At 40.9% G+C, this 128,401-nt stretch overlaps 4 protein-coding genes across 17 annotated transcripts; all 4 read right to left on the reverse strand.

The window, feature by feature from the left end:
* Positions 1-6,167: 6,167 nt before the first annotated feature.
* LOC306808006 (regucalcin-like) lies at positions 6,168-18,261 on the reverse strand. Of its 2 annotated transcripts, none has more exons than XM_079318107.1 (7): positions 15,500-15,667; positions 12,054-12,222; positions 11,462-11,644; positions 10,092-10,307; positions 8,829-8,960; positions 8,059-8,213; positions 6,168-6,820 (listed from the first exon to the last, which is right to left on the reverse strand). In XM_079318107.1, exons 2-7 carry the CDS (start codon positions 12,217-12,219, stop codon positions 6,770-6,772), a joined length of 903 nt encoding a protein of 300 aa, XP_079174233.1. In that variant the 5' UTR covers positions 12,220-12,222; positions 15,500-15,667; the 3' UTR covers positions 6,168-6,769. The 2 variants fall into 2 exon arrangements, with proteins under 2 accessions (XP_079174233.1, XP_079174234.1); XM_079318108.1 differs by lacking the exon at positions 15,500-15,667 and adding an exon at positions 18,130-18,261 and having other exon boundaries at positions 6,644-6,820.
* Positions 18,262-19,629: 1,368 nt separating this feature from the next.
* Positions 19,630-30,338, reverse strand: LOC306809336 (regucalcin). The gene is made up of 7 exons (XM_079320791.1): positions 30,259-30,338; positions 29,830-29,995; positions 27,418-27,600; positions 25,920-26,135; positions 24,314-24,445; positions 20,715-20,869; positions 19,630-19,978 (listed from the first exon to the last, which is right to left on the reverse strand). Exons 2-7 carry the CDS (start codon positions 29,990-29,992, stop codon positions 19,928-19,930), a joined length of 900 nt encoding a protein of 299 aa, XP_079176917.1. The 5' UTR covers positions 29,993-29,995; positions 30,259-30,338; the 3' UTR covers positions 19,630-19,927.
* A 7,190-nt stretch (positions 30,339-37,528) lies between these two features.
* On the reverse strand, positions 37,529-100,424 carry JADE3 (jade family PHD finger 3). 13 transcript variants are annotated; one of them, XM_079331118.1, is made up of 13 exons: positions 100,251-100,385; positions 82,769-82,821; positions 79,910-79,964; positions 69,146-69,205; positions 67,944-68,026; positions 57,806-57,963; positions 55,780-55,970; positions 53,434-53,645; positions 50,985-51,152; positions 45,277-45,393; positions 44,351-44,818; positions 42,485-42,602; positions 37,529-40,985 (listed from the first exon to the last, which is right to left on the reverse strand). In XM_079331118.1, exons 4-13 carry the CDS (start codon positions 69,192-69,194, stop codon positions 40,093-40,095), a joined length of 2,457 nt encoding a protein of 818 aa, XP_079187244.1. In that variant the 5' UTR covers positions 69,195-69,205; positions 79,910-79,964; positions 82,769-82,821; positions 100,251-100,385; the 3' UTR covers positions 37,529-40,092. The 13 variants fall into 13 exon arrangements, with proteins under 13 accessions (XP_079187244.1, XP_079187248.1, XP_079187249.1 ...); XM_079331122.1 differs by lacking the exon at positions 100,251-100,385 and adding an exon at positions 100,067-100,167; XM_079331123.1 differs by lacking the exon at positions 100,251-100,385 and adding an exon at positions 99,653-99,766.
* A 7,179-nt stretch (positions 100,425-107,603) lies between these two features.
* RP2 (RP2 activator of ARL3 GTPase) lies at positions 107,604-123,543 on the reverse strand. Its single transcript, XM_079309716.1, has 5 exons — positions 123,342-123,543; positions 114,681-115,346; positions 112,890-113,004; positions 111,591-111,676; positions 107,604-110,193 (listed from the first exon to the last, which is right to left on the reverse strand). The coding sequence occupies exons 1-5, from the start codon at positions 123,468-123,470 to the stop codon at positions 110,110-110,112; spliced, it is 1,080 nt and encodes a 359-aa protein (XP_079165842.1). The 5' UTR covers positions 123,471-123,543; the 3' UTR covers positions 107,604-110,109.
* Between the last annotated feature and the right edge of the window lie 4,858 nt (positions 123,544-128,401).

Raw genomic sequence — 128,401 nt, forward strand, 5'->3', positions numbered from 1 at the left:
TCAGGAATTCATAAGAATTTAAGAGTTATCTTAGATTTAGCTAAGTTAGCTGAAGTTCAGAAAGAATCTCCTCCCTTTAATTGTGCTGATACCTTAGGTGTTGTGTTATCCTTCATTTGCCTGCTGTATAGTGTGGCAAAGACTGTATGAACATTTTTACCTGCTGGGTCACAGACACTTGATATCTCTCTGTTGGTTTCTGATTCTCTGATGGCCAGAGTGCAGGATTATAGTATTTATCAGAGTGACTGCTGGGAAATGACAGGTTTACAGAGACTGTCTTTGCTGCTTGTGTGAGAGGAGTACACCACTACAGTGCAGAGGGACTTAGCACGGGCAGTTTTATGTTACTGAGGTGAGGGTGGCTTTCCTGTCCTCTTGGAGCACTCCTGTTCTTACTGTCAGGTGGAGTAATGCTTGTGAAATTGTTTTCTTTACATGAAACAGGCAATAAGTCCTTCATCACAGTTTATTCTTTTGAATAGGTGCTGGTTAGACAATTAAATCACTTGGAACCAATTTTAATTGTGAGCACAGAGCACGGCTCAATCCGGAGCCATTATTAAAAGGCTCTGAAAGTGCTGGAGGGTGGTCTTATCACATAGTTCATGCTTTGGAAGGCCTGTAGCATATTTGGTTTCTTGCTCTTTTAGTAAAGCTTCCAGAATCTCACCCTAGTTCCTGAGATTAGATTCCTTCAGGTTATTCACTGATAAGTAAGTTTCTCATCTCCATTGCCAGTCCTAAGCACCTTTGTAACCTTCTTATTTATTTATTTATTTATTTATTTATTTATTTATTTAAAATACAATAAAGTTCTTTAGTGCCAAGTGTAGATAGTAGAAGAGCAATATGGCTTTAAAACAGATTTAAACTGAAAGACAGTGGGTTTACACTGGACATTAGGAAGAAATTCTTTACTGTGAGGGTGGTGAGACACTGGAACAGGTTGCCCAGAGAAGCTATGGATACCCCTTCCCTGGAAGTGCTCAAGCCCAGTGGATGGAGCTCTGAGCAGCCTGGTCTAGTTGAAGGTGTCCCTGCCCATAGCAGGAGAGTTGGAACTAGATGGTCTCAAAGATCCCTTCCAACCCAAACCATTCTATGCTTCTATGGTTTGATATGTGACTATCTAGCCAGAGAATCAGCAAGCAGAATTGCCTTATAAAGCCATAAGAAGCTCTACAGTAGTAGGTATTTTTAGTAGTAGCTGGTAAATAAAACAGTTAAACACAGCAAAGGAAGCATAGGAGTGAATAGGCAGAGTATTGGAGCTTGTGGTAGCTTGTCCCTTGGATAGGCACTACACCAAAATGCTTTTCTGTATAAGGAGCAAATTTATTCTTCTGCTCTTCTGTTATACTCAGAACCCCACATATTTTACAAGTAAAAAGCTTAAAAAACATAGTTATTCTATAAGCAGGAAATCAAACCAAGACCAGCTGTGTTAGGAATGGACAGTCTTGCCCCATCTTCTGTCCTGTCATAACAGCCCCAAAACTCCTCCACATCTCTAGTGCACCCAGTGAAGAAGAAGCAGCATTACTGTTGCTATCCTAACAAACACATCTGCTCAGGCACCAGCCAGATCCTTCACTTTCTCTCCCATGGGCCATTAGCCTGGACCTCCTTTCCTCCTGGTATTTAGGACAAAGGTGGTCTTTGGAATTCCTCTTTGTCCTCCAGTTTGCACTGAGGTGGTTCAACAGATGCAAAACTTAGCAGAGGTGGCAGGTAGTACTCTTTTCTTTTTAAAAAAGACATAAAATGTCCACGAAAGTCTTATTGTTCCCCAAATTGTTTCTTATATCACAGACAACACAAACATTCAGCACACAGACAGTACACACAGTACAGAATGAATATTTTAGCACTCTTTGGGATGGTTACCCTCAGGCAATGTATCACTGGAAAATCTTGTTGTCTGGCTAGTATTGAAAATTATATAAATAAATATTTTCTTCAATCCTTTCCAACTCTGTTGATCTCAGAGTTCTTTCTCTAAGGCACAAAATAAAGGTTTGAACTTACACCCTCCAGCACTACTTGAATCTTCTACTGCTTGAATCACTGACCTGATCTGGTCTTGTAGCCTAAGAAAAATGAAATTTTGCATAAGCAGAAACAATTATAGGAGATCTTTGACATACCAAGTTGATTGTAGAAGAGATGGTCAAAAATATGTGATAAACATGGTTTGTATATAACCCAGAGATGTAAAAATAAAGGAGCTGCCCCACATGCAAAGAATTCTGCCTTTGTGATTTGGGGATTTGGTTGTGTCTAATAATCAAGCATCTACATGTTGGACCAGTGGTCCTCAAGTAAATGAGTCAGCAATAAAAGGAAAAAGGTGTTTTGAAGATGTCCAAAAAAGCCCAATTTACCAAAAGAAAGCACTTAGTTATTGACATTACAAAGTTTAAACATACATTTTAGTTGGAGAAGATTTCCTAATGGAGGCCTTCAAAAGCATCTAACATTTCTGCAACATCTAGGAAGGGAATTTAGTTCTTTATTATTAAAAATTTATGTATTTATTTATGTATATAGAGAGTTATTGGGAGAATAACTCAGGATGAAGATACAAGTGCTGGAGCTGTATAAATAGGTCTCCATGCACTATCCTTCCTTTCTAAAAGCAGAATTAGGGAAAGGTTTTTAGGAGAAAACAAAACCAGCAAGTTAACACCATTGCAGAACAAAATAATTTTCCATTATTCAATTTCTAAGCTTTCTTGATAGAAAGATCATAGATATATTGGTAAGAAAGCAAAAACTGCAAGTGAAATAAATATCTTTCCAATGTTAAAGACTAAAATTGAAATCCTTAATAAAGATTTTACATCTTCTTATTTACATATTCTTTATCTGAGGGCTTACATAGCTTCTCATCTCCATGTAAGAAAGAGAGAACCCTAAATTTTTCCTAATAATTTCCCAAAGATTTTTGTTAATGTTTGTGTAGTTTTGTGCTGATGTTATAATACAAAACAGAAAGACAACTATTTCATCAGACCAGTGTACACCAGCAAAGGAAGAGCTGGAAAAATACCACTGAGCCTTGAGGCAGTTTCTGTAGTGGAAAATAAATGCTTGGCCTGAACACAACTATACAGATTTAATGCCAAAAAATGAAGTAACTCCTCTCTTTAAAGCCCCGGAGAGTCATTGGAAAGCTTCCCCAAATTTCAGATTACACTGTAATATAATTTATTTTTCACTGATTCTGTAGTGGGTAAATTGCTGAACTGACATTGAGGAAATGGATTTGGTTTTCTGCTCCTGACCCAGATTATCTGCAAGACCCTGGATCAGTCACAGTGCAGTGACATAGGGCAGCCCTGCCAAGAAGGACTTGAGGCTGCTGGTGGATGAGAGGCTGGACATGAGCTGGCAATGAGTTCTCACAGCCCAGAAAGCCAACTGTGTTCTGGACTGCATCAAAGGCTGGCTATCAGAGTCTGTATAAATCAAAAGCTTTGAAGTCCAAATTCTGCACTTATTTCTATTCCACCTGTTTGCTGCACTTCAAAAACAAAGTTAACCAATGCCTGGTTACTAAGAGGGAGCTCAGACCAACTTCTGCTGCAATCAGGTAGAGAATTTTACAAAAGCACTCAGTCACCAGCACATTTTTATGTGCTTCACAAGGTGAGCAACTAACCATGGAATGGCTACTTTAGAATACTATTAGTTTAATATCATCCAGTGTGGTGTAGGTTAAATATGGATAAAACATAACAAATACTTGTAAAAGGCAGGATGTACAGAACAGTCTCGTAAAACAGAAGTCAGCTCCTATCAGTCTGTGTCATATTGTTGACTAGCTGGTTTATTTTCTGTATGTTTGTCAATACATGGGGGTCACCCACAAAAATCAAGTACTCAGCCATCCCTAACTACCTCAGAGTGTATTCTCAGCATGGACTATGGATGCCATACTGCTCCCTATATGCACAAAAGGAATGAACCCAGTCCTGTACCCTCTTCCTTCATCCTTTGCCTCAATGCAAGGAGCCCTTTCCTCACTTTGATGAACTGAGGATGGAGAACAGCCCCAACATGGTTTTCAATTACCAATTTCATTTTAGAAAGCAAAATCACAAAACAACAACTTCTGAAATCTGGAGATAAGCAAAATATTGGGCCTTTGGGTAACAGAGAAAAACTCATCTTCAAGCCTTTCTTGATTTGAGAAGCTGTGCTACAAAGACAGAGTTCCCAAAGCACTCAGACCTTGGAATCTGAGAGCAGCACACACCAAGTCTCCCTTTACAAATGGAGGAAGGAGTGGCTGGAGAATAACAAACCAGCAACCCCAGCTTACACACCTGGGAAAGCTCTACAAAAAAAGGTAGCAAGTATTTCTCAAGGGTAAATTGTTTCAAAATTATCTACTTTGCTTTTCTGGCAAAGTAGAAAAGGCATAGTAGGAAGGCAATTTTGCAAATGACTGGGTATTTTTTGTTAAATAAAGTATCCACACTCGTTTCCTATAGTTTTTTTTTTAATTAAAGGTTAGGACACTCCAAACACCCTGCCATCACATTCCTCTCCAGATGGGGTAAACAGGAAATCATGCATAATTGTCCATGTTCCTTATACCAGTTTGGCATTGACATGGTGCCAAAGGTTATTTAGCACCTTTGCTCTTAAGAACCCCCAGCAGTTTAATTACTACTGGAATTATGACTTAGGAAGAAAAACAACAGCCTATTTGTTGAGCAAACATTACAATAAGCTGAATGTTTTATTTCTCAATCAAGTTGTCTATGTGCAGTTTGGTAGACTCACCTCCCTCCCAGGGGCAAAAGGTAGGAGTGATAGGTCAATCTCCTTTATCCTGTTAAACAAATTATAACAGGATAAAAATTTCAGAAAACCTTTACAAACCACTACATTTGGTCAAGTAGCACAGAAGCAAAGTGCTTGCTAATGACCTTAAGTAACCATCTACAAGAAGTGTCTGAAAACAGCCTAAAGTGGGGTTTAGAGTAGGCTTCAGGTAACTGCATTGAAATGATGCACTTTGGAAATCCTGTTGGTGTCCAAGTATCTTCAATAGCACTTAGTGAATAAAGCTCCCTTCCTGGTCCTCTGGATCTCAGATTCCTTTCCAGACTGTGGTCCAGCTCAACTGAGGGGCCAAATACACCACCTAACCTTCCCCTGTCACACCCACCTTTGAAACAGGTAGGACATTTTGCTAGGACATGTGGCTTGATCTACCCCTGTCTGATCACATCTGAGCACCAGATCTCCTACTTGCCAGCAGGACAGAAGGATACCACATAGGAGAGTTGGGTAATATGGGTATTTCTAAAGGAAAAAGCCCAGCTTGGTTCTTTCAAAACAGTTGTGAGGGACCCCTGGCTAGGAGAGGGATGATGGGTTTGGACAAAACAGCTTTTTCTACAGGCAATCTGCATACAGCCCATGGAAACTGTGTTTAATATTTCTGCATGGCTTACCACAGATCCTCTGCTCCTCCATGCATGAGTTTTTGGGGGAGATTATCCTCATGAGGCATTGTGTACTTTCTCCCTACTCATAGTGTCTGGGGGCTTTGAATAGCAGGAGGGAAAAGGTCACATACCTCAGAGGAAGACACTGAAATGTGTGATCTGGTACATGATGGATATTATTGCCTTCTTTGCAACATTATGAAGTGTCAGCATTAAAGATCTGAAAATACATTATGTGCTGGCAGCAAAAAATAGCAAACTCAATGCAAAGGCAAGATTTCACTGCATATCTACATGTCTGGAGCATTCTGAAGTCCTGAAAGGATCACAGTGGCTCAGTGAGTCCAGGGTAGTGCTGGGTCATTATTTAAACAGCCTCTGAAAATACACCTTGATGTTGTGCTTTATGGACGAGAAGGGAGAGGAGGATCTAAAGGGAAAAAGGCAGAAAATACTTGAAACAGGAGTGGATCAGCACCAGAAGAAAGAGAATAAGATGCTGTACACATTAAGATGTGTGAAGCAAAGGGAAATTCATGTGTATTGGTGCAAATATCACTCCTGAAAGGACAACTTGTTTGGTATCCCAGGCTGTCCTGGTGGTTCACAGCCTGTGTGTGCACTGACTGTTTGTGGTCAGTCAGTGTTTCCATGGTCACATCTGAATGCAGAGAAAAAAACATCTGTAAGCGTTTCTTTAAATATAGTTGTGTAGTTTATTTTCAGCAGCCTAAGTCACATCCTAAAGACAGGACAGCCTGGAAAAGGGCTAATGAGGATGTAAAAGTGGAACCTGGATACTACAAATATGTGTGATTAAAAAAAAAAAAACAACAAAAAAAAACCCCAACAAAAAAACCCCAAAACCCTTTAGGGGAATCCTGCAGCACAGGAGCAGTACAGTTCAAGACACCATTCTTAAAATGTTTTTTAAAATCTGCCTTATCATTGTTGGTGCATCACTGTAACATGAGGAGTCAGGTTCAGCTTTGGGAACTGCACAGACTTGAAAATCCAGAGCTGGTCATCAGAAAGTTCAGCGAAACTATGCTTGAGTATTTAAGGTTTATGGAAAGCCACAAAAGCTACCAAGGTGTAACACAGATTAACTTTACCTCTCTAACCTATTGCATCAAGCCACAGGCCCACAGAAGAAGAAATATCTTTAACTCCAAACAAGCACACTCGCAAATGTGGGCTTAGAAATCTTCACACAAATAAATTCTGTAGTTCATTTGACTTCTTCCAGTCAGAGTTACTACAAGATGGAAGCCTTTCTTCTTTGTATATAATGTCCAGGTTCAAGCAGCATAGAAATTCTGTGGGATCCCTTTCACACCCAGGCCTGTTATCTGTTTTAAAAAAATGAAAAATTAAAAGATAAAAGAAAGGAAACAGATAAATCTCCAACTGAGTGTAATGAAAACATTCAAACATTGTAGAACAAATATCATAGCAACAGACTACTACGTGGAGGGTCTCCTGCTTCAAAAGGAGCCCAAAAAGAGTCATTCCTTGGAGCTCTTTCAAACTCTTCAAGATCACTAAGATTATCAAGCACTACTCAATAATTTTGCTAATTTAAATGTTATCTGTGGCCCTTACATGTAGTCCTTATCTTCAAAACAATTAATAGTAATTTTTAACACGCTTTGCCCATGCAAGACAAACGTGAGTTTGGAAAGCACCAATTCCATTGTGGAACTGAAGGACTCAAGAACAAAACCAAAAAAGACATTTATTTAATCCTCCTGTGGGCTTCTAAACTTTGCTGCTTGAATATATTAGTTCTCAGCCATGAGAAATCTGCCCTAAGCACTGCTTTCAACAGGAGGGTCCCAGATCCCAGAATAGATCTCCATCCCTCCTGTAACTTGTCTTCATCAACCAATAAAAGAGTTTGGTTTTGATGTGTTGATGGCAATTGCTGAGTAAGAGCTGCACTTTATTCTTCTGATGTGCTTTTTGCTAATAGGGCAAAAAAAAAAAAAAAAGAAGAGAGAAACAAGTTTCAGATTCAAGAGTCCCGGACAAAATTGTTTTTTAAAAAGCAGCAATCATTTTTAACAGAAAAAAAAAAATTCTAAAACTTTTTGGATTGAGATGCAAAATTTTGCTTTGGTAAATTTAAACATTTAATTTTTAAAGGGGAAGTATGTTCTGTAAGTATTTCCATTTCCTGGCACAATTAAAAACTGAGAAGTAAGAGAATGAAATTTCTAAAAGTGATTAAAATATAGCAAGAGACAAAAGCCATTCTTTGCAGTGTGTTACAGAATACATTATCCATATGGCAGATCCATACCCACTCACTGCCCACAGATCCTGACCAACCAACTTTGGCCAACCCAGATATCAACACTATTGCTTGTGATTTCTCCATATATTCCTTCAAAGTGCATGAGCAGCTCTGCAAAAGCAGCTGAACCTGGCTGGGATGATGAGCAGTGTACCTGGAGCAGCTCATGAGGTGAGTGGGATAAGCAAGGGACGCCTCACTCTCAGAACATGAGGCTTGGCAGGTCTGATGTAGAAAGGGAAAGGGGAAAGGGGAAAGGGGAAGAGGAAAAGGGGAAGGAAATCTGCTCACCTTGAAAATCTCTCCCGCATGAGGTTCCTTGGCTAAGGTGGCCTCGTCCAGCCCATCATATGCAGAAGTCACATACATTTCTGAGTAGTCTTTTCCACCAAAGCAGCAAGAGGTGATCCTTGGTGTAGGCAACCTCACAGTTTGGATTCTTTTTCCTGAGAAAAATGTGCAATTGTTTTCTAATGACCATTTTTTAGGAAGCATGTAATTATGAATGTACTATAAGTACACATGGCACGGATGTGACATTTACTCAGAAGGCACCTCCTCTTCAGACAGAGACCATATCCTAAAGGACAGCTTGTGGCAAAATCAAATTATTTAATCTGTCTCACCTCTAACTAATTTTTGGGGCTCTCCCCGACATCTGTGAGGCTGCATTTGCTTTTCTGAAAATGAAGCAGCACTGTGTGTGAGGTCAGGAAGGGCAGGGACACCTGGCCTGGCATGCATGCTGTTTCTTAAAGTATTTTCCAGCTAAACATTTCAACACTGAGAAAATTTATATGCAGTAATTTGTGGGTTTTTTTGATGGTGGTATTATTAAGAAGAGTGTGCAGCTCATCAGACAATAACAGGAGCAGGGGTACCTGACACTGGGAGGCAGCACAGGGAACTGTGCTCTTTACATGATCACAGCCTGAGCCAGCAATGCTCTTGGCAGCCCATGGGGCAGAAATGAGCAATACATTTCACCTTATCTCACCTCCAGACCATCCCTCCTGCTGCCATTCCCTCACTTTCACATGCACAAACTGGTGGAGCCTCACCTGTCTCTGGGTCAATGCGGATGACTCTGCCACCATCAATACAGGCCACCCAGAGCTTCCCTTCTGTGTCTATGCACATCCCATCAGGCATTTGCTCCTCCTTTTCCAGATGGTACAAAAGCTTGGGGCAGGCTGCAGGAAGAGTTGCAAAGCTGATGTCATGTGGGCTGCTACCCATTCTGTATCAGACCCCAGTCTAACAATTACCCAAGTTTAAACATGGGTGATAAGCAATCTCTCCTAGCTAAAGATCAAAACCTCTCCTTTCTAATGGCCAGCCAAGCAACCAGTTTTGATTAAGCCTGGACACCAGCTCCTCATGGATGCAATGCAGATAAGTTGGTGAGCACATCTGATTCATGGAGCAGGGCCCATGAGCCATGGACCACCTGCTCTGACCCACCCAGCACCTTCTGGTCATTACACTCCCCAAGAATAGAGAGCTGAGAGCATAAAGCCAAGCCTAGGAAGCTGAAACATAGTACTTCTTTATATGTGCAGGGGGAAAAGTTGCATTATATCTTTGTTTGAAATCTTATATCCTAAAATCTGTAGAAAGGGGTGCTCTCAACAAAATGAAATCTGAGTGAGTGTAATTACTTTGGGTGATTACCCATAGTCTGCACTCTTTAAAGTACAAAGGCAGTTCAGCCATTTAAATTCCTGTGGAGTATATCAGGCTGATACAGCATGAAAATATTTCAAAGAGTTTTGAAAATAGGTTAGTTGCTTACACTTAAATTTTCTTCCTTGCAGATATAATAAAAATATTTATAAAATTAATTTAAGTTCAATTTGAAAACATAATAATTTCAGAAATTTGGTTGGGAAACCTCTGTCACAATGACAGCTTGATCCTCCGAATACCTTTCTGTGAAATACATACATGCACATTCCCCACTTGTATTTATGGAGCTAGTACAATCAAAGCAATTCCAGTAGATGGCACTCAAGAATAAATACCATCCTAAAAGCACTTTCTCATTTTGCAATGTAAATGACTTCTTCCCTGCAACTCCTTGGACAGGTCTAAGTACGAGCCATCTCTCCAGATGAAAGTAAGATGAAAGACTGTCAAAAGTTTGTTCACCAAATACACCTGTGAGTAACTAAATTTGAGAAATATCACAGTCAGCCAGCTGACAAGTTGTAACCAGAAGAGATGAGATCTGTCAAATAAATCACTGCATCTCACAGGCCCAGGTCTTGCTGCAGACAGAGCAGTAGCACTACTTGCCACCAAGTTCAAAAGCATGTGTGTACCAATCTTTCCAGTGTGCACATCATAGCTGAAGGCATGGACAGCATATGACAGGCTGTCGATGTGGAAGAAGGTCCTGTGGTCCAGGGACCAATCCAGACCATTGGAGATGTCCAGCTGGTCTAACTGTTTTATTACTGAGTGGTCAGGGAAGAGGGTGTAGAGAGCTCCTTGTCGCCTCGCTCGGACCCCTGGTGCTGTCTCCTCAGCCATTGTACCTGAAATGGAAGGGGGAGCTCTGGTTAGAGAGTAGAAGCTTGCTCCTCATGTTTGATCAAAAACCTCCTCTAAGTGTTACCAAGAAGTCCTAGGGAGAAATCACAGGATTGTGATATTTTTTTTCTTTCCTTCCTAAAAAGAAAATATTTTTAGGAAGAAATTCTTTGCTGTGAGGGTGGTGAGGCACAGGAACAGGTTGCCAAGAGAAGTTGTGGATGCCCCAGGCTTGGAAGTGTTCAAGGCCATGTTGGATGGAGTTTTGAGCAGCCTGTCTCTGCCCACGGCAGGGAGGCTGGAACTAGATGGTCTTAAGGGTCCCTACCAACCCAAACCATTCTGTGATTCTACTATTCTACAATCCTATGGTAAAAGGGACTAAGTCCTTTCAGATTGATGAGAAAGAGCAAAAGGAGCTGATCCTGGCCAATGAAAGGATGTTTCTGCATTGCAATGAGGTTTATGAGACATTAAAGACCCAAAGGACCACCAGGACACACTCACAGTGAAAGTTGAGTTGCTGGCAGGCATCAAATGCTGTTTTTGTTGTTGCTCTTTGTAGGCTACTTTCATTATTTAAATGGGCTGTGACCTTAAAAAACAGGTGTACACCATGTGCCTGACAGCATTGTTCAAACAATTCTTGAACTTTGCCAGGCTTGGTGCCATGACCTCTTCCCTGGGGAGCCTGTTCCAGTGCCTGACCACCCTGTGGGTGAAGACCTTTTACATAATACACAACCTAAACCTCCTTCTTGCCTTCAGGAGGCTGAGGATTTTGCCCCACATCCTTTTTCACAGGCTAAGCAAGAGAATCTGCAAATAAGGGGTGCAAACTGCAGCTCATCTTCTGCTCTAGAAGCTGCATCCTTTTCTACATCTCCAGAAAAAAAAATCCCACCTACATGAGCCCTTCACTGGCTTTTCCATGAAGGCGGTTGTTTGAAAACACCATCTACCAAGTAGGAGAGCCTTCCTGTCAGATGGCCCTTGCCAACAGCATCTGTCCTCATCTAGGTCACAAGATGTGGAGTGCCCTGTTCTCCTCCACTGGGCAGTAACCAAGCAGACAAGACAGGGAATAAAGTGCCTTATATGAGGCATAACTGTAATTAGTTTCCCTTTGCTCCAGGGTAAATTTCTGTGAGGAACTTACCAGCAAAAAACCTCCCCTTTGGATCCACTTTCCCATCATTGAACCTGTTGTTGGGTTTATCCTGCTCCAGCTCGAGGATGGTGGTGACTGCCTGTGTGTCCCAGTCCAGGAAGGCAAACGTGGTCCCCAGGGCGATGACATAGCCCCCGCACTGCCGCAGAGCCACCGAGCCAACACGGGCATCTGGGGGGGAGACAGCAGGGATGAAGGGTGCTCTGAGACCATCTCAGCCCTCACCGAGGCACCTGGGCTTGGCTGGGACATTCCTGGCCAGGAAAGGCTGAGCTGATGCTAAGATCCTTCTCTGGGGTTGCTAGCACATCTCACTGGCTCTGTGTTCCATGGATTTTTGCACCTTCCAGGATGGAACAGCCATTAGGACTGTACCTCTTCCTCTGCAGGTCCCAAATGAAACACAAATTCCCATTAAGGCTTAACAGGGGCAACATGTGCATGGCCTCTCTGCTTGGCTGGCAGGGTGTGTGATCCCATGAAAGTGAGAGACCACCAACCTGCAGGACTCCTGCCAGGAGGGGTAGAAGGGGCAGACAGAGAAGACTCCCAGGATGAAGCAGTGAGCACAGGCTCTTACCCACAGACACGCTCTGCACCTCGTTGGTGACTGGGCTCCAGCGACAAACTTTCTGAGAGTTGATGTCTACATAGACAAGTGCATTCTCCCTTTCTTCCCACACTGGGCACTCTCCCATCCGGTTCTTCTCCTTCACAACAGACTCGATTTTGATGGAGGAAGACATGGTCTGAGGGGAGGTTAATAATGGATGCAATTTAAAGCTCTCATGTGGATTTTTTCATGCCTACATTGTTTAAAAGCAGAGATTGCAAATTGCAAAGCACTCCAAATTCCACATTATAAAGTAATTTGGAAGGTTCTTATGATATTTCCATGGCCTCATGGCTGGAACTGAGCTTGAGGTGCCAAAGCTTCTTCTTACCAAAACTTTCCTAAACCACAGCTGTTGATGAGACACCTGCCTCCAGGCACAGGAGTGCTGGGGCCATGGCTCTAAGCTGGAACCAAGCTGCTGTCTGGGGATCTGTGACTCTAAGGGTCCCCCAGACACAGGGAGGGAGCAGAAGGCAGCAGCACTAATGATTCAGAAATCTTTTTGTGGAAAAACAAGGCTCTGCCCTATTAACACCTGTGCATTGACTTCCTCCATAGGAAGACATTTACACACCCACAGCATCAACTCTACTTCCCCACAGAGGCCACTGCACAACAAATGCCTGTTCCCACATCAAGTCACTGAGAATATGCAAATACTGAGGAAGGTTCCTGCCTTTGAAATTCTACTGCTTTGCTTTCCATCTAAGTATTTCCTCCTCACCAGTCCCCTCACTGCCCCAATTTTATCTTCAACCTCTGCTGCTCACTCTGAATTTTGCCCAATGCCAGGCTGTGGGGTACAATTACCCCAATTGCTGTTTGGGACACTAATTCCATCAGTGAAGTTCCCATTCCATTTGTCTGCTTTTCAGAAGTTGTTCATTCTGTCCTGTCCCTATTGCAGCAGGGAGCTGGCAGGGACATCAGTCAGCCACAGCTGACTGACACCCACACAGGGTGCACAATCCATCAGGTTGGTGTCCAGTGCCCACTGATGTCCTCCCAAGCACAGATCCTGGACCTGCTTTGTCTTTGCTGTGGGGTAGGATATGAGCAATAAGTTCCACCACTCAGCTCTTACAAAAGGAGGAGGCCCACTCACTGCCTCAGCCACCCCTAATGGAGCCGCCTCCACTGCTGCACCCACTGACCTCAGCACATTTTTTCCACAGATTGGGAGATAATTCTTGGGAGGCAGCCAATCCCTGACATAACATCAGTGCTGGGGATTACTGTCTTCAAGTGGGTATTGTTTCCTAGTAGGTAAGATGGTGATAAGGTTTACAGATAATTAATTAGCATTACTGCACTTCCAAATACGTGGGAAAAGACAGTCAATCATTGTGAGTGGAAATGGCAGGGCTGAAGGACATGGGATCTTTCCTGCAATGAGTCATACCACCAAGGTAAGTTTCAAACAACCCATCTATCAAATATATCCTTCTCCCTTCCAAAAAACACTGGCCACAAGAGGCTGGGCAGCAAGGCAAAATAGCATCTAAAGAGACAAAGGCAGGCAAATAGCATCTAAAGCGTAAATGAGGATACACAGCAAGATGCCAAGTTTTAACCTCCAGAAACCTGTCAAACAGTGCTTGAGCTGGAGGAGTGAGTTTCTTGTGGGTTAAAGCTTTGTGTCATGTGGCTGCCATATGTGGGATCCCAGGCTTGGAGACACAATGCTGACTTTATTGTATCATGGTCTGGAAAGCACAGAGCTGCTCTCAGCTCTCTGGGAAAACAAGAGTTTTTGGTGGCAGCCCAGCAGCAGCATGGCTCCTGCAGAGACAGAAATCCTCCAGACCTGCAGCAGGCAGTGTGTATTAGTCTTCTCAGTGGTTCCATTGACCCAATCAAGCCTTATTAAAGCTTTCTTTTTCCACCAGCCTCTGTTTCATTTACATTCCCCTTGTCCAACTTCTGCAGCACCAAAACAGGGGCCTGGCAGATAAGCCATGGTGAAATACTGATTCATAGACCCACCCCACATGCCACATGAGGAGTACACAATCACACTATTGCCAGATGTTTCACAAGGCATAGGCGGGGAGAAACCATCCTGCCTGCACCAGCTGCCTGCTTCCCCCTCCCCTGCTCCCCCAGCAGTGCTGCAGAGACCTGCCCTGTCCCATGCACCCTCAGCACACATCTGCCTTCCCTGACTGCACATTCTGCCACAGCATCATCCCCTCTAACAAAGAACTAACTCCTGTGTGTCACTCCAGCTGTGGAGGTTTCCATACTGGTGAATATTGTGGCTCAAATCATCACCCCTCCCTGTTTTTAAGAAGAGGGCAATTAGAAGGGAAGGTCTGTGTTTTGCTAGCTGAGGTTTCACTAATTTTCACAAGCAGCTGAAAATGGAAGCTTTTAATAGGAAGGACCATCCAACCCTGGAGTGGCAGCACTGACACCAAAAGAATCCCCAAGCTGTGAGGGACTCAGCCCTGGTCCTGTCCAGTTCATGTCCCCCCTCTGCTCAGTGCTCTGCTCATTGGCTGCTATGCCCTGCTGACACCCCATGGAACTATGCAGCAGTAACATTTCACCAAATGCAGCATCTCAGAGAGAAAAACGAGGAAATGATCCCCAAAAAACTGATTCAAAATATCCCAGCATAATCAGTCCCCAGACATCCTTTCACCTGGCACCTTTATCTGTGGCACCTCGCACCCGGCTTGGTACAGCACTGACCCATCAGAGATGAGCATGCAAGAAAAGATGAGGAATTCGGAGTAAAAATCACCAAATACTTCTGTGTTCTCCCAGAGCAAAATCCCTGCAGAAAAAATCATCATGTTCATCCTGCCTACAGCCTCTTTCCAACATTTTGTTGGCTTTGTAGCCTCCTGGCCTCATCCTCAAACCCCCTTATGGAGACTAAGGGATGGACAGGTGTCACCAAAATATTTTCCAAGTTAAACTGTTTAACTGGTAAAAGTTGGCAGAATTTGGAGACCATAAGAAAATTTTCCTGTTAGAAATAAAAAACTAATGTAAAAACATCCTGTCTTCTCTGGAAACTAAACCCTCTCTCTGGTAGTTATTTGAAAATAGCCTTTCTAGACCTCTGTTCTACATTCCTCTCCAAATCACCCAAAAGTTGGTCGTTTCAGCACCCCTAAAAAGATACAGGTGAAATACAAATCAATGACTGGCCTTAAAAATTTTTTTGCTGTTTCCCTCCCTCTCTCCCTCCTGTGCAAACACATAACTTCATTGTTAATGTCAAACTGAATCTTCAAATAAGCAGGCAGACAGCTAAAAGTTTTAATATACAGTTATGCAACCATCTGCATAAACCAAAGAATTTTAAGAACCCTTTTCCCTTCAGTCAAACAGCTGAACATCTTTACCAAGCTGGAGGACACCTCTGCAAAACTCTGCAGCTCATCACATCAACGCACCTGCCGAGGAAAATATTGCGAGACCTGGGTTGGTGACTCTTTTCCAGCACTGGTCCAATGAATCTGGCTGCTGTTTCCAGCGACGGTTAAAAATGTGCACCAGTTGATGTTATCTGCATGGAGCAGGTAACCTTTTACATTTTGTATTCAGTCAGCAGTCACATGAATGATGAGGCAGGGACCAAAGCCTTTCTGAATGGTCTGGTTTGCAGTGCCAGCAGCAGGACATGTGATAGAGAAAAATCCTTGCTCAGTGTTTTTCTCATGTCAGGAGAGTGTGAGAGGGAAACTGAGGCGTTGCACCATTTGGTCGCCCCAAGGGCTAGCCCAGTCTTCCAAAATTTAGGGTGTTGAAAAGGGAAGGTTAATGAAAGATGCAAGGCAGGTTTTTGTACTACTCTGATAAGGAAAAAAAAAATATTGTTTTGATTAAGGCTTATTATCATCTCTTTAAGACTTGGCTCCTACTCCCAGCTGAGCCACAGCCTTCTTGTGTGTGAAGCCACAGGGCTCCTCACCTCGAGGATGCAAAGCCTGATCCCTCTTTGGCAAAGAGCTCCAAGCTGTTGCCTGTAGCACACACAGGGAAGGACTTTTACCAGGGAGTCTCAGCAATTGCCACAGATGCTGCAGGATGGTGACGTCTTGCCTGACTTATTTTCTTCATTCTTTGGCATTTGCCTTCTTTTTTTGTCTGTGAGAGGCAAAGGTGAAAGGTGCCAAGTGCCTTCTCCCAGGCAGCCCTGCTCAGCAGAGGTAGTGATGGCAGGGCCAGCAAGGTGGGGCAGGGCAGGCTTGCCATGGGGACAGAGTCCAAGCTGGGCAGTGAGCCACAGCAACCACCAGAGTTTTGGTGACAGGACCACACTCAGCGAGGGCAGAAGCCACTTGGGGGGTGGCCCCAACCCAGCATGCAGGAACAATGCATTTCTTTTCTCATTAAAGACTTTAATGAACTTTTAAATTTGATGTTCATATGATTCACAGGATGCACATGTTTTCCCTGATAAGCAAGTAGACAAGATAGAAGTATTATCCTACCATAGTCACCATCAATCCACACCCAGAGATTAAAAAATTACAGCCCTAAGACAGAGATAAATTCAAACATTTCTAGGGGAAAAGCCTGTAATATTTCCAAGTCAAGCTCCTTCCGAAATCATTGTATTACAGACAAGGTGATTCTGGGTGCCCTGAGGACCATTCTGATATTTCCTTAGCCTCCAATGGCTCCATCCCATCTCAGCACAAACCCTCAGTCTCTGTTTGCTCTCACAAAAATTATCATGTTACTCTCTGCTTTCTTTTTTATAACCTAGATGATAACTTTGAAGGGTGATTCAAGATTTTTTTTTTTTCCCACAGCATTTTCTGCTGGAAGACACATAGAAAAGGAAAATTTTGGCTTATGATAATTTTCACCAAAAATTAATTTTCAGATGGAAAAAAAATGACTGAAAAATATAAGTTATCTTGTTTTCTGCAAATTATCCCAAAGCATTTCCTCAAATGGATTTTGGAGAAGAAAACCACATTTTCCACACAGCTCTTCACTTCTGGTGACTTGATTAACTTCCCCATAATAGACTGCAGCAAAGTAAAACCAAGTCAGGCAGGGGGGACAAAGTATTCACCATATTGCAACTGAAAACACCAAACGTGCAACTTTCTGGGTGAGCAGCTCAGATGCTGGATCATTGATGGCACAGGAAGGACAGCAGCTGGGAAAATTGTACCAGAATCTCTCTAATCTATTCATGTGGCTGCAAATGCCCTGGGGATGCCCCTGCCACATTTTGCACCATCTTTTATTCCTACCCTGGCCACTTCTAGGCTGCAAACTCAAACACCATATCTCCCACTCTGCCATCTCAACATCCCTTGTGCCTGCCTTTCCAGAAGTTGGTCACTTTAGGAAGAGACACATCTCAAAGCTTTTGTGGCTGCTGTTGATGAGTGGTGCAACTCTGCAGTAGCAGGTGCATGTATTTGCCAGCCAGCCATTCTTTTAATTGTTTCCACAACATAAAGAGCCTGGCCCTGCCATGCACTTTGTTGCTTTCTAATATTGCTGGATAGCAAAGCAGAAGTTTCTAGTGAAGTTGGCCAAAGGCAGCCACGCACCCCTGTACCTCTGGCTGACACACAACCACTTGTCTCCTTCTGATGTGGCTTTCCCTCTCCCACTGCCTTGGTGTCCTCTGATGCAACTCTTACTGTTTATTTTTATAGTCCCTAGTTTTTATCAACATAGAATAGTCAGGAGAGTATCACACCACATAGGGTGGTACTTAAATAATTGTACTTGTCTTCTGTTCTCACAGGCATGTGCTCAGGCAATAGCTCAGAATTTGTTCTTGTGTCTGCAAATATTTAGTAAATCCATCGCTTCCCTTTTTTCCCCACAACTCCCCAAAATATACTTTGTCACTTATTCCCTTTGAGGGTTCATCCCATCATTCATTGCTCTAAGAACCCAGCTTTGCTTCTTATTTGGTTGTCCGGATCTATTAAAATTTTTATGCGCCTCTGCAGGAGAGGAGGGAGAGCCTTCCTTCTAACAGGCATGGCTAGAGTTAACAAAGATACAGCTGTTAAAAACCCCGGGCAGATACAGTATAGCTACTCACCCCAGCGATGTCCAAAAGTGAAGCCCAAGATTATCTTTTCGTGACTTCAACCTTTTGTAGGAAGGGCCTGGTCCCTCCCTTGCACTCGGGATGGGAAGAACTGGAGCTCCCCAGGCAGGCAGTGCCGCCTGCTTTTATTTCAGCAGAGCTATTTTGCCAGCAAAGGATTACAAGAGCTTTCTCCAGCTCGGTTGGGAGCAACTACGCTTCACCTATGACTATAGATTTTGGTCATGAGGGTGAAGAAACCCTTCAGGGCACAGCAGCTGCTCCTCCTGATACAGCCTTTCCTGTCACTGGGTTCTTGCTCAACCCTAATTGAAATCAGTGCTGATCTTTCATCAAAGAGGTGAGCGCCATTAATAAGCGAGGGATTAAACAAAAGTCAGGAAGCCTTCCTAATTGAGGGAACCGGCAACGGCTCAGCTCCAGTTTGCCAGATCCAGCTCTCTGTCATGGGACTCGAGTCAAAATTCGCCGGCAGCACCAGTCCGGGCTCCCCGGGGCTGGGGCGCGGGGAGCAGCCGCAGCTCTGCACCGGAGGCTGCGCCGGCCGCATTTCGGCAGCATGAAAAACGCAGCTCTCCTGGCAGAGTTGGCTCTTCCTGCTCGTGTGGAGCCCACGAAACCTGCGTGGCAAAGCCGAGCAGGTGCTTTCACAGAAGGGGAGGTGGTGTTCATTTGTAAAACGTCTGCAGTGGCTTATTTTACCTGCCTCTGTTCTCACACTCACAAGCACAAAGAAATGTGTTATTCAGACATTTGCCCAGTGCCACCCATGCACGGCACGGAGGAAGAGCAGCCATGGCCTCCTCCCTGTGTCTCATGGGTGCCTCCTGGCCCGCTCTGATAAACTAATCTTTGACCCAATTTTTCATGCCTGTACAAGCTATTGCTCTTAATTTTCTAGTGCAGCAACAACATAAAAAAGATCAGCTTGGTTTTTTTTTATGCTGGCAATCACCCTACTGCCAGTGCGGTGATGTGAGGGTGAGCACAGGTAAAAAACTCCCTGCAACAAGCCTGCAGAAATGGGAAACCATTATGTGCTGATTCTTGGAGCTTTGGAGAGAGAACTGCCACAGGCTCACTCAGCAGTCATTTGATGGGTTACCTTGACACAGCAGGATGGGGACACACAGCTACTCCACCTGCAGATGGAGGTGCACTAACATGGGAACATGTAGCATTCCAAGAGCAAAAATCTGCCATTTAAAATCCAGCTAAAATACATCACAATTGTTGCAGCACATGCAATCCTGAATTTAATGGAAAAATGCAATCCAGTGAGTAAATTTTCATTTACAACAAGTGGTGTGAATAAATTGCAATAGATCTTGAGAACATCACAGAACAAAGAAAGTTACAGTTAAAACAGTGGTAAGACCACCAAAAGGCATTTTATGAGGAACTTTGAAAATACGTAAAAGAGACAGTGCAAGTAGTCTAATGAGTAAAACAATATAACATAAGTCACAAATGAGACAAAAGAATACTCAATAAAAAGTTATTAAAATATTATTTAATCATAAAATAGAATTACAACAATAGCTTATTAGGATGAGGATCTTTTTAGCACAACAGAAGAAGTACCATCATATATTTAAAGTAAGTTTAAAGGGAGAGAAAAGATCAGTTTTAAAATATTCCATGTATTTCAGTAGTTTTTTCATCCTTTCCTGATGAAATATTATAATGGTCTTATGGTTTCAAAGCAAAAGATGCTGAACACCAGAATAACACCTACAGACTTGTCTTGCTTAAATCAGCTCTCTTGAGTCCATTCTGAAGAGTGTATTTAACCTGCAAATGGATATGGTGGAACTCCTTTCACCCCCAGTCCTGTTATCTGTTAAAACACAGAGAAAAAAAACCCATAAATTAGAGCCATAAATTCACCACTATCAGACACTTGGTTTCCTTACACAACTAGACATGCTTTAATTTAGAAAAGGACTGTGTCCTCCAATTTGACATCCTACTATATTCTGCACACATCAGCTCACCACAGCCTGGAATTTCAATGCATGCTCTTTCTCTAAAGCTCAGTAATCACAGGCCACAGTCCATTCCCCAAAAGCCTCTTCTCTTAGATACTGCTAAGCCTTAATTCTGCAGTTCACAATGTAACCTTCGGCATGCATACACAAAGAGCAGGGATTTAAAACAAATCCCAGTGGAACAATTTTTTAAAGAGATAACCTTGTGATAATTAACTAGAAAGTAAATAAAAGCAGATGCTTTTATCTGCCACTGATTAAGACATGTATTTACCCATCCCTTCCATAAATAGAAAACGCAAACAGCATTGGGAGAGGAAGAAGTGTAAAGAGATGATTGCATAGAAAATTTGACTATCAGCATTGGTACAAAGTTTAAACCTTGAAATACCTTCAAATCTCTAAATGCATTTAACTTTCTGCAATAGGAACAAAAAATGCAAACAACAGCTTAGCGTATATGATCACTGTTCTAACAACTGTCTTTTTCCAGCTTCCCACCACTGCCAACTGGGGTTTTGTTACCTGAAAAAATCAGAACTGAAAATGTGGCCTTCTAAAATGAAAGGAGAAAGAATCATTCACCTTGAAAACCCCACCAGCCTGCGGCTGCCGAGAAAGCCACTCTTTATCCATCCCATCTCTGGCAGAAGTCACATACATTTCTGAATAATCCTTTCCTCCAAAACAGCAGGAAGTTGTTTTGTCCACAGGAAGTTTCACAGTCTGGAGTCTTTTTCCTGGAGGAAAACATGCATGAGGTTTCCTGTTTGACTACTTAGAACAAGAAATTTAAACAAATTATCGCAAATAACTGTTGTGGAGCCAAGTGCTCTGTCAAAGTGGCAATCAGGGCTGGGGGATGTCCCATCCTCACTAATGAGCACCATAACAGGGAGAAACCAGACTTCTGTGAACCCTGTTGTTGATGATGTATCATTTGACAAGTTTCAGTTTCAGGTATCACCAACAAATCCCACTTCAATCCCAGCTTGTCCTCTAATTAAATGCTAACATCCACCACACAAACACGTATCTGAGCTCGTCATCTAGGCTGTTCATGGAGTCAATGGAAATGGGGTAGAATTCCTCTCTAAAACAGTCACATGAATCACACCCTAGACCTGCTGACTTTTCTACTTTTAACTACAAAGGGAGCCTGGAGCGAGCAGACCTCGTGCAGCGTTACGGAGGCGTACCTCCTGCTACACCTCTGCTGCCTGTGGTTAGGGAAGATTAATTCCTAGAAGCTTTTCCTGAAATCCCAATAGCCTTTCAAATCAAGCTGGCATAAAATAGGGATCATGGGACAATGTCTGGTGCTTATAAAAAACTAGCACTACTATAAAGAGTACTACGCATTTATTGTGCCAACAAATAACTACTGTCTTAATGATGGTAGTGAGCAGATCCCCTCTGGCCCTAACTAGAAGGCTGTCGAGACATCTTGCAGCAGATTTTTCCAAAATTTCTGCTAATCCTGGCCAATAACAGCCTATTCCCATCATGCCTATTTTATGGACCTACCAGTGAATTTCTCCTTCTAGAAATATGCTAAAGCACATGAATTTCCTTACAAAAGGTGTAACTTCTCTGTCCTCCCAACTGCATGTGTAAACGGCTTGGTCCCCTTACAGCAACTAGTTTTAGTAATCTGTTGAAACAGCAGGAAAGTAACTTTGATGTTGGGAACCCTAGAAATTGATTGACACCAAGTCTGAGAGAAAGTGAATCAGAAGGACATTCAAAAGGAAAAAACATGGACTGTAGAAAAAGAGGCACAAGCCCCAAAGACAAGTGGATGGACCCTAGTTGCAGTTGTAGAGTGCTCCCAGTGGATAACAGCCTGAAAAATATAATTTACAAAGCTCTGAAGTGTCTCCCTGGAGTTTCAAGAAAATCTGCACCTTGATGCTCTATAATCTATCTGAAGTATCACTCTGTGCTTGGTTTCTATAGAAGAAACAAACAATGAAAATATTTTTGATGTTATAAAAGTCAAAGGATATTAAAAACAATCCTTAGGAACAACTATAAAATATTCAATTGCAGTCCAGATTGGACATTAGGAAAAATTTCTTCACTGAAAGGGTTGTCATGCATTGAAACAGGCTGTCCAGGGAGGTGGAATCACCTTCCCTGGAAATATTTAAAAACCATGTAGATGTGGTACTTAAATACATAGTTTAGGGGTGGGCTTAGCAGTGCTGGTTGATGGTTTGACTTGATGATCAGGGATGTCTTTTCCAGCCTTGATTGTTCTAGGATTTCAATTTAAAGAGTAAAACTAGCAGGTCACTAAGTGACCAGAAGCTATGATAAGACTTGGTAACATGTAAGTTGGACATCTCTTGAGTCCTTTGCAAATCCTGTGGGACAAGGCACCAGCCTCTCCCTGTAGCACATCCTCAATCTAAAGGCAGCAGCTATCTCTGCTAAAGAAGCCTTGACCCAAAAATCTACTTCACCCTGGACCTCAAAACCTTTACTTAGGAAAGATGCCAAACAAACAAGTTTCCTCATCCCATTACCCTAGAAACAAAGTCCAGGCTTTGTTATCACTGAAACCTGGAAATCCCTCACGTGTTTTAGATGAGCTCTTTATTGGCAGATGTACCTGCAACTGGCTGACAGCCATTCAAGCCACACTTAATGGGTAGGGTGCATTAAAAGAGTCTTTCACAGAATTCTCTTCAAACCTGCCTGGGTTATCTCCCTAAAGAATTACAATCCATTCAGAATTCAGCAAATTTCGGATTTAAGGTGTTACTTTAAAATGATAGCATGAGAGAGCAGGTAAGCATGAGGTTTTTTCCACAAAAACCAGGTGGCTCCTTTTGACACAGACACTTACTCTGTGAAGCTTCATAACACTGCTCCCTGCAGGTGCTATGATGTGGGTGAGGAGGAGAGAACAGGTTCATGGAAGAGAAACACACTACTAACACATCAGTACCTCATCCACCTGTAAGCATGTTAAAGACTGGGAGTGCATTAGGGACATATACTCTGCCATCAATAGTCTTACTATCCCTATGCATCTGCTTATAGACACTATTCCTTATAGCTTTCTCCTATGAAAACACCTCCAAAAGGGAGAGGGAGAAGGAAAAGGAAAATTAGTGGAAAATTAAGGAAAAAAATGGTCAGGGAGAAAAAAATTTAAAAATAAGGTCAGGCAGGAAAAAGGTAGAAATAGTGAACCAGGGAGGAAAAATTATTAAATTTACTATCCCAGGAGGGTATTCAGAGGGCTGGTGGATGTCACCAAGGAGTGTGCTGCCCACCAGAGTGAGAGATGTAGGTGCACATATGCCAGGGTGTGTTGCAGACAAGGCACTGGAGTCCCTGAATCCACACTCCCACAAAACCCCAAGCCCTCACTAGGCTCCAGATGTACTGCTGTGCATTGCTCTTCTGCTGCATGATGCAAACTTGTGCTGTCTGGGATCTCACAAAATCATGCTCCCATTCTCACCAGTGGCCCCTTGCAGCCAGTATGGTTCAGTTTCCCTTGAGTGATTTACATGTGTTTTCTACCCAGAGTAAATCATCCCTGGCACTTCACTAGAGTCCAAATGAGAGCAGCAATGAACAACAGACTCAGACAATGGGCACACCCAAGACATTACTGTGGGAATGACAAAATGCTGTGGAATTCATTAAACATTTTTTAATTATTTCATTGCAAAATGGATCATGCAAATAACTTCTAGCAATAAAAAAGATGTTGCTGGCATTAGTGTCCTGTGGGACTTGTAATAAAATCCAGTAGGCTGCCAAAATTGATACACTAAATGAAGAAACAAGACTCAAAAATTATTTAAGTCATCTTTTCCATTTATCAACGAGATAAACACTGATCTTAATTTTGGAGGATGCAAGAGGATGCTAACTCAAACAATTCACAAGTAGACTCCTTAGCCACTTCATCTTTTCCAACACAACAGATGCTGGGAACAAAGGAGACTTATTTATAAAGGTAATTTTTGAGTGCAGGTACATAAAATTGTTTGAAATAATTTTTAAAAAAAGCAAAAAAAAAAAAAAAAAGCTGAGTTTTTTAAAAAGAGCAGATATACCATTTCTGTGAGACCAAAAAACCCCACCTCTCACTCTGTTTTTATTTCTTCATTTTGTTTTGTTTAACACAAAATCCCAGTCCATCTTTTGCAAGGACTTACCTGTCTCAGGATCAAGGCGAATCACTCTCCCACCATCATAACAAGCCACCCAGAGTTTGCCTTCTGTGTCAATGCACATCCCATCAGGAATGCTCTCCTCTTTTTCCAGTTTGTATATACTCCTACGGTTGCCTGCAGGGTAGAAAAACCACAGAACCGAGTGAGACAGTTGTTAAAATTTTTCTCACTCACAGCCCAGCAGAGTTATTTGTACTATTATTTCCAAAAGCTGTGCTGAGGCCCTGAGTTTTTTTCCCATGAAAGAAATAGATTGTGTCTGATGCCCTGTTTGTTTCCCCAAGACAGTTGTTTCTCAGCATGAAAGCCTGTGGATCAGTTTCTATCCATTGAAAGTATAATCCCTCTTTCTGGCATTCATTTCTACTGCACCAGTCGTTCTCTACTTACAATATTAAATGAGTAACTGAATAAATTAATGTTAGATATATTCATAAAATTAATTACTTGTTCTAAAAGCAGTTTGAATAATTTCAAGTGTGGGCTGCTCCAGCTGGAGACTTTTCAAACAGTTTGCTGGAACGTGCCAATAATCACTGTTCCAACACAAAACTGACCTTCAGATCTATAAACTGAGAGCTTACATAAACACAGAGTTAGGAAAAGCATCAGTTTCAAAGGCACACTATCGACCTAAAAACAAACAACTCTATCTGAACTTTTATCCACTGTTATTAAAGAAAATTAAACCCAACTTTCCAACATTGTTTATTTTACGCTCTGACAGCTTCAATGTTTCATATGCAGCAATATTTTTAATGAGTTTCCCTTTTGCTCCTGGGGATTGTCAGACTGCCCACAGAAAGAATGAGCAAGAAGGAGTGAGAGAAGTACCTTATTTCCCAAGGAAAAATTCAGTTGTAAGCCATAGCAGAGAGACATTAGGACAAAGTGCTAAATCCAAAATCACTTTACATTCAGAGGTTTAAAACTAAATATCAAATTGACTGGGTTCTTTTAATGCAAAATACTACAGCCCGTATAGTAAAAAGCAAATTACTGGCCCAAGTCACCAGAATTTCTCTTTTGCCCAAGCTTGTAGAAGCCCTTGAGGTGTTGTTTTGTTTTAAATTAATGAAGGAAGCTTTGAGTTACTGCTACCATTGTTGCCTTGTTCTTTCTGCAGAATCTTCATTTAGAAGCTTGTATTTTAAAACACAAAACAGGGTGAAGAGTGAAAAAAATATGCAGGGAAACTGGCAGAGGTTTTGCACAAGACTACAAGCTTGCTGTCACTTTGCTTGTGCTGCCAGTAACAAGAAAGAGGCTGCCATGGGAAGAGACAGATGAGATACACTTTGTCCTTTTTGCTGGAAGATCAGATATGCCTCGTGTTTAGTAACAGTAGTACAGATTACTACTCAAAGTGCCAGGCAATTTAAATACTTTATAGCATTACCAAACGACCCTGACTGGTTTGAGCCAGGAGCCTACGCAGACAGATGTTAACATGGCTCCTGTTGTTCTGCTCCAAAGAGGTTTCTGGGTAATTGCTCCCAAAGCTCTGATCATCTCTGTGTAATAACCAGAGCAGAAACAAACATCACAATCTTTAGGCACTAATAGTTTAGAATGCAGCCATTCATACCAATTTTTCCAGTTTGGAGGTCATAATCAAAGGCATCCACAGAGTAGGACAAGCTGTCAATGTAAAAGAAGGTTCTGTGATCCAGTGACCAGTCCAGCCCATTAGAAATGTCCACCTGGTCAAAGTGCTTCACCACTGAGAGGTCGGGGAAGAGCGTGTACAGAGAGCCCTGGTGTCTCTCCAGCACAGCAGGACGGATCTCCTCTGCCATTGTACCTGTGCAGAGCCAAAAGGAGAAAGCAGGTTCAGAGTAAATGCATTCTGCTCCACTCTATGCCTCTCACTATGATGGTGATCACACTGCCAACATAGGATGGAGATGTGCAGGGGGCTTCTGAAATTTGAGGAAGAAACTGAGTTAAAAGGAAAAGGAAAAGGTGGACTTCCAAAGTGCTTGCTTTTAGCAGAAGGTGGCAAAACACAGCCTTTGTTCTTCTGTTGGACATTCCTGGGGCAGAAATGGTGTGCAGAATGATTCCTGAAAAATGTTTTATTCAGTCATTCATATATCAAAACAGGTGTGGCTGGCATTTAACTTACAAGAAATCTTAATGTGTTATAGAGCTGAGAGAGCGGAAAAAAAATTCTTCCTCCCTCAGAATGAGTCTTACATTAAAGACTCTTTTAAAGCAAATCTCATCTTTGGAGGTTGGAGTTGGCAGCTGAGACTGGCTCTTGAGAGGCTGGGAAAAGGCAGATTAAGGTTGGCTTTGGGACTGAACGACACAGCAGAAGCACAGAATGGTATTTTGAAACACAGGAGGACAGGGTCACAGCTGAGGCTGGAGGATAGATACCTCTGGACATCATCCAGGATCACCCCCTGCTCAGTCAAACACTGCAGGTTCCTCCCACCAGTGCTGGGTGTTGAACATCTCCATGGATGAAGACTCCATACTCTCTCTGGACAACCTGTTCCACTGTTTGATCATTCTCAGCAAAAGAGTTTTCTTATGTTCATACAAAATTGGCTGAGTTTCAGTTTGTGCCCACTCCTTCTCATCTTTAAGTGGGCATTACTGAGCAGAGTCTGGCCTCTATCTCTTTTACTCCCTCCCTAGTCAGGTATTTATACATTCAGGTGGGATCCCCTGAGTCTTCTCATCTCCAGGATGAATAGTCGCTTAGCTTTTAGAGATAACATTCTGAGTAATAGAGAACAAACCATGCAATATAATAAATTTCTCAATGAAAAAGTATTTTCTTCTGGCACCCTTCCAGTATTCAAAACAAGCAGCTGACAGGGAAGAGGCAAAGCCAGTATCATAAACCAGGCAGGCTGAGTAGTCGGCCTCTTTTTAATGAAATAGTCCAGATTAGATAGTACTCAGGTGATATAAACAGATTTGTAAATGGGTTTAAACTCTGTTTGAAGACAACAAAAAAAAATCCTCACCATTTAACGATGACGGAAAACTTTCTGCATCTACAACTGATCATTGCATCTTATCACCAAAAGTCAGCAAGCACCAGAGGGAAGGAAGAGCCTGCAGCATACCTGCGAAATACCTCCCTGCAGGATCCACCTTCCCATCATTGAATCGGGTATTTACTTTATCCTTGTCCACTTGAGTAATGCTGGTAACCAGCTGCTCTTTCCATTTCAAAGCAGCAAATCTGGTTCCTAGGGTGATGACATAGTCCCCAGACTGCCGGAGAGCCACAGAGCTCACAGGAGCATCTGGAAATGGGATGAAATTGAAAAGTGAGATGTGCTATGAAGGGACATTTCTGTCCGCTTCAGACATGCCAAATGAACTCAGCAAGAGAAACAACCTACTTTTCTACCAACAAAATTGATGTTTAAATACACAGAAACAGATCACGTCACATGAACTTGAGTATTACCATTACTACCAGGAGCTACAATCATTACCAGCACATAGTTGTGTGATATGTGCTTTATTTAAAAAAAATAAGTTTATAAAGGGGTGACTGGAACACGTTTTTTTTTCCAATAGCTTATTATATGATTTCCCCAAGGGAAAAATCAATTGCCTATAGCTGTAGAGCAACCGTGTTTATTTAGCACAGCTGCTGTGTAAATGAACCCTGCAATGATGGAGGCAGAGTATCTCTGCACTGGGGCAGATCACACTGGGCAGGAGAGACAGCCCCCAACACCACACTCTGCCACAAACCTCCAGCAGCACCAAAAACACACCAAGGAGTGGCAGAGCTTCCAAAGAGCTAAAGCAAAACAGAAAACCAAAATGCTCCATGATCAGCTTACACTCACTTGAGTTATTATGCATAAGACCTCAATTGCAGGTTATTATACAGGAATTAGTAAAAAAAACCAGTGAGTGTGAAGACAACATTTCTGTAAAAGCCTACAACCAGATGCAATCCAAGGAATAATAACTTTAGGCAGGGCAACAAAGGCTGGGACAAATCACTAATTTTCTAATTCAAAACTGAAACATTTCTTGTGCTTATGGCTTTGCAGGGTTATAATTAGGTAATACTTCCACAAACGCTTATAATCACCACCAGCCACCACTGGGTGACAAGAGGAACTGCTCCTTTCCAGCTGTTTGCTCATGGCTGAGGATGTCCCTTCCCTTTGGAGCCCTGGCAGCAGCACCACCATGACAGAAATCTGAATGCCATTTGCCCCCAGCACTGGGGATGAGCCTGACTACAAGCTCAGCTTTAGCAGCCGAGGCTGCTGGTGGTCTGGGGCTTATTGACACTGGGGTGCCACTCCTTGCTCCCACACCAGCACAGAGGGCAGCAGAGTCCCCTCAGCTGTGTGTGCCACATGTATCAATTTTGCTGCTCTTAAGATTGCCAGCAGCCACACTAATAAAAGTGGTTTTCTGCCTGTATCAGCAGCAGGGGCTTTCCTAGCAGAGCATAGGATTGCAAGTCTACTTTTACACTCCCAGGAAAAGGCTTGGGGCCATGGCTTAGAGAAGCCCTTCCTCCTGGGCAGCACCCAGAGCTTTCCTCTAACCCTGGGGGAGCAGCTCCCAAGCACAGCTGTCCACTGTAGGTGCTGGACATCCAGGTGCCCCTACAGCCACAAGAACAGCTCCATACCTTCCTGACAAAGCACCTCAGAGCAAAGGGGTGCATGAGGAGACAGCCACCCTACCATTCACTGCACAAACTCTGCCTTCACATCTCCAGAGAGGTTACAAATAAAAGACTGCACCTTCGGGAATAGAGCAGTTTAGGGGGAAAGGCAGGAAGAAGCACATTCCCTCAGCTAAGCTATGAGGAATTAAGTTTGGGAAGCAACACTTGAAAAATTAGTATCAGGCCTTCTCTCATCTTGAAATTGGCAACTACAGTAATTTGAAAGGCAGATAAGCCCAGATCACTTTCTAGTGAATAATGAGAACAGCTTACAGGTAGGCAAAATTGATTTTCATCAAGTGTTATTGAACATGAAAAAAAAATACATTGTACAGAAAGCACTTAAGGAGCTGTCTCCCAACACAAATATTTACTTTATTACATCCAGCAGTAAATCTGCAATCCTTTTTCAATGTGAGTTAGCATGTCTCTTCCTTTATGGAAAAAATACTTGAACCATTGAGCTTCTAGCTGATGACACCACTATCTTAAAAAAGTATCAGCTTTTCTCTCAATATAGAAAATGTTATGGGCATTGATCATTCACATCAGAGCTACAGCAGACACCAACAGAAGTGGGACAAAGTGGGAACAAAAGAGAAAGAGCGGTGGACAACTTATTGGGAAAAGAAATAGATTAAACATAACTCAGTAGCAAAGCGCGCTAAGGAAAGGACTAGGTCTGGTCAGTATCTAGTGCCTCCCAATGTGCTGGCACGGAGGAAGCAAGCCCAGACTGCAGGGAAGGTGTCCCGCTCAGAGCACCGTGCCGAGGACACAGCCCGAGTCCCAGCACACGGAGCAGGCTGTTCCAGCGGCTCCTTACCCACGGGAATGGCCTGCGTTTGCCCGGTGGCCGGGCTCCAGCGGCACACCTTCCTGCCCGTGATGTCCACGAACAGCAGCGCGCCCTCCTTCTCGTCCCACAGGGGCGACTCGCCGATCCTGCAGCCCTCCCTGGCCACGCACTCGATCCTGACGGACGACATGGCCTGCGGAGGGAATGGGCACCGCTGTGACACCCCGCGCAACGAACCCGGGAGGGAAGAAAAAAAAAAAAAAGAAAAAAAGAAAAAAAAATAGGGGGAATAATAAAAGTCAAAGGAGGGGGAAATGAAATCGCAGGCCGTCCCGCTCCGCTCGCGGCGGGCCCGCCCCCGCACGCCCGGCTGCCGGCGCACCGCGTGTGCCGCCGTTCATGCAGCACCCGTGTGTGTGTGTGTGTGTGTGTGTGTGTGTGTGTCCGCCTACGTACCTGCCTGCGAACGGGACAGAACTGCAGTAATAAATATCAGTAACCAGCCACAACGAGCCCCGAGCCCGCTCCGGCCGTGCCCGCTCCGGCCGTGCAGAGCGCCGCCGCCGCCGCTCTTATAGCGGGCTCGGAGGCGAAGCGGCCGCGCCTTGGGTGCCCCGGCCAGGGCCGGCCCCGCCCGGCCGGGCTGCGCTGCCGAGCCCTTGGGATCCTCCTCTCCGGGCAGGCCAGCGCCGGCAGCCGCCGCTGGACGCTGTCCAAGCAGCAGCGGCTCGGCATCCCGCTTCCAAGAGCTGCAGGGAGGGAAAAGAGGGAGAAGAGCTTCGCCACCGCAGTGGCCAGGTTTCTCAGCCCCTGGTTTTCCCTGCCTTCTTGCTCTGGTGTAACTGGCCACAGGGACTTGGCCGTGACTTTCAGCACCAGGATCCTTCACAGCTCCTGCAGCAGCACCTTGGTTATCCAGAAATCCTGTGCCTTCAGTGTGTCCTGTCTTTTACTCCCTGTGCTGTATAGTCTCAAAAACTTCCAAAGGCACAAGGAAAACAGCTGGCATCGAAATTTTCAGATAGTTGACTGTTGCATCTGCTTATCTCTGTGCTATGGCCACTACATCTCCCAGGTATCAAATCTCAAAGCAGTGGGTATTTTTTACATTCCAGGTCTCCTCTTTAGCATCCCATGCCATACTTATATACATGACTTGGAGTTGGTGGTCCCCGTTGGGATCAGTAGCATCAAATGGCTTCACTCTGTCTGCTCCATGCCTTGTGTGTCTCCTCCTGGAAACCCAGGAGCACAGGCAGGCACAGGCTGGCTTGCTGCTGTGTCCCCAGAAACCAGAACTAACTCAGCTGCTTCAAAACTCACCCCTTCCCCATCCAAACTCTGGTTTCCACCACTGGCTCGTGTAGCAGTCTCATTACTCAAGGGTCACTGCAGCCAGCAGGGTCTTTCTGGAGGTAGTTCCCAGGCAGCTTCTCTTAGAGATTTCATCTGTTCCTTTATCCATTCTCCTCCAGGCAATTATCTTCTGTTGAGTATTTTTATTTGGTTATAAAACAGGTGGTCACAGCCCAGGCTTCACTTTGTCACATTTTATATATATATATGGTATATTTGTAAAGTTCATGGGCTACATGACCTTACCAATGTGTTTCATGTAGGTTTCTTCTGATCATGTAGGCTTCTTCTGATAGAGTACTGATGTGATAACTTATTGTCACCATATCTGAGCAGTTAGACTTCTATTTTACAGACTTCCATGGTATTCCTTCAGCGCTTAGAATTGAATTTCTCTTTGTCCTACTGCTGCATGTACAATGGCAGGATTTCATCTCAGACCTGAGGCAAGCTAATTATTAGCAGCAACCAACACAGAGAAACATCCAGAAAAGAGAGCCACATCTCCCTCCTTTTTTCTATACATTTTACAACATGGAAAGAAGATGAAGAAATTAAAAAAAAAAAAAACAAAACACGCAAAGAATTCATTAAATACAATGAAGAACAATTATTGCTTCTTACAAAGCTTAGCCACATTTACTGGTGCTCTCCCATTGTCTTTGCACACTACAAGGCCATTTGGGATACAATACAAGAGCTTACTGAATCCAGCAGCAACAGGAGATACACCCTTAACTCACCTGGCCAGTCTCTCTGTTCATTGCTGACTTAAGCATTTGCCAGCATGGTTTGGAGGCATCAAAACAAGCTATGTGCTGGCACACACCTTGGGAGAAAATAAACAGCTTCTGTAAGCACTAGGTCACCACACAAACTCCCATGCCATGTATTTAGAGCTTGGATCTCTAGTTACATGGGACAGCACTCCTGCTTTGTCTTCTCTGGAAGCAGGGAAGTGGAATTTGTACTTATCTACAACCATGAAGAACACAACAAGGAGATCTGTGATGCAGGAGGCCTTGTAGAGTGAAGCCACAGCTCTCCCCCAGCCTGCAGGTTCCCTGAGCCTGCCAGAAGCCATTACCCTTCTTGCCAGTCAGTTCTGGAGATCAGCCCAGAGCACCACAGAGCTGGAAAAATCCCCCCCAACCTCAGTGATTCTAGGCAAGAAAAGGTGCTGGACTATTTCAGGTGCTACAGAGACTGGGTTTTACTTCTGCTCATTCCTGGAAAGTTGCAGTTGGTCTCTCCTTTTATGAGCCTGGTAATTCTTCATCTTTGGAGCAATCCTTGTCTTTTTTCCTTCACTTGTAGTCTTTACTACTGTTAGTTCTCCTTCCTGCTTGAAAGTGGGAAGGCTCTAGGCCTTACCCATGGCTGGTATGAAGTGCAAATGCTGTATATGAGCTGTCTGTATCCCAAGAGCTGCCTCTGAGTGTGGAGCCTGTCAGGCCTCCTTGGCAGATGGCAAGGTACAACTGAGAGCAGGGACTGTGCAAGGGCAGTGGAGCCCAAGGAGCCACTACCTCAGTGTAAACCTATTAAATCCATTAGGGCAACCAGAGTGGCCATGTGGGAATTGTCCACTAGCAGATAATACTGCATTTGGGGGTGTGTGGATACTGGTGAAGATTCAGGGAAAGATGCAGTTTGCATTTTCCTAAGCTGCTCAAAGAAAACAGAAGTGACAGAATTAATAACAGAGATAGGCACCTGGTGTTGATCACAGAACAGTGCGTGAGCTACGTGCTGCTTTGGTAAAAGCACATTTTCAAGAGGTGATGCCTTTCTTGGACCAATGAGCTTTTTCTATCCTGTGTTCCATGATCTATCCTATAAAAGTGCAGTTGCTTTTTAATGAACAGCTTATTTTCTGCCTCGGAAGGAAGTGACTGTTGCTATATCCTTCTGTTCCTAGTCTGAGAGCGACAGGGGTGCACAGATAGGGACAAGCAAAAAACACTGAGCAAGAGCAGAGGTAGAAACATGAAATCAGCCACTGCAATCAGTTCACTGGAAAACAAGAGTTGGCACTGTCATGTACTTGTTTGCAGTCAAGTATAGTTTCTTGGAATTGGTGTGTGTATCCAGGTCAAGTTTTACTTGTTAGCAAGCAACAAGTAACTCCAAGAGAGATCAAACTACTGAGAAGTTTCAATAGTCTGAATGATCACAGTTGTATATTTAAAGATAATAAACATTTGCCAAAGTACTCCATTTTCCTGTTTGCAAATGTCTGTTTGGAAGAAGGTGGCACCAGCAGATTTCTGCCCATTGACTAATTTATGTGTCTAACACCACTGTCACACAAGTTAATGCAGAATGGATTAAGAATCTCAGACAGGGAATCTTTTCCACAAAGGATTGCACCAAATCACCATGAAGTCACATTGAAATAATTAGCCTTTAAAGACCAGTTTTCACATAAATGACAATTGTCCCCTGTACTTATTACAGTTTATTACACAGACTTCTTTCAGCACAATTCCTTCTGTACTCATCACATGCTCATGAAAAAGCATCTCTCACTTAGGAATACAATGTTTAAGTAAATGTGTGACCCTTCCCACTGCAGCCAGTCTCCTCAGTGCTTCATGAACACCCTCACACTGTCACACACACACCTCCAACCTGTCATGGGAGCACCAACCAGGGAAGGTTTCTGCTGCCTTAAGATGCCTCACAAATCTGGAGCTCCCAGCCTGTGCCTCTCCAGACCTCTGCTCTGTACTGGGAGCAGTTGGGCAACAGGGTGCTTCAGAAAGCATTCTTCAGTGGAGCACAGCCAAGACATTTTTCATTAATGCCTTAACTTTTCTGGTCTTTGTACCCCACGTGATCTGGATTTGTATTTTGCTTGCCTCAGGATAAAAAAAAAAAGAGCATTGATATGTGCTACAGCAGCTGCAAAATTATAGTCACAACAGAGGTCATGCAACAGAGCCAGGACTTCAGGGAAAGGCAGCATCTTTCATTCAAATAACTGATTTAGCAACAGTGCTTTCAGTGTTTGCAGCTTGCAGGCATGCAAATCTTTTTTCTGGCCAAATCAAAAATAAATTTCAAATTAACTACAGATTTAGGGTGACTTCACAGAGCTTTAATTTAAGGTGTTCAACCAGACAATTTGAGGAGTCTACTTTATGCACTCACCATTTGTGACAAGTGTAAACTACAACTTGTTTATTATTATCTGTATCACCTGACTTATCCAGTTTTTAGGCCTCTGTGCTTCCTTTAACTAGGAGAGATGTCTGGTTAGCTGTATAATGATTAATCAGGAAAAAGATGAAACAATGCCTCTACTTCATTTTAGAGGAGACAGGAGAACAATAGCTGAGCCAGTTTTAAGGAGGGAAAGGCTTTGCTCAGTTTCCATTCAACCATATGCAAATGGAGCCTAAAATGTCAGTGACAGGGGTTCCCAAACTACTCAGCACCACCCTTCTGAGATAAGGAACTACAAAGGAATGCAGCCAGACCCTGCGGTTTCAGGTGAAGTGGGTGGGCTGGTTTAGAGGTGTTTTTCCCTCTCAGCTGACTCATTCCTTCACTAGAGCCTGCACTTCCCAAGGTGTAACCAGAGTCATTTTCCCAAAAGACAAATAACACTTTTTCTTTTTATAGGTACTACTCTTGAAGTCTGTCACAAGCTCAAGAGCTCTCAGACGACCAGGAGATTTCCTGATGGCACCTTCCTTTTATGTTGCCGTTGTGCTAAGTTTTAAATTCTTCCTCAGGACACTGGCCCACCAATTTGATGAGCAGAAAAATTCTGGAATTGTTATGGAACTGTCAAAATACAACTTGTGTCCTGGCCCTCAGTGCTTTCTCCTTGGGTTAGCATAGATGGGGGCAGCACCTGAGGAAAAACAACAGAAACCAGAAAAAATATCTTCAGGATGTTTAAGCCAAAAGAAACCATAAAGGTGTCATTATGGAGCCAACCCAGAGATTTAAAACAATGTATATCAGATAAAGTAGCCAAGGCGAGGCAGATACCCAGCTCCAAGGCTGCTGAGAAAGCAATGGAAGGCAGGGAGAGTCTGCCCAGCCTGAAACAAAAGAAGAATCCCAGAGAAAGGGCAGGGCAAGGTGGATCCAGGAGGCTGTCCCAGACAAAAGAAGCCTACTGAAAAAAGGAAGATTATCTGGAGGCTGCATACAGAGGCAGGGAATCTAATGAGCAAATATCCGAGGCTGCTTCTCCTTCTACAATCACGTGCTCACACAAATTTATCCAAGCTCTCTGCAGAGGGGTGAACTTGAGCAACAGAAATAGGCATGCACATCCGCTATTTTCAAACAACTTACCCAACTGCTATGTAACGTTTTCTTTCAGAAGTCTGTGCCTGCAGTCACTTTCATGCAGCTGTCACATCCTGCTAGATGCCCTGACTTGGGTAGGAGCAGAACCTGGCAGCAGTTATCCCAGAATCATCTCTGCAAGGGGGACATATCGCAGAGTTTCACCTCAGGAGTGGCAGAAGTGCTCAGCCTTGAACCTGGTGTAAAGGAGGGTTCAGAAGCACCAGCAGCAGGGCATCTCCCACAAAACCAGAGCCCAGAAGTCTGTGTGTCTTCGCTTCTTCCTAAGGAAGCTGCTTTGAGGCACTCCATTGTTTTCCATCTCTGCCCTTCCCCGGTATTTTCCCTTGCATGCCAAGCTCCCTGGTTGTGCAAGCAGCTTTTGTTCTTTAATTCGCATCAAAAGCATATTTTCTTAACAGATGTGTCAATTCCCTGCAGTGCTAAACCTTTACAAGTACTGGGATCATCCAAATTCCCAACGATCAAAATGAGTGGTTGAGTGGTTTCGCTGGATTATCTTCGCAGCTCACAGAGGCAGGCTTTGAATGCCGGGTCCCTCCCAGGTATCAGATCCACATCATGAGTCTGCAGCACAGCCTGTACATCCAGGCCAGGCCACCAGAGGTGCCACATCAAAATCAAGGGAATTTTTCAGGCTTGCATTTAATTGCCAAACATTTGTAATTTCTCCTTCGATCGTTTGGGATTCATGGCGCAAAGAAAACATTCCACAAGTGATATACACATAACTAAGAAACACTTCTTTAAGGGTAGAAACATAAATGCAGAAATGATGGTGCTCAGAACCACTCTGCAGCCTCTTTAGTCCATGGCCCATATTGCCATCAAGTAAGCACACTTAGTTATTTGAAAAGACTCTACAAACCAACAGCAGCTGTTTCCAAATTAATGGGGACACCAATCTCCTTCCTTGGCCCTGTCTTTCCCCACATCCCAGCTACAAGCAGACTGTATGTGGAGAGGGAATTAGAAGCCACCTGTCAGAAGGTCACAACAAGGAAATCTTTTGTTGGTATCTGTTGCAAGATACCTTTAGGGAAGAAGAAATCCTGGTCCTGAAAAAACAACTGACAGTCCAACATTTCTTCCTAGTGCTGATTTTTCTTCCCTTCTGTCTGCACCTTTGCTGCTTTTCCCCATTTTTTTTTTTTTACCTTATGTTTGCTTTTCAGCTGAGGGATTCAGGCTCCATTTCACCCAAGCTTTCTCCAGCTGCAGTTCCAGCCCACCTAGGGCCACCTGCTCAGTCACTCCAGTCCTTAAGCCAGTGCACAAGTGTGTTGTTGGCTGCTCAGCCCTGACTCACCCTGCTGCTGCCAGACCCATCACAGGCAGGAGGGTCACTGCTGCCTGCAACACCCACGTTGCAGATCCCATCCTTATTGCAGGCTGCCAGCTGCAGAGCTGGTCAGAGCAGGAGGGATGCTATGGGATCTGTTGTGCAGCTCACCCAGCACCTTTCCCTCCACCTTCTCATTTTCCCTTCTTCCCTGCCCAGGCAGAAGCTCCTCTGTGCCAGCAAGGCACCTCACAGCACCAGCCTGTGGGAGCAGGGGGAACTACAGCAAAAGGTCAAGTAAAACCAACACAAGTGTGCTGCCCCACTTTGTCCTCTGCATGCAGACTGGTGAGTGCTCAGCTGTACAAGTCTGCAGGGCTCCAAGAAGAGGGATCAGAGGGCCTGGCTACAGCTCTTCCTCTATACCTCACTTTGTCCGATCAGGGAAAACCAGCCATACTACAGCATAAGCAAATACATTGAAAAGTGAGGCCAGGGCAGCAAATAGTCTGTTACATTTGCTCAGCTAAGCAGAAACAAAAGCCAGGCTTGCACTATTTGCTACACACAGCAAATTAGAGCTCAGCGACTGTTTTTCGGGAGGCTGAAGGGGAAGGGTTTTCCTGGATACTTAACTTGTTAAAGTATTGCCAAATCTCCAGAAATAACTTACTCCTGATGGACACAGTACTCATGAGTTTTACAGCCTCCCAGACACAGAGGGTAAAGCCCTGAATAAATCACAACAAATGAAAATATTGTTAGCAGTTTCATAATTTAATGAAAAAGTACTTGTAAAAAGGGGACATCTGAAAAAGACCGAGTCCATCTTGGAAAATTGAATATATATATATTTATATATATAAAACAAAATGCAAAAACACAACAAAAAATTGACAAATAAGGTTAAGAGGTAATACTTCAAACAGTTAGCCACCGAACGCACAATAAAAACTAGCAAATGCACTTTGGGGACAATACTTGAGAACTACATAACCAAGGGCTCCTTCATATGTCTATTAAAATCATGTAAAAATTAGCAAAACCATTGCCCAGACTGGAAACAACTGAATTGATTACCCCAGAAGAGCAGAAATACTGAGTTTTGCTGAAGCACCATTTTCCCTCTCTTCTGTCATATGCTTCCAGCCACAAAATAACATGAACACTCTGCTGACCTCCCAGATAAGTGTTCTGAATAAAAGCTTCATAAAATTTCATGGCTAGTGAGAGAGGATTACTAATAAATATTGAAGGAGAACTAAGAGAATCAGAACCAGAATACAAATGAACAGACATTTGTTTACTTATTCTGACTGACCCATGGCTTAGAACACAAAGCATTTCCCATAAAAATAAAATATATGGAAACCTAAATTGCTACCGCATATTTACACCAAAAGAAATAATTTTGAAGATACAGCTCTAGAAAGATCAATTACACAAATATACATAAAATCAAGAAATAAAAAAAAAAAAAAATTAAGATGCATGAAGCAAACAGAGCAGATTGGCCAAGTATACTTTTTTTTGTTATTTCACTACTGAAGAGTCCTCCAGCACCTGACCTGTTTGTCCTATTGCAACTAGAGAGATTTCAAAGTTTAAAACAAATCTGAAAATGTCATTGCCATTTCCCAACCTAAAAGCAATAAATTAAACCTATGAAGCGAAACGAGCTGCTGCATATTCAGGTCCTGCATAGTCATCTTCATGCTGTGTGGGGAACACCTCTTTGTAGACAAAACTGAACCCTCAACAGAGCAGTACAACATGTCCTACACAACCTATGGGTTGTTTCAGCCAGTGATGTGAGGACAGAGGATGCTGAGTGTTTATGAAATGTACAGCATTTCAGACAAAAACAGTGCAGTCGCTTTGAGGATCAACACAACACCATCCGTAAAACAAGAAGTCAGTTTGGATTCAAACAAAAAATTCCCTGTCTTTGAAACAAACAGAAAGGGATTCATTGCCTTCTCAAGTCCTCTATCAGTACTGGCTGAAATTTAATCACTATGTAACAACTGCTGATTTTAAAGGACTTACAAAAAATGTGTTAGACCGGGAAACAGCAACTAATCCAGAGGTTGAAAAGCAGCGTAATAAAATAGTAGAATTTCAGCAATTAAAAAAAAAAAAAAAAATTTAATTAAACATCATATTCTAAATGATGACTGGCTAAAATTTTACAGACCTAGATGCCAGAAAACTCCTATGCCTGTGTTGAGGCAACTAGGGTTGAAAATTTGCACCTGAAAAAAAATTCAGCTCAAATTATTCCTAATTCAGCTGACTTTAAAAATACCAGGTAAAAACACCTCTGGATATGAAATCTCAGTTTCAAGAGGAACCTGGCATCACCGGTGATTGCCTAAATGTAAGTGTCAAATAGCATTTTTCTTTGAAGTAGTACATCTACTTTTGTAAACACTATCCACAAAATTAGCCATCTGTACTTGTTAGCTGGGTAAAATATTTACAAGTGCATCCCACAACAAGCATCTATGTACAGAGATTAAAAAAACTGAAGTACTAGAAGTCGTATATTTACAAAAGAAGCGAATTATTGTGAAGAGAAACACAACCTTCAGCAAAAGCAGGGAATGGGGGCACGTCTAGAGGTCAGCGAGTTTGGCAGCGCCAGCGACGGCTGCTTCCGCCCTCCGCAGGGAGCCTGCGAACGCCACGGCAGCTCAAAGCCTCCTGCAGAAGGGGATCGTCACTTAGTAGTCACTTTGGGCCTGATCCAGCAGAGCACACTGGCATGTGCTGGGATATCTGAGCACAAGCGTTCCCGAGGGAAACCAGCAGGACTTTTCAAGTGCTTAACTTCCTAACACATCCGCGAGTGCGCTGCTGGATCTGAGCCATACTGCAGGTGCCGGAACAACGCAGCTTCAGTGTCTCCGTTTGCAGTCTCTTGCAACACATTAGAGCAATGCAAGGACTTCTTTAAAACCTGTCCACCACCACGAGACTGCTTCCACATGCACACGGTGCCTTGCACTTAAGCTGGCAAGGGGGAAGCGGTTTCCTGAATTTTTGCACAATTAACCGCTTTGTGCTCTCCCAGATGTTACCCTCCGATAAAACACACGATTTCCACGTGACTTTGTGGATAACTGAGCTAACCTTGCAAAGACTGCAAACCAATTCACAGTTGAGCAAAACTACTCTGATTTCTCTCCCCTCCCCCATCCCCTACTGCAGCTCTTCCTAAATAGGTCCTAGACTATTTTCTGGAACCTTTTGATGCTGAGCTTTGCACTGGTACACTGGAATACATAAAGGCTGAATTACCCCGTGGGGGCTTCTAATCACCTTTGTACCGAACTGTGAGATATCATATTCTTTTTGTTTCTATTGTGACAGTCTCTTCCAAAGTCCTTACTTGGGCTTTCTCTCTCTGAGCTACTTCGTCTTAACCTCACTTGCTCTTTGTTTTCATCACTTTCTGCTTCAGAGTCACTCAGCTCTAAGTCAGGACAGTACCCATCGTTGTCCTGGTACGGAGCACCTTCAAGTGTCTGCTTGCTCCACAAGCGATCTTTTGTTGCAAGTCTCCTTGTTGGCTTTTCACAGCACCGGAGATCTTCCGTGGTCCTCACCAGACTGTTGGTAGCCTCTTTAAAGGACCGGCTGAAATGTTCTATGGTGGATTTTCGGAATCCACTCTGGCTGGCCAAGTGAGCCGTGAGCACGGACTCTTGTTCGTAGGACGTCTGGCTGGAGCTGTCTCTCTGGCTCACATCTCCAGCCCTGCCAATCAGACCATTGGATTTGGACACCAGCCTCGAGTTCTCCTGCTGCACCCGCCCATTTCCGATGGAAGCCTGTCCATGCAAAGCAGCCTGGAGCGCTAAAGGCTTCCCGGATGATTGGCCTCGGTGAAACTCCATCAGCTGCGTGGGGCCAGAATCCTTGGCCTCACTCCGAGGCTTGCCAATCCCTGCCAGCAACCCGTTACTTCTGCTGTCGTGCTGATACCTGGCATAAGATTTTGCTTTAATTTCAAAAGATTCCTTTGACACTGACATACTCCGCTTGCTGTAAACAGTGCTGTTGTTGTCAGGAGAAAGTGGTCTGTTGCCAGGCTTCAGCGAGTTATTTTTGCAGTCTCCTAATGCTGATTTGGGCATTTTTAACTTCAGGGTGATCCTGGGAGGTGGGTAGAACAGTGTGTTCTCTAGTGCACTTGTCAGAGTATGGCCTACAGGAGAAAGAGGCAAGGAAGCAGAAGAAAAAGTAAAAGGCTTTTTAAAAAAGGGTAATTTCTTTTGTCATCCGTAAGTTTTATAGTCCATTATATAGTCACGCAACAGTAAGAAGCATTTGCAAATAATTAGTGTGAAATTATTTTAAAACACTAAGGAGAAGTTGGGATAACCAAACTGTTCCAAATTATCCACCTCTCTGGAATTTAGGTAAGCATTTAAATATTTCCATTAAAAACAACAATGTGCCCTTTTTACAGGGCTTTAAGCCAGTGAATTGAACCAGTTCTGAGATATGACTGAAGTTGTTCCAACAAAGCCGTAAAAAAGGCTCATATTCAGTTTTGGATGAAGAAAAAACAATGCTTCAAACTGAGTTTCAATTTGGACTTAGTTCAACTCTCTGCTTTGTATTATAAAATTCTCAAAGCTTTAAAAGTCTTTTTACCTCAACATATGAGTTTCTTATGGTAATACATGTATGCAGCACCCACTGCAAGTATCAAGCTATTATAATATGTACTTGTATTTGTAAAAACATTAAATAAACTTAGTAGACATTTCTAATAAAATGCATTTACACAAAAGCAAGGAGCTTCAGAGTGCTGCTGCTTCCATGAAGTACTAGTCTGATCTAAAGCAGTTTAAAAAAAGAAAACACTTTATCAGTATTAACAAAACCTATCCATGTTCCAGGGGCAGAGAAAAAAAGCACTAAGACTTCACCTTGAACTGGTCAAGTATGTATCTTGAAAGACCAGAGAGATCTTAATTTCACACAGAAAAATAGCAACCTTTCCTATTAAAAAAAAAAAAAAATCCCACTAACTATACTGGTATGTATATGCTCTTCCTCTTTCCAAATACTGTGTCACTTATTTTAAAAACTTGCTGTAAATGTGAAGGGCAGAGTGGGGTTTGGCACTTCAGCATTCCTAAACAGTTACTAGTCCCTATTAATAACTAGAGTACTTAAACTCCTTTTGAAGGAAGGAGAGCAACTGCAGATGGCAAGCCAAGAAATCTGCCCTGCTCATGATGTGCACAAGGCACATGAGAACAGCAGCAATTCCCATCAGTCACTCTTTCCCTTGCCTGAAGGAACTGACTACTGACAGCAAGCAAAAAAGTCTTCTCAGCTGGAGAACCAACCAGAGGGGTAGAGCTTTCTGTGGGGAACCTGTGCCATGGACCAGCAACCCAACACTGCAGAAACTTAGAGATCACCACCAAGTCATTTCTGCTATCTGGATGCCACAGTGATAAGCAATAGGCATATACCAGAAAAAGCCACAAAATAAAGAAATATTCAAGTCAATATTTTAAGCAATTATAGAGTTCTCTCTGTGTTGCTACTTTGATTGATTATGTACTCAAAGAAAATTCTTAAGGCATTTTTATATGTTAAAAGCACTAACCAGGAACATAAAGAGAATATACTGCTTTCATTTAAATACAGACAGGATTTATAAATATTTTACATTTATATTATTACCTGCAGCAATTTCCTGATTAATAAGTTGGACTTGCAAGTTGAAGACCTGTTCATGTACTTTACTGTGGGATAATTTCAGTTTCTCTCTCCTGCTTACCATGTAGCAGAGATTTCTTACCTATAGAGGAATAACAGAAGACTTAACAGGCAATAGGAAAATAAATCCAGACATAGTTTAAAAAGGGTATCAGCAGAACCAAAACAAAATTACATGCAAAATCCCTTGCTAAAATTCTTCTGAATATTACTGAACAAACCTAACTATGCATTTAAAAAAAGTTCAACCTCAAGAAGAGAAGGCTCTGGAGAGAGACCTCACTGCAGTTTTTCTTTATATGAAAAGAGATTATAAGACAGAGAGACCAGAGTCTGTAGGGACAGTAAAAGAGGTAATGTTTTAGAACTGAAGGAGGATAAGTTTACATTGGCCTAAGGAAGACATTGTTAACAGTGAGACACTGCAACAGGTTGTCCAGAGAAGTTGCAGAGGCCCCATCTCTGAAGTGTTCAAGGCCAGACTGAATGAGGCCTTGAGCAACCTGATCTCATGGAAGGTGACCCTGTCCATGGCAGGAGCATTGGAACTAGATGGTGTTTAAGGTCCCTTCCAACCCAAACCATTCTGATTCAGTTCCAGAGAATTCTACTTTTACTACTTGAGTTAATAGCAACATTTCCACCTAAGGCAATAGAATAAGAAGAGACACTGAAAGTTTGTGATAAACACCTAAAAGTGCTTTTAACACACAGAAACAGCACAGGGGCTGGTTGAAAGGTATCTGCCAAACACACTTTCCCCAGCACTCAGTTCCATCTGTTCAGAACTGGAATATCTTTACCTAGAAGCAAAATTCCAAGATTCCCAAATTTATATTTATCCCAAGATACAACAGAGTAGAACACTGAACAAGAAGTTCAGAAACTTGGAGACAGGTATTTCAAATTATGAATCACCTCCACTAAGAGTAAGTAAATCAATTTCAACAACATTTGGTGCAAACCAAACATTTATCAAACAAAAAGACTGACATGGTCTCTTGAAAAATGAAAAACAACCCCACCCCAAATACCAACCCTCCATCTGAGGCATGTTATGGGTTTTAAATTTGTTCTTAAAGTAAGCTTCCATATCAAAAGCAGTCCTGGAAAAGATCTGAGATTGATTATGATAGATTCAAGACAACAGTTACATTGACAAGTGCAAATCTTGGCTCCAACAATCTCTCTCTATTTTCATGTTGATCTCTCCCCAATATTGTTTCCTCTTTTCTTACAACAGTTACCTCTCTTCTGCTTTTACTTCCCCTCTCCTCATCACATCTATTTTATTTTATTACTTTTTTTACATTCACTACCTACCTTTAAGCACTTGAAAATTGCAGGCCAACCTAATGGGCAGCCTCCAAATGGTAAGAAGCCATACTCTTATTTTTTGTTTAGTAAAAGTAACACTTTCTTCTCATTTAATCTGTATCACTTTATTTGACCACTACAGTGGGTCAAATAAATTTCTTCACTTTTTAAAACATTTACTTAACTGAAGTTGAAATCATAGAGTAAATTACCAAATACCTCCATTGTGCATAGAAATAAGCATCTTGAAACACATAAAGGAATAAGCTTTAAGCAAGTCAGGAAATACTGCTTTCACACTGGATCTTTTACTGGACTGAGAAGGACAGCTCCTGAAAGCCTCTGCAGCAGGCAGTGCAGCATATCAAAAGATTGGAGTTGAAGGCCTTACTTTTTTATTTTTTAAATTATTATTTTTAAAATTATCTCGCTTTGCATTCTCACTTACATCCACAAAGAAAGACCTCGCTCACCCACAAATAGTTTTTCAAAACTTTACAAGTTAATTCTTACCCTCTCTAGGTCCTGCCTTAAATGCATGAACATCCTCATACGAGTATGAATGCTATCTTCTTTTGGCTGCACCAAGCCATTTTCTTCATCCTCCTTGGGAGGAAACAATGGTTTGTTAAAGTTACTTTTTCGCTTTAATTTCCAGTAATTGTAGATGAAGTCCACAGCAAGTTTAGGAAGGCCCAGCTCTGCTGCAACATCCTCTACTTTTACTAGTGAGTAAAACTCTTCTTCCAGCTCCCGGAGTTTTTGGGCTCGTAGACTCGTTTTCTCACTCTCTGTTTGCTCTGACACGCTCTTGGGGTGCTCCTCAACATCAGGCAGGGAATTCTGTTTGTTCTTGCTGTGCTTTAAACAGTAAGACTTGAATTTGACCTCATCCCCATCATCCAGGATAGTCTTCATCTCTAAGCTATGCTCAAAGGCACAGGTGACATGAAAGGCAGTGATGCAGCTTTTCACAGAGCACTACAGACAAAATAAAATGTCTCAATTACTAACAGTAGCAGCAAAACAGAATAAAAGGACATAATTACCTCAGCTACATGAAAATCCATCCCTACCAAAACCACTTTCCTACACATTCTTAAAAATATTGATCCCTCTGACATTGGTATTACTAATATAGTATTTTCTTGTTTGCAAAGAGTGTTCAGTGGAAGGAGTTTTCTGTCCATTTTTCATACATATAGTAGTATGTATAGTAGTAGCTCTTAGACACCTCAGCTTTATTCAAAAGGCAGCAACCTAGACTAATAAATCTGTCTAGTTAATTAATTTGATAGCAAATGGCTATGAAAAAGCAGACAACTATCCCAGTCATCTTCATTGCAAAGCATCTCTGAACACAGGAAGAACAAAATGCAAAACCAAAATTTCTCCCCTGACAGATTCACCCCTGCAGTCATTATGGGACAAGTACACACCTGAATGCAAGCACCAGTTTTCAGTTTGCATAAACTACACACTAGAGCCCATCGACTTGGTGGAATGTGAGACACTTTTGTGATTGGCTCCATCCTTTCTGGGCAAGCAATACTAACCTGTAAAGAAAAAAAGCAGTGTAGAAAACAGTTATCAAATCAAAAAAACAATCCAAGCTCTCCAATTACAACAGAAGAAGTAAACCATTCATTTCTCTTCCTGCAAGCTCTCCATATGGTCACACTTCCTAGAAAGGGAGACCAAAAGATCACACATGCAGACAATAGTGTGGAATACTATCAGTTTAGCCTGGTGACTAAAAGTTGCAATTATTCAAACCATTTGAGGCATCTACAGTATGCCCTTGTAATGAACCAGTGTCCTGGGTCCAGCCAGGACAGGGTTAATTTTTGCAGTAGCCAGGAGGGAGCATGGCCAGGACCCAGAGGTTATTCTATACCAGCTCATATCATTTTCTGAGAGTGGGGGGAAGGACTCTCTTTTGGTCAGGTAAGTGTGGTGTGAAGCCAGTGGTCAGAGAGTGCTGGCTCCTTCTGTTACTGATATTGTAGCTCCTACTGTTTGCTTTTCTTATTTCAGTGCTGCTTCCAGTAAACTGTTCTTATCTCAAACCACGACCTTTACCATTTGTGCCTCCAATTCCCCTCTCCAGCCTGCTGCAAGGGAAGGGGAGTGGTGCATGGTTTGAGGTGCTTCAGTGGGAACACTAAATTGGGGAACACTATTCCTAAACCACTACCAGTTGAGAGACTGCAGCAAGTGATACTTAAATTCACTTCCATTCCCTTAGGGTTTTGTTGGCTTTTTTTTCCCTCTGAGCTATTTTCACACATCTAACTTTAAAAGTGCCAAAATACAAGCCCCTCAGAACAAAACAGGAACAAGAACTTTTCCTGAAAAGTTCCTTCTATAAAATTCCTAGATCTGTTACAGTATCTATTTCTGTCAACTCAAGATTTGGGACAGAACCAGATCTATCAGTCAGCAGCCAGGAGAAGCCTTGCTTGCCAGCTCTCTCTCCATTGAGGTAATCCTAATACACTTTTCTAACTATGGACTGTATCCAACATAATTTGAGAAAAAATACAACAAATTTCTCTTATTGCAAAACAGGATATATTGCCTTGTGCCAGTTTTCATAGACTTAGTCTGGATGAGCAATTTGTCTCTGCTAGACCATATTATAGGTATTACTAAAAGAAAGGAAAAAAACACAGATACAGACAAACAGCTTTTCCTATTCTTCGTTATATTAACTTCAACTTGTGATAGCAGTGTCCCAGTTGCCTGTTGTCCACACAGGGGAATGAGGATTTTCCTCTATGATTTGGAAACCAAAACAGATATATCTATACCTGCAGGCATCCCTGAGCCACTCCTGATAGGATTTATCCAAGCACAACAACAAAAACTTGGCCAGCTCTGAATGACTAACATGCAAAACCGGGCCAGTGTGAGAATAGCACATGGCAGAAGATTTCAGTGAGATAACTATCCCAAGAACATCAGCCTCCAAAATCTTGGATTTTGACACTTCTACAACACTTTCTGAATTCAGCAGTTTGTGTGCCTTGGAGGGCTACCTGGCTGAACCAAAAACACAATGCTGATGCTAGCTAGGAAGCTCTTCACACTTTCTAAAAACAATTCATCTGAATAGATCAGATCTGTATTTCCTTCTCAAAGTGGTCAAACCTAATAATTCAAAGAATGGAGGTTCCTGTGGCACTAGAAGAAAGATGACGGCTTAAAAAAGCATTTAAGGACAAGAACTGAATAATTACTTTTTTTTCCTAGAAAACTTTAAGAGCATTAATTTACAGCAATTTTCATAGATTAACTCCATGGTAAGAGACACCCAGGAAAATCAGGGTTGTATGAATTAGTTTATCATGTGATAATTAAATTGGCAACTTTACAAGAGCCAGTAGACAAAGCTGAATTTCCTAGTTTCCCTTTGGGGGTACATCATCAATCACTTGATGCAGATATTAATTTTGTAACCTGTGTGGAGAGTTAGGACACCTGTTTAACCCTTTAGGATTAAAAGCTTTGCTTCAGCAGACCTCAGTGAGGTAGACTTACCCAAAGATAGGAGTGCTAAGTCACAGTTGCTATGCTCAGAATATTTTTGCTACTCTCTTCTAATCACACATTGCTTTAAGGATCATTTAAGTAGGTGGAAAAAACAGCCTTGCAAGAGATTACTCAGTTCATCATTTCCACATTAGGAAAAAAACAGTTCATGAATTAATGACATAAATTGACTCAAGATAATGTTTGTTACAGTACTTCCCTCTCTGATCTGCCAAGTGCAAGCCCACTTCTGGAATACTCTGATGTCAACTGGCTGCACAGCAATTCCAAAAGTCTTCATTAGGAAGACACTGAGATGCTTCAGAAGGTTCAGGTTTTAAAGAACAGTCAGGCAATAAAGATGCACTCATAACACAGATGTGCCTAACAATTTAACCTCTTGTGGCCTTCCTATAAATTGGTGGGAAAATGACAAGACTGCCCCTGGAATGCCCAAGCAGTTCAACAAAATCATGGTAATGCATTTGGATATCATCAAATGCAAGTTCATTGCTTCCAAAAGGAAAGAGCCTTTCATGAACCTAACTTGACCATGCTCAGAAACAGCTGGTTACAAGTCTCAAAGGTATTTCTGAAACAATGTTGTACAAAGACTGACTGTTACCACTACACTGAGAAACAAGATTTCCTTTAGGAATTAAGGGATTGCATCAATGTGTCAGGTTGTCTACATTCTTTTCAAAAAGAAACCAGACTCTGCCATTACTTTTTTCTGGAGACTGAGTAGGGTCAGCTTTCCACTGAGCTTCCCAGCAGGAGCTGGGAATTGACACAGATCTTTTCCCTCTGTCCCTCTCTGTCCCCTTAAACGTTCTCCCTGCTCCTTCCCCAGAGGAGACTCATAAGGTCAGGAAACATTTATATTGGAAAAGCTGTTCATTCAGCTTGTTATGCTGACTGTTGCTATTACCCCACTCTGTAAAAGCACAAAAGGCACTTACAGAGTCAGGTACAATTGATTTATACTGGCCTTGTGCCACCTGTGTGTCCCTGCAGAGAGGAGTCAAAGCAAATCCTATTTGAACTTTGCTGCTCCCAAGGGATCCAGAGAGCAGAGTCCAACTTTTTCAACCCCCAAGAACTCCCATCCCAAGGCAGAAATGATCCATCTGCCATAACACGTAGCAATTTTCTCCATTTATTCACCTTGCATCAGGTTACATCTTAACTGCTATACTCTGAAGAAGTTCTAGGAGCCAGAGAGTGAAGACAATGGGTTGCTGAAGCCTATTATCTGCAACTGTTATGCACATGATCAATCTCCCTGCTGTCCTCTGCTTCCCTGCTAACTGTACCAACAGCTGCACCAAGTACACAAGGATCTGCATCAGTGGCTGGGAAGGGCAGCCCAGTGACTTGGGCACAGCCACTCACAACAGCTGCTCAGTACAGTCAATTTTATCTTTCCTCTGCAGCCAGGGCGATTATTGCTTTCTGCTTCAGCTAACACTACACTGACTGGCAGAGGACATACCTGTAATAGGTTATCTAAGGCAGAGAAACACCTTGAATTTCAAAACACTCAATATAGTTTCTGGTATCAGTGTTTCCTTTTTGATTTTTTTTTTTTTTTTTAAATTTAGAACACCTTTTAAAAAACCATGAAACAAACCACACATTTACACTAAAGTAAAGGCAGAAGAAAAAAAAGGATATGAATCAATGAGTACACTTTGGGAAGTAAAAACCTTCAATCATCCCAATCAGTCAAGGGAGCAAAAAGAAAGCCTTTAAGCAGCATTAACTCACAAGGAAGGCAGGAAAGAAAAAAGATTTTACACAGTGCTAAATGAATCAATGCAGGAGAATATCTGGCACAATTGACTGCAGCAATGTTAGATTACACTTGGTGACTCATGAAGCCTCTTTGAACCTTTTGCCACAAGACACAGACATGTTTACAGCCCCTTCCTCCCTGCTTTCTGTCTTGCTCCACTTTGTTAGGGCCATAAGAGGAAATACCAGTGACTTTAAAAATTAATGTTTCTTTTAGGGAGTTCCAGCATGCTAGTACCTTGGAAGAAGAAAAGATAGATATATGAGAATATACATTCTCCCCTAAAGCATCCATCCCTGGGTGTTTAAACTCTATGTCTTTCTTGCTTCCTACAGAACATAAAGGGCACTCCAGATGGGAACTGACTTGCCATTTTAGTAGAGATTTACAAAGAATTTTCCTGGCTTCTCCGGGAACTGAACTGTTTTACAAGTGACTACACACAAGCCCAAGAGGATGGAGCCAAGAGGTGCCACCTCTTCACTGTGCCTGACACACTTGGCATTGGTGTGGAGAGGAGGAGGTGTCCTGGAATCACTGAATGGGCTGTGGAAACAGCTGGATTCAATCTTTCCCACCCTGGGTGTCCCCAAGCAGCTTTTCTTCCTTAGCCAGAGGGAGATGGGCAGACAGGAAGCCAAGGGTGTGCTTCCTGCTCAGCCATCACCTCCTTCCCAAACCTCACTGTTCCTCTTTTGCAGATGAGAACAGCAAGGCAACCAGATGCAGAACAGGCCTCAGAAAAACCAGAGCCAGGAGAGCTTCCACTCAAGACACTTCATAAGCATAAGAGGAGAAGTGACTTTAAAAAATATATATATTTGTTTTTTTCTCAATTCCTCTCCCCTCAAAGGTGCAAGAGATGACAGAAACCACAAGTAAGTCTGAAAGGAAAAGTGCAACTGCAAAGATAATCTCCTTAAGAAGTAGATATATATGCCTGAGACAACCAAGAATTACACATTATATCTGGTTGCTAAGTCAAAAAAAAAAAAAACCCCAAAAACTTAACATCTTTCTCCAAGTTGTGTACTTGGGAGCATAAGATTCAAAAAATACTGTATCCTTGATTTCATGGTGCTGACAGATCTGGCTAGTGTCTCACATTAAACCACCCACCATAATGGATTTGTGAGTCTTACCAGAAATAAAACATAAATATTCCAAATGGAAAATTGAACACAAACTCCATCTACACCTAAGGGAACCTTGTGTTTTACAGAACTACACTGTGATGCTAAACTCAATTTAAAATGGAGGAGGAAGTGTAAAACATCATTATGAAACTCTCTATATAAGTTATGCACAGACACATCAAAAAAGCTTTTACTTATAAGGTATATATTACATGGAAATAAAAATTCTCATCTCCCCACCATTCAGAAAAATTTTAATTTAAAGAAACTTTAACTACAAATCTCAGCATACAACCTATAGAAATAATGCAGTGCAGGCGACCTTTAAACAAATATAACTTAAAAAAAGAGTGGCAGTACTAATTTAAATTACACATGTATCTGAGCACATAAATTCATCAGAAAATGAGAGACAATGAAGCTGCAGCTGAAAGATATAAGTTGTATCAGTCACCCTTTCTAGCAGATCACAGATACCATAATGACACCAAGAAATGATTGCTGAGTAAATGGAGGTGACAAAGTGACTCATTAACAAGTTGGACTCTCTCCCAGACTTCACCAGGCCTATCAGAATAAAGCCCAGTATTACATCAAAGACCCTAAATCATGAGAATGTAAAGAGGCAGAGGATGAAACAAGGAGGAAGAGGAGGACAGGAGAGAAATCAGGGTTTTACCTCTGGAATCCAAAGAGCACAGCTCACATGTGCCCACTTGGTCCCTGTCCTTGTGGCTTTCATGGCACCTCCTCTTTTGGGACACAGGAGGCACTGAGGATGTATTCCCAGGACACAGGTGCGACACAGCCAGCTCCCTTCAGGTACTTTTAAGATTCCATAGCAAGCCTTGGAGAAAAACAGGTATTGGAATCACTGTGCTGAAATTATTTCACACACAGGCATTCATATTCTATACTTTCCAAAATCACCTTTCCCTACTGCTAAAAAACCTAACATTCTAACATACCTCTATTTAGATGTGAAGGGGATATAAGCTGTTTGACTGAAAATAATTTCCTGCAATGTTTGTGGTTACAGTTCTGTGTACTTTTTTTTCTTTAAATATTTATGCAATATTGCAACAAATATTACAGCATATACTGGAATTACAAGTATGTTATGCCTATTTCCCAAATATTGCACTTAACTACATGGAAAATGAGAGAGTTCTTAAGTTTTGCTAGGTTTGAGAATTAAAATTTAAAGAGGAAAATAAATAGTTTTATTTCAAATTCAAATTCCTCATGGTTCTTAGTGGAACTAAGGTGGATTCTGCTGTACATATACATCCCCACTACCTCCATGAAGCTGAGTGTATCTGAAACCACTGGCTGCCACAAAAGTCTAATTTCACTCAACCACTCCAATAAAAGTTTCATCAAAAGGGTGGATATCACAGGAAATCTCAATTTCTAACACTGTCTCTGGTAATGCAACATTAAAAGACTCAAAAGAATGGGATCATTAGTCGTAACCACTCTTTCAGATTAAATCTAGTATCAAATTCCCACACTTGCCTTCCCAGCCTTCTGGTTATAAGATCTCAGTATTTAACATTAAACAATATCATAAAACACTGCATATTCATGTCAGGCTTGTAGGGAGGGGGATTTTCCTGAATTAAATGCAGCAAGACTGACTAATCTAAATGTTATTTTTTTTTTGATGTGACAACTCCTGCAAAAGCCCAACAGGGGGAGCCGCAATTCAAATTTTACAAGCATTCTTTTCCTCCTCTGTGGCATATTCCCATCAGAATTCTTTCTGTTACTATAGCAGAAGTGATCTAAGATCATATCTAGAGTGCTGGAAATGGACTGAAACTATTTTCTAATTTTAACTGATAAGCAAAGGATGCCTAGACTACTAAAACAGCAATTTCACAACATGTTTGAGCCAGCATGACAAGGTACCATGAAAGAGTAATTTTCTCACTCTCCTCCTCCCCTCCACCTCCAAACTGTGTGATGACAAACAGACCTGAGGCTACTTGTTGAACCAAAGCTGATCCAGATTAAAAATGAAACAAGTTGCTGTTATAGTTAGGATTAGCTCTAGCCCAGACACACTCTCCAGTTGGTTTCAGGCAGATCCAGCACAGAGAAGAGTGAGGGGCAAGGAGGTAACAGACCATCAACTCAAGCTCAGCTGTCAGCAGGCAACCATGAGCCTTTTGACTGCAAATCCATCATTACTCTAACAGGCACAAGCCAGGACTGAAGCAGGCAGCCCAGCTGCCAGCCATATTCCTGTCACTAGCCACCTTACTGCCAACTCAGGCTCACAGACTGCTTCAAACAGGGACTCAGGTAAGGAAAGCAGCCGAGCTGGAAGCCAGCCCACTGTGAGCAGGGAGATGACAGGTCTTTTTTCAGCCAGATATGTTTTCCAAATATTACTTACAGTCAGTACAAAAATACATTTTAAAAAAATGAGCTTTCTTGGTCTCTCTTCAATTTTTATCAAAACTCCCTTCTAGAATAGGATGCACAGAAATCACAGGATTCATATCCCTTTTCTGATTATAAGGATACCTTTACCTGACTATGCTGAGCTCAGGCAGCATAAAGTCTTGGTTACATCTGAAACATTATAAATATGAGCACCATTCAGACTGAAACCATGGTTTCTGCAGGTGCTGATGGCTTTCAAAAATAAATCACTCTGTTAAAGTGCCTACATGTGGTTCCAGATGGCTAAATTTGAACAGTCTATGTCTGACTAAATAACCAGTCAGTAAAGGAAAAGAAAAAAAAGTATCTCTGAAACAAATCATCTTTAGATTTCTCACAAACAGGCAAGCCAGTATTTCCCATCCTGTTTATCTTCAAAAGCAGATTTAGTAATAGGGGAAAAAATTATTTACAGTCACAGAGGAAATACTTGCATGTCCCAAAAACACACTGTGCATTCCTGTTAGACTGTAGCTGTCCACTTATTAACTATGCTAGGCCACTTAATCTACTGTAATTGTTAGAGTCCAAAAATTCACCTCAGTATGACACCACCCTTCATATGTAGAAAACCACAAAGTCCTCCACTTAACATTTAATACCTGTTCAAATTCCACACCTGCCTGGGTAAGCTCAGACCACAGGATGGTGTAAACACTTCTGCAGGCACTAACCTGATGGACACAAATGTTGCACTTGTCACAGAAGACCATGTCATTGCCATCCTCGCTGTCGGGGGACCGGCACACGTCACAGATGACGTCCTCGTCGTACTCGATGCCCAGCCCCTCCTCAGTCTCGATGGCGTGGTTCATGTTCTCATGGCAGTGCCGCTCCAGCACCTCAATCGTCTTTTCCATCGTGTTCTCATCCAGGAGCCCACATCCTACAGCAGAAAAAGGGAAGGGCGATTGGAAGACAGTCAGATGCTTCTGACTGAGTCAGAGAAGCAGGAAGAGAAAAAAAACAACTTCTAGCAACTAATGCAGCAGACACAGCATCTAAAAATAAAATTAAAATAGACAAGATTTTTCACTTGCAGACTAATTATAACATTGTTTTATAAATACAAGCAGAACTACTACTTAAGTAAAAATTTTACACAAACCACAAGGTTGCACCTGGAAGAAAACACTCCAGCATAAGACAGCAGTTGCTGTAATTGCTGTCTGCTTTCATACAACCCTTCCTGCACCTCCATCATTTTACAAAACATTAATGAAACCCAAAAACCACACAATGTATTCTTCTGAAGACTAATGTCCTAGGAAATAAAACTCACCAAGAATACTTCATATCTTACAATGATACAGAAGTTGCATCATCCAGTACTTCTAAGTCCATTGTGATGGAATGATCAAAGCATGATGATTGTGAAAAGTGCTTTTTCTTTTTTTTTTTTTTTTTTTAATAAAATAGTAGATAAATATGCTGTTGCAATCCATACTATCTGTTCACCTGAACACAACACACACTATATATACTCACCACTACTCAAACTTCACATAAATAGGACCACTTAAAAAGTATTTGCTATGAGACTGGCCCTCAGCTTGCAGCTTCAGGACATGCAATAGAAATCCCATGATGTTCACAGCTACAAGACATATCCAAACTGCATGTCATCAATTTCCTTGCTCAAAAATGATCCTGATGTTCACAGCTTACAATTTACTCAGGCCTTCAAATGCTGGGATATTCATGTACCATTAATTGTAGAGGCTAATATTTTAACTAAGGCTACTAATTGTGATTCCTCGTTACAAACAATAACCAGGGAGAGTTAAAGTGTTCTCTCCCATGCCCTAATACTTTCTCATTGCCTGAATTTAAAGAATTACTGAATCACTCAGGTAGGAAGGGTCCTACAGAGGGCTTCAGCTCTGCCCAGGCTCCAAGCAGAGTCAATAGAAATCCAAATAAGGCTGTTGCTCAAAAGATACATATAGTCATATCTTGACAATCTCCATGGATGGAGATCTTCCCCCTTGAAAAGCTAACAGCTTTTGCTAACAGCATCTCTGTATGTCTGGGAAGTTATTGTCCTTGGTTCTACTTACATGCATCCTTTGTCATTGGAGCTCAGTCATGAACTCCCCACTTCACCAAACCAGTCTCCCAACACGTCTGCTCATTTTCCTGAATGTATCATTGGAACTTTCTTGTGCTTGGAGGACAGTGTTCTTAAAGTCCTGCTAGCTCTCTTCAGTGATTCCACATTTCAAAACTGCCTCCCAGATCCCACCCAGTTACCTACATAGAAATGTGCTATCCTGATGTCCAGGACCAAAAAAACTACTTCTCCTCCTCGCTCCCCTCCAGATCACAGTCACCACTATTTCATGGCTGCCACAGACAATACTGCCATTGATTATCACTTCTCTGCAGGGTCTTCATATTTGATTAACAGCAAATCCAGGAGATGCCAACCTGTCCTCCTAAAGGACCTACAATCACCCGTGGAAGAATACTGGCCACATAGGCTATTCCACTACAATTCAGTTATTCCAGTGATAATTCCAATATTATTTTCCATAGCTCACTCCTGCTTATAGACCTCTATACCCACAACTTGCATGGCAAAATAAAGTTTACTTAGCTGATTTCGCATGGGCTAACATATGTGAAATCTAATTACTCTGTTGAGAACCCAGCATGCAAGCTCCTCAACTCTGAATGTGTAGATATGTTCCAAGTTCAAGAAATGGAAACATCTGCTTTCCCTGCATAAAATCTTTGACTTTTGAAGTCCTAAAATTAATTCCACCTGGGATGGGCTTTTTCTCTCCTGCCTCAGTCTGCAGAAGTTGCAGATGATTTTGGATGCCAAGAAATTTTTAGGCACAATAGGTAAAATATAAAACATTAATAGATAAAGAAAATAATCACTTTTTTAGCTCCTGTTTATCTTAGCATTTCAATTCTCAACCAGCAATCTTTCAGAGACCTTACACAGCAGACTACCACTCAAAAAGCAGAAATTAAGTGCAGCTTTTAAAATGAGAACATTGTGTAATTACCCATTTCTGTAAGCTCTTCATTTAGCTCCTGGAGCCAAAAGATGTCCATGTCATCCAAGTCATAGCGACACATAGATTCTGCTAGTTCCAAAATATTGATGTAACCTGGCTCTGTGGGTTCTTGGCTGGAACAGTGGATGTATTTCCTGGGTCGTGTATACAGTACTTCTTTTACTTTTTCTGCTACAACCCTGTGAGTGAAAAGACAAAAAAGGAATTCTTACAGCTTTTTAAGACTCATCCTTGGGAGACATAAAATATTTGCTGTAAGTGCAAGGAAATCTGGGGTTTCATAGATTTTAAACTAGCCAGTAAGTATAGTCAGCCTAGGGAGACAGGATTCTGTAAATGTCATTTTTTCACCCAAAATGTTCCAAGGTTTACTACATATACAGAATCCTTTTTAAAATGTAAGCCTGTCCCTATGATTTCCATTTAACAAATGCTACTAGTACGACAAAGCAACTGTTACTGAAACCTGCAGAAAGTATTATGCACAAAACCAATACAGTCTTTGTCCTATATTTTTCCTAAATGATATAAGGAAATCCTGCCAAAAATCTCTTGAATATACCAGCTTTTTCACAAAAGCTTAATTTATTCCACTGTAGTGTCTGTGTGGGGGGGAAAAATCCTTGCTCTTCCATTTGGGATACTCAACTTACCCTTATTTTGTAAATTACACTTTATCCACATTACAAATACATAATTTTTGTTATGCAAGAAACATTCTGATGTCAAGCAAAAATGTAAAGAGGAAAAGTCATCCAAAAAGCAAGGGAGAAAAGGATTGTTGTTCTCAACCTTTTAAGTATTTTCAGAGATAAAACTCAGTATTTGATTGGCTTGATTTTGGAATGGAAAGAATAATCTTAACTAGATAAAGTCCAATCTTTCTCTGAATTCAATGCAAAAAGCCCTATGCATGGAATAAAGCCAGAGAGATACAGAATGGAATAGTGCCATGCATGAGCAGCTCTACATGCTTTCTGGAGCTGACCCTTCACAGAACAAGGAAAAGATAAAAACTCTGGAAAATAAGGCAGCAAAGAAGGAGGAGGCAGCTGTCAAGCTGTATCCCACATAATTCTGACTGGACAATGTGGATTATCAATGTTAGCACAAACAATGTTCTTCTGCCATTCTTCATCCCCCTTCACCCTGCTCATTTTTTCCTCTAATTCCCTCGTGAGCTTTTCTTTTCTCTGGTCCAGCCAAATCTATAGCATTTCTTTTACTCTAATATAATACTACTGGTATGAGCTGCAATATACTTATTGTAATAACTGGGTACTGGCAATAGCCTCAGTGGAAATCAAATTATGTTGGCTCAGCACTTTCACCAGACAATTCATTTATCTTTGTCTTGAAGACCATGCTGGCATTAACCTTTCTCTGTTGAAACATACTTTGTTTCCACCAGGAAGGGCTGCAGGACTACAGTGCTATGTTTCCCTAGTCTAAACACAGTGTGAGAGAACAGAGAATCCTTTATCTATCTCCAGAACCTGAGATCACTGAATTTCTATAATGTTAAGCAGCCAACTGTGGTGACAGAAGGTAGAAAGGGTTAAAACATTGAGAATAACCAAAATTAGATTATATAAACAAATGAGTCATTTTACCAGGTACCAGTGATTACTGCATGCTCTATATCATCATGCTGTGTAGGGAAACCTTTCAAATAATGTGCATAAGATACGGGTTTATTTTTAATTTATTCAACTCCCCATACTCAAATAAAAAGCAGCTTTTAACCCACAGCACCATGTGACTGAGGAAAAAAGATTTTTTGACACTCACAACGTAGATACTGTAACAGCGTGCAGACAGAATGCGATCTGGACTGAAGTGCCACAGAAATGTTTTCCAAATTGGCACTTGTGTGGTTTAAGAGCATGTCTGAATGCTGCTACACTAAAGATTTAAACACACCAACAGAGTGCACTTAAATAACTTGGGTTTGAGAGACCATCTTTTCTGAGTTTCCATTTTGTGCACATGATCCATGTCTGATCACCAATACCTGAGAGAAGGCTGTGGAATAGTTTCTGGACTGGCTGGAACCTGAACCCCTTTCTCCCATTCTTGTTTCCACGTGTCTGCAAAGACGTAATACTCATCAGGGTTGACGTGGTGGGAATCTGGGAGTTTCATGGCACTAATGAGATCCTTGCGGAACACCTGCAGCAAACACAGAGTGCAAAGATGCATTTGAGTTAAAGAATGTGACAGGTATTCTTCCTATCTACACTGAAACAATGCAGATACATTGATAACTTTTTTAGAGTACCAACACAAATCAATTTGAAAATACCCAGATTATTAACTTTTAGTGCATTAGGTACAGTATGATAAGAAGTTTACACTAATTAAAAACCATGCTGCTGCCCAAAGGTTAATCAGAAGGAAGAAGGATTTTACAGGTAACAGAGAGAGGAGAAAGGACACCTGCATCTGATTCAAGACTCTTCACCATATTTTCAATCAGCTTATTGCCAGTCTGCAGGCTGTCCCCTAACTTAGACACAAGGTAGGATATCCTTTTCTTTCACTGAGTTCAGCTACTTTAAACTGTCATATTCATCATGGGCTACAAAGAGTTGCCATGGTAAAACTGATGGATAGGCACTTGCTCATTTATTAAAACCACTTCAAGTTTTATTGGTTAGGATCTCTGAGATCGAAGATGAACAGCTGCCTTTACTGGAACACAAGACCTCTGTTGTTCTAAGTCTAAGCAGTGATGGACAAAATCCAGCATCAGCATCTTTTAGCAAACCTGTACAACGAAACACCATCCCCATACAAAGCAAACCATAGTGGCCAATCTCCAGACATAATGCTTGGCTCCAGAGAGTGAAGTTTTTACAAGCATGTAAACATGATCTACAGACATCTCAAACCTTACTTAATGTCAGTATCTGTCAATTACAGGTGTGTACAATTTAAATAAAGGACATATGTAACCTCTGTGGGCTTTTCCCTTCACTGCTACACTGCACCAGCTTAATGTTCAGTAAAGCAAAACAGAAAGACTGACTTGGTTTTAGGGAGACATTGCAACTAATTAGCTGTATTATTGTAACGAGATATCAAATCCTCAAAGGGCAATAAAATGAAATGGAAAATATCTCTGCAATAAGTTGTGACAGGTTGAACTCTCTTCTTACTAATTCAGTTTTATAACCAGAAAAGTAATAAACTATTGCAGAGCCCAATATCTTCATGTATTCTTTTCAATTTGGCAGTACCAGACCAGTTTATGCCTACTGCAAAAATTCTCAGCTGTTCTTGGAAATAATCAAGTAAACATTATTTAAAAAAATCTCTGTGCTAAAAAGGTATTGAAATAGCTGCTGGTGACCTGGAACATCAACATTACTTCATTATGTTGTACAACTGCATCTCACACAGACAGCCAGGAGACCAAGCTGACCGAGGATACTCAAAACCACAGACTCAAGGGTCTTGTCTTTGCTATTAATGTGTTATCTGCCTTGGTTCAGAACAGACTGTTCACTGCTGCCTTCTGTATAAAAACTCCTCAGGTACCTAACAGGCCTATATTCAAATCTGAATGTCAAGACTGAAAGCATTGAAACTGCAAGCATCCTTTTTTTTTTCCTCAAGCACTATATGTACACACCAAAATTAAAATGTAAAATTATTTATGCCACTTAAAAGGCATTTTAGTTTTCTCTGTTACAGGTACAGAGCCAGGATTATGAGAAGCACTAACAGGGCACAATTCCAAAGAACACCAGAAGGAAAAAGGATGATATAAGAGAAGGGCAATGGCTGCTTTAATTATCAGAAAATATATTTCTCAAATCTTATCTGAGGTAAGTGCTTTACAAACTGCCTTTTAAGCCACTGACAGCATATAAAAGTGAGGCACTTCATATCAAACCCACTATTTCTTAATGACTAGATGAAAAATGCTATTAAAGACATCAGTATTCTAACTACATTACTTAGTAGCAAATCTTCTGATCATCCATATGTATGCAAACTGTATCTCTATTTTTAGAGCACAAATACCCTGGAGCATGAATTTCTTCTGGGCTCCTTTTGACTGTTGTAAGTACTGACCACACCACCACCACACCACAAAATTAAGTTCTCTGCCTCAGATTTCTACAACTTACAGTATAGGTACTACTGAATGTCAAAAATTTAATCAATAAAAAGATAACTGTTGAAACCTTAAGGGACTCCAAAACTCAACTAAGACTTCCTAAGACTTGCCTGTTCATACTTATGATTAACAGTGCAATTGGGGATTTCCTGCAGACACTTAGAATTATTACAATCCTTAGCCCTAGCCATTCTTCATTTCTCCACATGTGGCAAAGCAGGGTCTTCCAACAGCAAAATACTCTCAGAGGGCAATGTATGAGAACACTCAGTCTGTATTTCCTTTGTTGTGGAAGTAAACCAAAACATTGAGGGGACCCAAAGAGAGTTTTCTGACAAATTGAGGAAATTCTACATCAGAGGCTATGAACTAAGCCATGCACACACAGAGCAGCACACACCTTCAGGATTTAGATATCCAGCTTCTCCTCATGGCTGTTTGCTTTCCAACATTTCTTTGAAAAACAATGCTGCTCCTTTGCTGTGTGTCTAGAACAAGAGCTAGTCTGCTCCACAGCATCACCTCTTGGAAAGAGCCACCTGCACTTCCAGTTGGCCCATGAAGCACAATGTTTCAATCACCCCAAAGTAGTTCTACTTCTTACCTTATATAAAGCACAACCCTTTTGAACGTTTTTTTTTTACATAATCTGTAATATCATACATATTGAAAATACCTGAAAAATGAGCATGCCAAGGTTAGGCTTACAAGGTATTGCCATCCAGAAACATCACTCCTCACAACTAGACTCAGCTGGTGGCAAATGCCTTTAGCACACAACAGAACAAGGCTTTGCAGAGCTGAGCTATTACTGAGTGCAGCTCCCAGAGCCAGCTGCATACACACAGAATTGGGAAACTCCCCAGCACTCAGAGCATTCCACAGTAGTTACTGCATGACAGTGGGATTTTTTAAAAATTATTTTTTAGCAAAGAGAGCATGAAATTACAAATGAGTTTCAGCCTTGCCATGCAAGACTGCTTGGTCTGAACTTAAAATTTCATTTTGCTGCCAGGAATTTTTAGCTTCAACCACAAACAGTGTAGCACTTTGAGTAAATTACATCAATGAAATGTGTCTGCTTATGTCATCATTGTCTCATAATCTAATTGTTACCATTTCATTGAGAACTTCTACTACATATTTCATGTTTTAGAACTGGGGCTTAAATCTAGAACAAAAGACCTTGCTCTTTAGACATGTTGTGGTTTTAAGCCCAGATGGAAATGAAACACAACTCAGCCACTCACTCAACCCCTACCCTGCATTCCCCCCACAAACCTGGTGGAATGGGGAGGAGAATCAATGTAAAACTTGTATGTTGAGATAAGAACAGTTTAATAATTGAAAATAAAGTAAAATACAATAATAATAGTAAGTAAATAACGATAACAAAAAAGAAAAACCCCAAACAAGTGATGCAAAATACAGACCAGCTCCCCCTCTGGGTAACTCCCAGGTCTATACAACAATTCTATGGCGTGGAATATCCCTTCGGTCAGTTTGGGTCACCTGTCCCAGTTATGCTTCCTCCCAATCTTTCTGGCTTGGTGGTTTATTTTTTATTGCATACCTCCTCACTGACAGAGCATGAAACATGTTAAAAAAGAAAAGTACTTGACTTGGGATAAACAGGAATTACCAAATAACCAAAACATCAGTGTGTTACCAACACCACATTAATCCTAAATCCAAAACACAGCACTGAAACAGCTATTGAAAGAAATTAACTCTACTATAGCTGAAACCAGGACAGGTCAATATTAGTGTTTTGCTCCACAGTAGAAGTCTGCCTGCTTTTGCTGAGGAAATGAGAACCTCCTAGCCAGCTCTGCAGACACATTGCCATCTATAATGCCTTTAAAAACTAAATTCTACAAAAAGTCTTGAGAAATATGGATGGTCTGCTCCCCCAAAGCACTAATATACCAAGAAACAATGATATCAAAGATATGGTTCATATATTGTATTTGTTTCTCAGGTTTCTGAGTTCTATTTGGAAATTATGTTAGAAGAGTATGTCCAAGGAAAATTAACTTCTTAGAATTTATTTTAAAATGTGTTACCAAAAGCCATCTATGATTTGAACCCAAACTCCTTCTGGAAGCTCCATGGAAATGCAATATACAATTGTCCTTACTGGACCCTGCTGTGCTTACTCTGAATAAATCAGGCTCTGAAACAAAAATACAATTTTGTATGAAGTATCCTAATCCATTACAGATATCAGGGACAGTACAAGTAATGCTATAGAGAATTACAGTAAAATACTAGCATTGAAAACAGAGAATGGTCTCGACAATGAAATGGCTTTCTACAAATCCTTTGATGAACAATTCAAACACAAGATCTGCACAGACTATCAGGTACCTTCTGTTCATGACCTCTGCAATATTAAAACCACATTAAGAAAAGAAAAAAATGAGTGAAATATCTTTCCCAATACTCCTCTGCAAGCTACTACTGAAGCTGACTGATGCCACTGCTCATTCACCATGCCTTGCCCAAATGCATGTGTGAGGAAAACTAAATGGATTGTGTCATCTCTTAAAAATGAAATGAAAGTCAGTACTACTCCTTGTGAGATTTACATGCTTTCAGGTACTTTGATCATCTGTTTACAAACTCCCAACACAAGTAAGTCACTTGTCACAGGCATCTAGGCCATAACTGGGAACCACACCTCCAAGTACAGGCCCTCAGCAAACACACTTACAAAGCAGCAGGTTTACACCTAAATCCACCTCATAAATAATAAAACAAATTTTAAATTCTAATATGACCCATTACAAATGTAATACAGCCACATAGTATCTGAGCATAGTTTATCTTTGTATGGATGTTTGACTGCCCAAAAGACTGCCCATTCACAGGGGATGAAGCACCAAGAACAGAACTTGGTGGGCTCATCCTGGAAAGGTAGAATTTTTATGTTAATACATTGCAACCTGGGCATGAAGCTTCTGAACTAAGAAAGTTACCTTACAGAGAAATGTAGAAACTTAAGGTAAGTTTGCTTTGGGTTTTGTTGGTTGAGGGATTTTGGCAGTGAAGTAAATAAAAGGCAATACAAATTTCAAATGGAAATGAAGCTACAGTTCCAGGCACATATACCAACTGGACTGAGAAACTTAAAATGTTAAAAATGCTGTGATAGACAGGAATATGTGCAGAATTAAATTTGGAGTTCTCAAACATCCACACAATTTGGACAAGCAAGGCTGTAAATCCTAACATTAAAACTCCCTACTCCCTAAAACTATTTTAATGAATTATCCAGGATTCAAGCAAATTAAATATTGTACTTTTCATTCAAGTAGCCATGAATCTTCCTAGCCTCCTTTCACAAGCATGTATAGGAAAAGCCAGGAAATTGGATCCTAAATCAACACTACCTAACATCATGTCTCTGACAGTATCTCATGTGCCAGAAGAATGTGCAAGAACATGTCAAGTTTCCTTCTGGTTGCTAATCAGACATAAGCTTTGGATTTTGGGGTTAATCCCAACAATCAATTTTTTAAAGCGGTATTAATTTATACAGACATTTAAAAAAATCTGTACTTGCTATCATCTGTCCAATTCCTTTTTTAATCTTGTTTAATTCTCAGTCTCAACAACTTCCTGTAGCAGATGAGCTTCCCAGCCCAACTGCACGAAAATGATACCCTTTTAATTGCTACAGATTTTCTAACTTTTGGCCTCATTTTTCAATGCTCATGGCTGCCTCTTCTCTCCAGTTCTCCCATCACAAGGATAGGAGGGACTGAAGAACTCTAGCTCTGCTGTTTCCAACCATTCATACTTTACTGTTATGACTGTTCATTCACTTCAAAGATAAAATAGCTCAGCCTTTTTACAAGCAAGCTCTTTCACACCTTTCTGCATTTGGGTCACCTCTTCCTAAAGAGTTCAAATAGCCTGAGACAGTATCTCAAAGGAAAAAAAAACATTATAAAAGTAACTGATGAGTTTGCACCTCCAACCTTTTTTTTTTGGGTTTTTTTTAAAATCAACTAACCCAGGCAGGCTAAAAAGTAGCTCATGGGCAACACATGTTTGCCAGAGGTCTTGAAAAGCCTGCACATATATCCCAGATAATTCAGAATTTTCTAAGGCAAGCATGCACATAATAGTGATGGTCTCTTATTACACATGGTGCATGCAAAGCAATATAGTGTAACCATGTTGCCCATTCATTCACAGAACAAAATCAAGCACTTTCAAACTGCAAAAAGAGTTCATTTGCTGCCAAGAGTCTAGTCTTACTAGACTTCTCAGGATCAAGACCTACAATTTATGTGACAGTTAAATGCCACTAAAAAGAGTTTCATGTAATCAAGTAATGAATGCAGACCATTTACTTTTGTAAGATAAGCTGCATTTCACATGATAATACAACTGTCATAATCAGCAATGATGGATTAAAAACTGCTCTTGCTGTGAGATTCAAAACCCTATTTGCAAAGAGAAGTAAAATATTACCAAGTTATATGTAAAGGGTTTAAAAAAATCACAACGCTAACTTAAATTCTTCACAGTTTCAAGAGGGAGACAGGATTGAAAAAAGATACACATAAATTTGAGTGCCATAAACATCTCTTAGGCTCTTTTGTTACCCTACAAGCATAAGGGAAAAGACATGATCAGTCATTCAGGACAGTCCAGCTAATGGGTTTTCCCTGCAAAAATGATTCCCACTACTCTGCCATCATTTTCTGCCCCAGCTTTCACGGAGACAGGAAACTGCCAAGTACAGGCTTCATGCTGAGCCAGACATCCAAATGTCTCTTATCCTGCTGCTCCCACACAGCCTACTGCAGAGGGCTGTGAGTCCCTCTTGTCTATGTTTAAATCCACTGAGGGGCAACACCACAAATGGTATGTGGCCAACAACACCATAAAAGTCTCCAAACCAGCTATGACTTTGTATTACTAGCATGCCTCTAACCTCAACACAGCAAATTTATTCACAGTAAATGCTAAAGATAATTGTAAATCAGAATTTTTAAGTCACCATTTCAGCAGTTTGTGACAGATCATAATCCAGTAGGGAAGCAGCAAGAAAGAGACACGGCCTTGCTTTTGACATTACATACAGAAGCACCATGGTCTCAAGAAGCCCCTTACATACTTCCCTTGTTCTCATCTTCTGCTCCAAGGAGGAGACTGGAGTAGGTTGAAACCAGGTCCAACCCAGTAACATCCCTTTGGGACTGATACAGGCTCTGGAAATGGGCTTTGCATTTGCACTTGCACTGTAAAATGCTACCTCTTTGCCTGGCAGTAACAACAGACTGAGGCCATCCCCAAACCCACCTGAATTCTAAAGCACCTGGAAGGCAATTCAAGGCAGAGCAGTCCTCAGAAGCACCCACTCATCACCTTTCACAGGCAACCTCAGAGCACACTGGAATATTTAGATTAGCCCTGAACTGGCAAATAAACTCACTATTTGTTTATTGGAGTACCAAAGCCAAGCCTTTATTTGGAGGGAACACAGGTACTCAGGTAGGGCTGGTGATGGTAGAGGAAGGGGAAGAAAGCCTAGGTATTCACATGCAATTTATTTGAAAAACTAAGGCTTACTGGCATGAAAGAAAAATTAATGCATGAAGACCATGAACAAAAATATTCCCAAACAGCTATTTATAGCTTTGACCTTCTAGATTTTCTGCATCACTAACTGAAGAAACAGCCTGCTGCCTGGCAAGCAGAGGTGAATGAGAGGAGAGCAATGACAACTTGTTACAGAGAGGCCTTGCTAAAGAGATGCTGTCAGCCTGAAAATTTACATTTCTATCCAACAGATATTAGACAACTATTGCTACAAAAAGCTGGTGAGATTACAACAGTTTTTGGAAGGGTGTGTAGTGGGGTCCCTTTTCAGTGTTTGCTTTGCACCGTTGTCACCACTTGATGCATAAATAATCAATTTCAATGCTCTGCTGACAAAAGCATTTGATATAATACACTTCCCAGCATATGCTTTTCAAGGGGTCAGAGAGAGCACTTGCTTTTAGCAGAACAAAAGCAAAAATGTAAAGAATAGTGAGAAGTCCCATGTACAAGAGGTACATACTATTGTCACCTTACCCTTTCATTCTCTTTCCAGAAGAACTTAATTTGTTTCAGGGATTTTTTAAAATATTGTACTCAGGACACTCCTTTCAAAGAGAATATATCCTAAAGTTTGGGATTTTTTTCCCCCCCTTCCTTTTTTCCTCCCAGGAGAAGAATCTTAAATCAAACACAACAAAGAAATTCCAGTATTACTAGAAGATTACATTATGAAATAGACTTTTAAAATTTCAAGTGTATATTCCAGATTTTGTTCTTCAAAGTTCCATATTTTCAAGCATTAAAGGAATCAAGATTTTGCCTTGGAACTGGTAAAAGGCAGCAAAGATGATCTCAAAAGGAAGTACTGAAAACACTGCTCATTTTAACTCCTGGAAGTTATGTAAACAGAACACCTGTATGCTACATAGCTGGATCACATCTTCATAATTATTGTTTTATTGTACATATGCTCATAGAGAAAGAAGGGAGCAAACTCAAAGAAGGCTGTAATAGGGCAATCCCTAAGATGAAGAGATACAAGAAGAAAACTGGATGGCTGTGCAGAAAGAAGGGATTGGTAAGGGGCTAGCACTGAGGTGTATCTGTAATCCATTGCCAACAAGCTGGGCAATGTACGATCTTCAGCTCCCATGTGCACAGCTTGACTGGTAACAAAGCTACTGCCTAGACACACATGAGCAACACTTACAAGACCTCAGTAGCCACAAGCTGTTTTAAAATTTAAATTCTTACAGAACCATAATCATCACAACATCTTAAAGGCATAAAGCATAATGGATATTTCTCAATCTTCCTGGTGGCTGCAAATAAAACACTACGTAGCTAGTTGTAGCCAATTTTACTTTTTTGAACTTTTTTTTCATTTTCTTTTAGAAATGAGTGAGTTTTCTTGAATTGACTTGCAATAAGAATTAAGTTTCCAAAGAAATGACACATCCTGTATCATTTACCTTGTTCTTACCACACCAAACCCACCTAGTTAGCAGCACTCAGAAAAGAAGCATGAAGCATGTTTGCTGAATAGCTTAAGATGTAGGAGCACAATCTACAAATTTTACACAACCCTGCACAGCAGTAACCACTCAGGTAAAAAGCTGCTGGTATAGTGAACAACTTCTGGGACATAACTTTAAATTCTATAGAAATAAAGTGGGGTTTGTCAGTCTTTTTTTCAGCAGTCATACTAAAATTCTGAAGGACTCATTTAAAGGCAACATGATAACAAGTAAGGGGAATTAGCTACAAGAAATATTTCTCCAATTTACAGTTAGTATCTGATTTCAGCCCTTAAGAAAGCAAGCATAAAATCTGGAGAAGGCAGCCAACAAATCTTCCACTAAGAGGGGCTACCAATGGAATGGTTGACAAGATGGCTTTGGGCACTGGATTGATTGTGCAAAAAAGTCAATTTATTAAATGGGTCAGTACAGGTCCAGTGACAGTGGTGACAGGTGTTGAGGTTCTAACAGGTAGAGATGTCAGAGCAAACAAAAAAGCTACATTGACAGTAAAAAACCAAGAGTAACAAACTAGCAGAGCAAATACTGTATACACATATCCTACCCACTTAAATGTCCCACTGCTTCATTCTGAAGCAGAAAGACAATATCCTTCCCAAACCTAAAGACATGAACCACTTTTCTGTGCAATGCTCTCAAATCCTAAAACCATACCAGCTTTGGCCAATTTCAAAATGATATTAAAATTCCAGGGAAAGAGCGAACTGGATGATACTATCTGCAAATGTCATAAGTCATTTTGGTCCATCAAACACCAGAGTTCCTGTAACACTCACACAGTGAGAAAAATGCAGGTTCACAGAGAATATGACAGGTGACAAAAGGACTCACCAGCACTAGAGTCATAGCTCAGTTCTTCAAGGCTTAGAAACATGAAAACTGTATGAAAGAAAGGTACCAGAAACCAACTCAGTTCTTACCTCAGCAGGCTTCTTTTGTTCATTTGCTGGTGTTTTTGACTTGCTCCTGTATTTAGAACAAGAAGAAAAGGAAGTGGAAGGACCTGTTTTAAAAAAAAAAGAAATTAAAAAGGATCATTATAGCTCAGTTCAATTCATATAACTTTTCCAGTAAAACACAAGGCACTCCAATCTCTTGAATAATAATTTTTGACAAGATGTGGGCAAAAAAAAAAAAAACCTGTTAGGCAGTCTGTAGGCTTAATTTCAGCTCCTCCTGTTCCATTTGTTCTTTATAAAACCACAGCACACCAAGTTTATGGGTACATTATGCTCTGCCCAATACAAGCAGGAGTAAACAGAAACAAGCATATAGACTGCTTTCCTTCATTTAGTTCCCTTCTAGCAAAGTGGAAGGAAGAATAAAACAGAATTTGAAAATGCTTAAAAAAACCCTCCAAAAAACAAAAACTAAAGAACAAAGCAATGATATTAAAATGTGCTAATGAGAGATGCAAAAATCCCATAGCGTGATCTTAGCTGTTTCTGGCAAAACATTATTTCAGCAGAAAATTCATCAATGACTTGCAGTGACTATGACAATGAATCATTATTATGTATAGAGCTATAGATAGGCACAGGTTTATAAGAAACAAACAAGACCCAGCCACACAGAGTACTTCTGTTTTGGGTTTCTTGCAGATAAAATGGGAAGATATTCAGGTAGATGTCTGCCAAGGAACACTTAAAATGTAACTTTACTAAATTGAAGAACCAATATCAGACAACTGAACAATATACTGATTATAATTCTAACACATTAATGCTCAAATAACTTGCCACCCCCAACTACCTTAACTTTGAAGCTCTGCATACCACGAGACAAGAGGATTCTTTTTTAAATAAGAATCACAGAATAGAACCCTGGGCAGTAAAATTTTTCTTGATTACAAATTTCTTCTTGCCAGCTATGAATGAGAAAGATATCTAAGTCTCTCTTGAAATTCTAAGCATACTCAAAACTTCCCTTATAAGATCCTTTGCCTTATTTTTCCTTCTGTAATGTGATTCAGAACACCAAAGACCACAAATGCAAAAAGAAATCAATCAATCAAGAAACCTTTTTTTAAGAATTTTAAGAGGTGAAATGGTTTGCCCTCAAACCACAGAAGAAAACCACAAGGGGGTGATAGACCAAAGAAAAACTAGCAGGTATTACTTACTCTCATTGTCTGAACTGTCACTGGTGCTTAGATGCCTGTGGCGTTTCATCCTGACGCATCCTAAAGAGAAAAAAGAAAAAAAAAAAAAAAAAAAAGTTGACGGCAACCGTTCTACCAGAAAATCAAAGGCTGCTGGCTGATGCCAAGTCCTCCACACTAAAGGCAAAGCTCCTCTGAAGAGGTCTCAGGCATAGAAATAATCCCAGTTCAGTCACTATGTTTTATTTCTGCAAGCAACTGTTAGATCACAGTGGTGTTTGTGAAACTGAGGACCCTCAAAACCAGCATGCCTCTGCTGGGCAGAGCTTGCTTTTAATTTTGCAGAAAGAAGTGCAACCCGCCAGCTGATTCCCGGCAGGGCATGAGCGGTGCACTGCTCGACTCAATGTCCCATCTGTTCAGCTGGAGGAAGAGTTGCCATGGTGGCAGTAGCTAGCTGAGAGACAAGCAGAGGCCAGGAAATAAGGTGGATGCACAGCAAGGCAAGGATTTAGAAATCTAACACCTTAAAAAACAAACAAACAAACAAAAAAGCACAAAGAAACCTTAAGGCATCCATGCAAAGCAAAAGGCAGATTTTAAATAGCGACAATCATAGAAAGCAGTGACTGATATAATTTAAATCATCTGATCACCATTTATTACACAAGCAATGTGGTTTACAGAAGTTTGAGAAGTGATCAAGAGCATCACTGAGAAATTCCTCAGTGGCACTGCACCAGTTGCATTAAAAAAAGGTATTGAAATTTTTGAAATCAATTTTCAAACATGTAATGCTACAGGAAGAGGGGAAGAACTTTCTGCACCTCTACTTAATAGAAGAAAAATCATAACAGTTATCACTTATATACTCTAAACAAGTGCCAAGAAAAATCCATATACATTCTTATTAGTCCTGCCACGCTACAATATTCAATGTTACTTACGTTTCTTAACTAAGGTTCAATAACAGCTTACAATTAATAGCAGTAAATAAAAATCCCTATATTTGCAATGGATTTAATGAGAAAAATTGATAGAGAAAAGAAGTAAAAAATGCAATTCTGCAGGTATATACAAGAACTCTATTTTTTAGCTTGTTTTTAAGCAGAAGATACACTCAAGTAGCTTACAGATAGCTGAACCTGAATGTCTGCAGTACTCCAGCTTGACTACACCTGAAATGTAAGCAGTTTCATTGCTTAAACATAACCACATGCTATTAAAAAAAAAAAGCAATGCAACTGAATATCCCATTTGATAAGCACTCCACATTAGTTACTGTACAATGGGTCTTGAGATTATCCAAATACCACAGGATAAACAAGATCTCCAGATAAGAGAAGCCAGTCCAAAGGCTTTGAAGAGATTGAAATTGAATGGTTTGCAGCACAAGTGTTTAATTTAGTGGAAAATTTCAGCAGTCTTTGTATTTAAGAGAGTGAGTTTCCTGAATCTAAATGCAGTGATCAGTTGAAGTTGAAATCAATCCTTTCAACCTATTATAAAAAAAGACATTGCCCACACTCCTGAAAGCTGACAAAGGAAGCAATGCTTCCAGTTTTCAAGAAAGCAGATACAGAACTCCTGAGTCAGGTATTTAACCTGAGGGGAAGACAGAAAGACAGAGGCCAAAGGTCACTTGCATCATCACTTAAGCAAGGTATAAAATTCTATTACATAACAAATAATTTCACATGAATTCATCTTCTCCCAGCTCAGGCAACATAGGGGAGACAAGACAGCCATGCTATATGTGCAGACCAGTCTCCAAGGAAAGAGCAACATCAAAAATTCAATACTCAAAAGAGCACAGGGCTTTGCTTCCAGTGAGCAATGCAAGGTAGCTTGTAAAGATGAAGAAACTTCTACAAAGCTCTTGGACAAAAGCTGTTTGACATGTAGAAGGCACTTGGGTCAGGAGGACTTGTCTTTTTACATGTTTTGAGGGCACCAGACTTGAGTTTGCTGCAGGGTATTGAAGGCAGGTCTAGAAGTCTACTTTCATATTGCCATCTTGCAAAATTCAAAGGCATGGATTTAATCAAGAGCAAATAAAGTTGTACTGCCTGTTTGAGAGCTTGCACTCTAGGCTAAGCCCAGTCCCTTGGAGTGTGCAGGTCTCCCTAAAAAATTCAAGTTCTGCTCATGACAACTTATCTGCTGGCAGGCTTCATTTCCAAACAACCTGGCTTAAAGACTATCAGGTACATTATGAGACACTGTAAGACAACAAAGAAGTATCTAGGTGAGCTAAGCAGTATTCCAGTGCTTCCTTTTTGCTTTGGTTTTATATTGAGGTGAATTTTTGAGCAATTGTTAAAAGGAGATGAAAGCTTATAGCAGGCAATTCCCATCTCTAAGAGTCTATACAAACACGCAGCAATAAAATCTTTTCACTCTGTACTAAGGACAACTATCTGCAGAGCATAACATGAGCATTCAATTAAAGTAGGGTCAAATATGAGGCTGAGAGAGACAACTACAGGACAGAACACCCAGGAAGCCTGGACTTCTGCCTGGGCAACTGGGAAAGAAGAGCAGAGATGCCTACGCTTCAAAGACAGCTTACAGAGAAATGGCAAGTGTAACAAAAACTTTAGAACAGAACCTGTGCCAACAACTCCATGAGAGTAGAAAAACAAACATGCACACACTAAACAAAAGTAGCAAGCTGTTATTTGAGAACTGGGTTTGTAGCAGCTCAGGAAAGATTTACACCTCCATGATAGCAGACAGAAACAGAAAAAGTAGTCACTGAATAGTAATAGTACTGGATTCCTACCTGATTTTTTTTTGGCAATATTAACCACATCAACAGTGTATCAAAATTGACAGTTGCAATAAATTACAGGTGTGCTGTGTTTGGTAAGTGAGGTTGTTTAAGTGCCTAACAGGCTACAAGTTCACCCAATGCCCCCACATGATGCAGGAGACCCAGAGCCTCAGCACCAGTCAACAGAGACCATATCTACAGGGGATTTCACTTTTCTCTTTCATCACAGAACCCCTTTGCTGCACACTTGTGCACACTGGGACTGTCACAAAACTTTCAGCTCACTCCCACCCCAAAGCATCAGGGCTCATCAGAAAAGCTCCCTCATAATGATGCTTCCATTCCCTAGACACTAGAGAAGGATTCCAAAGTAACATCCATTCAGTGGGAAAGCTCCTGCCTCACTTCACCTGCCTTTGAAGAATGGCAGAATTAGCAGCTGCTCAATTCAGAGAAATACGGAACATCCCCACCTCCCCCCCACTCATGAAAATTGATGTCAACCTTTCCCAGCTTCAGTCCAAAATCCCCAAAGCAGACTGGCATCCTTCAGTCTGTCCTGGAGTTTTGCAAATGAGCATCCTGAACTTCTTGATTGAACAGACTTAAGTTTTAAGTCACACTCTCCAGCAGTTTCAATGTACAAGATAAGGGAGTGTAAAGCAACTTAAGATTGAAAGGTTGTTGCAGAGCAAGAGAGATGTGGCTCCACGACCTCCCCACAAATGCCTGGAGAAAATCCTTGTTTTGCAGTCACTGGATCATGATTTCTATTTTAGAAAGTAAGTAAGGATGCTTTAGCTATGGACTTGAAGAGTGCACAGACATTATAGGCAAGTACAGATTACATCGAAAATTATAATTAAAAATGCAAACATAATATACTAAGTATTTTTGCCCCTCTTTTTTTAATTCACAGAGGGACTAACATCTTATTAATCACCTGTATGACAATGTATACAAATTCTGAAGATGCCAGCCTTTAGGAATCTTCTAAATGAAAACTGAAAAACAGAAGCACCAGTAAGAAATCATCATGTCACAAGGAAAAAGATGTTCAACTCTCCAAGCAATTACTGCAATGAAACATTTGCTGGCATTGTTTTTAATATGACTTACTAGAGTTATTCCTAAACTTGAACCACATTCTGCACCTGTTGTACTTCTGATTTGCCAAGCCATGGCTGCACATTTATGCCCAATCTGCTTGAAACAGCTTAAGACATGAACTGTAACTTTAAAAAAGAGAAATCAGCCTCATTGCCTGCTGTCACCTTAACAACTGAACACAGGTCAGGATGCCCTGAACCGTTTTGTGTATTTAAACAGAAAACAACCCCAGGAAAAACCTCAGCCACAGACAGCAACATTGTGCTGCCAGCTTTCCCTGGCTTCCAGAAGGTTTCTGTGCATATTGGGAATTTTGCCCTGGAGACAGAACTGATGATTGTATCCAACACATCACTGCACTTTTAAGGAAAGCCAGGAAAAAGCCACCCTGCATGCACCTGGCTGAAATTAAAACATGGATCCTAAGCTAAGAGGAATCAACACCTCAGCCAGCACGTGCAAGAATCTTAAGAGAGCAACACTGATATTTGCAAAAATCCAACAGATATGTTTTGTAATTAATAATTTCCAAGTTATGTTTGCTCCTTTTTTCTTATTCCAAGTATCTGCACTGCTAAAGAGAACAAGCAGCAACCCCTTGCCTCTACCACCATTCTCTCCAGCCCCTGAGGAAAATCAATGTTCTGCTGACTTAAGGCACTTCCCTCTTTTGAAAAGCTAGTTACCATGGATTACTCAAAAAAAATCACTCAAGCAGCACATGTAACTAGCAGACAGGTAACAAAATTTCAGAGCCTTATCCAAAACAAAATCCATATCAAATCTCTGCAGAAACAAGACCAATATTTTTTCATTTTAAATTTGCATCAGTATAAACAACTAAATTTACCAAATAAACTACTACATTTAGCCTCTTTCTCTAGTGCATTCCTCTGGATAGTTCATCAGTAACAGCAGACACAAGGATGAGATATCATATTGAGTCTGTATTTGTGCAGCATATTAGGCAAGAAATCAGTGACAAGAGCACAAAAGGAATCTTTAAAGCCAGGCAAGATTTCTGAACAAAACAGTATCTCTATGGAATAGCAGTGCTTCCTGGCTTCAGTCTGTTGCAGACAAAGGTTAAACACATCCATACCCTACCCAGTACCTGCTAGGACCTACAGAGATTGAAAAAACAGAACCAGAAAATTCAAGAAACTATTAAGTAAGCGTATCTTAGATCTGTGAGATTTTACTTCTTCACATCTTAAAATAGCCTGATAAAAATGGAATTGGCCACAACACTATGGAAATTTTCAAGTGGGACAAAAAGTAACCTACTTTATTTTATTCAAAAGAAAAACAGTATCTATGTATGAAAACCCAATGACAGGCTACATGCAAATTTCAGATTAGAATTCTGTACTTACATTTTTACAATATGGCTTGTCTACAGAAAAAAAAGGCAGAGGCAGTAGGTAGCAATTTCCAAGTCTCCAAAATGTGGTTTATGTAACTGTTAAATTTAGATTAGGAAGCAAATTATCTTGAAAGGTCTCCAGGAAATGGAGTACAGTAAAACCATTTAAATAGGTCAGATTTCATAGTCAACTGCCAGGGAAATTATGAAATATGAATAGAGTTAATACAACCTTTCAAATAACTAGAGGAAGAGTGATCACTTGTGTTTGGGTTTATTATTATTATTTTTAATAACCTATTCAATCTCACGAAAAGGCTACAGTAACTGGAAAAAATACTCACTTAGAACCCAGTGTAGTAATATTTGCTACACTGAAAAGGTTGGAAAGGTTAAACAATTCACAGAAGAGGATGTTCAGCAAACAAAGTAGCAACCTTAACTATTCTGTGATTGCTTTTTTTATTTCACTCTAACCAGAAAATTCTTAAAAATTTGTAGTATACTCCTACTCTACTCAAGTAGTCCATAATAGAGTGACCACATCTATCCTAGCCTCTCCTAACTAATTTATTTAACTTCATTATAAAACAATGAAGTATTTTGTGAAGATTATTCTGGGCCCACCACAAAATAAAATATTTCTTGCTACTATTTCATACTAAGACTTGATTAACATAATAGTATGTAATTCAACAAAGGAGGAATGCATCAGCATTCTAATAAAGATGCACTTTTTAGAAGCAGCAGTACCAGCATGTGCTTAGTCATTAGGCAATAAATAATTGTAGCAAGCAAGGAAGTGCACATTACAGGAATCTAGCTAATAACATGGGTCTATATGAAATGCAGTAGCAACAAGAGTCTCAAACTCTGTCTTCCTTGTACATTACCTCTTTATAGAAAGTAACTTGGCAGCTGCCTCAAAGCTACTGTAGGTTTAAAAATAAGAAGGAAAAAAGGTCCAAAATATCATATTCCAACATGACTTATCCCCTGAATTTTTTTTTTTTTTAATTGTTAAATTCTGGACTGAAGTCATCTGATAGATCATAAAACTAGGATGAAGAAATCCCAAATATAATCACACACACACATTTGTTATGTATTATGGGCCAAAAGGGAACCCTGACATCATTTCATGTGCCCTTCTACCATGATGATCCATCACTCAGTCTAGTGCAAAGTATTTAATGACCATCACTTTGCCTTCCACGTACAAAAAGAGGGTAAGTGATGCTACTTCATATTTATAACACACTTTGATGACACAATAAAATACAGCACACTCCAAGTAACTTTCTTACCTTGAAAACAGAAGTACAGTTTTTAATTTCTGGTACCACATCCATGCATTGATCCACTGCGAGGGCAGGGGAGCAGATTTACACCAGAGGCCTTCTAAATTGCCTCACATCAAGCAGCTTGTTAAAAACCAGAAATCCTCAGAAGAACAAATCACCAGCAATACATGCAATGTCACCATTACCTCAGTAGAAACTCTCCAAGAGTTCTACAAAGAAATTAAACTCCAGTGTCTTCCCAGTGCTTTCCTGGCACTCAGCAGTGACTGAGCAGCCTTAGTTTCATCTTTGAGGCAAGCTACACATGTTGGCCTGTACCCAGAACAGCCAGGTGGGCCAGGCTGACATTTCTGTCCATTAAACACAGTTTTAGCACTAGCATCCCAAAGACAATACTGATTCTGGGCAGAGTCAATTAAAACAAAAATATACAACATCAGACTGTCATTAATTCAAGCAAATAGCACGACTGTATATGTGGTTCTGAGATACTCTCTGCTTCAGTCCTCATCATCAATTTTCTATCCCTGAACACAACACCAGTTCAATACCAGCTGTTTATTAACAGGACTATCATTTTCCTAAAGCAGTAGCAGAGATTTGGACACACAAAATTATTTCCTTCAAAACACCATATTGTATTTGAATGCAACTCTGCTTTTAATATAAAATAAAAAAAGAAACTAATCACTGTCTTCCCTAGAACCACAGCCAGTCTGGTGCTGCCTGGCATCACCACACTTACATGCCTGAAGTGTGTCTGCCTGGCTGCAGCCTGGTACAACTCCTCACACCCACCTCCCATTCCCTCTTACCCTCCTCCTGGCATCACTCCCAGGCAGGGAAAAGGCTAAAATAAGAGTGCATCCCTCAGAAAGGGAGTCATGGCCCTCAGCAAGGTACTGTGCCTGCCCACCCCAGCCAGGTCCATCTTGCTGCTGTAGGTCCCTCCCTGGGGAAGCAAGGAAGTCCCCAGCATGCTGAAATGAGGAACAAGTTCCCAACAGGAAAGTCACAGTGATATTGAACACAAGCAACATCTGCTGAGTGTGTCCAGCAGGACATTGTAACAGAGGGATGCCACTATAGCTCTCACTTCCTCTGCTCAACATCACATAAACTGTCTCTTGTTGGCTGTTGGACAGAACACAGCAGCTAATTGATCCCTGAAGGAAACACCCAGGAGGCAAGGGCCAGCTCACAGCCTTTAACTGCACCTGCACCAAGTGCCATGGAAAAGCACCGACCCCAGTTACTCATGCTTAGGAAGATCATTGCCTCAGAAGAGCCCTTAGCTGGGGAAATGCAATTATCGATCATGTTCTGCCTGTTTATAGGGCTTCCTCAGAAGATAACTCATAGCTGACTTAATACCAAAACATTCAAGAACCAAGGGACAAAAGAAGAAAAGAAAACCCCACAAAGCCCACTGAACAAAGCCAAGGACAATGTCTGCCTTGAATAAAGACTGATGTGATGCACTGCTACAAAAATGGACTGGAATAGGTCATCCTATCCACCCCATGCTAAGCTGGGCAAACAAGGGGCTGGCTGCCCAGGAGGTTTGACACCCAAAGACTGCCTCATGCCCTGTGTCTGCAAGGAGACTGCAGTGATGGGCATGCCAAGCACTGGTGAGAAACAGGAGCAGCTTCACCAATACGACTGAGCAGACAAACCTCTGCGCGCTTAGCTGGGGCTTTCTATTTTAAGAACTGGTATGATTCACGTTACCTTGGCTCTAAGTGTTTTTCAGTCTTCACCATATCTACCCTCATGATAAGCTCATATTAAGCAAGCACTGAAAGCCCTGACATTTCAGAGCTGCAGTGCAGAGCAGCCATACATCACGCTGGAGCCTGCGGCATCAGCAGGCAGCTGCACCCAGGTCTCCCAAGCACATATTCTGTGACCTTGCCACTCACTGCCCTTCCCGCTGATGCACATGTGGAAACAAACAGAAGAAAAATCAGAAAAAATCCCTGTGATGCACTAAGTATTGTTCTGCTGTTGCACAGTGATGAAACTGCAGGGAGGGGCCAGACAGGGACAAAAAAGTGTCACTACTTAATCAAAAAATTAAGCAATAGCCAGTATTAGACTAGTTCAAGTGAAGCCCCAGTTTGTACCCTCTGCCTGATGCTGCCAGCAGTTGCCCACTTGTATCTTTTTCTGTACTTCAGCTGTACTTATGCATGCTTTCATGACAAAATACAGGTGCAGGAACCAGTATTGCAGCTAGGATATTATCAAAGAAGGAAGGATCTAGAAATGTATGCACTATTTGGGATCATGAAAAACAACTTTTCAATTAATAGCATAGGCAAAATTTCTTATATCCTACAAAACAATTGCTTAAAATAATAATTTAATTGTTTTGTACTTGCTAATAAATATATTAAAGTAGGTTTCACTGTTCTTGCTTTGTTCTTTTCAAATCTCAAATAAAATAATCAACAACAGCAGCCTGCACTTAATATCTGTTTTGACTCGTTTTTTCCTTGCTTATAATGCTTTAAAGAATCTAACCAAATTTTGCATCACCCACAAATCCTGAAGGGTTGTAAAATGCAGAAAACATCAATATGCATCTTCATACTCTAGTCAAAGAAAGCAAGAACACAAATATTTTCCTTCAGGAAACATTAGGTTGATAATTTCTTTCCTTATCTGACAAGAAATGGCTGTCATTTACAAGCTGAAATAAACAATCTGGATGCTAAAGTTTTCCTCAAATATAAAGAGTGCACTGGGGATCATTGGGTAGGAACAATTAAAGGGAATGTACTGTCACAGCCAGAACTCTAAACAGTATTTGGAATATTGCAAATCTCTGGTTGAATACTAACTTTCTACTACATTTTCTAGCATTTCATACAACACATATATATGCAACTGCATTAGTATTTTGATTCTCCATGTTAAAACATCACAGCATTAGAAAATAGCTAATATTAGGTTTCTTAAAATACTTTCTAGTTTAAAGAACCCTTCGAAGAGACAAAAAAAAAAAATCTGTCCTAATAGCTAATGATTTTAAATTCATTTTAATGTCTGGTCAATTAGATTAATGTTATGTACTACAATCTATAATATACAGCACAACAAAGGACACAGAGGGTCTTTCAAAGAGATAAATTTTAAAAAGATTTATAAAAATAAATACCACTCCAGGTTTCTCTATATCACCAAACTGAGCTGGGGAAAAACATTATGAAAGAGATAATGTGGTCAACTGATGTTTGTCCATTTTTATGTACAAAGTAGAGGCAAAAAAAAAGGATTTTTTTCTCTGTCATAACATGAGTTGCAGCAATAACTAAATAAGACTTGTCCACTGGGGCTGATGCTATCCTGAAAATAGGAAAGGATGATTCTATTTGCCCAAGGTTTCAAAAATGTCACATCTTGTTTGGGAAAACAGTCAAGAAATACATTCTGAAAACCAGGTAAGGTTCAATTTCTCATCAAATGGCCAAATGAAGCCAAAATACTTTAATATTTTTTAATGAGGGGACACATTGATTGGGACTGACCATTAACAGTCCTCTAAATTCCTCCTTCCTTATCTGTTCTGCGGAAATAAACAAGATTTAAATGAGTAAGACTAGACCATCACTATTCTACTGCTCCTAGTAGAAAACATGTCCTTCTCAAGCTGTGTTGAAGCTGATGCAGGTGGCTTTTTTGGCATAGGAGAAAAGGTGCCAACCCACAAGGTGGTTCACAAAGAACATGGGGACTTGAATGGGTGGACTCTGAAAGCAGATGAGATCACCCCCTGAGGATAAGGAACTATCACAGCTGACCTTCCAAAGCTGCCAAGGTGTGAGGTAATGAGTCTGCTTCCAAAACAGGTATCTTGTCCACTCTGCACTCCTCTACTGGCAAGAATGAAAATGTCTACAAGCCATGGAAATGGGTAGGTGTTCCACCATTTTTATTCATAGGTCAAGAGCTACAAAATGCTGCAGCTGCTGCAATTAGATCCCATGCTGTCAAGAGCAGCATTAAAATCTCTGCTGAGAAATAGAAAAAAAGGTTCCAACTGAAAGCACAACTATGAAACTGAACAAAACAAACCAAACCACCTTCACAGCAGCATCACTCTTAAGACTCCATGATGCAATGCAAAACCAGCAGATGTTACGTTTTGTACATGCAACTCCACCGGGTCAGGGAGGTTTTCACAGTCCTGTAAAGAAGCTGCCTTCTCTGCAGGCTCTTACCTCACCCAGCTGCAGGACATGGGGCAGACTGCAGCTGTACCAGTTACCAGGGGCTCTGCAAAGGAGAGAAGGCACAATCAAGGCTGCACTTGACTGGGGCAGAATAAAGCCACCCCAGACCCTGGCCATCCACCTCCCCAGCACTGCAACACCAAAAGTGACTGGATCTTCACACAGGAGCTGTGATCTGGGAGCAAATCACAGATCAGGCATGTGAAGCTGCTCCCTCAGACACCCCTGCCAGTGAGTCAGAGTTCTGCTGGCCTATCCCAGCATTGACTATGGTTTCCAGTTAATACATATACAGTCACACCACAGCATCTGTGAGACACTTGTAGGTCTGAAGACAATGAAAACACACACATTAATTGAATGTCTCTTAAAATACCATACTTGGACATTCCCAAACCACCTGTAGCAAACTAGTGTAGGAGGAGAACAGCACATTGATGAAAGAGAAGCATCTTTCTGGGAAGGCCCAAGAGCAGCAGTGACAAGCACTGACACAAGCCTGTCTGGTTTCATTTGCTACTCCCACTCAGCGGTACAGGGAAAGCTTTATGGATGAGCAACATTAGTGTATCACTCATTCAGGCTAAGTGCAAGGCAGTATCTTCCAGCTCCCTCAAGACCATGGGAGCAGTATTTGCAAAATGCAAACCCCCAACTACAGCCCTAAGAAAAGTTTGTCATGGCTTAAGGGTAAGAGATGAAGTAGACTGAGACTATTGTGAAAGGAGGATGAAGAAGAGGGGAGATCTGTTTTAAGTGGCAAAGAGAAGCAACAGAACAAAGCAACTACTCATAGCCTCTCATGGCCCAGGAGACAAGGAAAAAAAAATTAAAAAGAAACTTAATTAAGTGAAGGGAAAAAAAAAACACCTCATTATGCACAAAATGACTTTGAGAAACTCCATGCTATGGCATATTGCAGAGGTTTGATTGTGATAAGCACAGTCAGCAGAGATTCTGACACTTGATATACTATTGCCCTTAAAGTTTGTTGATTGCAGTTTACAAAACTATTCTGATCAAAATAATTAAGTAAAAGACTAGATCATTCCTAGTATATTTGAGTTGTTGATTTTTAGTTTTTCTTCTTTAAGAAGAAATTAAATAAAGAGTTGTACAAATACAGCCATCTTTAGGCCTTATTCACTTGGGATTTTCTTTTGGGTTCTCTTCTGTTCTGCAGAGATCCAACCCCTTTAATAACTAGACTTCCAATTCCATGTCTCAAGTTTAAGAATCCACTCCACTTTCATTTATTCTTACAGTTTTCCAAATCTGGGTAACTAACAGTGCTCTCATGTGATTCTTACAGGTTTATTATCTCAAACCTTTCCAAGATACACATCTGAAGTTATTCTGTCTCTCTCCTCCTCATAAGGAAATAATCCAAAACCTCCAGCCAGCACTGTATTGCTGCACACTTGAATTCTGCAAGCTAAATGCTTTAAAACTTACTTAAACCACTCAGAAAGATATAACCATGCTTAAACTTTTGCCTGTAAAGCCCAAACATGATAGTGATCCATCTGATCTGAGCCATTAACTTCATTGGTGAAATCTGTCTGAGGTCATCTTTTCCAACTGCAATGGCAAAGCACAATGCATTGTAGCTCTGCTAACAGTACAGAATCAGGTGGGAGGAGAGGCTGACGCTGGTTTTGTGTAGAAAAGAATTGCTAAGCCCTGACCCCTCGAAGACAAAGCAATGGTGCAAGAGTAGTCAAGGCCAAAGCTCTATTTGCAGAAAATCAATGGGTTATGCACAATAGCAGCTGCACTCAGATGTTCACAGCTCAGTTGGAGTCTGTAGATCTGGTCTCTAAATTCAGAGTATTTGATGCTGAAAATGAAGAAAAAAAACCTAAAAAAACAGTTCTGCTCTTCCCCCCCTTAAAAAAAAAAACAAAAAACAGTCAAAACAGAAACAAGCTTTCAACTAAAATTCTTGAAATTAAGATAGGTGAATCCCTTCTCTTTACCACTCCTTATGATCTTTGGTAGCCAGCCAAATGGCTCAGTTTAGCTTCACTTTCCACATCAGTCCAAAAGTTGAATAAGTAATAAAACTTGCATGAGGAGAGGGCTTTATAATCACATTAGAGACATGCAAGGGAGACCGGTTACCTCGGTTCACCGGACAGCTTGAACAAGGCTTCATAATGAGGGACAGGTGTTGGCACCAATTAGGAACACTCAGCTCACTGCTGACATTGGCCCCTCAAAGCATTGACTGCACTTTAATCCTCTAAGCCACATAAAAGAAAAGTAGAATGGGCAGACAAAAAGAAAAAATCTAAAAATGCCTCTGCAGAGGATTGAAATATTTTTGCTTACTTAAGGGAATAAAATAGAAGTGTCACAAAGCTGCAGAAAGTACACTATGAAGTATCTTGAGAATATCAAGAATCTAAATCTTCTGCACAAGCAGAGTATTTAATTTTAAGAAGGGTATCACCATGTGTAGTATGCATTCATCACAACTATCAGAATTTATATCAAGAAAAGAAGCAGGGAAGAAAAAGGAGTAGAAGCAGCACATGTAAATATTGAGGTAAGGTAAAAATTATTCCATCTATGCCTACCAGCATTTTAAGCATTATGGGATACATAAGAGAGATTTTAACTGAGATTATTAAGGAATCCTGCAGGCTGAAATGTTACTGTTAACAGCTTCTTTTACGACTTCCTCCCCTTTAAAAGACTTTATATTCCTTTAAAATTCAGAAAGCTTTCATTTAAAAGGTGATATCTGAAAGTTGAAGGTATATAGATTCAATTTACACATTGTAAACACCAACACACACATTTATTTATTTATTTTTAAGTATCAGTTCCTCCTTCACTTACATGCCAGGTCATGAGGTAGATGTTTTCACTTCAGCTGATCACATCACAAGCTCCTAAAAAAATGAAAGGTAGAAGGAGTGACATCAGGCATTTCATGTCTGAGCTACAATTTAATTTTTGGCAAGTAAGTGAAGGTTGCATTTTATTTTTATTGCAACTTTCCCAAGCAAATTATATGCCCAGAATATAAAGCCTTAAATTCCACAATTCTCATTTGATACATAGAAAAATGAAATGTATCAGCTATATGTGCACATACTATGATAGAAATGCAATAAGCTAAAAACAAATTCATAAGAATATTCTCAAAGTAGATTTTGCCATCCTTTTAACATGAATGGGAACCAACTTTATCAACAAAATGAAATTTTAATTAGTATTTTCTCTATCCTGTTTTGGAATAAAAACACTTCAATAAACATATTCAGATAGATGCACACTTATTCAACTGGCTTAAGGTATTGATTTCTGCTTATACACTGATGCTTTCTTCATTCAAGAGGGTCTTCTTCTATAAACCACACATGCTTAGAAATTCATAGGAGGGCAAATAAAATAAGCATAGAGGGAGAGCTCCATGTGGCTCCTGATTTAATTCCTCACGACATTCCTCCAGACCTCTCCTTGATAATCCTGAATAGCTTAGCTTCCCTGGCAGGGATTCTGCTTACTCGCCCTTTTTAATCTAGTCCTGAGCCTTGAGCAACATTAAATATGGGAATAGAAGGAATTTTTTCCCTCCACCAAGTGCCCACATTCCCTCCTGCAGGATCATGCACATGTATGTTTTGTGCCCCATTGTAATGCACATGGCAAAGGCATTAAAGCCGTCACACCCAAGAGATGAGTTGCAGCACTCCTCAGAGATGTCAGCAGCCCCACCAGGGGCTGTCCCAGCAGGCAGTCCACCCCATGCCTCGGAGCAAAAAGTTAACAAAAACAGGACAGCTATGAGCTGTGGAAGAAAGTATTAGAGAGCAAAAATGCCTGCAAAACCCAAGGAAGTGATAACTGCAGACCCTGCAAGAAGAAAAAGAATTTAAAAGGGGGATATAACAATGTTTTTCTAACTGAAATAAGGCAGTTTCTGGCCAAAGTGTCAGCACCATACTCAAGCATCTGCACTCCTCCACCCATCTGGAGTACAAGAAAGATACAACCACCCATCCACTGAGGAGTGGCACAGATCCCATTACTTATTACAACTATTGTTGCTCAACTTAGGCTGTGGCATCAAAGGAAAACATTTCCTTACAATTTGGGGGGCAGAGGGGGAACACATAATATATTACAGCTTCTGTATGCTGACTATGCAAAATTTTGAAGTTTTGGCTCTACTAATTCTCTTTGATTTGAAGTTTCATTTTTGGGCATCTTTTGTGTTTGTGTGTTTGGTGTTTTGTTTGTTTGTTGGGTTTTGTTGGTTTTTTTTTTCAGGGGAGCAACAGAGGTGCTTGGTTGGTTGGGGTTGTTCTTTTGTTTTGTTTTTTTAAATCTTCCTAAATTCTTCTTCCCATTTTCCTGACATTTTCTGGCTATACCCCACATTAAGCAATTAACTTTGAGCAACACAAGAATATCTGTAGATCAAAGCAGTACCAGAGCCAAGGTTGTTGAAACATGAATCACACTATGTGGGTTGGGTTTTTAACTTGAGATAAGCAGACACACTCTGCCACCACCACCACCAACCACCACACACATGGCCCAGAGCAATCCACAGGGTCTGTGAAAAGCCAGCTCAGGGGCAGCAGAAACACCTGGCACACAGGGAGTGGGGGTGACCAGAGGGGCTCCCTTTAACAGCCCCCTGCTGCTCTGCCTGCTACTACCCCACCTGGTACTCTGTCTCTACCCTCCAGCTAAGAAATGCCAAGAGCCTCACTCACAAAATGCACTGGGGGAGGGAGGGCAAGTGAAGAAAATCAGTAAATAATTAATAAATGGCTGGCTAAGCTTTCAAAACAAGACTTAGAATGAATTTTTCTTATGACATACTTCATTATGGGATAATTCTTTAATGTCCCGATTGAACCCATTTAATATAAGTTTTCCATAGAAACACAAGCAAAGCCCTGGTTGTGGCAGCTCAAATGGCATCATTAAAATGCAACACAGCCTACAACTTTTAAGTGTGAACAAAACCACAGCTTTTGCCTCCCAGCTGAACCACAAAACTAATATATTTTTGAACTCTTCATTAAAAACACGTTTATTTGCTCAGTCAAATGAAAAGATGAACTCTGAAACGCTGGAAGGTTCAACTAAAATTTTTTTTCTTTCTCTAATCTTTACAGTATACAGTCATAAACCTCACTCCCAACTTTACCTATTTCACCATCATGAACAAATATACTAAATGGGATCAAAAATACAGTTTCTCCCACAAAATACTATTTCCCCCCTCCTTGTTCTAAGAGTGGTCTTAACATATTGATTGAGAAACACTAAATTAAGTCACCTCAAATCAATGATCAGGGGTTCTTCCCTAATAGATTAAAAAAAATGGAAGAATACCAACCTCCCTGTCAGCAGCAAGTTCAGGAGCAGGGTAAAGAATGCACAGAAGATGCTCACCCTCCCCTCCACACAGACTGCCAACAGACTTAACTCTTACTTTCCAGGTGCATTTGAAAAAGTAATGGCCCACAACAGAAACATGGCGTCAAGAAACAGAAAAAAATTATAAGAACTAAAGGACAGCATAGATACACAAAACAAACTCAGAAATGCACAGTAGCTTTTCATAAATACTGCCTGGAAACTAAGTGTCACCAGGGAAAAAAGCATCAGCAAGATTTATTTCTTAAAATACAACTTATAACAACAGAAGGCCACTTGGAACACAGATCTATTTTTGTAGTTATCACTACTGTTATATTATTGCTCTCTTTGTAATTTACCACAGTGCTTACCAACAGCTAAGCCACCAAAACAAGAATTGGACTGGTAGAAAATAGAGCTTTGTGCTTTTCTCATCAACCATCCCACATGCTGTGCTACCATTTGCAAAAAGAGAGATGGTCACAGAAAAAAGGGTCCTGAAAAAGTACAGCCAGGTAAAACTAAGAACTTAGACTCTGCATAACAGATGCTCCTCAGCCTCTCCAGGGAAGCCCCTTCCATGCTGTGTGACCCTTATTGCCACCAAATTTATCCCAGCACTTTAAGCACACCTTTCCCCATGCTGCTCAAGCCTTTACCAGGTCTCTCCCAGCACTGGACCCTGATGATCTCATCTCTTTCTTCTTGACACAGTTTGAACACCAGCTTAACTCTCTTGTCAGTAGGTCCTTGTCTTTTCTGCAGACTAAATAAAATCCAGTTCTTTCACCCTCTGCTTTTAGGATATTGTCTACATTTCTGATTCTTCTAATTGCTTATGTCCACCACCCTCTTCCAGGGCTGACACATAAAACCAGTATAAAGCTGTGATGTCCTGGACAAAGCCTCCCATCTGACTCTTTCCCTACACAGAAAATTATATTCTCTCTTTACAGAAAAATATCCTTTACTGTCACATGATCTGTAGATAATAACCCTACATATAAACTCCAATGCATTTGCTTTTGCATTATCATGACTGCTGTCTCAAGTCCTGGCTGTGAGCAGTTATTGCTGCTGGGATCCATTGCTCCCAGCCTGCAGGCATGCAGCCAAACCTTTATGCCACAGAGCTGCCTCCACGCCCTGCTCAGCCCCATCCAACTTCCAGACTCCTTCTCCAATCTGACAAAGTAAATCTGAGTTCAAAGCATCTTCTCAAGTAGACATGCAGCTCCACCCAGCTTGATTCAAGTATTGAATGAATGAAGTCCTTCACCCACATCATTAATTGCAATTATTAATTCACCTGTCTTGTTTGAAACTAATTAGTAATTATCCTCTCAGTTTTCTCAGCAGCTACAAACATTGCTGTGAGCATTTCAGCTAATCCATGCTTCCTTAGCTAGCTTCTGATAATATGGATTGCCTGATAACTTGCATCATCACAAATCACTTTCAAAACTGAATTAGAAAGCTGGTCTTGTGATGTTTCACATCTCCATAAATAATCCCACTTCTTAGGTGAGAAAGGTATTAGAAAATAATTTTATAATTTCCTGGGGTTTTTTACAGACTGTTTCAGATATCTAGCACATACAGACAGCTCCCCATGGACTACCAGTAAACATCACACAGATCTCTTAAAAAATACTACCCAGACAGCAAAAGAAATAAAGCCAATAGTTTTTAATATTATATATATATTATGAAACAGGAAGGTAATGGTACTTTCTCTCTTATAGTTCTGAAAAAATCGTAACAGAATAAGTATCCAAATACCAAAACAGTATCCATCATATTTAACTAAAGAGCTACTTCCAGGCAATACTTATCCTACAAGGACTAGAGGTAGAAAAGAAAAAGTCAGTAAGCTTTAAGAAAAGTCCTGTAAAATCCCTACAAAGTCTTTGTACAAACAGTGTTAGACTTTTGCTTGTAATAAACTGATTTGTTATTCTTCTTCACAAGCTTCTAAACAGTCCTGACTACAGTGAGTACTCTGCAGCTTCTTGATTTTTATCTCTCTTCCACATTGGCTTAGCCAACCAAGTAATTCAGTATAAATTCAAAATTTCATTGTAAAAATCTAAAGATAGTCCAACTCACCTTAAGATAGATCAGATACTGAAAGCATTTAGTCCAGCCTGCAACTCTCTAGCACCTTCACTTCTTTCCACTGTCACAAAACTATTTCATGACACCTTTACGCACCAACAAGCCTATTCTTAATAGCAGCCAGTGATTTAGTAATTCCCAGCAACCAATTAAAACTTGCTGGGAAAACAATTTCCCACAGCGGCTTACCCCACTTTCAGACAAACAATGCAGCAGGATGTCTAGAAGGATAGGTTTCATAAGGCAACTAACAAGTAACATCAAGACATTTTATGAAATGCTCTGAAGTCCTGGGCCCCAGGCACCCAGATGGTGACCCAACACAGCAGCTATTTGGCTTGTGTGTAGTGCCAACCATTCTGCCAAACACTCAACATCTTATCGATTACTTAAAAATAATTGCTATACAATGTAAGTAACATATACATGCAAAAAACTGAGTCATGCTGAAAAAATTGCCCTTACAGGGAAAAGCTACTAATAGTAACATAAACACGTACTTTAAGATGCAAAGTTGTTTACATTCGTCATATACAGGTAGCAGACCAGAATTAGTCAGACAAAAGTCTGGGTCTGTAAGAGAAGAAATGTAATGGGATAAATTGAAGGAAAAAAAAAAAAAAAAAGTTTAGGCTTAGCATTAAAGAAACATCCTGAGAGTCAGAATTACTGACCCATGTCCCCAGGGGGAGGATTGGAGGCTGCAGCTCTTGACGTTTAAACAAAGATTGGACAAGAGTCCTGGCTGCTGCACTGCCAACACAACATGCTCAGCAGAGCTCAGCTCTTCTCAACCCAGCCGGAGGGCAAGGCAACAATAAATGGGACTTGAGCATAAAGAGCACTGCACAAAGAGGTTTGTTGGGACTGTTTGCACTGAGGACTGCACCTCACCATGAAGACTGTGGAGCAGCAAGTACTGTGCATCAGCTACTCCACAGAATGCGTATCACTACATGCTGGTGAGAGCTAAGCAATCCCAGGCAGCTATTCCACCAGTCCATCTCTCTTACCTACACCAGAGACTGAGGAATACAGATATACATATATTTTCCTGACAGATGCTATGCTGTACAGCTGCATGCAAGGACAGTTAGTGCACAGCAGCTCAGATCCCTGCTCCTCTTTTGCAGGATGAAATGTTAAGGAGATGTGTTACTTCAGCCTGGTGCAGAATGCATCTCTCTCTCTGAAGAGTGGGTATTCCCTGCAGCAGGATGGCACCTCAACACAGAGGAATGTAGCAGAAAGATAATACAAATGCATGGGGCAGAAGGCTGCACTACAAGATCTAAACTGAGATAAAAACATAGGAAACTGGCAGGAGGCTTCCTGATCCACAAAGCCTGGAATCGGGTACAGTCAGAAATAACAAAAGTATTTTGGCACTTCCAACTACCAGGAACTGAAAAACAGGTCTATGAGACAGAGCAACAAAAACAAGCTATTTATGAGGATCTGGTGCAAAACAAATGCAGTTCTTGAGGAAGGAGAACATTACATGTCCTGCTGTTAGCCACAGCCACATGCCGGCCAGTTGGGTTTTAAGTATCAACCCACGTCATTTGACTTCTACCTCCTGTACCAAACAGATGTGCTCGTGTGCATTTCCTGTAACTGAGTGATGGCTGTACTGTTCTATGCTATTTTCTGAAGGGAGGCTCAATCAAACATTTCAGAAGCAATAATCTAGATGACCTAGAAGCATCTTTTTCCATAGCCAAATTCTACTATTAAATGCAACTATATTTGTACATAGCTAGGGACCTTTAGTGGACAGCTTAAAATATAAAAAAAACCAAAACTATTTAAGTGTGAGAACTTCTAAAGTACAGTAATTCTGATGGCACAGCTATGCCACTTCCATATTCTCCACAGCAAGTCCCATGACCCCACCACATACACAAGAGAGTCACAAATGCTAAAAACAGCATGTGGATCCTCCACAGAATGACTATAAAATATGAAGGGACATACTTAAACTTTGGAGTAATACTGAACTGTGCACTCCAGTACATTCAAGCTAGAGCTCTGGAAAAAGAAACAGCAAACCCCACAAGGTTTTAACTCCCCATGCAGCAAATTGAAAGGTCTTTACAGTGGGCTTCAAAGTGTCCAGCATGTTCAAGACAGCCAGCTAACACACCAATAAGGAATGATGCCAGAAATCTCTCTTCTCACAGATTCAACTACTGATTTGCAGTCCTGTAAATGGATACCTTCAGGAATCAGATACATGCTTGGACCTTTCTTCCTCCTCTCCTCACATGCACTCCTCAAGCATCAAATTCAGCATCACATAAAGCATCAGAAGTTGCCACACCTGCAAAAGCTGTCCTTAGTTTCTTCCCAGCATTCCTCTCCTGTCCACCAAGAGTCTGCCCCAATGCTTTCTCCCTTTCCCTCAAAACCTTTCCACTGCACAACTCTGCTGCTGCCTACCCAAAGCACTTAAGCACCTATGGTCATTCTCATCACTTCACCACAAGACCACTCTGTGCAAATATTTCCTATCCATGCTGTGATATTTTGCTTTAACCATTTACTTGCAGGATGACCAACCACCAGTTGCTGAGGAGTGTCAGGAGGAATTCATGGCTAAAACCACCACTTGCTTTTACACAACAAATGAGCCCACTGAGCCTCTGTTACAATCCTCATCAATGCAAATAGGAAAAAAAAGGAACTACAAACAAAAAGAGTGAGAATAATTTATGCCTGGATTACAGGAGGAAAGCTATCTCACAACTGGATGACAGCAAGAAAAGATACATTCTGGATACATTAAGTTGTGATGCTCACCAGTGCACAACACAGAGATTCAGAAAGGCTACAGAGCACACTCTTGCGAGTGTCTTCAACCACTCCAGATATGTGGAATTTGAGTAATGAGTAATGTAGATATACCGAATATTCCTGGCCCTTAAGGGGCTCTCAAACAGCTCACCTCACATAAAATCATTTAGTCAGTATTTAACTGAATGACAGCTGCCAGAGAAAAAGGGGGTAAGAAAAAGTAACAGAGTTAACTTCACTTGATTATCACAATGACTTAAAGTACTTTTGACACCCTTTATCAAATTTTGGACATAGGTATTTGTGACTTTTCATAAGGAAAGCCTTTTCATTCTTTCACAGTCAGACATCACACCAGCACTTAAACTGCCACCTTCCCCTGCAAAGAAACTGCATAAATAAATAAAGCACCCAAGCTTTGCACTTAGACCACAAAAACACAAGGCTTGGAGCACGATCAAGTGACGATTAATGAAGCAGCAGACACTAAAACACAGTAAACAAGACTTCATCAACTTCATCCTCAGTGGCTGCAAATCCCATAGCAGCCACCAAATATGTCTTCTTCCTTGAAGATGATCTTAAATGGTTGGAAAGGGTTGTGTTGTTTTGGTTTTTTTTGGTTTTTTTTTTACTGCTATGAAGAAGAAATTTGTGTCAATCCTTTTCCAAAGTCATTCTCACTCAGACAAAACACATGACAAGCCCTGAGAAACAAGCAGGGAAACTTTGGTCTTGGTGGAGTCAGTGGGAATTAAAGTCAGTACCAAAACAAAGCCAGAAATTAGCAAAACATTTATCTGATGAATTTGTGAGCAAAATTCCTAAGTGACAAAACTGAGTTTATTTCTTCTTAAAGTATTCTGATGCAAATATATTGGCAAAGGGTGAGGGATTGCAAGACTAAGTTGCAATGCAAGAAAACTATTCTCTTTTTATAGCACTCAAAAAACTTACTATCAAAAGGAAAAAACTTTTAATAAAATTGTCTAAAATATTTTGACAATATTTAGACCTTTCTGATTTCTTGTAGTTTATTAGCATAAGATTTCCACTATACAAAGCTGTTGCCTTTATGGAGGCAAAACTTCTGATACTGTTTAACAAGGGATAAAACTAGACTTGGTAATCCTCCCATCTCATGCCATTATGCTTGAGCTCCCACTAGTTTCAAGGACAGCAGGTAACACTGCCCTTCACAATACACTGGCATAAAAAAAAAAAAAAAAAAAAAAAAAAAAAAAAAAAGAGAGAAAACTTGCCTTAATAGGTTTTCTCACTTAGAGTTTTACATTACTTCTGCTTACCTGAAGCACAAAAACCTCTATAATCCTGACAGACCTGGAAAGCTCAAAAGCAGAAGCAAAGGAGTTGAGCTTTTTCTCCTTTGAAAATTGACATCATGCAGTTAAATCCACAATTCTGACTGATTAAATCCCTATGAACCTATAAGAGACCACAAACAGGAAGAGGTGACATAGAGTACCCTAATGTGACATTAAAGCCCCTAAAAGATAGATCTAAAGACACTTTGTTATGGCCAAAGGAATCTGGTACAGGAGTGAATCTGGTGCAAATTGCACAGCCCTTGTGCAAAGGCTGACACTAACACTACTTCAGAATCAGGTGTACATGGCCAGTTGGATGATAAGAGTTCACTAGAGAAAACCTTCAAACCATTATGAAAGCTAACTTCTATGATAGAATGAGCTTAGGATAGATTCCCAAAAATTATTTAAAGGGGTAAAGAAAAAAAAGCATTTTGACAAAAAAATTACCTTAGGGTAGCAAATGCTTGAAAAAGGGTTTGATACAAGTAGCCAGGATGAATTCAAATGTTTTAAAAGTTACTCCACTAAATCAATGCTTTGCCACTGTCTCACTTTTTCTAGCAGTTCCTCCCTATATAAAAGCAAGTTTCTTTCAAAACACTCTTATTATCTGTACCAAAGTAAACACAATTGCCCATGATATGTTTAAGTCAAAGGTACAGATTTAACCACCTTAAACAAGCAAAATTTACCTACCAGGCATAACCCAGAAGAGTTTTTTGCTAAACACTAGCTAAATAGTCATCACACCAATATCAGCATTCACCAGGAAAAAAAGTTTTATATCACAAACACTTCTTTTAATGAATTTTTAAAAATACAGCTTGAATTTGCAGCGCATGATGCTTTTGTACATACATATATGTAAATTCCCACAAATGTATCAACCACAAAAAATAAAACCTCACAAAAAAAACATTGATGAAGGAAAAGGACCCCTTTATCAAAGTGAGCAAACTTACACCAAAAAAAAAAAATTAATAAACCAACAAGTCTGCCAAAATACTTTCAGGTTGATTGCAAATAATATGGAAGTTTATACTGTCTGTAGTCTGGTACAGGAGACAAATTTAATTTTACCTAGATGATTTACAGGATCCCAAGAAGACTGAGAGACACTCACTGGAAACACTGTTTTCTCCAATAATAAGGAAAAAGGGATAGCCAAAGGGAGACTACAAAGGCATCAGACATGGATGGCTAAGAGAGATAAGTAAGAACTACAAATCACATTCAAGTTCCCATCTGCAATTGAGGCTTCACTTTAACCCTTAAGTTTCTTCAGACTTTTTTCTCTAACTTATAACCCATTCATACTTAAAAAATGGACTAATTCAAATGTACAAGTCAAGCACACAGAAGTGAACACAGAAAAAAAAGTTCAATAATCTTAATAAGAGAATGAAATGGCACCTGCAAAAGCTACTAGATTTCAGTAATCTAAATTAATACACATCCCTGTTTGCTGTTACATACAGAAGCTTCTGAAAATCTAGAACAAGTACACAGAAGATGCCAAACAAAGGATCTAAGACAGCACTTAAGCCAAATTAATCCATGTAATGGGAGTCACAGGGTTCTGACTGATACTGAGCTGATTGGCAGGAGTGTAAGCTTTCTAATAACTTATGTTCCACCTTCTGAAATTTCATGGCATTTACAGAGGAAGAAAAATGAAAACATCATGCATCAGATCCGTATGTATTCATTTTTAAGCAAGAGAGGAAAGACTACTATGAATACTAAGTACTGACACAAAGTTTAACCTCCTTTTTCATGGAGCTCAGGGCAGAGTTTCATTTTCTACAGCATTATACCACAGATATTCTGTCTCTGTATAGGTGTATACAACCAAATAAGTTAAGTCAGATCTCCATCAAAATTGCAGAAACACACATGAATGTAACCTGCCAGTCACTGGCAAAATCTCATTCAGTTGCCATTTTAAATAAACTCTTTTACATTAGCTATATATTTAAATACGTAAGTATTTGAATCAAAAATATGTTTACTACTAACTTCAGCAAACTTAGGTATCTGAAAAATACCTGAATATAAAGAACAAGTTTCACAATTTTCATAAAATATCACTGGAAATTACAGTATGATACATTAAAAAGTACAAAACTACAAGAATGAAAATGAAACCACCTGAATTTATGGATACCAGTTGCAAAGGGCATACAAAATAATTTTGCATCTTTTCTATTTATATAAAAATAATGAATTATTTCATCCCACAGGTTTTTTCATCTTTTTCCTTTTTGGCCCAAAAAAGTGAACAAGCACTAACCAAAGAAAGTGAAGAAAATTAGTATCTGTTATACAGGCATAATATTTTGAAAAAATATCTTCCAAAGAAGAATCTGTACCAGAAGAAGTGGTGAATTTTACTTCCTAGGTATGCCAACACCCATTACAATATTGTTCATAAACATGTATCTTATATTAAGATCAACTTTTTTGTTCTTCCCTCACTCTTAGCACGTTCTGCTGCAGAGCTGCAAGTTCAAATTTGTCAAGCAAAATGCTTCACTTACTACTTAAGATTGCTCATTTCATGCTACAGTGGAAATGATTACATTGTTAACATAAGGAAGACTGCAACTTCATTATCAGGTTTAAGTATCACCCTTTCAGTTACTTAAATGACAGGCAATTTGATTTTTGTAGAAGAACACAACTGTTCTTGAATTAGGCCCAAGCCAAAGAGTTGCTAGAACTCTCCCAAACAAGGTTAACGATGTCAAAGCATAGCAGCAACACTGAACCAGCACCCCCTCCTTTTTCAAAGCTCCAGTCAGCAGATCTTGAAAAGAAAAAACACCCTCAAACAAAAAGCTAACATAAAAAGCTGTTATCTGTGAATATAACTTGAAATGAGCATTTTTTTCCTCCCTCCTATCAAACATCCAACAAGTTTACATTGCACTGCAGAGTAATCACTCGTTATCACTATTTCAGTCACTATTTTCCTGCTGGGAAAAGAGTCTATTAACATGAAAGCAGGAAGAGAAGCACCACTTTATTACTGCTCTTTCTATCTAAGTATTAATAAAAGTGGGAGAGGTATTAGTCCTACCTCTCTGCTGAGGCTCCTCCTGGCCAGATAATTGCTGAGCCTAACATTTTCCTGTGTGTCTCTAATGCACTCACACACTGAGTATTTCAGCTCCACAAGGTCTTTGGTTGGCTTGTTTTTTCATTAAAGCCAAAACCTGGGCAGGACAAGGGCACTGTCTCCTATGATGAGTCCTCTACAGTCACTTTAATATCAAAGCCTGCAAATTAACACTGATAGAACATTAAATAAATGCAAGCAGTTAAAAGCAGAACAAATGAAGAGAATTGAACAACACAAGGAGTCCCACTAGGGACATTTGTTTCCTCCTTTGACAGGGCACACATTTCTCCTACACACTTGTGTATCCAGTGGCTCAAGATGTCAGGTTTTCTGACATGTCAGCAGAGAGAAAATGCTACCATTTTATTCTGCTATATTTGATATGTAGGGGAAGATTTAAATATTTGCACACTAAAAGTAGTAATTTGCTCAATACCACCACAGTCTATAGAAACTTAAATACTGCCTGGTTTGTTAAACCAAGACTTACATGTTTAAGTGGTATGAATGAAAGTTTATAGTTATGGTTTTCAAGGGCTTGTGAACAGCCATGTTACAGTAACTCTTGTCTAACACTTGTAGCAAATCCATGATTTATCTACAGATTTAAAGAACTTCAGCAATTCAGTATTACATGATAAATTACATAGCACAGTTAAAAGACAGCAGCCAGGCAGAACTTCTCCCATACAGCTCTCCTCTCACTATTGTCATCAACCCAACAGCAAGAACCACCTGAAAATATAAAACACAGCTAGGAAAACTCTTCATAACACAGTCACACATAATTAACTACTTGCAATAAATGTTCCTGGTCAGTTGTTTCACTTTGCAGCACCCCTTCCTTTGGATGATCTCAGGAATCCCAGTCTCTACTCACCCACTGCACTGTGCTAACCCTCGGAAGCTGTTGGACCTGCTGTGCACCAAACCACTTGTACAGGCATGAAACTGTTCTCCAGGACAGCAACAAGAGCCTGAGCTTTTCACCAACAAAGGCTATCAACAGTCAGGAGCAGATAAGCCAGACCCTCTGAAAACATTCAAGCAAGAACTTTTTAGAACAAGGTGGGGAAAAAAAAGGAAAAAGGAAACAAAGGAGGCTGGGAGAATCCCAGAGCAGTAGATTTGCAAAATAATACATAATTCCCTCAAGACTGTGTGACAAGCATATTCAGTTTAGCAACCAGTCAGGCATGTGTATAAACCTGTTCTTTAACATCTCCTAGAGCTCTAATTAGAACACAAAGAGACATTAACGACACGATATGCTCACCATTGAATTCAATAATCAAGCAACACAGCTCTTAATGCTGTAACAGGTGTACTTTGAAGAAGAATAGCACTCCAAAGTTTTCAAACAAAGTTTAACAAGCTAAGGCAAGCATTCCAGTATTTAACCCAGGAGAAAGTTAAAATAAATAGCATCAGCAGTCACGAGCTTATCCTCCCACCTCCTCCTGCTTCTGTGAAGAGGGCGACTAAGCAAGTGCCAGTGGAGCCTCCGCAGTCATGCTCACAGCTCGGGGTCTCTTCCATTCCTTTAAATCCAAGTAAAGCCTCATTACAGCTCTACAAATGCAGGAGCTTTCCTTAGGTCCAAGATCATGCATCTAATCCCCAAATTCTTGGTCTCCTACACACTGAAATATGATATTAGATGTTGGGAAAGTTCAGATGTCAAGTACCCAGAGAAGGGTAGTTTGGAAGCAAATGAATAGGAAAGAGTGAACAGCCCAGGGAAGCAGGGAGGCGCTTGGTAATTACACCAGCAGCTCTCCACAGAGGGCAACATCTGGTTTGTCACATTGTATTTCTGAAACGTGTTTTCCAAATACCTTCTTGTAGTCAAAACAAGTTTAAAATTACTAAAATAGTATCTACAGACACAATTTTTAAGGGCTCTGAACATCAGACGTGTAGTTGTAGCTACAAAATAGCATAAAGAGAAGTACTTTTGAAGTGACAGGTGTAATTGATCATTTAACATGAATAAACATAAAAGAAATCAATTCTCAAATCAAAACTCTGTTATTTTTATTAGCAGCATTAGATTAAAGTAAATTATGTGCTAAAATGCAAAATTTCATACAGTTATCTCACTTTTCAGAGGTGCCATCAAGCCCTCCAAATCTCCAGCATCTCCCACTCCCACCTGACCCAGCCTCCAGCAGCACAAAACCTGCCAGGGCCTTGACATAACATTTTGTACATCAGCTCTTCAAGATGCAAATAGCATCTGTTGGGTTCCATTACATAAATACCCTCGATAAGAGCTATTATTAACTTGTTAGTTTCCATTTTAAGTAAAGTATGTAAAAATTGTATTTATGTCTCCAATTACATGAAGCCTCGAGTGTTAAAGGCACTTCAAATCTTCAGAAAAGAGAAATACCACACAACTTCAGAGGTTCCCCTCTCCATAGAATTCAAAAGCCCCCGAGTTCCCTTAGCTATAGCTCCCACAAAAATTGTGGGAGTGGAGAGATTAAGCAGCATGTGCAAATAGCAAGTCCTGCCTCCCTCCATTTATGTCCATAAATGAAAAAAGTCACCAACCAAAACATAACACTACCACTGATCTAGACAAAACAGTAAAGTTTTCGTTATAAAATGCATTGAGAGAATGATACTTATATTTAACCTTTTAACTAAAAAGTTAATATTTAACTTTTAAATTTCAGTTGAATACAACATTCTTTGCTATGAAATTGCCTGATATTTTCTGAAGAGTGGGCACAACACTGCACCATCAAACCCATCCAAGTAATAGCCCCCCAAAGCACATACCAATTTCTGAAGGAGACTTCTAGGGATTTAATGAGAAAGATAAACCACAGAAACAGATGTTTACTTCACATTTCCATCCATGGATGATAAAAGATGCACTACAGAAATGAGTGCACATTTCTTCTCCAGATGCAGCCCATGTTTTGCTAAGCTAACCAAAAATATGCAGGCACCATGCCCCGCTTCTCACCCACTGGGACACAACAGTGAGAAATTAATTACAAAGATTGAAATAAGCTACCTAAATAGACCACAGAGAACACTGTAGGAGTGTCTCAAACTCAAGTCAGCTTGTACAGGGTTTAGCTTCACTTCTCCCCATCATATCTAACAAATCCAGCCATTTTCACCATGGTGTTGGACACCTGTCAACACACTAGCCAGGAGTTGAGGTCACCAGCCAAGACATCCCCCAGACCAGCTGCAGCAAGATCTTGGGGAAAATGCCCTACAGCATGTGGTAGCTACTACAGTGACCATGCACACGTGTGTCTCTGCCTATGTGTATATACATATAAAACTGTACAGGTAAAAATAACACTAATTTGTAGATAAGAAGGTGTCATATAAGTTTGTCGCCATAAGCAAATCATCCAGGTCTATAAAAAGTATGTATATTTTAAAAAACAAAACAAAAAGCCCACAACAATCCCAGGTATCCCAACAAAACCCAAACACAAACTTCCTGATTGTCAGCCACTGAGAGGAAGCCCACAGAATCACAGAGAAGAAAACAGCTGGGTTTATTCTAACACTACACTATCTATCCATTCCAGGCTCTTATATCCACAGCAGATTTTCATGGTTTTAATGAGATCCCAAATGAACATACATCCTTGCCAATAAATGCCACTGCATATGTTCCTAGATCAGCTCCCTAGCAAACCTCTGTGGGTATCTGCTACACGTACGTAACACAAATATAACAAAAAAGACCTACAGTCAGACCCAACTCAGAGGAATTTTTCTCGCTGGGGGAGGGAGGCTTCTCCTGCAAAAGGAACCTAGAAAGAGGAAACATCAAAGGAGGGGCAGGTAACAGAAACAGTTCTTTGATTACTTTTACTGCATCTAAAGTCCAAGTTTTGCAAATAAAGCTTTCTTCTCCTCCTCTCTGCAATAAAAACAAGGCATGTCATGTCTAGTCTGAAAAGAGGTCAGAAGTTCAGTTAAAAAAGAAAAACCAAACAATACAAACTTTAGATTCTAGAAGTAATAATTTGCTTTTACTTTGAAAAGGTACATTCTTAACTAAAGAGACTTCAAATGGCATTTTCTCCTATTGGTAAGTGCAGGTAAAGACTTTTCTGATGTCTCCTTAAGGAACTCTGTGGCAAGCTTGAAAGTTATGCAAACGTGCCTTCATCCAGGTCGACCTTTCCAGCCTAAGGCTCTCACATTTCCAAGCCAGCTCTCTAACCATCACTAAGATTCAGTCTCACTGTGCAGAGACGAGCAGGTGTGCTCGAGATGCTGTACAGAACAGCCCACAACAAGCACTAACCTGATGTAAAAAGTCAGCTGCTGATTAAGCATCTTGCAAGCACCAGGAAAAAATATATTTCTCTTAATATATTCTCTTAATTTTTCAGTTTTAGTGCAAAGGCTCTTTAACATTAACAGAGAGGCACAACAGTTTTCAAGTATCTAGAGTGTACTAATTGAAGATTTTTTAATCACACTTAGATGTTGTCCTTACTATCCCTTTCCTCTCGAGCATGAAAAAAACCATAGGGCTTTGAAGTACAGCACAAATTTAGTGATATTTTAATAAAAATACACAGGTACTTATTACAATTCGCAAACAATAGCTGAACTCCTCAAGTAACTACAAATGCTTTTTATAAAATAACTCTAGTTAAAAGACAGAAAAAAGTGGTGGCTATTTGCCTGTTAAGATGCATTTTAGGGTTCCCGGTACCAAATTCTGCCATTAATCATCCCATTATTGTTATTCGCAAGTGTTACTTTTTCTACATGCCCAGCCGCTAACCACACCGGTCGCGGTACACCCGCAGAGCGAAGCCATGCCTTTGCAGAACGAGGAACGGCATTAGAGCAAACACCCCGCCAGGGAGGAAGGTTTGATCCGGAGAAGTGAAGTCGGGACCTTGCCGCTCCTCTGCCCACAGGCACAGGGGGCACTGGGGCCACATCCTCCCCCGCCGCTCCGCGAAAAACTTACCTTGTCTGCGCGGCCGGGCGGGAGGGCTGCGCTAGCGCTTCATTGTCAAACTCAGTTCTAGCAAGTTCCTCGACATACCGGCGGAGCGGTGCTCGGCGGCGGACAAGCGCCCGGCTGTCTGTCTGTCTGTCTGCCCGCCCGCCAGCCACGCCCAGCCGCGCTCCGCAGGGCCCCGCCGGCTCGGGCACCGCCGGGTCGCCGCCTCTCCGGGCTGCGGCGAACAAAAGGGCGCTTGCCCGGGGGTCGCCCGGCCCCTGCCGCCCGCCGCGGGCGCAGCTCCCGCCCGGCTCCGGAGCCGCCGCAACTTTTCCCTCCGGACGCGGCCGGGGCCGCAGCGCCCACAGCGGACGGGCTGCCCGCCCGCCGCCCCCGGCGCGGCTCCGCGCGCTCTCCGCCGCTGCCCCACGTACCCGCGGCGCCCGCCGCCTCCCCGCGCTCGCCGCCGCTTCCTCCTCCTCCTCTTCCCTCCTGCCCGGCCTTGGCGCCAAACGCCGCCGCCGCAGGCCCGGCGCCTCCCCCGCACAGGCCCGGCGCGGCGGCCCCGGCGCCCGCCCCCCGCCCCGCCTCCATGCGGGCAGCCCGGGCCGCGCTCACCTCCCGCCGCCGGCCCGGCCCGGCGCGCCGCCGCCGCCTCCTCCTCCTGCCCTGCTCGCTGCCGTGGGCGGCCGCGGCCGTCAGGGCTGGCGCTCCCGCCGCGGCGGCGGCTCCTGCTGCGGGTGCTGCTGGTGCCGTCCCGCGCCGGCGCGCATCGCCCCCGCCCGCCCGCCCGGGCCCGTGGCCGGCGGCGGCTCCCGCCCTGCGTGCCGGCTGCTCGGCGCGCCCGCAGCACGGCCCGCTCCTCCTCCGGCGGCGGCGGCCGCACAAGAGCCCTATTGTATTATTGACACTGCTGGGCTCCAGGCCCCGCCTCTTCCCCTTCCCTCCCTGCCCGCGCCGGGCCTTCCTGCCAGCTGCGCCGGCAGAGCCGCCCCCCGCCCGGAGAGCGAGCGGGAAGCGGGTAAGGAAGAAGCGCAGCGGGGCTGCTGAAGGTGTGCAGCGCATGGCCTGTGAGCAGCGGCCGAGAGAGCTGGCCTTGTTCAGCCTGGACAAGAGGAGGCTTAAGGGTGACCTTATCGCTCTCCACAGCCGGGAAAGGAGGCTGTAGCCAGGTGAGGGTCGATCTTTTCTAGGTTACCAGTGACAGCACAAGAGGACGCAGTCTAAAACTATGGTGGGAGATTTAGGTCGGACATGAGGAGGAATCTTCGCGAAGAAAGGGCGATTAGATGTTGGAATGGGCTGCCCAGGGAGGTGGTGCAGTCACCATCCCTGCAGGTGTTTAAGAAAAGACTGGTCGTGGCACTCAGTGCCGTGGTCTAGCTGACAGGGTGATGTTTGGTCATGGGTTGGACTCCATGCTCCCAGAGGTCTTTCCAACCTAATTCATTCTGTGATTCTCTGAAGGAGCTGGAAAGGAAGGTCACAGAAGTGTCAGCCCTTCCAGTGCGTGTCAGGGGCTGAGAGCAGAGAACCGTACCTGGAACCAGAGACAGGAGCTGGCTCCCGCCACTCCCGTGTGTTATTCCTCCCTTGAGCCAAGGGGCAATGCCTGGGCTGCATCCCTGAAGCCACTGGCCACCCAGACTCAGCTTTGGACTGGGAAGCTGGTGGCAGGGACAGAGGTAGCCAGGCACCTCACCACATCCCTCTTACCTTCCAGCAGTTTCTGAGGGCACAGTGCATCCATCTCAACCCGGTCCAGCATTAATCTGAGAACATACTGCCTAAGTGGCACAATTTGTAAAATAATGAGTATAAAGTTTACCTTAGGGCAGCTTTTAGACAGCTATCAGTGTTAATCATTCAGCCCATGACAATGAAACAACATTAGCTAGAAAGCACAGTAGGAAGCATTAGAATAAAGGAAACAGTGGCAAAAATTCAGCAAACCTCCTTCGTTGTTACAACCCACACCCACACTCATTTCCCATACTGCTGTTACCAAGTATTGCTTGCGTCAAACCCTCTGGAAACCCCTTTTGCCTTCCTTACCAGAAGGACTGCTGCAAAGAGACTTAGCTGGAGATCATTCTTCGGCTGCTGCAGCCCTATTTCTTCATGCACACAGTAACTGAGGCATGGAAGGGCTATGGGAACTCAGCAGAGGAAGAAATGGAACCTGGGGTCTCAAATCTGGGGTACAGGCCTTCTCCTGAGGCCAGGCACAGATTATAATAGCAACAAAACAGCAAGATTATAATATGGAGTACAAAGGAGAAAAAGGGAGAGATAAGCAGCAAGCATGGAAAGGATAGTTTGGCATGCCTGAGCTGTATTTCTACAGTGTTTCCTGACAGCAGCAGAGAGAGATAAAGAGAAACAGTTCATAAGAAAAGAGACACTGTTTCAGTCAAATGTTCCATCTAGCTCAGCCTAGCCTCCCACCTGCTCTACCAAGTCAGGGGCACCTCGCACTGACTTCCTCTTGGCCCATGTAGGCATCCACAGTAAGATACTTCCCCTGAGTATTCTCCAAGCTTTCAAGTACTTAATCACATTTCCCAAGCAGTATGTGGAGCGTCTGTTTAGTAACCCTCAACAAATCACTTCTCCAAGTATTTGCCCAAGCCAGCTCTCACTGAATTCTTGTAGACTTCTGAGTGTAAATCACTGCTGGCAAGGACTTCCATGCATCTACTACCTGCTGCAAAATTTAAAAAAAAAAAAATATATATATATATTTTTCCTTTGGAATAAGTAGTTCATACTCCTGAGTGTAATATGAGGCACAGCTTTCTACAAATGTAATTAGACTGCAACTAAACAGCAGTGCTGATACACATGACTTCCTTCACACACCAGTAATTACCTCATTTGCCTTCAGTTCATTTACCTGCCAGAAAAGCACTCTGAGCAGCATGAGAAAACCACAATATCGAGTAAAACACCTAGAATGCTGCCCTGACCACTGCCACTTGTGGAATCCTCTATATCAAACTAGGTGTGGATGTAGTGGACCAGGCAGCAGGGCAGGCAATACTGAATTTAAGACAAGAGATTTGAAGACCCAGATAAAGGGAATTTGGAGTGATAAAACCAAGTTTATGAAGACCTGTTTTCTAGTCATAAAAAAAATAAAGTGTGGTTAAATTAAACTAAACAAAAACCATTTTCAAGTTACTCGTATCTTCATTAGGATTTCAGAACAATTTCTGTTTTTTGTGTGTCCATGAAACCTGCTTAGTAGAGTATACACACACACATATAGTGTTTAAAGCATCCATCATTATGAAGAACAATAAAGAATGTATATTCCAATCAGTGAAGGAAACATCCCCACAAGAAGTTTCCTGCTGGATTACTTTATATATGAATGACCTCATCAGGAGCAGATGCACCCAACCCAGGAAAGGTGTCTAGCAGCTATCTTCATTTCCCATGTCTAGAATCACACACCTCCCTACACTGGCTGTCACATGTCAGGAGAAAATTATATCCAAGCTTCTAATTCTATGTACATGGTGGGCTCACAGCCAAAAGATAAATGACATAGGAAAACCCATATCAAAAAGTCTGTGGGGCTACAAATTTAATAATGCTTTACATTCACTGTGTATTTCTATAGGAACACCAAGCAAGATGAATGAACACCTTTGTTCTTTTTGAAGACATATGCACACAGCTTTTACATTTGCTCTCAAAAGGATGAACTACAGATGCTGTTATGCACCTAGAGAATATAAGGAATTTACAAAGCCAGATGTTAACATGTTGATAAAATGTAGCACAAACAGGAAGTCTTCCCAAGGGCAGAATGATCTGGAAACTAGAAGAGGTATCATCAGGGTTAAATAGTGTATGCACATACAGCATACCCAAGTTGAACCAAGTCCTAACTCAGCTGTACAAAAGCTGCCTGTGGTGTATTATGATATTAAGAAAGTTAAGCTGGAAATAGTGTTTAATGTTTGAGAAGATGGTCACACAGAGTTTAACATGGATCTGAGCCACAAAAGAAGCACCTCTAACTAAAATACCTAGAAGCACTCCAGCGAATTTCAACAACAACAACAACAATAAAAAGTTTGGGTTTTTTGTACTGCATCTGGTATCACTGATCAGATGCCAGAGAAGAAAAAGACAACAAGGACGTCACAGAGGAATAGTCAGGGGAAATAAGCATTGGAAAGGCCTGGTAAGTTAATCCAAACCCCTTACCTCCAGGCATCCCTAGCCTGCACATAGAAGCCTCCATGGCCAGTAATTCTAGTTGACTCCGATTAAAGAAATACACAGATACCAAAGGCTGGTATACTGCTTTTTTTTGAAATGCATAGGTGCTGCATAAAACTCCTTTAATATCAGCAGAGCAGATACCATTGATGAAACCTTGGTACAATGTCCTTGAAACCAGAGCAAGCATTGGCAGTTACTGGCAAGAGACAGGAAAGCTTAACTCCTTTATTTTCCTTTCACAGTGAGCAAAATTATTGAACTGTTACCATAAAGCACAAACATGCACCTGCAAATAAGCATTAATTATGACTGCAGAGAAACTTTCATTCTTCTGTGGAAAAAAATGCAAAGCAGAATCTCAGACAAGGATGGCTAGCCATCTTTAAACCCCTGTGACTAAAAATGTTTCTGATACTCACTAGTAGAAACAGAAGCAAAGAACACTCAGAGCTTCAAAAGATATTCTTTAAACACTGAATCTAATCCTGTAGTACTTGTTGGAGCAGCTATCAAAAGATGCCCTCAGGTCATAGTACAGCCCTTCCATTTTATCTCCAAGACCCTATAAAGTGTTGGGGTTTTTTTGTGGAGGGACTTTAGAAATAAGATCTCCCTTCATAAAAAGATCAGCACATTCAGACAAAAAAAAAAATAGTACTTTCACAATCACGAACCTTTTACTCTCTTAAGAGCAAAATGTCCCAGCTTCACTTCCCAGGAACTGACAAGTTCAAAGTTCTGTGCTTAGGGAGATCTTTGATTTATCTTTCTCCTTCTAAGACAGTAGCACAGAATGGAGAGGGCTGCCAGTAGCTTTCAAAACCGATTAGTATTATAGTTCCATACCTTAAATGCATGGAAGTAAGTACCTAATGAAAAAAGAATCAAAGAATACATCTTACACTTGTGTTAGTGAGGAAATAAAATTGCCTAAAAGACCTGGAAAGTTAGCTGCCTCTCTGGTGTTGTACATCAGTTTGGGGGAAATAATCTCACCACAGCAGACACGTGTAAGCACCCGTGTAAGTAGGGGACAGCAGGGCTGCTGCTCTCTTCAGTGCTCAGAAATCACAGCTCTGTAGTCACCCCACCTTCCCCTATCCCCCAAAAGGTTTTGTTTTGTTTTGTTTTTTGAGAGACATTAATTTAATGGCTTAAACAGGAAAAGAAAAAAAAGACAAACCAAAAAAAAGAAACAAACTCAAGCTTTCCAAGTTTTTTTCCCTATAACAAAAAGTTCCTAAAAGTAAAAGTGTAGATTCTCACACCACTCTATGAGAACTGTGACTTCACTACCACAATACTTGTGCTAAAATGAAGGTAAAAAAGCAGAAAGATACATAGCACTGTCATCTAGGCACACTCTTTTGAGCTCCCTGTCTGTACAGGTGCTTTGCCTTAAATTTAGCTTCATCATTTGGGTAGAACCTTTGCAGTTTGGGAACATCAGACAAACAATCATTTAAACAGTGTTCAACAGCCTTTGAACATCACTGTAATTTCCTATCTATCAACTTTACCTGTTGTTCGAAGGACAAACTTTCTACAGGTGTTTAAGCAAAAGGATACAAGCAAAATCCACACGTTTGAAAGATCTCCTAGACCGTTGCAGCATTGGCAATTTTAAAGCCTTGAGCAATTGGAAAGAAGATGACTTGTACTTGACAGATGCTGGTCACATTGCTTAATATACATTCTGGGAAAATACACAGATACTCTGGCCACAAAACTCTACATAGCTGGGGATTATTACTAACTCATTAAAAAAAAAAAAAAAAAAAAAAAAAAAAAAAAAAAAAGAATGAGCAGTTGCACATTTTTCTTTCTGTACTCAGAAAACTTCAGAGTTTTTTTTAAAAGCTTCTCTCACTTCCCCCTCCTTTTCTTCTCTCTTACTCATAAGCAGTGATGACTATATGTGCCTCAGGAAGACTCTGACCACAAAGATTACCAGCAACAGTCATACAGCAACTGGCTATTCTGAAAATGTTAAAGCAGTAAAAAGCATTCTTCTACCAAACTGGACACCAAGATATTAGTGTCTGGACTGTTAATGCTCCATGACTCCCAGGCATTCAGCTAATCCTCCTGCACATCCTGTTTCTACCAGGTTTGATGTTTGCAAAATTTGCCGTATGTAGATGGTTGTGTTGAGAGACAGAGCTCAGAATAGACAGCTTTAAGAAAAACATCCAGGAGGGCAATACAGCAAATGATTATTTTCAGAAATTGTTGTCCTCAGCAAATTCATATAGCTCATACTGCAAGCCCTGCAATCAATGCCCTGGGAATGGGGTAGAATCCCAGAGCCCTTCCAACATTTACTGAAGCAAAATGCAGAGCTACAACACCTTCAGGAAGTGTTACAGCCAGTTGCACCATCCCACTCAAATCCATGGATGCTAGAGACAATTCTTGCAATCTTATTCATAGCTTTTTAAACTGTTGGACTAGAATTTACGTGTTTTTTATCAGATTTAAACATGCCTTGGAAGAGATGTTCCTGCAGACCTCCAAAGGCCTGTCACCCTTGTGGGTTCAGGAGGCTTACTCATTAATTCAAAAAAGAAATGGCACAGAGGTCCAAATGAGTCAACAAGGAACTTGATAGCAAAAGACCAAGAGTTTAGGAACTAATCAGGCAGGCAATTGGGCTGCTCCTAGGTATTAAAGGATTTATTTCACTATAGCCTGCATTAAGTTTTTAGGAAAACAGCCTGTGAAATCAACATCTTTTGAAATTTAACAATATTAACAATGCTGATTTAAATTTGTGCAGAATGCTGAACTTTGCATTAATAAAATCTAAATACTAAAAAGCCAGAAAATATAAGAAAATATTCAGCTATGGAGTTTTACTCATGCTTAAGTCAGTATAACTTTTTTTTTTTCCCCTTATTAGTCAGAATGACTTAAGCATGTATTTTGTAATAAAAGGTTAAGACTGCTTTATGGAATGGAAAAAAATCTGTCCAAGTTATGTAAGTGCAGCCTGGGATGTGGATTAAAGTCATGCAAAAATGCATGTATATTAAATATGACAAAAGAAAGTGGGTGATCTTCTAGCAACTGGGGCATGGATACTTCTTCATGTTCATATTTGAAGAAGGGATTGGTAAAAATGGTGAAAATATTTAAGGGCAGCTTTGCTATGACTCAGACACTACACAAAAGAATATTATTAGGCAACTTGGATCCAACTAGGATAGCAAGATGGTTTTTAACTGTAAAATTGTACAATAATAGCTAAAGGTAAACCAAAAGCTTTGATACTTTAAAGCTTCACAATTTTATTCAATATATTCAAAAGACAATTGTATTGATACAGTACTTTATTTTCTTTCCAAATATTTATGCTTAGTGAGAGTACCCTAGACCATCTCTGCTTGGAAGAGTCACATTTCTGACCAGTTTAAAGCCACATTTGGAAATTTATTAAATGTTTACCTATTTTCAGGAGGATTTTATTGGTTTTCAGATATTAAATGGACCTGCTTTCTAAATTATTATAACCACTAAAATCTCCGCCTGAGGAAAAAATCTCTGCTGTCAAAAAAATCACCTTTTTCAGAGGATGAATGCCTAGAGAGTTAATGCTTATTTTTGATTAGCTATGAGTATCTATTTCAAGATATGTCCCTGTTTAAACATAGAAATCAGTTTTTATACCTAATGAAATGTAATTATATTTTTCAATATACTATAATTTCAAAAAGTCTTCAGAGTCCAGGGTTCAAATATTTCAAATGTTTATTATGAATCACATTCACAGTGTAATACAAATTACATTAAAAGCTACACAAGAAATGTACAAAGAATACATGAAACACGTACCATTCTGTAATGCAAAGAATTCCTGACTCTTAAGCTAGAAGTTAGCTTCTTAAGCTTCTGCTAGCAAGAAATGGAAATCAAAAGATAGATAAATAATTGTATTGAGAAGTTCCTTCATTATTTAGGGATTTTTTAATTAAAAATTCTTGATGTCGGTAAACAGAACATCCATGTTAAAAACAAAAAGCAACACTGCTCTTTCCCAGCATGTAGAAAAGTTATTCCACTGATTCAAGCCTAGATTAATTTTCAATTAATCATCCTGTTCTCCAGCAAAAGGAGCCACAAAAGTCTGTTTAGCACTTTGTTTCCAGAGCAGGTTGATGATACAAAAAATAAGCTATAAACATACACATAATCAAGTGTCAGCATGTAACTTTGGAAATAATATATATAAAAGTTTAGAGACCAAGGTAGTTTGGTATATGTACTGCTGATACAAATCACACAATGATGGCTCTGAAGTACATTATACAATTTCAATGTACTGTCCATACCAAAATAATACATTTACTGTACTTGTCTAGATTAATTCCTGTAAATGTTGAGTGATGAGTTGTGGTAGTACTTTGGAAAGCAAGATAAAAATTTTAGTTCTTTTTACAATCTCACTTCACACTTACCAAAAAAAAAAAAAAAAAAAAAAAAAAATCAATCCTTGCTGGCTAAGTGCAAGTAAGTGGTAATTTCTGCTACCAGTTGAATTCTGGTACTGGCTTGATTTTATTTCACTTTGTCAAATAAAAACATTTCAAAGAAGTAGAAATTTTCTTACCTCCAGTACACCAATTGTTTTGTTTATTCAGGAGATATTCTTCCATATTTAATCTATGCATAATTACATCAAGAAGTCCTAAGAACATATTCTCTAGTTTAAACTAACAGCAAGCATTTGCCCAGTAGCAACAAAATGACAGTTTAGAACCTCTCTTGTGCATTACAGAATTATGAATTTCAGAAGAGATTCTTTCATGTACTAACTAAAAAAAAAAAAAATAGAGATGTGTTTTTAGCCACCCACTTTGGAGCTCCAGAGCTGTGAAACTGATGAGTCAAGACTCATTTTCAGTTAAGATTTGCAAGATCTTCCCTTTTGATGGATGACCATAATGAGGAAATTGCTTTAGCACCTCAACACATGCCCAATCCATTGAATGAATTGTGAAGGCTATGCAAACTGGCAAGCCATGTTTTAATTATGAAATTTGGTTTTGTGTGTCTGCATGCACAATTGGTTCAAGTATTACAGAGGGCTTGTAAACCTGGACTTAAGCTGCAAGTTCATGTAGAAAAATCAGTAAGGATATAATATGCAAAAATAAATCAATCATGTATTTAATACCCACATAGATTTTCATTCTAAAAAATATACGTTATTTAGCAATAAGCATTATGAGTGCACATATTCAAATGAATCTCACAAAATGCTGGTAGCACTTCTTCAGTCTGTCTTTAGAATTAATACAAAATAAATCCTATGGCAGTGTGTAGCACTTTACAGCACTTTCTTTATTACTTCTGCATATAAAAGCCTTTTCCTGGGGTCTAGCAAGGAAGAAGGGGTTTTTAATGCCATCAAAGTCTTTCTCTGACTGCTGGCTACGTCCCTTCTAGCAAACAACAATATGCCAGAGGTTTATTGCTCCAAATGCAAAGAAACCTCCCCATGTGTGAGCTGGCAATGCCAGAGGCAGCAGTACTGCCAAAGAACCTGAGCAGACCTTAGAGTAGCTTCAGCAGAGCACTCATGCTCAAGATTCACCTCAAAGCAGAAAGCCTGGCAAGTGCTCACTTACCAGAATGCTGCTGTGACAACTCTTACCATAAATGCTGCTGCAAACAACTTTATTCAAAAAGTGTGCTGAAGCAGAGTAAGCCAAAGTCACAAACTGCTTTTGAAAACATGTTACAAAATTCCTTTCAGACTAAGCTTTCAGAAAAAGTCAACGACTACAGCTTCCTTCCTGGACCCCCAGTGAAAACGAATTTGCATGTGGGAAAATTTTGAAGGGCAAGTTTCACATAAATACACTTTCCAAACAATATGTCTACTATATTACTACTGCATCGAACTTGGATCATCATTGCACTTTTAAAATATGTATAACCATTAGATGTTGTCAAGAAACATTCAAGTGTCAATAGATGTTTAGAAATCACTGTAAAAAAGTTAGTAGAAAAGCTCAATTGCTTTTGAAGTTAAATTTAGGTTCCAAACACAATGAACATGGCTATCTATGCAGTTTACTCCAGTTCAGATAATGTGGTATTAAAAAACACCAGTGGCTTTATAAAAGGGATATATGAAAAATACAAAACTAAATGACAAAACTGCTGTGCTACTCAAGCCAAGTGACATCCAAGTGCTGAGACAAACCGTATGTGAGCACCTTCATGCTAAACTTCACATTCCCATCTGCATGTCAGCAAAATTGTAGAAATTGTCTACATCTTGAGATGCTGAAGCTTTGCTTTCCGATACAAAAACCTGTTTTGTTAAATGAGAAAATAGTTCTGCATCAGTAAAAGCAGTTGTGCTCATTTGGAATCAGTAATGCTTAATTTTAGTTTTGCATTTCATGAGAGACAACTCTGTTGGTTCCCACTGTGTTACAGAACAAATCCTAGTATTCTCTCAGCCCTGATGCATCCACAGTTTGTTATTGTCACCCTTTCCTAGCACACATGCTGGCTGCATTAACCCTTGCCTTCAGGATCAGGAGTTTGGGGCTTCCTTATTCCAGGGTCACAGCTTCAGTTAGTGTCCATTTAGATGTATTTTGATTGGTAAAGTCAACACGACCAGGAGAGTGGGGGAAAAATAAATATACAAAACCCTTTCCTTTAAGAGAAAAGGAGTGTTTGTAAGAAAGATTTCCTTGTGCTGTATTACCCTCAAAAAAACTTCATTGCTTCTCCAGCAGCTGACTATTTTTTAAAAAGTTACTTCAATTACTTTTGCATTCTTCAAATGCCCAAGCTCCAGGACACTCTCCTTTGAAAGCTTTCAGCAAATGAACAACAACTGTCTTGGAAATACTCAAACAGTTGAGTGTAACAGAGAACTCTGTGGCTGTTCACCCATCTTAGTATTCAAGCATTAGCCTCAATCAAAAAAATTAAACTAGATGACTTATTACAAGATGACTGGATTCCAGCAATTGGGCAGCCTAGTTCCAAGTAAGTCTTTTTAAAAGAACTGAAAGACAGCAAGGAGCTGCATGGATGCTATGTCTCAAAGACATTCTAGTCTTCTTTGAACAACTGCCTGAAAGCACAGGGTTTGTCACTCTCCTGTTATCAGGAGTGCTCTAAATGTTCATAAACTTTCTCAAAACCATTACCATGTAGAGAAAGGGAACAGTAAGGAAATAGTAGGTGTAGTGAAAGGAAGCTAAAGGGAAAGAAGCTGACAGAAGAAAAAAGGAACACTGTCTTTGAAGGAAGGCATTCTGTGGTATCCTACAGAGCAAAAGTAAACATGGAGAAAAACTGAAATCCCATCATATTATCTTTCTCATGGTTTAGTAGACAGGACACCACAAAGTTAAGTGACTAAATCCAAGACTTGAAGTGAAACTTTTTTGCACTATAATTATAGAACTTGATTTTGCTATTATGTGAAATAACAGTTTTAAGTGGAAATATTGTATTTTTCAGTGGATGTGGGGATTCAGAACTCTCTTTCCTAGGACAATTTTCTTGTTACCAGCAAGTAACTCATACTTTGAGTACAAAAACCCGAAACAACAACAAAAGCATATTCCAGTTTTACTACCCATTAACCTAACAATATTGTGTAGTATGTCAACACTGTATCTTGACTGTGAAATAGCTCAGACATTCTGTAATATTGGCTGTGAATAAAGCAATACACCAGCTTACCTTGGTCCCACTAAAAACTTCATTTATAGTGCTTTGACATTGTTCTACAGCACCATCTCCGTTGAATTCCAAAGCAACCACTGGACCTAGAAAACAGTTTCATCTAAAATCAATAGTGCTTTTAAGCTTGGCATTGAAACAGTAGATTTCTCAACCCATAGGGAATTGTGAAGCTTGCAAGAAGCGTGATTTTTTTTTTTTTTTGCTTGAGCAACTCCATAACAGCAGATAAAGAATTAAAAAGACTTCAACACATTAACCAAAAAAAAAAAAAGAAAAAACAAAAAGACCAACAATGGTTATCAGCAATTCCATGCCCCCCCCCCTTTTTTTTTTTTTTTTTTTTTTAAGAGATTTGGTCAGGATTCCAGTTTTTAGTTCTTGAAAGGCAGCAATAGCACAAAAATGCTAAGGAGTGCAAGGCATCATGGAAGTGAGTCAGACTAGGCTGCTCAAATAGTGAGCCATTTCAGAGACATCTGGAGTGGGACTGAGTCATTCAAGCATTTTTGCCTCAGTCCCAAGATAGCGAATTGTCTGATTTTTAGACTTGTTCTCACCCACTATTTGCAGATCTGCTTTCTCTGGTTTCATTCTGAACATGGTATTTCTTCCTATGACTGCAATATAACCCATAAGCTAGACTATCATCTTTTAAGTGCAATAGCTTTTGTCCTGTTCTTACAAAGAGCATCACAGACCTCTTATGTCACCATTAAAAAACCTGCATGTTGCTACCAAGTTTGGAAATGTGTAGTGAACTTTAGCATATAACAGGTGATAAGATGTCAGTACTTCTGTAGGAAGATACAAAACCCAGCAGTGGTCATATCAATAGAAAGGCTTTTGAAATGCTCTGGCAGTACAAAGTTACAAACAAGAATTTAAAACACTTGTCTGCTTTATGTACATCTATATTGATTTGCTTAAATCATTTATACAGAAACAGTGAACAACAGCTCAGTGGTTGAGCAGCACTGGTGACAAGTTAGAAGGAGTCTAAAAGCATGAGCTTTTTTTGACCACTCCAGGCAGATCTGCATGTGCCACTGCTCCTGAGCTATGCAGTTGGACCACTAGAGGGGGAGCAGAAACACAAAATACATGTGAAATAACTTGTTTCTGATGCCTTCAGGATTTTTGGCTGGTTTAGGGCCTAACTGAGACTTCCAAAACTCATCTCAACCGGTTTTACACTATGCCCTTCAAATACAAATTTGTTCTTCATTCTTCTTTCTTCTCCAGAACTCTCTAGTGACAGATTTCTGTATCAAGAGGAGAAAGAAAACACAAACTCACCATTTTCCAGCAGTGGAATGAATTCTAATGCACTCTGCTGAAAAACTCTGTGAGCATCCTCTGCCTTCATTACAACTTCTTTAGTCTGTACCAGCTGAAAGCCTTTACTAGTCATCTGTTAACAGAGAAAGAATTTGTGTTAAAAATGCTTCCAAGGCAGAGTTCAACTTGAGTATCCAGATTACACTGTCATAGACTCATTTTTCGCATATGAATTAAGTCTCAGAGCAAAGGGACCCTTTCTGCCCTTTGCAGAAACCATTTGCTTTTTCTACACTTCTGTTTATTTTCATTCCATTCATCCAGATTTTCTCCTCTGCCCTAGTGTACCTAGAGGAATAAATGTGAATGTTTTTGTTTTAGATATTAGGGCCCAGGGTTATATGTTTTTCCTCACAATCCCTCACATGCAGAAACTAATGGGAGTTAAAGGCATTCAGCATCTGGAAACAAGCAGTCAGTTCTCTTTAGTCTGCAATAGTATAAATAGTTCAGTCAAGCATTAGCTCAAACTCTCTTCTATCCACTGCTGAAGTTTTCGGTTTTGGAACAACAGTTAACAACGTTTGAAAACACATATACACATCCCACCCCCACATTTTTACTCCAATTCTAATATGAAAGTAAAAGCATGTGGGAAAGGAGCAAATACATTTTTACTTCCAAAACATCCATTAATCTACAGAGCAGCTAGATTTCCACAGAAACTCACTAACTAGTCCTTTGGCATCTTCTTAACTCCAACTTCTAAATGACTACTAACAGAGGAGAACACATCTATTACCCTCCTCCCATAGCTATTGCTTCATCAGAAAAGAAACCACCCATAAGTATCATTATCTCCCTACACCCAAGTAACTCAGTAGCTCAGTCTCATAAAAGTCCAACTGGGCAGTGAGGAGGCAAGGAGATACCCTACAGCTTTCTTTCCTTGCAGACAAAAACCCAAGGGAAAGAGCTCCACCACATGTTTAGTTGATTACAGAACACTGTGATCAGCAGCTTTTGCAGATAACACTCTCAGATTTTGTAGCCCATGGTTACTGGCTCTGCTCTGTGACATCCTTGGCACTTCAGGATGGTGAAAGCAGCCAGCCACTCCCAGGTTTTAGCCCCAGGAAAGTACAAATTCAGCCAAGCTTGGAAGCTGCTCTCTCACAGGCAGAAAAAATTAAAAAGACTAAGAAGGGAAAAAAAAAAAATCAATAAAAAAGCGCTGTTTAAGTCATTGAAGACACCTGACTATCCATGACAAACATTCACTGCCCCTTTCAGAAAAAATGTTCCAACACCAGATGACACAGGGGATACATTTAAACACCTTTTTTTTTTTGCTTTTTTTATTTTTTTTTAAGAGTTTCTGTTAGTACTGGAGAAACTTTCATGACAGACTTTTGTTAGCTGAGACTTTCAGGACAATAAGCTAACAAATTAATCTGTTATGTCCCTTTCACAAGCATTTCCAGTCACTTACTCTATATTTGACCAAGTTCATTCAATCAACTGCACATTTTCTTCAGGCCATGGCTTTGCAGTGCCATGATGGAAAAGTACACCAGAACTGTTAGAGCATAGATGTGCCACTCACAGGATGTCAACTGTAAAGCAACTGACTGATCAAATGAGATTCGGTCTCCTATCTTGCTTTAAGGTTTTAAACAATGCAGTTGATCAGTATGGTCAGTAGACAAACTGAGCCTTTATATTCTCCCTTCAGGGAGAATCAGAGGCTGTTCAGAGAAAAGTCTAATTAGGAATTGAAAAACCTGAATGAAGACAAAGGTTGCTTACCTCATCAATTAACTTCCTGGCATTTGCAGTTGTGTAGTCACCAGCAAAAAACACAGCCAAACACGATTCATCGCTGTTTTTCTGTCTCTGCCCTTGAGTTATTGGTACTATGCTCTTTGTAGCATCAGTAGAAACCCTGACAGCTTTCAGCTCCTCAGAGCTGGGCAGAGGAACATAATCTTGGACTACAGCAGTTTCAGGCAAAAGGCCCCAGTTATTTTCTCCAGACACAGGAGTAAAGTCGTGGATGTTGCTCCATGTGTTATTGAAGATACTCAGACCAGCATCTTTAAATTGCAGAGCAAGCTCGGGGTAATAGTACTGGAAACATCCAAATTTCATACCTGTGGAGGATTCAATAATGGGCTGGGTGGCACAGCACAAGAACACCTCCAGCTTCCTGCAGTCCCGTGCACGGAACTGTTGACAGGCAACCACACATTTACAATCTTTGCAGTCACGGAAAAACACGCTGCCTTTTATTGGTCCCAAAAAGATTTGGCAATTGACACAGTCGTCAATCGTGATTGTAGCAGAATGGTCAAATATGTAGATTTTGCAGTCCTCGCAGTCCTGGATGACAAATTGTTGCCCTGCTACTTTTCCAGGCAGTCGACCCACAGTTTCATTTTTAAGTCCAGAGAAAGTGTAATCTTTGGGATCAATCTGAAGGAGGAATAAAATTAAGAAAAAAAGGTTAAAGTCTTCAAATGTGAGAATATTATGCTAAATGCCCATTGATTTGCACTATTGATTGAAGTACCACTGAATTATACAGAAAAAACTGCCACAAGAGTCTTAAAGGAGTGATGAAAGATCAGAAGTAATTCTTTTAGCTAAACTAAGAAGTGAGACTACACTTCTGAGATGCTCCACAGGAATTAAAATTAAAAAAAAAAAAAACAAAAAAAAACTCAGCTTGTCCTTTAATTAAGGGGTAAGGGGAGCTAGTTTTAACTGTGGACTCTGAACTGTTTCAACAAGGATGAGGGTTCTGGGTAAAGTAGTAACTGCAATAAATAAATTGTCCAACATACTTAAAGATTCATAAAGCCGGAGATACACAGTATTTCCTTTTTGAGTAGTTATCTTGGTCATATTTTATCACACTCAAGGCCTTGCAAGGAAACCTTATTGCTGTCAAGCAGTATCTTCTCTATCTACTATGTTTGCAAACTACACAGACTCATTACTCTGTGCCACAGCATTATCTTGTGCTAACAAAGACAAGATTTTTGGGCTAACAAAACATACAAGATTGTTTTAGCTATGTCCAAGAAGAAAAAACTGGCAGTGGTGGTACAGGGGACATGTTTGCAGATCTCTCCACACTCCAGCATCCCTCTCGCTGGGGCAGAATGCTTGAGGGAGGCTGTGGCTTTCCCTGGGACTTTCCTTTAGGCAGCAGCAACTCATGAGCCACACAGCACCTAGGATGGATGTAATACAGGTGGAAAGAATGAATAACATGGCCCATGCTGTCCTAAAACCTAAGGAATCTGAGCTGGCTTATTTCTAGATATAAGTTAACTCTCAAGCCAACTACAATTCCTGGAGCAAATTCTATTCTGCCCTCTTGTGAAAGCTCATTAAAATAGCACTTAGAAGTGTACCAGTGAATGACAAACACAAGACCACTTCACCAACCTGCTGTTTGATTATCAGCCTTCAGGCTCCTAAAATTTGCTGTAACATGCGTTACCACAGTTTCAGTGCAGTCTAATTTCTAAAAATGCTTCGTCCTAGCATGTCAAACATTGACACAATATTTAGAGACCAGCAAAAGGCATAAACCAGACATTCATGAAAACAGACTAGGTAGATTTTGACTGGAACAGCCAAAGGAAACTAAAAATCTCTATCAGTTGATAAAATGTATTCCATTCTATGCAACATATATGATCTTCAGACAAGAAAGATTTGCAGATGATGAATCTTCCAAATAAAATGCAAGTTGAGGCAATGAAGATGGCTTCCTAGAATTCTCTCCTCAGTCATATTTAACAGTACACATCCAGGAAAGTTAGCTGGAAGTGTTACAAATAAAACTGGGAGACTCAAAAGATAAAGAATACCTCATGGAGACTCAGTCACACAGCATACTTTGGATTCAAACTCTCCAAGGTCTTTAGTCTCAAGTAATGTTACATATTTGATCCATACACAAGTTATTAACCCTCATGATCTCTCTTACTTGAGAATATAAATATTAAAATTGCTTTTGTATATATTCTTCCCAGGCATCTCCTAGAACATTAATGTGTGTTTGTGTATTTCTGCATGTTAGGTCTTTGAGTTTTTTAAATAACCATGGGAGACAGACTTACTACTTTCAAAAGACACACATAGAGGAACAGCTACTTCTCTTAGGAATAAGAAGTTCAGTGTTTCCAGAACTTACAGGTTTTTTTAAACTTGGAACCTAAGCACATCTTTCTGAATTGCTCTGCTCTACAAACTTCTGAAGCAGCACTAACTTATCCTACCCAGTGGTCTTTGCAAGGATGTGTCAAACTTTACTTGGCAATTTTATTTAGGCCTAGGTGAAAAACACTGGTCAACAAACTCACAGCTTACAGAAAATTTCAAATGAGAGTTTTTGAATAAGAACAGTAACCAATAAAAGTTCAACTTACTATCAGATTCAGGAACTCCTCTTTATTTGCCTGTTTTCCAGAACAGTTCCACCCTGACTCAGCTTTTACTTCTCAGTTTGTTTGCCATGCCAGGGAATTTGCACATTTCCTTTAATTTTGCTTTCCAAATATCTTTTTAAAGACTAGAAGCATTTATTGAATAACACTGCAGAATAGACTGGAGAGACTACATGAAATAGATTTGATGCTCTCTCTCCCCACTGGGTTATTGGCCCTGAGAGGAGGGAATAATAAGACTATAGCAGATATAAATATTTTACTTCTCCTGGATAAAAGAAACACAACAGAGAAACAGGCTTGAAGGTGGAACTATGATTTTGAGGATGCATCATCAACACCTTATATACTCATAGGATTACAGAATAGTTTAAATTGGAAAAGGCCTCCAAGTCCATCAAGTGCAACCATTAACCTGACACTGCCAAGTCCACCATTAAACCATGTCCCCAGCTGCCACATCTACACATCTTTTAAATACCTCCAGGGATGGTGACTCAACCACTTCCCTGGGATGCCTGTTCCAACTCCTTCCATCAAGAAATTTCTCCTAATGCCCAATCTAAGCCTTCCCCAGAGCAACTTGAGGCCTTTTCATCTTGTCCTATCACTAGGCACTTGGGAGAAGAGACCAACCCTGACCTCCTTCAGCCTCCTTTTCAGGTGCTTTTAGAGAGCAATAAGGTCTCCCCTGAGCCTCCTTTTCTTCCAACTCAACATCCACAGCTCTCTCAGCTGCTTAGTTCATATTCACCATCGCTGAAGTTTTCAGATATCATCAACAGGTTAATATTAAATCACTGCAACCACCTTCCCTCCCCTAACAGTGAACAACTGCTTCTTAAGCCCTGTATTGGCAACATAGCAGAGAAAGCAGGCTAGGAAAGCCAAAAGACACAGAAGAAAGTAACATCTGCAATCTTGTACAACCATAACCAGGGCTATGTACATTTCTCTGCCCATTCCTTTGGTGCTCCATTGGCTGTAAAAGCTTAAGCATGTGGCAGGTCAGGAAAACTCAACTATTTGATAACTCATCTACTTGTCCTTTGTATTTGGATAAAGTTTAAAAAAAAACATTGTCCACTTCCACCCATCTCACCCAGACACACGCTTTACTCTCCAGCCCTTACCAGGTTTGGTTTTTTTTTTTTTTTTCCCCAGGCTAATATGAGTTCAAAAGGTGACAGTTTCATAGCAGTAACTTCCAATATTTTCAGCTGAATTTAAAGAGTTCTTAGAGTAGATAAGAGTCATACATTAATAGATATTAGCACAGCTCAGGAGTTGAAACCTTTAACTGAAGTGGTTATGTGCATGTTCAGGAATTACTCCATAGAATGACCTAAAAATAACCAGATGTGATGATGAAAGTTAACCCTTCTAACAAGGCTAATTTTTTTTTTCATCTCAAAACAGGCACAGAAGCCTAATCTTGGGTCATTAGCAATTACAATGGTGAGGAGTCTGTTACAAAGGGCTAGAGGACAAATTGTAAGGAGCAAGGATTTTAAAAGAACAAACAAAAGGAGAGAAGTGAAGGCAAATGAGTTTGTCATGGCTGTTTACAGCTCTAGGACATCCTGTTACAACTGCAAGGTGCATTAAGCAGCTTTCCTTCCTGCTTATCCTGCAAGAAGGTCAGAGGCTATATGAAAGCTGCACATGACCTACCTCTCTTCAGCCACCATTATCCAGTTTACTGGAGCCAAAACTGAGCAGCTCCCATTTGGAAAAAGACTTGGAAGTACTAGATCTTCACAGTTATTAGTGATAACAATACCTAGAATCATAACTATACCTAGATTATAAAGGATCTCAGTATCTTGAGGTGTTTCTGGTATGAGTTCATGTCTTAGCAAGACTTTTTCACAGGGTCCACCAGGGAAAGAGTTTCAGTCAACAGTGACATGCCCCTACAAATATGAGAAGTTACTGCTGTTCTTAACAGGTTACAGTTCTCCTCCAGTTACCTGTGTCTAGGCCGCTGAACAAACAGTTTGTAAAGTGTTTCTAAATCACTTGCATTAAGGTTTTCTCTTTTAAATATAATTCTCAAAAAAATCATCCCCTATTTCTCTAAGTTACTAAAGATGGCATTTTGGAAATGAACTTATATACAGCTGATGACATACAAAAGTTGGCTGCTGACCCAGTGACATTAAAAGCTGCAGCTATAGGGTAAGCATGCCAACTTAAGAAGCTTTAAGCACTATTTTTGTCAGCAGGGGAATTAACATACGGGAAATAAGAAAGAAAAGTGCATTCCCAGGCCTAGACACTTCTGCATATTCATACTTGCATGGGTTTGGTGCCCTCAAGTAATGAGTTGCAACATCTTCTGGAGATTGCTTGTTGAAGTTACTCAGCCACTGGTAGATTTCAAGATTCTTGCACAAGAAAAGGTGGAAAGAATAGTGCAGGTTCCTGTCACTAGCAAACATTTTTTAATTTTGGAGCATCTCCTGCATACCCTGACTTTAAAAGTGGCCAATACAATAGCCTGGATGCTCATTTTATTCTATTCTTGGGAATCTTCATGCTTTCCCACAATGCCCATAACAGCATAAAATGGTTATCCACATTCAACCAAACACTGTCAAATACTGCATACAGAAAAAGTGAAAGAAGAAAGAAACCAGACCTGCCACAGGTCTGCATTTGATCTAACTGGAAATATGGCTTAACATCAAGCTTCTGACTGTTTCCCAGCTGATCTGACCACATTTTGAGAAATACAGCAGTAGTTTGTCTGGTGCACCAGGAAGCATAAGGGAGACACATTGGATTTAAAGACAAAATAATTCATTGTTCAAAGAAAAAAGTTATTTTATCAATATTCCAAAATAAAATACAAAATGGCTACCTAAACAAGATCTAGACAATTCAAGATACCCGAGTCAGATCAGATGACTCATGAAGAATCGTCAAGTGTAAGGTAACTAACAAAATATTATCTGTGATTTAGGAAAAAAGTTAAACCTCTTGAGGTTTTTTAACTGTTTAAATACAGCTACATAGCACAATAACAATGATCACTGCATGTTTCCTATCAACTAAACCAGTAAAGTTGCAAGTCAGTCGATATAAAACAAAACTTCACTTGTTCCTCCTGAAAGTAAAAAAAAAAAAAAAATCTGGGAAGGAAAGTCCCTCTAACCTCTAAATGCCACTGTGGTCATAATAAATCTAATCCTACCTACTTGAACATGAGACAACAGCAAAAAAGATGATGCAGCTATTTTGTTTCTTCTCCTGTGGAGGTCATGAGTGTATCTGCCATCACAAGACACAAAATCCTCAGTTCCTGTCTGTACACACCCACATTCAGTTACTGCTGATAGCCATACAGTAGGAAAGGAAAACAATCCATGTGGAAAGCTAGCTGAAGGAGGCTGAGAAGGACTGGTCACCACCAAGCTCCTCTCCCACATTTGGTCAGGAAGAGACTCTCATGACAGCCCAAAGACATCAAAAGACATAATAAGTCCTCAGGATGCAAAGCAGTAATATCAGATTCTGAAATAAACTGTGCTCTATTTACATGCCTGGATTGAGAATCCCAGAGCAGCAAGAAACTGAATACTCATCCTTCTCCTTTCTATTTTCAAGATAATCTCATCCTTTGGTTTTCTATCATGTTCTACGTAAGCTTCACACAGTTCTCTGAACCCAAGGCTCAGTAAGCATTACAGAGACTCCACCAGATTTACAATGCACTCCAAATTTGATTAACTTCTGCATACCTTAAAACTTCTGTCATCACTTGATAAAGCCACACAGAAATTTGAAAAGGCTCCTCGAATTCATATACTTTTCTTAATTTCAATTCAATTATCATCATCTTATAATATTTTCAATTTAGAATTTTGTACCGCATGGTCCATTTTTGGAACTATTACACAAGAGTTACATGGTCACTAGGATATCTTTGTCTAGAGCTACACTAGCAGGCAGTATCAATACTAATCATCATTTGCCATCAGAACATGATTAAAATAGGCTCAACTAGCAATGATGTCCTTCAGAAGCAGAAGAAATCGTTTTGTTGGAGAAATTCATCAGGTACAACCACCCCTCTACACATCCCAAATCACACAAATATGCACACAACTGTGCCTACATTTTTCTGCCATGTCAGAATGGCATTAGTTTACAGGAAGACAGCTGGAGTGTCTGAGCAGCAAGACATAGTCACCTGTAAGAGCATACAGAGCATAGTTTCCAAAAACTACAGACAATTGCCAAACCTGCTTGTACGAGTGCACTATATAACCACAACAGCATCACCAAGTAGGAGAGCCTAAAATTAGAAACACATCCCCAACCCAAAAAAACATCAAAAAAAAACAACTTAGTACATCTGTTGACAGAGTTGAGGTTTTCAGAGTTTAGAATATGATTCAATGCACTTGATGGAAAAAAAAAAGGAGTCTTGATGCCACAAGTTTTCCAACTGACTTCCATTAAACTTTGTGTACAAACACAAACTTGTGAAAGAAATAAATATATGTGAAGCATCAGAAATGAGAAAGCAATAGACAACAGGACAAGGTATCACAAACAACATTTAAAGTTACTACATGAACACTGACAGGGCATCACTTAATACAAACCAGTATCAGCAAGCTTAGTGCACTAAGTGCTCAGTACTCCTTCACCTAAGTTAAGGTGACTCTGGGTGCTTTCCTGGTTTAATGTATTAATCTTGCACCCAAAAAGCCCAATGAAAAATAAGGCTGCAAAGAGCAAGAAAAATTAACTTAGACATTAGATAGCCATTCTTAGGCTGTACAGTACAAAATGAAGCAGCTAATTTGATGGTTTACACAGTTCACTAGCACAGCCCAAATTCACTGATTCTTCTGGTTTCAAAGAATCTTTTATAGAAGGGAGGAAGTTTTACATGCAATACGTGACTGACTGGCTTTTTTTACTCCACAGAGATAGATTGTTGGTGCTATAACAGTTTCATATGTTAGCTTGAGCCTACTTCCAGCAAGTTAACAACAATCATCTCCTTAGCAACAAGGCTGGCTATTCTCTGAATCAAGTCTTTCTATACCCTGACTTGAGGGACACCCTAGAGCACTGGCCATGTTTTAAAAACATGCAAGCTAAACATTCAAATAAGTTCACACATTTTTGTTTTTATACTTGTAAAACATGGCCTAAAGGTTTGAGGATTTTGCTTGTTGAAACCACATCAATTGAGTTTATCGCCCCAGTTTCTGCTTCCCCCACCAGCAGGCAGCTGGAGAGGAGAGGAAGAGAGGCCTAGTAGAGCTACAATGTCATTATATATTTAGGATGTGAAACTTGAAATGAGGCTAGGAAGAAATACATTTTATCCAGCATTTAAATGCTTTCCCGCTTGAGTTCTCCAGGAGCTCTGGTAACAGTATGGGGAACGGTTTGTCTTCATCTGTCATTTTAAGAGCTAACAAGCTCGTTCTACTTCCTCTTAAAGGAAGAAAAAAAAAAAAAAAGCGCAAACACCCAAGCAGGAAGAATCACTATAGACAGTCAGGACACACAGCACGCGTTTTGCGCCTCCGCTGCAATGCCAGGTGTGGGGACTCGCCCGGGCACACATCCCCAGCCATTAATCCCGGTTTGCTCCAGTGAAGCACGCACCCAGGGGACTCCGCGCTGTACCAGCAATCCCGACAGCAGGCGGACACCCGTGGGGACAGTCACAGCCCAGCTGCTGCCCGCAGGGCGCTGTCCCACCGGGAGCAGCCCCGCACCGGGGACCGCCGCTCGCACCGCGGGCAGCCGCGGCACCCAGCGCGCCGCCCTCTCCGCTTGCACAATTCCAGACCGCCTGGTAGAATCCTTAGGCTAAACACTTTTTAATTGCTCGAATAAACGCACTGAAGCGCGCGGACCGGGGAAGGCGTGCTCCCTGCCAGAGCTCACACCCCGCTTAAACCCCGGGCGGCAGGAGAGGGCGAGACGCTGCCAATGGAGAGAGGCGAGACCCCAGCCCCAGCCGGGGCAGTACCTTGGCTCGCAGGTCCCAGCTGTACTGCGGCGCCTTCTGCTCGCCGGCCGCCGCATCCTGCCCGGCTCCCTGCAGCTGCTGCTGGCCGCCCTGGGCCGGCTTCCTGCGGCGGGAGAAGAAGCACCCCATGGCGCTGCTGCCGCCGCCCGGCGGGGAGAGGCTGGCGGCGGGGAAGGGCTCGCCAGCGCCGCGCCGCCCCGCCCCGCCGGCTTCCGGTTTTCCTCCGTCTCCCGGGCGACCGCGACATTTCCCCCCGCCTTTCCCTTCCCCTTCCCCGCCCCGTCCCCGCTCCAGCCATCGCCTCCGGCCCGCGGAGGCGCCTGGACGGGGCGGAGCCCGGCAGCGGGCGGGGCGGCGCCGGAGGCAGCGGGGCAGTGGGCTGGGGACCAGCGGGGCAGCGCGGGGTGTCTGTCACTGCCGCCGCTCCCTCGCCCCGCGGAGGCTCCGTGCCCGCCGCCGCTCCCTCGCCCCGCGGAGGCTCCGTGCCCGCCGCCGCTCCCTCGCCCCTCGGAGGGTTCTTCCCAGCCCCGCGGGAGCGGCTCGGAGGAGGCGGCGGCTGCTCCTGGACCCAGCGCTCCTCCGAGCGCTGTTTCCCGCCCGGAGGCGTGTGCGGGTTCAGCTGTGGAAGTTGGAGGCGAAACGCCTGGTACGGCGTGTAAATACAAACCGACTAATCCTGAATCGTGTAATTTTCTTATGGACCGACGCGGTCCCCTCGGGAGAGCTCCGAGCACTGAAAGAGCTGCCCCAGAAGACCCGGCCTCTTGCAAGTGTTCCAGAGCAGCAGAAGCAGCAAGTGGCGGCATAAGAACCCCTGAGTTCTGCTGCTTTGTGCCTCCCTTTGCAAATAGTCGGGCTTCCTCTGTTATGTTGTGGTTTGTGAGCTTGTTATTTGGCTTGGTTTTCTTTGTCTGTTTTTTATTCCCAGAGGAAAAACCCACACTTTTTATATCAGACTGTCCAACCAGTTAAAAACATTTTTCCCGAGATTTTACAGATTTTATTTGGTTGAGGCAAAATACTTCAAAAATGTCTCTGATGCTTTCTTCAGTTCCTTCAGAAAGTATCCACCTCCTCTATTGTGGGGTCCTTCATGGGCCATACTGTTGATATTTGCACCCACTGTGGTCCTTCACATGGGCCACAGGGAAATCCCTGCTCCAGCACCTGCAGCACCTCCATCTCCTCCTCCTTTTTTGACCTTGTTGTTCACAGTGGTATTCCCCACTTTTTTTCTCCTCACTCCTCTCTCTCTTACTGGTACATAGGGGTTTTGCCCTTCCTTAAATACGTTTTCCCAGAGGTGCCACTGCTGTTATCAGTAGGGCTCAGCCATTCCCATGGTGGTGCTGTGTGGAAAGAACTGTGTCCAGCATGGGACAGTCCTGTTTCCTCACAGAGACCACCCATGCAGCCAGCATCTGCCCACCTACACCAGCCCACACCCACTAACTAAACTTCAGACGTTTTGTGTTAAACAAAGGATGACATTCCTGCTGTAGGAGCAGAAGAGATGAGAAATGTGACAGAGCAGTGCCCTTCCAGTGGAGCAGGCTGAAAGGGGTCCTGAGGAAAGCAAGAAGGAGGAAGTGAAACCAATTGCTCATAAATGGTTGCTGAAAAGGAGGGGTGACTGACACCCTTTTTGACATCATCTGTACCACAAAACTACATGTCTGGGCAGTAGTGAAGCCTCATCTGAGCTTTTGAAGGTACAGTTCAAGTCAATAGCTGCCCTCAACACCACCAAGCACAGTTTTATGTCTCAGTTGAAAAGTGGATTTGCTCTATGAGCCATTTTCCTGGGTTACTTAGGCAGTGTTTTGCTGATCTTCATCTAATCCTCTGTGCATCAGCTCTTTCCTCCCAAATTTTGTCTCAAACCAGGACACATGGTGTGTCTAATGCAGACAGTTTGAGGCTGTTTGTAAATGCAGGAGTCTAGCTCACTCTCTGGATGTTTAACAGACCTCCCAGCCCCCTGCGTATTTAATACAGATTAGCAAAATTCTGCAGCCTTTAGCAAACAGGCTCTTCTTTCTGTGCATCCATTAAAAAAAAAAAAAAAATAGAAGAAATAAAAAGCAGATAGATAAATTTTTGTTTAAAAAACTTAAATACCATTTAATTAATCCAAAACTCACAAAATCTAAAATTATGTTACTAGAACATTTTTATCTCACATCAATTATTGGATTACCTGTTGTATCAGAAAACTTAATAGTCTGTGTGTATAAAGAGACTTCCTTCCCTGCTGAGATGCATTCAGCTCTGTAATGGAAATATCTCACCACTGCTGCAGTAATGCTTCAGAAAGGTATTCAAATGCAAGAAAAATAAAGTTACATTTACATTACTAATGAGAAGATGCAAGGCAGTTGCAAGTTTCCAAGTTGGGATTTTCCCATGTTGCTATGATTGATATACTTGTCCTGCAAAATTATCAGACCATAAAAATATAGGATTTTTGTATAACTACAGCTGAGCAGGAGAGGCTGTAAATTTTATTTTTCTGGCATAACACAACCTCTCAAGCTCTAGGGTGTTTCCTGACACTAAAGCCCTAGAGTATTTATTCCTGAGCAAATTAATATGACTTGTGATTTATGAGCACATAACTTCTTAAGAAATCGCAAATGCGTAGTTCTTCATTGTCTGTTCATCTGCCATCAGACCCAACCCTCTTGGCTTCTGAGATTTGATACAATCATAGCCTGAAGTGTAGTAATACAAGATTGCAATAGTATCATAGCTACTACCAGCCATGACTACACTCACCTTAATTTCAACAAACTGCTGTAATTAGTGATTTCGCTCATGAGGATGTTGTGAAATACATCTAATTACAGTCTAACACAAAGTTTTGTGATCTCCAGAAGTGGTATCTAGGTAACTGAAAAGTAAAGCCATTTTCTTTGTAAAGGTTATATTCTAAGGTATTTGTTGAAAGAGACTTGCTTATTGATAACTTCTGGGCACACGCAGCTCGCCAGGAGCCTTTCAGGTCCCTGCTGTCCTTCCCAGGGGGACAGTGATGCTGCTCTCAGGCAGAGGGGCAAAGCACATGCATGGACTGTGTCTCTGGATGCACTGGCTCTCATCCCCACATTGCTTGGCAGTGCTCCCATGCCCACAGATAAGATTCTAACTCCTTTCCTCCTTTTGTTTGACACTCTTCTGCATTGCCCCAAAAGCACAGAGAAGGAATTCTCAGTAAACATCAGGACCTGGAAACCTGCCCAGGTCTTGAGAAGGTATCTTAAGGAAGCAAGAGCTCACTGTGTGCACATCTGCACTTCTCCTGTTTGTGGGTTTGAATCTGTTTGTCTTGGTGGTATTGGAAGCTTGACAAAACACACAAAGCCAAACTTTCACAGCCTTCTTCTTAATGAGATTCACTGTATTGTCTGTGTGTCTCTGAAAGATCTTGTAATCGTACCTTTGTGACAAAATTGAAGTGTATCTTGTTTAAAGCTGGTTTTTAATCCTGTTGGTTATAGAGAAGATCTTGAAAATATCATTTCTAAGACATGAAAATAAAAAGAAGAAAAGAACTTGAATACTATTGCTTTCTAAAAGCTCCTTTCATGTTTGCTGTCAGATTATAAATCCTGTATTTGGGATCCTAGAAACTTATTTAAAATTGGTATAAAACTTTAAAAATGGTTCCTAGTTAAGATTAGGTTAACCTATTCTCATACAAAATTGGGAATAATAGATGAATCCTTCCACATTGTTCAATTCCTTACATAGTATCCAACAGAAGGGAAGGGAAGGATACTTTACCGCTGGGTTCACTCTCTGAGGTTACATTTCCATACACATTTAAGACAGAACTGTCACAGAAAGCATCCCTTGCCTCCAGCAACTTGTTTAAATCCCCAACCACCTATGCAGTGGGACAGCACAAATGTTTGCACAGACTTGATAAACTGTGTTGGGAAACAGATTAATGTGTAAAACAACCATTTCAATCAGACATCTGTGCATTTCTGCATTTCAGACTCATACTTTTTTTTCTTTTACTTTTTCTTGGTTTTTGTTTTTGTTTTTTTTTTTATTTTTCAGAAGCAGATGATGAATATACAGATCAGGATTTTAACACGGAGTCAACACATACTATGAGATCATATTGGCCTTTTTTGGTCTCTTTAGCAGATTCTCTACTGCTGGAGATTCTTGCCAGACTGAACACCAGGAGAAGTTAGTCTGCAGTTTGAGATCAGGTAGAACAAATAATACAGGTAATTTTGTGACAATATGTACTAGAATTGGTTTTGCATTGCTAATAGTAATTTTGGACTAATATCCTACCCATTTTCAAGCAATATATGGCTTTTCAGCATCTCCTTGCCTACAGAAATTATCCCTGGTCACCACTAAGTTTGCTGAATCACATTACTGCTGGTCAACAAGGAAATGCACTATTTTTTTGTCGTTTTTTTTGGGTAGCATAGAGTCTGTGATACACAGCCTTAATGCTGGGGTTCTTTAAGTGAGAACAATGGATAGGTGTGACTGTGTCCCAGGTTACTGTGAACTTACCTGATAAGACAAGGAAAAGCACAAGCAGCTGAATTGAATAATTCATTAGTTGCTAGTTGCTGGGTTGCTAAGTTTTTGTTCAAAAATTACCTTCCACAATCTTCCAACAAAAATTACCTTCTGTGTAAGAAATTACATCTTGTCTAACGACCTTTTCCTGTCATTGGTGTTTGGAACCAAAATGAGAGAGATCTGGTTTTGTGAAATGAAGAGAGCTACCATAATGAGGGTATTGCCCAACATTCAGGCTGCCAGAAAGAAACCTGTGTTCCATCTGAGCCTCTACCTGAAGCAGATAGACCCTTCAGTTTAATGTTAAATGCAAATACAATGTGGTTATATTAGAGTTTATGAAGTGTGTCTATTTAGTTCATGTTTAATAGGGCAATAATTCAGATAACAAGCTGCAGTGCTGATTCAGCAAGGTATGCATGCACATGCTAAAACCTACAGATTTCAGTGGGATTTGAGGGAGTGCAGGGTTAGACATCATAGCCAGCAACCCTTAAATTTTT

This window comes from Erithacus rubecula (genome assembly GCF_903797595.1).
Source record: "Erithacus rubecula genome assembly, chromosome: 1".
Classification (NCBI taxonomy): Eukaryota; Metazoa; Chordata; class Aves; order Passeriformes; family Muscicapidae; genus Erithacus; species Erithacus rubecula.

Coding starts and splice junctions, on each gene's coding strand:
- LOC306808006 (XM_079318107.1), bottom strand. CDS start 12,219: ATGTCTTCCTCCATCAAAATCGAGTCTGTTGTGAAGGAGAAGAACCGG. Junction 11,645..12,053: donor GGTGCAGAGCGTGTCTGTGG/GTAAGAGCCTGT, acceptor TCTCCCCCCCAG/ATGCCCGTGTTGGCTCGGTG. Junction 8,214..8,828: donor CCGCATTGACCCAGAGACAG/GTGAGGCTCCAC, acceptor CATTTTTCTCAG/GAAAAAGAATCCAAACTGTG.
- LOC306809336 (XM_079320791.1), bottom strand. CDS start 29,992: ATGTCGTCCGTCAGGATCGAGTGCGTGGCCAGGGAGGGCTGCAGGATC. Junction 27,601..29,829: donor AACGCAGGCCATTCCCGTGG/GTAAGGAGCCGC, acceptor TCCCATTTCCAG/ATGCTCCTGTGAGCTCTGTG. Junction 26,136..27,417: donor TGCAGGGAGGTATTTCGCAG/GTATGCTGCAGG, acceptor GGCTCTGCACAG/GTACAATGGCAGAGGAGATC.
- JADE3 (XM_079331117.1), bottom strand. CDS start 69,194: ATGAAACGCCACAGGCATCTAAGCACCAGTGACAGTTCAGACAATGAG. Junction 68,027..69,145: donor TGACAGTTCAGACAATGAGA/GTAAGTAATACC, acceptor TTTTTAAAACAG/GTCCTTCCACTTCCTTTTCT. Junction 55,971..57,805: donor ATTCCACAGCCTTCTCTCAG/GTATTGGTGATC, acceptor TTTCACTCACAG/GGTTGTAGCAGAAAAAGTAA.
- RP2 (XM_079309716.1), bottom strand. CDS start 123,470: ATGGGGTGCTTCTTCTCCCGCCGCAGGAAGCCGGCCCAGGGCGGCCAG. Junction 115,347..123,341: donor GCTGGGACCTGCGAGCCAAG/GTACTGCCCCGG, acceptor TTCCTCCTTCAG/ATTGATCCCAAAGATTACAC. Junction 111,677..112,889: donor CATTCCACTGCTGGAAAATG/GTGAGTTTGTGT, acceptor ACTGTTTTCTAG/GTCCAGTGGTTGCTTTGGAA.